Source organism: Rutilus rutilus (genome assembly GCF_951802725.1).
Source record: "Rutilus rutilus genome assembly, chromosome: 8".
Classification (NCBI taxonomy): domain Eukaryota; kingdom Metazoa; phylum Chordata; class Actinopteri; order Cypriniformes; family Leuciscidae; genus Rutilus; species Rutilus rutilus.
In genome coordinates this window covers 5,919,327-6,063,505 of record NC_140222.1, presented here as the reverse complement: position 1 = coordinate 6,063,505, position 144,179 = coordinate 5,919,327, and the positions used below count along the sequence as shown (strand labels likewise).

The 144,179-nt window shown below is 38.7% G+C and overlaps 6 protein-coding genes across 8 annotated transcripts; 5 read left to right on the top strand and 1 right to left on the bottom strand.

Moving 5' to 3' along the window:
* Positions 1–14,704: 14,704 nt before the first annotated feature.
* LOC311294812 (uncharacterized protein) lies at positions 14,705–41,032 on the top strand (the record flags this gene model as incomplete). The annotated part of the gene is made up of 9 exons (XM_084415840.1): positions 14,705–14,861; positions 17,643–17,819; positions 19,537–19,824; positions 36,947–37,276; positions 38,603–38,914; positions 39,191–39,490; positions 39,684–40,022; positions 40,496–40,639; positions 40,739–41,032. The coding sequence occupies 9 exons, from the start codon at positions 14,705–14,707 to the stop codon at positions 40,753–40,755; spliced, it is 2,064 nt and encodes a 687-aa protein (XP_084271966.1). The 3' UTR covers positions 40,756–41,032.
* A 28,108-nt stretch (positions 41,033–69,140) lies between these two features.
* Positions 69,141–85,396, top strand: LOC311294587 (uncharacterized protein). Of its 2 annotated transcripts, none has more exons than XM_084415538.1 (7): positions 69,141–69,234; positions 81,541–81,852; positions 83,163–83,477; positions 83,782–84,096; positions 84,290–84,622; positions 84,863–85,006; positions 85,106–85,396. In XM_084415538.1, the coding sequence occupies exons 2-7, from the start codon at positions 81,609–81,611 to the stop codon at positions 85,120–85,122; spliced, it is 1,368 nt and encodes a 455-aa protein (XP_084271664.1). In that variant the 5' UTR covers positions 69,141–69,234; positions 81,541–81,608; the 3' UTR covers positions 85,123–85,396. The 2 variants fall into 2 exon arrangements, with proteins under 2 accessions (XP_084271664.1, XP_084271663.1); XM_084415537.1 differs by lacking the exon at positions 69,141–69,234 and adding an exon at positions 79,498–79,669.
* Positions 85,397–90,797: 5,401 nt separating this feature from the next.
* On the top strand, positions 90,798–95,159 carry calr3a (calreticulin 3a). Its single transcript, XM_084415567.1, has 9 exons — positions 90,798–91,003; positions 91,554–91,655; positions 91,778–91,981; positions 92,104–92,198; positions 92,865–93,074; positions 93,211–93,324; positions 93,797–93,940; positions 94,475–94,567; positions 94,657–95,159. Exons 1-9 carry the CDS (start codon positions 90,913–90,915, stop codon positions 94,861–94,863), a joined length of 1,260 nt encoding a protein of 419 aa, XP_084271693.1. The 5' UTR covers positions 90,798–90,912; the 3' UTR covers positions 94,864–95,159.
* Positions 95,160–95,937: 778 nt separating this feature from the next.
* rad23ab (RAD23 homolog A, nucleotide excision repair protein b) lies at positions 95,938–107,935 on the top strand. Its single transcript, XM_084415568.1, has 10 exons — positions 95,938–96,172; positions 97,750–97,831; positions 97,993–98,072; positions 98,908–99,182; positions 99,262–99,308; positions 99,383–99,510; positions 100,495–100,648; positions 103,698–103,855; positions 105,492–105,641; positions 106,450–107,935. Exons 1-10 carry the CDS (start codon positions 96,104–96,106, stop codon positions 106,561–106,563), a joined length of 1,257 nt encoding a protein of 418 aa, XP_084271694.1. The 5' UTR covers positions 95,938–96,103; the 3' UTR covers positions 106,564–107,935.
* Positions 107,936–108,938: 1,003 nt separating this feature from the next.
* Positions 108,939–112,755, top strand: LOC311296024 (kelch-like protein 23). 2 transcript variants are annotated; one of them, XR_014628461.1, is made up of 4 exons: positions 108,939–110,033; positions 110,615–111,023; positions 111,311–111,694; positions 112,620–112,755. XR_014628461.1 is itself a non-coding variant. In XM_084417655.1 (3 exons), the coding sequence occupies exons 1-3, from the start codon at positions 109,025–109,027 to the stop codon at positions 111,615–111,617; spliced, it is 1,725 nt and encodes a 574-aa protein (XP_084273781.1). In that variant the 5' UTR covers positions 108,939–109,024; the 3' UTR covers positions 111,618–112,579. The 2 variants fall into 2 exon arrangements, 1 of the variants encoding a protein (XP_084273781.1); XM_084417655.1 differs by lacking the exon at positions 112,620–112,755 and having other exon boundaries at positions 111,311–112,579.
* On the bottom strand, positions 112,584–121,505 carry cers4a (ceramide synthase 4a). The gene is made up of 11 exons (XM_084417656.1): positions 121,087–121,505; positions 120,090–120,269; positions 119,036–119,153; positions 118,165–118,283; positions 118,010–118,067; positions 116,848–116,898; positions 115,806–115,898; positions 115,592–115,720; positions 114,324–114,430; positions 114,043–114,199; positions 112,584–113,908 (listed from the first exon to the last, which is right to left on the bottom strand). Coding segments are annotated over exons 1-11 (1,206 nt in total). The 5' UTR covers positions 121,089–121,505; the 3' UTR covers positions 112,584–113,716.
* Between the last annotated feature and the right edge of the window lie 22,674 nt (positions 121,506–144,179).

Below are 144,179 nucleotides of genomic sequence, written 5' to 3'. Positions count from 1 at the left end.
GCGCAGCTTCTGTGTGGGATTTCTCCAGACAGTCACTGTGCTCATCAAATGGGTGCAGGGGTGCCCTGAACGTGCCACACTCATCTTTTAGAAACGCTGAATGGCCACAGGGGAGATCGCTGAATCAGCTCGAGTGCAGAGTGCTGTCAATCCGCTTGCTTGCAGAGCGCCGATCAGTCAGCTTGATAGCAGGATAGGAGTCTGAGTTCCTATGGCAGAATGTATGACGCAGCACGATTGAACCATATCGATAGGGAACATGTGTTAGTTTCAAAAGAGTTATTTTACTCAGATTTGCCAAAGTGTGGTAAAGTCTGCGATTAAAAAAAAAGAGATCTTTTTATAATCTCAAGTATTTCTAGATAAAATTTTCCAAACACCAAATCTCTCTGGTAACCAAATGCAAATTTATCTAAATGAATAATTATATAGGTTATTGTGTTTTCTCATTATTATTCGCTGATTAATTTTGTTGTAACAATGCAGGCAAACATTATAAATGTTATTCACTTGTTTCAGGATCAAAATGGATGCTGCAATGGTTTTCGTCTTAGTTTTATATCTACAGAAATGTGGTTAGATCTGTTGGGTGGATAAACAGCTTCTGCTGGATGTTTGTGGAACGTTTTTTTCTCTAAGTACGATAAACTCCTGCTTGTGCACTTTAAGAGTGCATGCTTTAACTGCGTGATGTAGCCTCTTATAATGCAGTGTGAATTCCCCCAAACATCAAGATATGAGGATAAAATCTGGATGACTTTTCATCTTTTTACACTTATGTCGTAAGACCATGTTAAGCAGTTTCACACGAGAAAGAGTGCTGTTTTTCCTGAACATCAGCATGATTGTAAATGTGATACTGATTTTATGTAAAAGTTCAACAAACAAAAAGTTAACATTGAGTGACATCTTAGACACAATATTGTCTGTTTTTGCTCAGGGTAAATTACCATCATCCTGTAGATTTCCCAAACACCACCGGTCAGAACTTGAAAGAAGCCATCATCCGGTGTCTGGAGAGCAGGCCCGGATTGGGTAATCGGGAGAATCGGGAGAATTCCCGGTGGGCCGCTTCACTTTTGGGCCGGTCGAGGATTTTTTTTGTTTGTTTCACATTTCAATGTCACGTTAGTAACATTACACATTCCGCCTTCTGACACTGCAGCGCGCTGCCTCTGCATGGGTTGTACCATGTGAGGGAGTTCTCCCCTCCCCTACTATAGAGTTGGTTGGGTCCACAGCCAGTCCTTTCCAAAACGTTAGGCCCGCAGCCGCGGGCCCGCGGCATCGCCGGCGCCTACCGATAGCTGGGCCGGCCCTACCGTAACGGTACGCGTCAGGGAGGATGGATGGGAGGAAGAGGCCAGGAGGTATGGAAGCTTGTTTCCGCCACAGAATAAAACATTTAAAAGATAATTGCGACTTTTTATCTCACAATTGCGAGTTTACATCTCGGAATACATCAGAATTGCGTGAAATAAAGTCTCAATTGCGTGTTATAAAGTCAGAATTGCGTGATATAAAGTCAGAATTGCCTGAAATAAAGTTGCAACTGCGTGTTATAAAGTCAGAATTGCGAGATATAAAGTCAGAATTGCCTGAAATAAAGTTGCAATTGCGTGTTATAAAGTCAGCATTGCGAGATGGTCAAAATTTTGAGATATAAAGTCGCAGTTGCGTGTTATAAAGTCAGAATTGTGTGAATTAGGCTAAAGTCGCAATTGCTTCTTATAGTCAGAAATTGCAAAATATAAAGTCAGAACTGCGTTAAATAAAGTTGCAATTGCTTCTTTTTAAAGTCAGAAATTCAGAATTGCGAGATATAGTCAGAAGTGTGTGATATAAAGTCGCAATTGCTTCTTATAAAGTCTAAGTGAATTATTATTTAACCTTTACACTATTTGTTGAACTATGGTATTAATACAAACTACACAATAGTAACAGCTGAACTGTTGCTTCATTTATCCAAATTGGAAAAAGTGCTAATTTGGAATTCCACCATGGAAAAAGTGGGCCGGTCTTGGGCCTTAACTCCAGGGCTGAAAAGTGGCCCCACTCCGGCCCTGCTGGAGAGCGTCTTTCCCCGATCCAGAACACAGCCTAACCCAGAGCCCGAATCACCACCATCAACCGCAGAGAAATAGTGTGAGTCCCCCGCAGACGGAGAGCTGCCCCTCGTCCTGGAAGTGGAGCTCCATCATACTGTAATTGCGCTTTTCCACTGCATGGCATGGGTCGGCTCGGCTCGCTTTGCTTTTCCAGTGTGTGGTATGATTCGGCACGGCTGGTGTTTTCTGACCAGAGGGGTGAGCCAGCAACATCAGCGGACAAGGGAACAGCGAGTACGAAGAGTGAGGCACTGGCAACTCTGGGTCTTTGCTAGCGGACTATCTCCACCTTTACTGCCAGGGGATCGTCGTCCACTCACCACCATCCCATCACCATATTCTGCACCACCTTGGACCCTTCAGTTCCATCTCCTCCCATTCAGCCGTCCTCTGCCTAAACCTCCTCCAGCTTCCTCTGCTGGCATGCCTACCCTTCGCCATCTCTTCACCATCTCCTGGCTCCTTGCCTGTAGCTTCGCCTCGGCCACCTCCAAAGCACCCTCCATCCCTAGCTCACTTCTCCTGTTACGGCGCGAGATCATGCCTACTGGGAGAGGGCATTCTGTCACAGTATGTTCAGTGTGTTTAGTTTTCATGTAAAGAAATTTACATAAAATACCCTTATAGAGGTAAAAATGCCCAAAAAAGGTACAAATCTATTTGACCATATTGGAATAGTTCATTTCTGCCACTACTGAAAACTAACCACACACAATTTGAATAGCTCCAGGAGTCAGCTGTCCGTGAAATATTTGATACATTGAGCAAAATTGTTAACAAAACATGATCAAATATGATTGACAGCTCACAACACTAAATAACACACCAATTTTTTTTCTTCCATTTCAAATATTTCTGATTGTCCAATCATAATAGCAGGTGATTTAGTTTTAGATCCAACTACAGATAGATGTAACAATATTGACAATAAACGCATTTGGAAATCTGCAGAAACCATAAAACAGTTCATGTGGGATCTTGGTCTTGGCGATAGTTGGCACCTCCAGCATCCGGACATTAAAGCATTCTCATTTTTTTCACCAGTTCATCATTCATATTCTCGCATTGACTTTTTTCTCACCAGTAATTCTATTATGTCCAATATTTCGGAATCAAAGATCCACCCAATAATAATTAGTGATCATGCTCCATTAACATTAAAATGGAATATAACCACTGCACATAAACCAATTTCTAGATGGCGATTTAATACCTCACTTCTACAAGACCACGATTTCAACAGCTACTTTGAAAGAGAGTGGGCTTGCTTTCTAGAGATGAATGACTCCCCGGAAACATCCCCATCTCTTCTGTGGGAAACAGGAAAGGCAGTATTAGGAGGCAAAATAATTTCATATTCCACTTACAAAAAAAAGAAAGAGAAAGAACAACAAGATGCACTAGAACAGAAAATTAAAGAACTAGAAGACATTAACATAAATAACCCAACAGAAGAAACACAGGATATGCTAAGAAAATATAAATCGCAATTAAATAAACTAATTAATATGCATACTCAATTCCTTATTCACAGACTACGACAAGAACACTTCCATCATAGTAATAAATCTAGTAAATACCTGGCTAATCAAATCAAACACAATAAAGAAAAAACAACTATATCAGTCATTAAGGACTCAGCAGGGACACCCACCAACTCACCAGAAGAAATAAATCAAATCTTTCAAAAATTTTACAGTAAACTATATTCCCCTGAAAAGAATCCATCCCAGGATGACATAAATCTGTTTCTTAGCAATATCAACTTACCTCAACTTAACAAACAGCAAATGGATACTCTAGAATTACCTTTATCAGAACAAGAACTTTCTAATGCTCTTAAACACATGCCCAACAATAAATCACCAGGTCTGGATGGCTTCCCTGCTGAGTTCTACAAACAATTTTGGTCTATCTTATCACCACTTTTCATCCGGTTGATATGCGAATCAAAACAAAAATCAAAACTTCCAGACACAATGAAATATAAGATCCAAGATGGCGGCGCGAGTACATCGCGAGGCTCGCGGTCTCTCCAGATTCTGTAATTTAGCAGTATTTTTCTTGCTCATTTCGGGTCTGTTCGTCCAGAACAGTTGTGCCTTAACATCGTACACCCAAGGTGAGCTTTTGGATATTGGTTTGCGAATTTCCGACAGTTTTATGGACAACCTTCGACTCCTTCCCGAGATCGCCAGATCACCCGAGGCTATGCACTCTGCCCGGCCGGGCGGAAGTGCTCGCAGGCGCCGGCGAGATCGTAAACAAAGGCGGGGGAAGCGCGGAGGACTAAGAGCTAAGCTAAAGCTAACACCACACCGGCTCTCTTTACCCAGCATTTTCCTTGCCAATGTACGGTCGCTGTTGAACAAAATGGAGGAGATTCGACTCAACATCACATACAGCAAGAGACTTTTGAACTGTAATGTTCTAATTTTCACGGAAACATGGTTAAACAGCGGAATACCGGACAACGCTATTGAGCTAGCGGGACGCCATACATTCCGGGCGGATAGAACATTACATGGCTCCGGTAAGACCAGAGGTGGTGGATTGTGCATTTACATTAACAAAGCTTGGTGCACAAACTCTGCTATTGTTGGGAGACATTGTTCAGCTAACCTTGAGTTTCTCATGGTTAAATGTAGACCGTTTTATCTACCGCGGGAGTTCACTTCCACTATTATAACTGCAGCCTATATTCCCCCGGATGCTGATGCCAAGTTTGCTATGAAAGAACTTCACGCAGCCATCAGTAAACAACAGACCGTTCACCCGGAAGCTGCGTTTATTGTTGCGGGTGATTTTAATCATTCAAACTTAAAGTCAGTGCTACCGAAATTTCACCAGCATGTTTCCTGTCACACCAGAGGAAACAAAACCTTAGACCATGTTTACACAAACATGGCTGAAGCTTACGTCGCGACACCCCTCCCCCACTTGGGACAGTCAGATCACCTTTCTTTGTTCCTCACCCCCAAATATGCACCTCTGATCAATCGCGTGAAGCCATCAGTGAAGACCATCAAGGTGTGGCCTGCGGGGGCAGATTTCTCACTCCAGGAAAGGTTTCTACACACAGACTGGAGTATGTTTGCTTCTCAAGCCACCAGTGGCTCTCACACGGACATTGACTGCTACACCTCCTCTGTACTGGATTATATTAATACCACCATTGACAGTGTTACAACCCAGAAGCAGATCACCACATACCCAAATCAGAAGCCATGGATGAACAGGGAAGTGCGACTCCTATTGAAGACACGCAATACTGCCTTCAGATCAGGAGATGCACAAGCCTATAGCACATCCAGAGCAAATCTGAAAAGGGGCATCAAAGAGGCCAAGCACTGCTACAAGCTTAAGATAGAGGGACACTTTTCCAACGCTGACCCTCGGCGCATGTGGCAGGGCATTCAGGCCATCAGTGACTACAAACCCTCTCACTCCACCCCCGCAGCCACTGATGTCAACTTCCTGAACGAGCTAAATGACTTTTATGCTCGCTTTGAAAGAGACAACAGAGAAACTGCCACCAAGCTCAAATCCTCAGCTGACCACCCACCGATCACACTCTCCTCCACAGATGTCTGCAATGCACTGAGCAGGATCAGCGCGCACAAGGCTGCTGGACCAGACAACATCCCTGGACGCGTACTCAGGGCATGTGCGGAGCAGCTCGCTGGGGTTTTTACAGACATTTTCAACCTGTCTCTTGCCCAAGCAACTGTACCAACATGCTTTAAATGCACTTCCATTGTGCCAGTGCCAAAACACTCCAGCCCGAAGTGCCTTAATGACTACCACCCTGTAGCACTCACACCCATCGTAATGAAGTGCTTTGAGCGGCTGGTCCTGGCACACCTAAAAGACTCTCTACCATCCACATTGGACTCACACCAGTTTGCCTACCGTAGCAATAGGAGCACAGAGGATGCAGTCTCCATGGCACTGCACTCTGTGCTCACACATCTGGACAATAAGAACACTTATGCACGCATGCTGTTTGTTGACTTCAGCTCAGCATTCAACACTGTCATCCCAACTAAGTTAATAGCCAAACTTGGAGACCTGGGCTTCAACACCTCCATGTGCAACTGGATTTTGGACTTCTTGACCAACAGACCCCAGAATGTTCGATCAGGCTCCAACTGCTCCACATCCATCACACTCAACACTGGTGTACCACAGGGCTGTGTGCTAAGCCCGTTCCTCTACTCCCTCTTCACCTCCGACTGCAAGCCTGTGTACGGATCTAATTCCATCGTCAAGTTTGCGGACGACACCACGGTGATTGGTCTCATCAGCAACAACGATGAGACTGCCTATAGGGAGGAGATCAAGCACCTGGCCACATGGTGCACCGAAAATAACCAGCTCCTCAACACCACCAAAACGAAGGAGCTCATCGTGGACTTCAGGAAAGTGTCAAGAGGCACACACGACACCATCCACATCAATGGAATGGCTGTTGAGCGTGTCTCCAGTTTCAAGTTCCTGGGGACCCACATCTCGGCGGACATGACCTGGACAACCAACACCTCCAGCCTGGTCAAGAAGGCTCACCAGCGCCTCTTCTTCCTGAGGACACTGAGGAAGAATCAGCTTTCCTCCACTATCCTGGTGAACTTCTATCGCTGTGCAATAGAAAGCATCCTGACCAACTGTGCTACAGTGTGGTATGGGAGCTGTTCTGTTGCAGAGCGCAAGGCACTGCAGCGGGTGGTGAAAACCGCCCAGCGCATCACTGGGACTCCACTACCTGCCATCGAGCACATCCAGAGGAAACGCTGTCTGCATCGAGCTCGCAGCATCCTTAAGGACTCCTCTCACCCAGCCCACAGACTGTTTTCTCTCCTGCCTTCCGGCAGGCGTTTCAGGTGCCTCCGGACCAGGACCAGCAGACTAAAGAACAGTTTTTTCCCCAGAGCTGTCTCTTTATTAAACTCTAACCCTCATTGATCCCACTCCCCTTATATACTGATTGACTCTCCTCTCCCTCCTCACACCTGCCTCCATTTTGTTATTTGCAATACTATAATGTTCATTTGCACTGCTGACTGTTATTACAGTAACAACTGTTTACATATGCATCTTGCACTACTACCTTGACTGGAATATGCTCATTTGCACTGCCGACTGTTTATTTACAGTACCGACTGTTATATATACATTGCAATATCGTACCTTAAATGTAATATGCAATTACTTCCACTGCACTCACTCGGATAGCTTCTGTCCAAACTTTATTTGCACTACTTTAAATCCATTGTTATACTGCTCATTAGCCTAACTTATACATATATCTATTTGTAAAATTCTGTTTATAGTAATATCCATCTGTATATTATGCTCACATTCTGTTTATAGTAACAGCCATCTGTATATATATTCATAGTACATATCTATCTGTAAAATTATGTTTATAGTAACAGCCATCTGTATATTATATTCAGTACATATCTATCTGTAAACATTCTGTTTATAGTAATAGCCATCTGTATATTATTATATTCAGTACATATCTAGCTGTAAATTCTGTTCACAGTAATAGTTATCTGTATATTATATTCATAGGACAATCTATCTGTAAATTTTTGTTTATAATAGTATTCAACTCTATATTTATTCAGTACATATCCATGTTCTGCACTTATGAACCACTGTATATCCTGCACTTGCTGCTATTGCACTTCTGGTTAGACCTAAACTGCATTTCGTTGCCTTGTACCTGTACTTGTGTAATGACAATAAAGTTGAATCTAATCTAATCTAATCTAATCACAGCCACAATTGCACTCCTCCTTAAACCCAATAAAGATCCAACATTACCATCTTGTTATCGCCCAATCTCGCTAATTAATGTAGACACTAAAATAATTGCTAAAGCTCTTTCCCATAGAATAGAAAAAATCATGCCAACTATAATCCATCCCGACCAAACCGGTTTCATTAAAGGTGCATAACGCAAGTCTCTGAGTTTTTGCAGAACTATGCCCCCCTCTGGCGACAAATGAAACTGCAGCACTGCAACTGAACGCGCATGACGTCACGCCCAGTCTCAGATTCCGACCCGAATCCCTCTTATTTATTTTACTGTACAGGATTATAGAGGCAATCTCAGTGATCAGAGAAGGGCTCATTCAGCCCATCAGGCAATTGTTTAAGCATGTATGGGTTAGAATAACGGGTATTTTTAACTTTAAAAGTTGCATAATGCACCTTTAAAGGTAGACAAGCATCAAACAATACCCGCAGACTCGTAAACCTAATTCACCACTCATCAATAAACAAAAACAAATCTGTCATAGTCACTCTTGATGCAGAAAAAGCATTTGATAAAGTAAACTGGAAATTCCTGTTTTCCACATTAGAGAGGTTTGGTTTTGGGGAGTCATTCATCAACTGGGTTAAAATTCTCTACACATCACCCTCAGCCACTGTCATTACTAACGGACTAACATCACGCAGCTTCACTCTACACCGGGGAACTAGACAAGGATGCCCACTCTCTCCATCTCTATTCACCATATTCATCGAACCGCTTGCAGCTGCTGTCCGTCAAAACAACTACATCAAAGGAATTCAAACATTAAACATACACCATAAAATAAGTCTTTACGCTGATGATATATTATTATACTTACAAAACCCCCAAAAATCATTACAAGAAACAATAAAACTCATTGATACCTTTTCAAAAATTTCTGAATACTCAATTAACTGGAATAAATCGGCTATACTTCCATTAAATTCCACCAGTGTGGATGTGACATCCCAAACATCCCAAATCCCTTTGTGCACCAATTACATCACATATTTGGGAATCAATGTTTCCGCCAGGCTGCCAGAGTTGTTTACACTCAACTATACCCCATTACTCAAAAAAATAGATGATGATCTTCAACGTTGGATGAACTTACCATTATCAATCATGGGCAGAATATCAGTAACAAAAATGTCTATACTCCCAAAAATAAACTACTTATTTTCAATGATTCCAACACAGCCCACTCGTATCTGGTTCAATTCATTAGATTCAATTATTACAAAATTCTACTGGAAAAACAAGACCCCAAGAATTAAATTAACAACCCTACAGAAACCAAAATCACAAGGTGGATTAGAGGCACCACATTTTTATAATTATTTTCTGGCAAATCAACTCCAAAACATATACAAATGGATTCAACCTAACTCTTCAGAATACACATGGCAAGATATCGAACAATCAATCTGCAAAGACATTAGCATCTCAGAATTACCTTTTCACAGTCAAACAATCAAAAAACATCACTGTTTTAAAATGCCAACAATAGGAGCAACTCTGACAGCCTGGTGGGAGTTCCATCAGATCACAAATTCCCCACTCATACCATGTAAATACACCCCAATTTGGAATAACCCAGATTTTTTAGCTAACAAGAAGCCACTAAACTTTCGCACATGGGCAGATAAGGGAATCACACAACTACAGCATATTATTAATAATAACAACCTGGCACCATTTTCCCATATAGCCCAGACTTACAGCATTGGGAGTAATTGCTTCTTGGAATATTTACAAATCAAATCGTCAATTAAATCAAAATTACTTAACCAACCAATCAATCTAGACCTTTCCCCTCAAATCTCTGAGTTTATTAATATATCTTCCTCCAAAAAATTACTCTCCAAAATATACAAAATGATATCAAAATCAGACAACGCACTCTACCAACCACCAAATGGGAATCAGACTTATCCATTACTCCCAATGCTGATTTTTGGACTCAAATTTGCAAAAACATATACTCCATGACTAAAAATGCTAACTTACAACTCATACAGTATAAAGTACTCCACAGAACTCACCTAACTGGGCAGAAATTATTTAAAATGGGCTTCACCTCAGAGACATGTTCACATTGCACACAAAACACCCCTGACACTTATCTTCACGCCTTATGGAATTGCACTCCAATTAAAACATTTTGGGGAAAGGTTACCGACTCACTCTCCAACTTCATGGGATGTCACATCCCACTGTCTCCCTCCCTCTGCATACTAGGTGACATATCCACAATAGATATAAATAATTCAAATGGTCAATTACTATTGGTGTTCCTAACTATCGCCAAAAAAACTATCCTCATGTACTGGAAATCAAGAAATACCGTTTACATTTCATTGTGGAAAAACTTATTAACAGAATACATCTCTATTGAAGATCCTCTTTGTCTGGAGTCATTCCCCAACAACACCTTCATCAGTACTTAAACAAGAGGTGGGGTGGGGGAGAGGGGGTTAGGAAGAGATAGAAACTGTGTCTAATACTTAAATTAAATATCCAAGGGAAGGGAAAAGGGGGAGAGAGGGAAGGGGAAGGGAAGGGGAAGGAGGAGGGAGGGAAGGGGAGAAGGAAAGAGGGAAGGGGGAAGAGGAGAAGGGAAGAAAAAAAAATGGAAGAAAGTTTACGTACTGCTTTATTTCCCAAACTTTTTTTTTTTTTTTTTTTTTTCACAGATTGAAAGAGGAAAAGAAAAAAGAAGGAAAATATAGGAGGGGGAGGTGAGAAAGAAGAACAAAGAAGGGGAGAGAAAGGAGGGAAAGGAGGAAGGAAGGAGGAAGGAGGAATAAAAAAAAATAATAATAATAATAAAAAAAATAAAAAGCTTGATTCAGAGGGTAAGGGTGACGGGGGCATGGCAAGCTGGGCATTGCACTGGACTGATCCATGCTGAACGTCACACCTTTTTAATGCATCACAAATCAACTGACACACACTACGCACTTCAAGGCTGATCATATAACTTCCACCTCCTCATATAATTATTAATGTTGTTATTTTGTTATTATTATTAATGAGTATGTTATAATTATTACTATTTTCCTCTTTCAATCTTATTATTACTATTATTATTATTATTATTGTAATGTGTGTGTGTGTGTGTGTGTGTGTGTGTGTGTGTGTGTGTGTGTGTGTGTGTATGTGTGTATGTATATATATATGCATGTGTATGTGTGTGTATATATATATATACTCCTTTTTTTTTTGGTCTTTCCTTTTCCTATTCTTATTATTATTATTATTATTATTATTATTATTATTATTAGTCCTCTCCCTGATTTCCTAACCTCGCCTCACCTCTCCATTATCATTAATATCATTACTATCAATCAGTAGCGTACCGTGGGGTTTCAGTCAGGGCCTTCAGTAACAAGTTTTTTTGTAAACCGCGTTTCACACAAGCGCGTCATTTAGTATCGCTTTCTCTGGCAGCGCAAAATCAAACATAGCCTAAATGTCTTGCCCTTGTGGAGGATAAAATTCGCTCTTCAGACCATTTACAAGAAAACATGAAGATATCAGAAAAGAGATCGTTTGTCTATTTCCTGCTCATCCCTCTCAAAGCGCAGAGCGGCTATATCCCAGCAAACACATACGTTGTGGAAAGCAACGTCTGTTGCACGCTGCATTTCTGCTATGGCAACGTCACTGTCTTATACGTGCTGGCAACATTGTAACAACGTAGACGCAAAAGGGCTGTAGCAATGTAGTTGCACAACATTCAGCAACTGAGAGATGACGTTTTTTTAATGCTAGATATAGATATAGATATCCCCATTTAGCATTTTATGCGTTGAGGTAAATTTTTAATTAGTCAGATGTTAGACAATTATATAGGCTACTTTTAAATTATTGTTTATCCTTATTATTGAATGGGGTTTTAGCTTAATTATAATCACCACCTGCCTGGCTGCAAGTGTACACTTTGAAGAGTAAAAAATACAGAAGGTTACGTTAATTCAACTTTACTGCATATGGTAATCAAATTGCACTTCCAAAAGTAATACATTTAATTTAAAAATAAAATAAATAAATAAACGAATATACAAATTTATTTTAAGTATAATAAATAAAACATAAAAGGCAAAAGCAGATCAGAACATTTCGTGTTTGTGCGGAGTGTGGAGCGCGCACTGCGCCGTGGAGGCGCCGATGCAATTACTTGTATTTTCCTATTAACAGTGGAAACAACTTAAAATAGGCTACTCCATAATTTTGACCGGGAACACTGGTCAACTAGCTTTATATGTCCACTTTTAAATGAAAAAAAAAAAAAAAAAACGATTTAAGGTGACAATCTGTTAAGCTATACATTTGAAGATTTACTGTATCTTGAAGATTGTTGTATTATTCTATTGTATCTTCTTTTATGAAGATGAAGATTGACATTTCGTTAATTAAAAAAATAAGCACAAAATGTAAAAATTAAACAACTTATGTTCTGTTAGTGTTTTGAATTTTATATAATAATATCTCTAGGTAATGAAGATATATTAACAAAAAAAAAACGTTTATTGTATATAAAACACACACACACACACACACACACACACACACATATCATATATATATATATATATGAAGAGTTCAGATGCAAAAACCTCTAAATGTCATCTGAAATTTCCTTCTAGAATGATCATTTTTATGAAGCTTGTATATTTAAGTTCAGTAATTTCACTTAAATGGCAATGAAAATGACCTATTAATTGCCATTTAAGTGAAATTATTGAACTTAAATATACAAGCTTGATAAAAATGATCATTCTAGAAGAAAATTTCAGATGGCATTTAGAGGTTTTTGCATCTGAACTCTTCATATATATATATATATATATATATAAAGGGCCTCATTGATTAATTTTGCCTGGGCACCCCACTCAGTGTTCGCCTCTGCACGCACACATCGCACTGTATTATAACAGCTATATAGAATCAGAATCAGAATAAGAAATTGCTTTATTGACAAGTGTGCTTGCACACACAATAAATTTTTCTTGGTACTACTGAAGAGTACTAAGGCACATCAAAGCATCACCATCTACAGCCCAAACTCCAGCAATACCAATCAGTTAACACTATAACAAAAATGCTGTATAAAATAGGCAATAACTGTATCTCTCCTAAACAGTGAGACACTCACCCATTAGGCCTAGGCCTACTTATAAATGAAATCCATCCTCCGATCCTTTCTGATGAAACGTTCAATGACCTCATCATGCAGTTGTGCATCCTGCTTAAGATGAATGAGCAGCTCCTTCTCAATGGCAATAGATGCTAGTGCAGAGAGTCGTGTTTGTCCGGTTGTATTCCGTGAATACGTTTTGATGCGCTTGAGAGCTGAGAAAGATCGCTCAACTGATGCGGTGGACACTGGTATGGTCACGATCAAGCAGGTGAGGGCATACAGCTGTGACATGCTGACTGCAAGCCCCGTGCTCCTCAGAAATGTCAGTAGGTCACTTGGACTCTTTCCCTGAAAGTTTGTCATGCTGTACATCACTTTGAGCTCAGCTCTGAGTCTGCCCAGGTCAAACTGTGCGCCATAGCTCTCATCCAGGCTCCTGAGCTCTGCTTCAGGAAATGTCTGCTTGAACTTTGCAAACAGCTGTGCATCCAGCAATGCAACAAACAGTAGTCGCTTGTGATCCTCAAATCGATTGTTGATTTGTGTGATGATGCTGTCGATTAGTGCTGCGTGTAGCTGTCTGTAGTGCGCGCGCACGTCTGTTCGGCCTCTGCCTGCGCTCGGCTGTCCTGCGGCCTCCGCTGTCCTCTCATAGATGCCATCAAATTTCCCACGCTCATCTTCAAGAATCAGGCAAAAATCTGCAATTCTGGACAGACTGAATTGCACATCTAAGCTCTTATTTAGCAGTATTCCGAAGAGCACATCAGCAAAGTCAAAAATGTCGATGAAAGAAAAAAGAAAAAAACAAAAGTCAAAGCTTTTCAATTGTGACAAGTGTCCTGATGCACAATGTACAGTTTCACGGTCAAAATCCTCCGCGTGATCGAGGATGTGCTGGAAAAGCATTACCAGCTCAGCTCTTTTGTCATGGACCGTGCCCACCAACCTGGAGTTAAAGTTCCATCTCACCTGAGAGACCCGCGGCAGCCGCCTCTCGCAAAACTCATCCAGCAGTTTTGTGCGCTTGGGAGAACGTGTAAAAAATGCAGACAATCCTCCCAGATTCGCAAAAAAAATCTTGCAATCCTTGATTTTTGATGCTCCCTGAGACATCACAAGATTTAATGTGTGTGCATAACAGTGCACAAAAAGAGCCTGAGGAATGTCTTCTTTTACGCGCCCCTGTACCCCATTAAGTCCGGATGCCATTACAGCGGCTCCGTCATAACACTGCGCGACTAACTTTGTTTTGCAATCGTAGCTGCCCAACACTTCAAGTACTGAAGCTGCTAGATCGTGAGCTCGTTTTTTTCCTGTAACATCCTCAAACTTTAAAAATCTTTCTTTTACTCCAATGTCAGTAACATATCGGAGTACAAATGACAGCTGTGCAGCGTTGCTGCAATCGGTGGTCTCATCCACCATAACTGCGACAAACTTTGTGTTGGTAATCTCTTTTTTGATGGAATCATTTAGCACCTCAGCAACAGCATTTATGAGATCGTTCTGAATTTTCCCCGATGTTCCCATAAAAACAGTGGCCGTGGCAAGGTGGTGTCTCAAGTCAGCATCGTATTCTGATAGCAGAGACAGTAACTCCAAGTAATTACCTCGATTCATCGACTCATTCCCCTCGTCATGTCCCCTGAAAGACAATTCTTGCTGTCCCAAAAATATGACACAATCAATGAGGCGCTTCAGTATGTCCCGGTTTTTCTTGACTCTCACATTGTGCAGGCTTGTCTCTCGTCTCCGCTGGTCATCCAGCTGCAAATCCACCCTGGACTCACCAAAGGTCTTTAAATGTACCACTGCTGTGAGGTGACGCTCGGATGCCTGGTGTTTGATAGCTGCCTTGGTGAAGCTATTAAGGCTGTTAAAACCCGTGCTGTTCCATGTTCCCGCACAGTTATTAAAAAGCAAACACGGCCAGCAAAATAGCTTGTTCCGCTCAGTGCTAGCTGTTAGCCAGTCATAGCGGTCGTAGTTTCCCTCGTGAAGTGCCGCACAAAACCTTTTCCGGCCTTCGTCAGCCCATCTAGCTTAGGTGTGAATCTTCCTTTTGTTATGATATCTTTCTTCTCTCCAAACGAACGCCTTGAAAAAGGCACACGAAGGAGATCGAAAACAGAATCGATAAAAGCAAGAGGTAAGGCAACGGCCATACTCGGTTCACTGACATCGCTCACAACCATAGACTGTAAAAAAAAATAAACACAACCCGCCAAAATTTCAAATGGATGATGACATCAGCGGGGGCTAGCGCCTACACATCGCTGGCCCCCTGGGGGCGTTCTGTCACTGAACATCAAATTTGATTGGCTAATGATACACGTCAGTCAAAGTTATCATCAAATGGAAATTTTCAGTTTCAACGGAAGGCTAGCTATTACTACTAGTGCTGGTCCACGGAGCTGTGATGCCTTTAGATGACATTTGGAGAATCCACATGAAAATAACAACATTCTTTCTGGAAATATAATCGTAAAAATGAAAAAAAAATTGTTTAGATTTTTACAGGGCCATATGGAAAATTCATCTCAGCCTCACAAAAATAAAAAATAAAAATAATATATATTTTAGATATATATATTTTAGATTTTGACAGGGCCAGCAGAGAAGGCCCTGATGGCCCTGACAGCCCACCTCTGCTATCAATAATAATACTTATACTTTTGTTTTCATTACTATTATTACTGTTCTGATTTGTCCTTCTGTTATCTTATTATCATTAATATCAAGTATTTATACCATTGTCATTATTCATGTTGCTGATGAAGTAGTAGTAGCAGTTAATGTAGTAGTAGAGATTGTAGTAATAATTGTGGTTGTAGTTGTAGCAGTTATTGTAGAAGTAGAGACTGTAGTAGTAGTTGTGGTTGTTGAAGTAGTAGTTGTAGTAGTAGACGTTATAGTATTTTTAGTAGTCACTCCCTACCACTGATTGATTTCTTTATATTTGTTCTATTTATATGTTATTTGTTTTCATATACTGACTTATACATGTTTATGTATGTATGTTGTATTTGTATGTATTTGTATATATCTATCTTACTTTTTTTGTTTTTTCTATCTCTTGTCCTTCAAAGTATGTACTGTGACACATCCACCCAGTTACCTTTAAGGCCATTGCACACTGAGTCCGAAATTTTCGTATGCGTTTTTTCGTGTTCGTCAGCCTTAAAATTCGTCACGCACAGAAACCTTGCACACTGAGTCCGATGCGTATTTATTAAACCTTTGCGGAAAAAAACGCAAAAAATACAAAAAGATTCGTCAAGCAGTGAGGATGTATTTGTTGCACTCTTTCTTCTTAAAAAGAAAAAAAAGAAAGGAAATATTGGGTCCATCCAATCCTGAGATTGCGCCGAGAGGAAGGAGAGTTTCATCAAGGAGTTGCGAAATTATCCCGAGCGATTCAAAATTTACCTCAGAATGTCAGTGGAACAGTTTGATGCTTTGCTAGCGATACTGGAACCACTTATTAAAAAGAAGACCACCAACTTCCGTGAACCAGTCGATCTTGAACAGAGACTGGCAGTATGGACGGACACACACACACACACACACACACACACGGCCGGCAGAAGCGCTGGGCAGACAGAACAGCTGTATACAGGTTATATTTTATTCAGTGTCTCTGTAATCCGCATTTTGTTTTTCATACAGTAGCCTACTTGTGCTGCGAGACGAAGTGTATCGACTTGTCAGACGTCATTCTGGATTTTGTCGTTCGCGTACGGTGGCTCTGAACTTTCAAAAAGCCTCTGAAAACACTGTCTGTGGATGCGAAAAACGCAGAAAATCGAACCCAATCCGAATTTTTTTTTACGGATGAAAGTTTCGTAGGTCAGTGTGCAAGCATGATTGACATAACGTGAGGTCGAATTTTTTTTTTAACGTGCGAAAAATTCGGATGCGAATTTCGGACTCGGTGTGCAATGGCCTTTACATGCACACATGCACGCACGCACACACACACAAACGCACGCATCTGTTAGTTCCTGACTGTATTGTTTTTGTTTTGCTTGTTTGTTTGTTTATTTGTTTCCCTGTTTGTGATCCCAATTTATGTACATCTTGCATATTCCAATAAAAAAATAAATAAATAAATAAATTAAAAAAAATAACACACCAAAAGATACAGATATCTAATCCAATAGTTTACTCTTAGTTTTCATACAGGCCTATAAATGTAAGATCAGCAAAAGCTTGTTGATTCTCATGATGTTAAAGGAGATGGACGTGTGAACGGAAACTGTGACTGAAGCAACAACCTGATAAATATCACAGTTCAGTCGTGTTTCAGATCAATCTGAGTGTTTTCAGACATCTTAAGAGTTACTATCGTGGGCTTTTCAGTGAACCGATGAAGAAAATGTTAGTTTTGCTCTGTTTGTGTTTGTGGCGTCTGGTTGGTGAGTTTTAAATGTGTTTTTCTGGATTTTTTCTTTGAACTTCTGCAGATTATTATTCACTTCACATTTACATGATTAAAAGTATTTTAGTGAAGCTTCATCAAACCAACATCAAGTGATTTTTTTAAAGCTTTAATCTGTGAAAAACTGTTCTTCAGGAGTGTTTGGTGATGATGAAGTGAAGTCAGTGTCTGTGCGAGAGGGAAATTTTGTCTCTCTAAACTCTGATCTTACTGAAATGAAGGATGATGATGTGATTCAGTGGAGGTTTGGAGATGAAAACACTTTAATAGCTGAAATCAATGTAACGGCCGACAGAATCACTGTATATAAAGGTGGGAGATTCGGAGACAGACTGAAGCTGGACAATCAAACTGGATCTCTGACCATCACAAACACCAGACCTGAACATGCTGGACTTTATAAACTACAGATCAACAATGAGATCAAGAGTTTCAGTCTCACGGTCATTAGTGAGTTAAATATTTGCTTCACCTGTTTTATATTTCAATGACCACAATCTGTAATTAACCATTTAACTTTTTGTTTGTTCAGTTGTTTTATATTGCTCATTTCAAATTTATATTTAAAAACTATTTACTATAAAAAAAAAACTAAAAAAAAAACTGTTAATCTGAGATGAACTCTGTGTCACATGCCTGTCCTGTCTTGTGCTGCACATGGGTGTTTTGTTATTTTGGGCCATGTGCTCGTGTCTATTGTCTAGCCCCTCCCATCTTGTTATCTGATTATTGGTTAATTTGTCCCACCTCTCTGTCTCGTTACCCTCCTACGTTTGTTCCCCTATTTAGCCTCCTTGTGTTTGTAGTCTTGTGCTGGTTCGTTGTCCGAGTTTCCCCATTCCTGGAGTCCTGAGTTTTTTTTTAGTTTTTGTACCTTGTCTGCATGTTACTAATAAATTTCCTCTGCATCTGTATCCTCGTCTTACGTTACTGTTTCGTGACACTCTGTTTGTTCTTCAGATGCGGCTTCTTCTAGAGGTGCACAAATGTTGCTGTCAGTGAAGGAGGGAGAACCTGTCACTCTCGAAATGCCTTTTCTCCAAATTCTGGATAATGATCTGATTCAGTGGAGGATAATTGGAGATGAAAACACTTTAATAGCTGAAATCAATAAACGGGCCGACAGAATCACTGTATATGATGATGTTCTTGATGGGAGATTCAGAGACAGACTGAAGCTGGACAATCAAACTGGATCTCTGACCATCACAAACACCACAACTGAACATGGTGGAGAATATAAACTACAGATCTACCATATGAGAATGCATTTCTATCTCACAGTCTATAGTGAGTTAAATATTTGTTTCACCATGTTTTATTTTTAATTACAAAATACAATATTAATCCACACACCATTTTGCTTCTTTCTGTTGTTTTATATTCATTTAGAAATTAAATTAAAAACTATATACCATCACAGAGTCATTCAAAAGTCTTAATCTGTGAAAAACCCTTTTTCCATTTATTCTTCATGTGTGTGTGTTTGATGATACAGTTGAAATATCAGTGAACGAGGGAGATTCAGTCACTCTAAACTGCGATCTTACTGAAATTAAGGATTATTTTCAGATTCATTGGAGCTTTAAAAACACCTTAATAGCTGAAATCTATAAACCGACCAACAGAATCACTGTATATGATGATGTTCTTGATGGGAGATTCAGAGACAGACTGAAGCTGGACAATCAAACTGGATCTCTGACCATCACAAACACCACAACTGAACATACTGGAGTTTATAAACTACAGATCAACAGTGTGATCAAGGGTTTCAGTCTCACTGTCTACGGTGAGTTTATTATTGTTTTCATTTCTTTTATTTATTGCAACATTAAAGTAAATCTGAAGAAGTATCGAATTACTTAAAATGTCTAAATAGCTTTTTTTCTGGTTAATATTTAACTTTCTATTTCAGATTGTTTTAAATGCTCTTCTTTTAATAATCTTGGTTCCTCACATGTTTCTTCCTCGTCTGCTTGAATATCTTCTTCATCCTCATTCATCTTTATTCTCTGATGTTTTCCAGCTCGTCTGCCTGTTCCTGTCATCATCAGTAACTCTTCACAATGTTCTTCATCATCATCATGTTCATTGGTGTGTTCATCAGTGGTGAATGTGAGTCATGTGACTCTCTCCTGGTACAAAGGAATCAGTGTATTGTCCAGCATCAGTGCGTCTGATCTCAGCATCAGTCTCTCTCTACCTCTGGAGGTGGAATATCAGGATAAAAACACCTACAGCTGTGTGCTGAACAATCCCATCAGCAACCAGACCACACATCTGGACATCAACACACTCTGTCACACATGTGCAGGTACGACAGCGCTGATATTAGTGTTTATTGACTGATCTGATCTCAGTTTGATGTGTTTATTCCTCAGACTCTGTCCACTGGTGTGGTCCTACTGAAGCTGTGATCCGATTGGTCCTCTCTGCTCTGGTGGGCGTGGCTACTGTCATTATTGTGGTTTATGAGATCAGATCCAGAAGAGCTGAACGAGATCAAGCACATATTCACACATCAGGTACATGATTGATGATGGCATTTCTCATATTACAATTTTTTTCTTATCATTTATTAACCTTCATTTATTTGTAATGACGTTTTATATTAATTTGTTGGCATTTAATTTTTTTTTTTTTTTTTTTTTTTTTTTTTTTTAGGTGGCTCATTTTCACCCTAGAAGATAATTTGAGAAGAAACGGCAACATATTTTCTCATTAATACTCAAAGTGTTAATAAAAAGTTAATATAATTCGCATTGCTTTCCTTTGTTACTTTTTTTTAATTTTTTTTTTACAATCCTATCTTTATTTGATTGTCGACTTTAAAATGACTTCTAATCACACTGAAAGGTTCTCACATGTCTTGTAGTGTTATTATTGTACAGATCAGATCTCTAATACTGAAGCTCCTCTATGGCTGAACATGACATATTTATCTCAGATAAGACAATAATACTGCTGTCCATTTGTCATATGTATTTGCTTGCCTTTATCAATAAAGTTTTCTCACTCTGAGGTTCAAGAGTCTCTCCATGTTTTATTACATTATGTTGAGCGCCCCCTGGAGGAATACTAACTTTATGTATTTTAACAATTTCTGCACTACTCCACATAGGCGATAAAACTTTACATTATTTTAAACATTGTGTCTCATTCACTACAGCAATAGTTTTATTTTTTTTAGCATTTATTAAATTATTTTTGTATATTTTCTAACACAATCTTGTGTACATTATGTGTGAAGGTACTGAGTGTAATCGACCAGTCTCTGTTATCCCGTTTCCATCTTAACGCTGCTGGTTCTCGTGTCTGAGCTGGACTCACGTTCGACGGGGAGCTGTTAACTTCAGACTGCCGTCATGCATTTCACTCATAACCTAAAGATTCTGTGACTCACTCCATAATCTGGCCATAAACAAACTGTGCTCTGACATATTTTATCATCCAAAGTGTTTAGATAGGTCCCTGTATGCTTTGCATAAAATGAAATGATTTACAGCAAAGTAATGATGTTATATATAAAATAAAATGTACACAAACCTGTATTGTACTGAAGATATGTACCAATTCAACGAATCAAACATTCTACATTTTATTACGGAACTTCTGAAATGTTCAGTATGTAAAAAAACATTAGTGGTTCTGCTGGGCCCTTATCGTCCTAACTACAGCACTCGTGGGATGTGTGTGGGAACACTAACAAGGGCGATAAAGACTGCAGTCTCTATCATCAGTCACCAAGTCGCCTCAAGACCAGGGTGTTTGCTCTCACAGCTCTTACTAGCTTGCCTCCATTACACTCGCCCCCCAAACCTCATTCCCATCCGGGTCACGGCACCACATGTGACCGGTCCTACTCAGCCTGCTCGAGCAAGTTTCGAACCAGCATCTCCAGCATGAGAGGAGGGCACACTAACAAGGACACTAAAGACCACAGCTGACCTCTACTAACTCTTACTAGTTGGCCTCCTTTACACTGTGAGACTAAATAAATTATAAATTATAAATTTAAAAAAAAATTACACCCAGCTAACTAGGGTTGCCTACTTATGGAAAGGAAAATAAGGGACAATCGTGGTTCTTTATAGGAAAATAAGGGACAGAAAAAGGGACACTCAAAATATTTGTACTGTACCACACAGTCAGTGCATTTCATTTCAGCATCTGCAGTTAAATATGTGTACAAAAGATGTATAAAAGGTTCTCATACAAAGATTTGTCTCAAATAAATGGTTAATTCTAAATTTAGAGCGTATGCCTGAAAATACGGGACAAACTACTTATCGTACAGAGTATTTATTTTTTCCCACATTATTTCACACGTCTAGTACAATTATGTGGTTTTGTTTTATTAATACAGTATATACTTTTTTTTTGATATACCCTGAAAGAATGGAGGTGAAATGTGACAACATGCCCCATAGGTGCGGTACATTGTAACATGACCAAATGACAGCTTAAAATGTTATCTGATCTAGTAAAAAAATATACAAGACAAACTAAAATATTTTCTTAATAAAATATAATTATTAACTTTTTCATATAAAATAATGGCATTTTTTAATAATTAAATATAAACTCATTTTTGAGTTTTGACTACGAACACAGGAAAACACAGCTATACAACAAAGTTCAAAACAAATTAATTAGTAATTTCTGAACATTGACTCTCAATCTTTATTCACCTTTTTCTCATGTTTTCTCAATAGAATGAATACAAGTATAGAATATAATAGCATATTTCTAATAGGGGCACATTGTAACGCAGTGTGACAACATGCCCCCGCCTGCACAACTGGGATTTAAACCCGGCTAGTGTCTTCTGCTAGTTAGCGAAGCATTAAAGAACTATCTCAACTGTTAAATAACATATTGGAGATTAAAATAATATCAGATTTGTCTAATTTTAAATAAACACAAAAAAATAACTTAAGAAATTTACTTTTGCCATGGTTTAATAAATGTCTCTGGATATCTTCCAAAAAAACAATAATTTTGGCGCATTTTTTCTCTAAATAAATAGTGTTGATATGGCAACTAGTAAATACACCAAGTTTCGTCAGGCTAGCATGTGTGGAAGTATTTAAAACAAGTGTGTTACAACTAGCCCCGTGTTACGTTGTGCCCCGCGCTCCCCTAGTGACTCTTCTTTGGTACTGCAGAGATATTGCACAGCACCAATATTAAACAGACCTTCTCATCTGAGCTGAGTTCAGCCGTCATCTGACCGATCGTCATTGTCAAAAATATTTGAGATGACCAATCTAATCAAAGAAGGTGGGAGAAGTAGCTGTTAGGTGAGAATTTCAATGCGACGCTTCAGTTAGCACTGGCCAGCTGGTGGCGCTATGACATTTAGGCAGTGCCGTTGCCAGACCAAGGGGGGCATACAGTATGAAATGCATGGGAGGGCACAATTATTATTAGCATACAGTACCTATATTTATAATAACTGTATACTCTATTCGCGCAGCACGTAATCATCACGTTAAACATAACCAACAGCAATATGACCAGGTAGCCTATAGCCTACACCACATCATTTAGAAGCAATGTTATGAATATCCATAAAAATCTTGACTATAAAACATATTAGATGTAACACCAGAAGCATCTCTCAAACATTGCATTTTAAAGCAGTCAACAGGGGGATATATGCATTGCCATGAGACACACACACACACACTCACGCAAATACACACAAACAAAGACTTTGAACCTACCGGTTCTTTGAGTGGAGGCAATTACGGATATCCATGACGAACTGAAGCGAGTAAGCCGGCGAAAACTCATCCAGCTTTCAAAAATGTGCGGTCACTGTTGAGCGGCTACACTGACGTAGGTTACGTCACGTACGTAGCCTGAATTTCTTTTTAGCAAGGCTGTGATAGGCTGTTGCAGTGTAGATTCCCACCAATCAAACAAAATCACACCATTCTTTATATTTTTAACGTTTTAATGATAAAGAATGCAACATTAATGCAACAAAAATGAGCAACTATGATAACATAAAATTAAAAAGTAATTTTTTAAGACATATATGCCTCAAGTGGGGGGGCACAAGCATTTTTGGGGGCGGGCCCGGCCCCCTATGGCCCGCCCATAGCGATGGGTGTACATTTAGACATGTATGTGTCTTCAAAATGAGTGAGATTCCCTCATCAACCGTAAGTAAGATGGATGGAAAAGCGAACTCATTCATCCGAAAGTGGTTGGGGTTGCCACGGTGCCTATCTGAAACCGGACTCTTTGGAAAAAACACGCTGCAGCTGCCACTGCAGTCCATACAGTTGGGCTACATGCAAGAAAAGACCAGGTTGGTTCTCGAGCTGAGGGAGTCCACAGATGAGTCAGTAAGGAATGCAAATGCCAAGGTTCCTACTGGCCGCAAGTGGAATGCCCAAACCGAGGTCGATCAAGCTGTCGGTCGGCTACAACACCGGGAGATCATGGGCAGAGTTCAGGCAGGAAGAGCAGGGCTAGGATGGGGAGAGACGCCACGCTTTTGGTCCAAGGCCAATCGCAAGCAAAGGAAGGAGATGGTGGTAGCAGAGGTGACGAGGATGGAGGAAGACCGCTACAAAATCAAGGCCGTGTCGCAGGGTCGACAAGGAAGCTGGACAACCTGGGAGGGAATCATGAACCGGAACATCAGTTGGTCAGATGTGTGGAAGATCCCACAGACAAGACTTAGCTTCCTCATTCGTTCAACCTACGACACGCTTCCCTGCCCTCGGAACCTCCACCAGTGGTTTGGGAATGAAGAATCCTGTGTACTCTGCAATGCCCCCAACGCAAGTCTCCAGCACATCTTGTCAGGCTGTAAGATCGCTCTCTCACAGGGACGCTACAGATGGCGCCATGATCAGGTCCTGAGAAAGCTAGCCGAAGTACTGGAAGAGTGTCGACAGGGTAGCAAACAACCACCAGCAGCAGAGGACCCCACCATCTTTGTGTCGGAAGGAGGGGTAAGGAGAAGCACCAGATCAAGAGAAACAGCAAGGCCCTTCTCCCCCAACCAGGAGTGGAACATGAGGGTTGACCTGGACAGGCAGCTCCGGTTCCCCACGGAGATAACCACCACATCTCTCCGGCCAGACATAGTGGTGTGGTCAACCAAGGCAAGATCGATACATCTCATTGAGCTCACTGTCCCACTGGAGGAGGGGATCGAGGCCGCCTTCGAACGGAAGAAGGCCAAGTACTCAGAGCTCGCTGCTGAGTGCCGGGAGGCTGGCTGGAAGACTACCATCTACCCAGTGGAGGTCGGATGCCGAGGTTTCCTTGGGTTGTCAACCATACGCCTCTTGAGGGAAGCAGGAGTGACCGGAGGGAGGCTAAGGAGGGCAACAAAGGATCTGGCAGAGAAGGCAGAGAAAGGTAGCTTTTGGCTCTGGCTGAGGAGGAAAGATAGGTGTTGGGGGAAGAACATCTAACCCCAGACAACAGCTGCAGGGAGAACAGCTATCAGCTGCAGGGGGTGACAGGGAGACGTCCCTGTCACTGCTCCGCCACCAGGAGACGTTCCAGAATTAAAGGAGCGAAACGTTGGTGAATGGTGGTTTCTGGCTGATGACCCTGCAGCTGACCCATGGGCACTGGAGGAGGTGCGACAGGCAGCAATGCCCAGCAGGTGATAACATCTTCCTGTGCAATTACTGAAGTTCTGGCGAACCCAGTGACTACTGTGAATAGGGCAGTTGGAGTCCAGGGAAGACTGGAGGACAGCCAGGAAAGACTGGATGGCAGCAGGGAAAGACCGCACCGGGAGTGGGTGGCTAGTTACCTAACCCACTAGTCTTTTGCGAGAGAGACACCCAAACCTAACTACAAAGAAAAATAATGAGAAACAACCCGCGGGCCCTCCGAGAGGTGGGATAAAAGATGGGCCCAACAGGACAGACTACACGGTGACGACGGCAATGAACATGGACAACGAGAACACCAGAACTCCAGTAAATGATGAGAAGATCCTGCGAAAGTGTGCATGCGGATGGGAGAAAGTGACCACGTTTAGAGGCTTACGGATCCACCAGGGGAAAGCAAAGTGTGGACAGAAAGGCCAACAGCAACCTTGCACTGCGTTAGTAGGTGAGACAAGAAGGACCAAAAGCCAGGGAAAAAACCACAGAGCCGAAGGACCTAACGTTGCTGAAGGCATGAGAGTCACAGAGGAAGGTCCCCTGGTGGAGGCTGAGCCTCCACGTGAGCATGAAGACCCAGTCCCCAACACGTTAGTCAGAACAGAGCCAAATGCAGAGACCAAAGAACCAGCTAGAAGGAGCAAGCTGAAGTGGCCGAAGTCAAATGAAGCAGAGGCATGGCGCAATTTGGACTTGGACCTGATCAAGACCCTAGAGGGATCACTGCGTGGAGGGGCCGAGACTAAGCTTAACCTGATTGGAGACATAATATACCAGACCTGCAAAGACAGGTTTGGCGAAATTGTCCCCAAACAGAGGACCGCCAGGAGAGAGAAGGGAAGGAGGGAAAGGGAAATCCTCCAACTTGTGCAAAGGCGTCGGCAACTCCGCAAGAACTGGAGAAAGGCAACCCACGCAGAGAGAGAGGGTCTGAAAGTCCTGTGGGAGGAGGTCCGGAAAAGGCTAGCCAGGCTTCGCAGAGCTGAACGCATCCGCAAGCGCAGCCAGCGGAAGCAGAAAGAGCGAGCCAATTTCTTCAAGGATCCTTTCAAGCATGCCAGACAGCTACTGGAGGAAAAGAAGAGCGGCAAGCTTGAAACCACCAGGGAGAAATTGGAACAGCATGTCAAAGAGCAGTACAGTGATCCACAAAGGAGCGTCCCTTTAGGAACTCCAGGATACGTACCCCAGCCGGCAAAGCCAACAGTTGAGTTCAACATCATGCCCCTCAAGCTCAGCGAAGTCAGGCAAGTCGTGGAGAAGGCAAGGTCCTCTTCCGCACCTGGGCCCAATGGGGTCCCCTACAAGCTCTATAAGAACTGCCCCCAGGTACTAGAGCTGCTATGGTATCTGATGAGAACTGCCTGGAAAAAGCAAATCATTCCATCTGAGTGGCAAAGAGCAGTAGCAGTCTTCATCCCCAAGGAAACGAACTCCAAAGACATTAGCCAATTCCGAAACATTGCACTACTGAATGTAGAAGGAAAGATCTTCTTCTCAGTGCTAGCCAGGAGGATGACCAACTATCTGCTCGAGAACGGCTATGTTGACACCAACTGCCAGAAGGCAGGAGTTCCAGGTTTCCCAGGATGTGTAGAGCACTCCACGATGATCTGGGACCAGATCCAGAAGGCTAAGCGGGAGAAGACCGACCTGCATGTCATCTGGCTTGACCTTGCCAATGCGTACGGATCAGTTCCGCATCAGCTGGTCAACTATGCCATGGAATTTTTCCACATGCCCACCTGCGTCAAGAACCTGGTAACTCAGTACTTTAGCAACTTGCAGATGTGTTTTTCCCTCCAGGACTTCACCACCGGATGGCAGCGGCTCGAAGTAGGAATCGCGATGGGGTGCACTATTTCTCCAATACTGTTTGTAGCAGCCTTTGAGATAATCCTCATCGGGGCAAGGCAAATGGTTGGGGGGATCAAACTCCCAACTGGTAAGAGGCTTCCTCCACTGAGGAGTTACATGGATGATGTCACCAGCCTCCTTCAGACAGCAGCATGCACATCAAGACTGCTGAAGAGGATGGACGAATTGATGTCATGGGCAAGAATGAAGATCAAGCCCTCCAAGTCCCGGAGCTTGTCCCTCAGGAGAGGAGTCAGAAATGACAATACCATCTTCGTCGTTGGAGGGGAAAAAAATCCCACTCCTATCAGAGCAACCCATAAAAAGCCTGGGGAGGCAGTACACCGCAGACCTATCTGACAAGCAGATGGGGAAAACCGTCATGAAGCAGCTCTCTGACGGACTGGCAAGGATCGACCAAAGCCAACTCCCTGGGAAGTATAAGGTCTGGTGCTACCAGTTTACACTCTACAGGAGGGTAATGTGGCCCCTGAAAATGAGTGAGATTCCCTCATCAACCGTAAGTAAGATGGATGGAAAAGCGAACTCATTCATCCGAAAGTGGTTGGGGTTGCCACGGTGCCTATCTGAAACCGGACTCTTTGGAAAAAACACGCTGCAGCTGCCACTGCAGTCCATACAGTTGGGCTACATGCAAGAAAAGACCAGGTTGGTTCTCGAGCTGAGGGAGTCCACAGATGAGTCAGTAAGGAATGCAAATGCCAAGGTTCCTACTGGCCGCAAGTGGAATGCCCAAACCGAGGTCGATCAAGCTGTCGGTCGGCTACAACACCGGGAGATCATGGGCAGAGTTCAGGCAGGAAGAGCAGGGCTAGGATGGGGAGAGACGCCACGCTTTTGGTCCAAGGCCAATCGCAAGCAAAGGAAGGAGATGGTGGTAGCAGAGGTGACGAGGATGGAGGAAGACCGCTACAAAATCAAGGCCGTGTCGCAGGGTCGACAAGGAAGCTGGACAACCTGGGAGGGAATCATGAACCGGAACATCAGTTGGTCAGATGTGTGGAAGATCCCACAGACAAGACTTAGCTTCCTCATTCGTTCAACCTACGACACGCTTCCCTGCCCTCGGAACCTCCACCAGTGGTTTGGGAATGAAGAATCCTGTGTACTCTGCAATGCCCCCAACGCAAGTCTCCAGCACATCTTGTCAGGCTGTAAGATCGCTCTCTCACAGGGACGCTACAGATGGCGCCATGATCAGGTCCTGAGAAAGCTAGCCGAAGTACTGGAAGAGTGTCGACAGGGTAGCAAACAACCACCAGCAGCAGAGGACCCCACCATCTTTGTGTCGGAAGGAGGGGTAAGGAGAAGCACCAGATCAAGAGAAACAGCAAGGCCCTTCTCCCCCAACCAGGAGTGGAACATGAGGGTTGACCTGGACAGGCAGCTCCGGTTCCCCACGGAGATAACCACCACATCTCTCCGGCCAGACATAGTGGTGTGGTCAACCAAGGCAAGATCGATACATCTCATTGAGCTCACTGTCCCACTGGAGGAGGGGATCGAGGCCGCCTTCGAACGGAAGAAGGCCAAGTACTCAGAGCTCGCTGCTGAGTGCCGGGAGGCTGGCTGGAAGACTACCATCTACCCAGTGGAGGTCGGATGCCGAGGTTTCCTTGGGTTGTCAACCATACGCCTCTTGAGGGAAGCAGGAGTGACCGGAGGGAGGCTAAGGAGGGCAACAAAGGATCTGGCAGAGGAGGCAGAGAAAGGTAGCTTTTGGCTCTGGCTGAGGAGGAAAGATAGGTGTTGGGGGAAGAACATCTAACCCCAGACAACAGCTGCAGGGAGAACAGCTATCAGCTGCAGGGGGTGACAGGGAGACGTCCCTGTCACTGCTCCGCCACCAGGAGACGTTCCAGAATTAAAGGAGCGAAACGTTGGTGAATGGTGGTTTCTGGCTGATGACCCTGCAGCTGACCCATGGGCACTGGAGGAGGTGCGACAGGCAGCAATGCCCAGCAGGTGATAACATCTTCCTGTGCAATTACAGGCCAGGGCATTTATTAAATGTGTGAAGTGTGGGGGAGATTGCACATTGCATGCTTGAGTTAGAACAACTTTCTGTTTTATGCTGATAATAGCATGCTTTAGCACTTAGCTAAGCACATGTGATTCAACTAGAGTTTTAAAAGAGTTATTTTGCTCAGAATCACCAAAATACCAAAGTCTGCAATTAAAATATCTGATTATGAACTCAAGCTTTTCTCATAAAATTGTCCAAAGTCCCAAACTTTCTGGTAACAAAATGATATTTCTCTAAATGAACGATTACATTTACAGGTTACTGTATGTTTGCATTAATGTTCACTCATTAATTTTGTTGCAACAACACAGGCAAACATTATACATGTGATTTAGTGGCTTTTGAGTCATATGAACGTTTTTCTCTTTTATTTTATCTGTTCAAACATCTGTGTGTCTGGTTTGATCTGTCGGTAGATAAACTTCTGCTGGATGTTTGTCGTCTCTGTGTGTGTCAGCAGTTTGTGGCTGAAGCGTTTCTTCATTTTCTCTCCTGCTAATAAGAAGCTCACAATCTTCCACTCCACACAAAACATCTTTACACTGAAATAAAGTGAATCCATCAACGGTCAAATAAGAGTCACAGGTCAGAGGTCAAATATGATTGACAGCTCACAGCACTAAATAACACACCAGTAGATACAGATATCTAATCCAATATTACACTCTTCTGCTATTAGTTTTCATTCAGGGCCAGAATTCATTTGAAACTGTATGATCAGCAAAAGCTTGTTGATTTCCGTGACGTTAAAGGAGACGGATGTGTGAGCGGAAACTAACTAAGGTTGGGGGAGGATTCACTCACAACCAGATAAATATCTCAGTTCAGTCGTGTTTGATAGCAAGTGTTTTCAGACATTTTAAGGGTTGCTATCATGGGCTTTTTCAGAAAACCGATGAATAAAATGTTTCTAAAATAAGTTTAGTTCTGTTTGTTGAGTTTTAAATGTATTTAAATGAATGGCTTCAGTTGTCTTCCATTTTGCTACAGAATTATACCAGTATGGACCAACACATGTTAAAGGATTAGTTCACTTTCAAATAAAAAACTCCTGATAATTTACTCACCCCAATGTTATCCAAGATGTCCATGTCTTTCTTTCTTCACTCGAAAAGAAATTAAGGTTTTTGAGGAAAACATTCCAGGATTTTTCTCCATATAATGGACTTCTACGGTTTGAAGGTTCAAATGTCCGTCTCAATGCAGCTTCAAAGGCTTGACACGATCCCAGCCGAGAAATAAGGGTCTTATCTAATTATATACTTTTTAACCTCAAATGCCCATCATGTACCATCTCTGAGATGCGCCACGCATTGCGTCATCACGTTGGAAAGGTTACGCGTCGCACCATCTGTCTAAGTTTAAGCGTCCTTGAGCCCTGGAAAGGCGCTATATAAATAAAACGTATTATTATTATTATTATTATTATTTAGTTCTGTGTCTGTGTCCTCCAGTTCAAAAAGGTAGGGAAGGGCGAAAAACTCCATCTCATTTTCTCCTCCAACTTCAAAATCATTTGACATCTTTGTTTTAATTCATTATTATTATTATATATTTTTTTCGTGACCTTTCCAATGTGGCTCATCTCAGAGATGATACAAGATGGGCATTTATGGTTAAAAAGTATATAATTGTTTTGTTTTTTAGTTTTTTTTAATGACTGATCGTTTCGCTATCTAAAACCCTTATTTCTCGACTGGGATCATGTCGAGACTTTGAAGCTGCATTGAGACGGACATTTGAACCTTCTTTGATCGATTGAACGGTTGGTTGCCATTGAAGTCCATTTTGCTTTTCAAACGCACAGCGCGTTATTTACTGAAGCGATCGAGCCGCTCCAAACTATGAAACTTTATTGTTACCATATACATATCTACGTTTGAGCAGATATCCACAAACACAGTATTTAACAGTGAACACGGGTCTAAACATTATAATATTCAGCATATACACTCACCTAAAGGATTATTAGGAACACCATACTAATACTGTGTTTGACCCCCTTTCGCCTTCAGAACTGCCTTAATTCTATGTGGCATTGATTCAACAAGGTGCTGAAAGCATTCTTTAGAAATGTTGGCCCATATTGATAGGATAGCATCTTGCAGTTGATGGAGATTTGTGGGATGCACATCCAGGGCACGAAGCTCCCGTTCCACCACATCCCAAAGATGCTCTATTGGGTTGAGATCTGGTGACTGTGGGGGCCATTTTAGTACAGTGAACTCATTGTCATGTTCAAGAAACCAGTTTGAAATGATTCGAGCTTTGTGACATGGTGCATTATCCTGCTGGAAGTAGCCATCTGAGGATGGGTACATGGTGGTCATAAAGGGATGGACATGGTCAGAAACAATGCTCAGGTAGGCCGTGGCATTTAAACGATGCCCAATTGGCACTAAGGGGCCTAAAGTGTGCCAAGAAAACATCCCCCACACCATTACACCACCACCACCAGCCTGCACAGTGGTAACAAGGCATGATGGATCCATGTTCTCATTCTGTTTACGCCAAATTCTGACTCTACCATCTGAATGTCTCAACAGAAATCGAGACTCATCAGACCAGGCAACATTTTTCCAGTCTTCAACTGTCCAATTTTGGTGAGCTCGTGCAAATTGTAGCCTCTTTTTCCTATTTGTAGTGGAGATGAGTGGTACCCGGTGGGGTCTTCTGCTGTTGTAGCCCATCCGCCTCAAGGTTGTGCGTGTTGTGGCTTCACAAATGCTTTGCTGCATACCTCGGTTGTAACGAGTGGTTATTTCAGTCAAAGTTGCTCTTCTATCAGCTTGAATCAGTCGGCCCATTCTCCTCTGACCTCTAGCATCAACAAGGCATTTTCGCCCACAGGACTGCCGCATACTGGATGTTTTTCCCTTTTCACACCATTCTTTGTAAACCCTAGAAATGGTTGTGTGTGAAAATCCCAGTAACTGAGCAGATTGTGAAATACTCAGACCGGCCCGTCTGGCACCAACAACCATGCCACGCTCAAAATTGCTTAAATCACCTTTCTTTCCCATTCTGACATTCAGTTTGGAGTTCAGGAGATTGTCTTGACCAGGACCACACCCCTAAATGCATTGAAGCAACTGCCATGTGATTGGTTGATTAGATAATTGCATTAATGAGAAATTGAACAGGTGTTCCTAATAATCCTTTAGGTGAGTGTATCTAGCAACAGTTCAACTACAATGTGAAGTTTATGCAACAATGACATTAATATTAATATTAATTCAGAATACATTTCTTACCTTACATCTTTCTTGTCTTCAAATCGCGTTCTTCTTCTTCTGAGGTAAATCCAATGTAAGCTGACTATAGCTCACAGCGTGTCTTCCAAACTCGATGAAAAGCAGAGACTGATGAAGTTTGGTGCTTTGTTTTTGAGGTAAAACTGGTGACGTTACCACTTTGTCAAACTCGTTAACGAGCTGCAGTGTTTTATCAGACATCATGCCATTTGCAACAAATCAAACAAAGAAAAACAATACTCGTTAAAAATGAGTTCTCTCTAGAAAGTGAGGGACAAACCTACCAAAGTCTATGAGGAGAAATAAAAATCATTTGAGAAAGCACTAACGTAAACAAGCACAGCAAGACCTCTTTTGGAAGCCACAGGGGGAAAGGAAGAGAGGCAGGCCAAGGAACAGCTGGCACCGCGACCTGGAGGCAGATGTGAAGAGGTCTGGCCACACATGGGGACAGTTAGAGAAGTTGGCCCAGGACCGGGACGACTGGAGAGCCCTTGTTTGGCAGTAGACGCAAGTAAGTAAGTAACGTTAACTATCAGATGCGGTTGCTGCCTTGTTCAACACTGCCCGTACACAGAATACCCGTACACAGTAGAAGTCACTAACTAAATGCACAATTGACCGTCTAAAAAAAATAACAATAATAAAATACATTTGACAATTTATATTGACAATTTCTAATAAAAAAATTAATCGAAATACCTGACGTGTGCATCCAAGTCATCCATCGATGGAAAAAGAGCCTGGGCGAACTTGCTTCTTGAGGCGCGGAGTAACGTTGTAACAAAATGTGATTGGATGATAGTTAAAGTCCGCGTGAACTGGAAGTTGCAAACGACTTTTCCCCAGTGTTGACGTATTTCCCAGTGAAAAGGAATATTGAACAGAGGGCAGGGTTTTACTCTAGCGCCCTCCTCTCCATCTCTGCTCATAGCAGACTAACGGTTTGAGGGGAGTGGTCAAGCGTTTTCAACCCAAGCCGTCAAACCTACGTCATCAGAGAAGGAACGCCATTCCAGACCGGAATTAACTTTTCAGACTTTGATTAAAGATTACAACGGCAAACAATTTTTTTCTATGTATTAACTTGCATGGATGAATTTTTCACCACAAGACTATAATATGCGCTAACAAAATAGGGTCAATTTTGATTTCAGTTGGACTTTAACACATATTGTGTTGGACACACTGTGTTGTTTCTCTCTTTCTCTCTTTCTTTTTCTTATTACACATGATCAACTTAAAATTACACAAAATGTCAAATAGCCATAACACAAAAAATCCTTTTTGAGAGTGTAGCAGGCGTACATGTAACGTCAGCATTTTCACATCCGTTGATTGGATGGTCAGAGCATGTACTATTACTAGTATTCAGAGCTAGCAAACAGCATATATAGCGAACTGCATAAACTAAAATATATCACTGTTAATTTAATAGTTTTTCAACCCACAAATTAATGTTTCTCTCCCTCTTCGACCCCCAGCAGTTTTAAACCTACCGGGAAAAAAATCCAGCTTAACGCAGAATCACAGAACACTATTCGATCTGTCCGGGTAAAAACTGAATTAACTGACTGTAATGTATGCCATGTCTGATTTTGAAGGCAAAAGTCAAAAACTCACTGTTGGAACTGAAACGCACAGATAACCTGTGCAACAGAGTAATTGAAGTCATCTTGAGGAAAGAAATAAGGATGGGTTTTGTGTAAAAATAATCAGTAGCCTAGTTTTGATGAGTATAATGCTTATTTTTGACACCGGTTTTTCTGTGCTGAATATGATTAGAATTTTTCTAGTAAATTTATGATCGAAACTTTTTTTTTCAAACATTCATACTTTTGTAACGTCTGAAGAACGACATACAAGGGAGGCTCCGTTTCTGAACTTTTTTATCAGTGCAAAATAAAACAGCAATTTCACAAGTATAAAGAGTCTGTGCGCTATTAAAAGCGTAATAAGCGGTGGATTGATTCAGGTATGACACCACTGAAGGCCTAGGTGTGAAATGCACCGCCCGCCACTGTCCACGTATGTGGACATCATGCAACAGTGGAGTCAGATTGCATCAAGTCTGATTCACCTGCTAGTATATCTGTTACATTTTTGCAAAGTTATTATGAATTATCTTATAATGTAATAAAACAGGCATTTTACAAATATATCAACATAAATAACCTTTAAAAATTACATATTACGTCATTAAATGGCAACTTTACACATACATACAGAGACAAATTTGCATTTTGCCTTCCAAACAGGGACAGCATAGGTCAAGCACTCAGTAGAGAATAATAGAAAATACAGTGGAAGTGATAGTGACGGCAGAACCCAGCTCTGATTTGCCCATATTGCTACTTGGTGTCCGCGTATACCATTATAGTTCCTATAATATGTGTTTTATTGTTATTATATTGTAATATTATTGTTTTTAGTAACTGAGCTGATACACAAAGCATAACATGTCATGATAAAACACAATGTTCCATATTGTCATCTGTGGCTTTATGTCCCATTTTACGCCTTTGTTGCATGGAGTCCACGTGGACAGTTAAATAATTTTTAAATAAAACTCAGTGGTCATATTTTTAAATAAAAATGAATTTTGTAAAAATGAAAATGGATTTAAATGTTAGCATCATATTAAAGTAATAAAAGTGTCACGAATGCCAGTGAAGAATCCTCTGTCGGCCACCGGAGGTCTCACTCTCCTGAATATTAGTGTTGGTTTTGAACTACATTTCCCAAGAAGCCACATACTGGGACTGATTACTGCACATCTGATCTTCATCACCAGACTATTTAAACCCTGCCTGTTCATGCACAAATTGTGAAGTCTTGTTTGCCCCGGCTGCGTTTCTGAGCATTATCTTCTGATTGTATCTTCTGCCTGTGTTTGGACCCGGCCTTGGATTACCGTTTACGACTCTTCTCTGCCTGCCCTTGATCTCTGTTTCACCTGGACTCTCACTTCTGTTGTTAGCTGCCTGCCTTGACCTTTTGCCAGTTTTGACCACGTTTGTTGTTCTGTCTCTGATATTGTTGTTCGCCCTGGTATTTTGACCCACGCCTGTTTGTACACTGAGCTTGCACCTTTGTTTAATAAAACTGCACATGGATCCTAATCAGTCTGAGTCTGCGTCACAAAAAGAAATCTTAAAAAAAAAAATATATATAATGTTTTCCATAATTCATGCATGAAAGGGTTAAATAAACAGAATATAGTACGGTGGCCGAGAGAGCTCAACGCGCTGCAACTGAAGAAAACACATGCAAATAGAAAAACACCTGCAAATTAAGAAAACATCTTCATCAGTTTCACAACACATGTGTGCTCCAAATACTCACAACACAACCAAATACAGAAACGCGCTGCAAATAGGACAGAACACAACGGAAATGTTTCACTGTTGAACTATTATAATATGTTCTATAAGCTCATCATTATTTCAGAAAACACTGATCCAGGCCTTCTCAGTTTCTTCAGAAGAAAAGACCAAAAGACTCAGTTTTTACCAAGACTAAATCTCACATGTAACCAAATGCTAATTTCTCTAAGTGAACAATTACATTTACAGGTTACTATGTGTTCCTTTAACTCTGACTCTTGTTGTAGCAACACAAGCAAAAATTACTTAATGACGTAATTTACTAGCTTTTGCGTCAAATGAACCCTGCAACCCTGCTCTTTTATTTTATCTGTACAAGCATCTGTGTGTGTGGTTTGATCTGTCGGTGGATAAACAGCTTCTGCTGGATGTTTGTCGTCTCTGTGTGTGTCAGCAGTTTGTGGCTGAAGCGTTTCTTCATTTTCTCTCCTGCTAATAAGAAGCTCACAATCTTCCACTCCACACAAAACATCTTTACACTGAAATAAAGTGAATCCATCAACAGTCAAATAAGAGTCACAGGTCAGAGGTCAAATATGATTGACAGCTCACAGCACTAAATAACACACCAGTAGATACAGATATCTAATCCAATATTTCACTCTTCTGCTATTAGTTTTCATTCAGGGCCAGAATTCATTTGAAAATGTAAGATCAGCAAAAGCTTGTTGATTTTCGTGATGTTAAAGGAGACGGATGTGTGAGCGGAAACTGACTGAGGTTGGGGGAGGATTCACACACAACCAGATAAATATCTCAGTTCAGTCTTTCAGATCAATCTGAGTGTTTCAGACATTAAGAGTTACTATCGTGGGCTTTTCAATGAACCGATGAAGAAAATGTTTCTCAAATTAGTTTTGCTCTGTTTGTGTTTGTGGCGTCTGGATGGTGAGTTTTAAATGTGTTTTTCTGTTTCAGTTGTTTCTGTTCTGATGTGATAAATTACTGGTTAAATTAGTCAGAAAGGATTAACATTCACTGTTATTCCATATAGAAACAAATAATGTGTGATTTTGCTGAGAGAAAACACTCTTGAGATTAAAGTCACTGTTTTTAATGCAGTTATTGTTTATATAAAACTGTTTAGCTATTTCTCATTTTCATTCTTCATCTTTTTTCTTTGAACTTCTGCAGAATATTAATCACTTCACATTTACACGATTAAAAGTATTTTAGTGAAGCTTCATCAAACCAACATCAAGTGATTTTAAAGCTTTAATCTGTGAAAAACTCTGTTCTTCAGGAGTGTTTGGTGAGTCAGTCCTGAAGTCAGTGTCAGTGCCAGTGACTGAGGGAGATTTAGTCTCTCTAAACTCTACTCTTACTGAAATGAAGGATGATGATGTGATCCAGTGGAGGTTTGGAGATAAAAACACTTTAATAGCTGAAATCAATAAACGGGCCGACAGAATCACTGTATATGATGATGTTCTTGATGGGAGATTCAGAGACAGACTGAAGCTGGACAATCAAACTGGATCTCTGACCATCACAAACACCAGAGCTGAACATGAAGGAGTTTATTATCTACTGATCAACAGTGAGATCAAGAGGTTCAGTCTCAATGTCTACAGTGAGTAAACCTTTTGAGTGATGCGGTCCCACATTTGGGATTTGGAATGTTCAGTGATGATGTCACATAACTGTCAGATTCAAACTCTTCAGACAATTTGAACTGCGGCGCAAACAAACATGGCGGCGCCATCTCACATTTTAAATCAAGATCATGACGGTTCGCCATGGAAACAATAATGGGGAAACGTTTTAAAATAAATGTCGCCTTGAAAAAACTCACCCAGTCAAAATCACGCATGAAATAGGCTAAATAGGCTATTGGATTCACCTGTTTTTAATGACAAAATTAAATTAAATAAAAAATGTTCTTTTTGTTGCTTTATGATATTGTTTATTTCAGTCACTCTAAACTCTGATCTTAGTAATAGTAGTTTATAGTAATCATCAGGATTTTTAAATGTATGTAATGTTTGATAGAGAGCAAACGCAGTGTTGACAGAGCCGGGCTAATATGATCACACTTCCTGGTTCTAGTAAGAGCTCGAGCTGCTGGAGTTTGCTTGGTAACGCTTTAGATTACAGCCCGCAAAGAACTGCGTATTTAAAACTAATTTACAGTGTAACTTTCTGTAATTATAGTGTACCTACAACATGTAAAGTTTTAGGAATAAAGGGGTAATAACCAGAAGAATTAACTAATTATTTATACTGTCAGTATTTTAGAGCTAAGCGTTACTTATTCTACTATTATGATACAACAATCTCACATTTGAGAGAAATATAGCGAGAACAGACACTGTAAACCGTTCTGTAATAACAGTATACCAATACATATAGGCTTTAAAAAATAATAGGGTCCATATCTGTGCATTTATACAGGACTTTCTTTTAACAAAAGTGCACTGAGAACTAAAACTATCGCAACTTTTGCTTAAATTCTGGAGAAATATACTCTTGTTCATGTAGTTACAGGGTAAGTGTGTCTTCTGCGGGCTGGACATTTAAGTGGTGCTTGTTACTCTTTTCCTCCATTAAGTTAATACTAACACTTTCTTTTCTTTTTCTCTTCTATCAGATCAAGTTTGAATTCAAAACTCAGTTATTATGGATTGATTGATTAAATAAAATAATGTAAATATGAAGCTCAGATACTCAACAGCATTAGTTTTAGTGTGACATTAAACATTACAGTAAAAGTGTCTTTTTTAGTTATTGTTCCATATATAAATCTATTTCTCTTTTCATTCTTCATCTTTTGTCTTTAAACTGCAGGAAAATATTATTAATTTCACATTTAAATGATTAAAAGTATTTTAGTGAAGCTTCATCAAACCAACATCAAGTGATTTTAAAGCTTTAATCTGTGAAAAACTCTGTTCTTCAGGAGTGATTTATGATTCAGTGTCAGTGAAGGAGGGAGATTCAGTCTCTCTAAACTCTCCTCTTACTGAAATGAAGAATGATGATGTGATTCTGTGGAGGTTTGAAGATGAAAACACTTTAATAGCTGAAATCAATAAACGGGCCGACAGAATCACTGTATATGATGATGTTCTTGATGGGAGATTCAGAGACAGACTGAAGCTGGACAATCAAACTGGATCTCTGACCATCACAAACACCACAACTGAACATGCTGGAGATTATAAACTACAGATCAACCATGAGATCAAGAGATTTTTTCTCGCTGTCTTTGGTGAGTTCAATATCAGTTTCACATGTTTTATATTTTAATCAGCACAAAGATACAATTATTAATTCAAACTCAGTTTGTTTCTGGTGTTTAATGATGATATTCATTTCAATTTTAACTTTTAAAATATTTACTTTTATAATATATCAAGTGATCGTCTTAATCTGTGATGAACCCTGTTTCTGTTTGTTCTGTGTGTGTGTGTGTGTGTGTGTGTGTGTGTGTGTGTGTGTGTGTGTGTGTGTCTGTCTGTCTGTCTGTCTGTCTGTGGTGATTCAGTCCTGGAGTTAGTGAAGGAGGGAGATTCAGTCTCTCTAAACTCTCCTCTTACTGAAATGAAGGAGAAGGATGTGATTCAGTGGTGGTTTGGATATGAAAACACTTTAATAGCTGAAATCAATAAACTGGCCGACAGAATCACTGTATATGATGATGTTCTTGATGGGAGATTCAGAGACAGACTGAAGCTGGACAATCAAACTGGATCTCTGACCATCACAGACACCACAACTGAACATGCTGAAGATTATAGACTAAAGATCAACAGTGAGATCAAGAGGTTCTTTCTCTTTGTCATTGGTGAGTTCAAAAACGTTTACACCTGTTTTTAATGACAAAAATTTAAATTAATTCATACAACATTTTGTTTTGTTTATTTTATATTGTTTATTTCAAATTTTTATTTTAACTATTTAGTAAACCATTATAAAGTGATTTAACAGTATTAATCTTTGCAAACCCTGTTTCTGTTTGTTCTCTGTGTGTTTGACAGATGAAGTGAAGTCAGTGTCAGTGAAGGAGGGAGATTCAGTCTCTCTAAACTCTGGTCTTACTGAAATAGAGGATTATTATCAGGTTCAGTGGAGGTTTGGAGATGAAAACACTTTAATAGCTGAAATCAATAAACGGTCCGACAGAATCACTGTATATGATGATGTTCTTGATGGGAGATTCAGAGACAGACTGAAGCTGGACAATCAAACTGGATCTCTGACCATCACAAACACCACAACTGAACATGATGGAGATTATAAACTACTGATGATTAACGATCTAAATATGTTTTCAGGAATATTCTTCTCATCAAAAGCATTCAGAGTTTCTGTCTATGGTGAGTAGATATGATTTTTCTTCTCCTTCAAATATTCTTATCTACTATTTACATGTTGAATTGTTGAATCGTTTACAGTTTGAGATGACAGACCGTATAAAAACTCACTTGGAATCGAATATAAGATTGTTGACTAGATTTGATCGTATCCCATAAACAAAAGAAATATATTTAAAATATGTGCAAATATTTGAAATTGGCCCAATAAATATATTTCACACTTAACATCATATATTTTTGTTATATTTCAGAATATATTTCAAAATGATAAATATAAGTGAACAACAATGCAAATATATTTCAATGTATTTGGAATATATGCCACATATATTTTTGACACGTTAAAATATATTTCAATTTTTTTTTTTTTTTTGTATGGGATTTCTGTGTATTCAGAAATATTAGTTGATGTCAGCGCTAATATTAGTGTTTATTGACTGATCTGATCTCAGTTTGATGTGTTTATTCCTCAGACTCTGTCCACTGGTGTGGTCCTACTGAAGCTGTGATCCGATTGGTCCTCTCTGCTCTGGTGGGCGTGGCTACTGTCATTATTGTGGTTTATGAGATCAGATCCAGAAGAGCTGAACGAGATCAAGCACATATTCACACATCAGGTACATGATTGATGATGTCATTTCTCACAAACTGATACTGCATGTATAATTATCTGTGAGATTTATTAATTTATGGCTTTTTATGTTCATCTTTTTCAGGAAGTATTGAAATCTAAAGCAGAACCCTGAACTTTAAAGGTTCTTCAAGTGTGTTTTTTTGGTCTTCAAGTGTTTGTTTTTTTCATAATAAATACTGATGATTATTTGAGTTTGTGCTCTCCTTCAGTGTCAGATTTTAACAGTGTCACTTTATTGTTTATATTTCACTTTATTGTTTATATTTCTCTCAGATACAAAAAAAAATAATAAAGAGACACAGATCTCACTTTACTACTGCTGTATATTTGCTGTATGTATTTTCTTGCCTTTATCAATAAAGTTTCTCACTCTGAGGTTCAAGAGTCTCTCATGATTTGTTCAGAGGAATACAAACTTTATGTATATTTTACATTTTTCAGCAGTGTACCATATACAGCTTTATTTCTACTTTTTTCAAATGTGCTTCTCATAGCCTATCTGTAAAAACATTATTTTTTTATTTATTTTTAATATTACCAATTAGTTTGTTTTTGTTTTTACAGTATATTCCGGTATAAACAACATACAGCTAAAATATTATTAAAAAAATATTTCTAAATTGTATTAACTCATAAAACTAACTCTGTTACATTTTCTAGTTGCAGATTTACTGCAAGAAAAATATACAATACTGTGTTAAGTTCGTGTTACAGATCACATGCAGAATCACATATATTCTTCTTGTTTATTATTACGTCAAGGATCTCACGATTTGGCATTTTTTCATTCCATCTGACTTTATGAATATACTAACGGGCAATCATAGTAATTAAATCAAAAATAAAGCAAAAGATTTTTATCACCATCAAATGAAAAACATTTTAGAATAACATCAACTTCTTCAAAGTTAACAGGAATCATTGCTTTTCTTTGTAAGTAATTACTGAGTTCTCTCCAAAATATTTGGGTCTTGGGACACTCCTAAAATAGATGATTAATATTCTCAGGGGAAATTTTACAAAAAACACAAATATCTTCCATGTTCACTTTAAAACGCTGTACCACACGTGACTTTATTATGACTACATAAGAGTCCATGAAAGTAATGCTTGTACTTCCTCTGTGTTCCAATCACGTGCTTCGCAGAAGCCCCGCCCACAGCGCTGACTCTTCACTCGTGGTCTCCTCTGATTGGCTGCGCGTCCGGCCAATGAGTCTCAGGCATCTGTGCAGGAACACAACCGAGCCATATTTCACTGAGCATTAGCTCGAGCAGCATTCATTATTATATCAGGATCTTAATCTTAATATAGATCCTTTAACAGCGCAGAGATGCGGGTCGCTGCAGCAGTGTGCTTTATATCTGCACTGGCTTTCACTGTACATGCACATGTGTATTTGAACAGTTTTGATGTGTTTTACTGATTATTTCACGTCATCTGAGCTTCACCACTTTGAGCTCCAGTCGGCCACAACGTCCTGTAGATCTAATCGATAGCAATCACGATGTGATAATGTGTTATGTGTATGCCAGGTTAAAGAGATGTGTTTTTACTCTAGATTTAAACTGACAGAGTGTGTCTGCTTCACAAAGCTAGGAAGACTATTCCAGTGTTTTGCTCGATAAATTGGAAAAGGATTGTTATATATTCATGAGGCAAACAACCAAATGCTATCAAACATGCTTTTACTGGTGTTCAGGTCACACGCAAATTACATCACATCCACCTGTGCAAATCACATCACGTGACTTAAATACCCTCTCCCAGGCATAGGAACCAATGAATGCACATCATGCATATATACACATTATCCCAATACACCACATTACCTCCCCCATTAAAGCCAATACACCACATTACCTCCCCCATTAAAGCCAATACACCACATTATCAGTTCAAAAGCACCACATTAGTTCAAATTCTCAATTTCTAAAACGCTGTGGTAATTTAATAGTCCGTTTAGAGCGACGCAGACCCACTGGAATTGGAACCAGGGGTTCTGTTGGTTCGAAAGGTACCTCAGAGTCAAATGTACCTACTGAAGTTCCAGCAAATCCAGAATCTTGATCATTGAGTTCAGCATATTGAGCTTGATCATTGGGTTCAGCATATTGAGCAGTCTCCTTTTCATTCTGTGGCATTGGAATCTCTGAGGACGAAGTGTGTGGTCTCAGTTGATCACCATGCTGTCTATACACAGTATCCGATATCGGATCACGTACCTTGTACGAAACAGGTCCTGTCTGTTGTGTAATCACTCCAGATAGCCACTTCGGATCTCCTCCCACTGTACTTCGCAAGAAAACAGAATCATCCACAGCAAACGATCTCTCTCTTGCCCGATAGTCATGTTGTTTTTTCTGCAAATAGTGTTTTCTGCGAACAGTTTCATGAATGTTTGGTTTCAGGAAGTCCAACCTGGTGCGAATGTCAAGTCAAGTCAAGTCAAGTTTATTTGTATAGCGCTTTTCACAATACAGATTGTATCAAAGCAGCTTCACAGTATTAAATTAAAATAATACAACAAAGTTTGTTTCAAGAGGAATTTATTGATTGATAAAATTAAATTAAATATCCCCAAAATATCCCCAACTGAGCAAGCCAAAGGCAACAGTGGCAAGGAACCGAAAAACTCCATCAAGTGACCTAATAGTGTCCTAAAACTCCATCAGGTGACCTAATGGAGAAAAAAAAACCTTGGGAGAACCCAGGCTCAGTCGGGGGCCAGTTCTCTTCTGACATTGGATAGAGGCCGGATTGTAGTTTGAACTGTAGGATTATATGAATGCCTGGCTGAAGAGATGCGACTTTAATCTAGTTTTAAACTGGGAGAGCGAGTCTGAGCAACGAACAGTATCCGGAAGACTATTCCAGAGTTTTGGAGCCAAATGTGAAAATGCTCTCCCTCCTTTGGTGGATCTGGATATCCTAGGTATGACCAAAAGCCTTGAATTTAGTGATCTTAAAGAGCGCGATGGATTATAGGGCGATAGAAGATCCGTTAAATAGACTGGAGCTAAGCCGTTTAGGGCTTTATAAGTCAGTAGCAATACCTTGTAATTAATACGGAACTTTATAGGTAACCAATGCAGTGATGATAAAATCGGTGTTATATGATCATATTTTCTTGATCTCGTAAGAACTCTAGCGGCGGCATTTTGGACTAACTGTAGCTTGTTTATTGAGGATGCAGGACAACCGGCTAATAAAGCATTACAGTAATCCAGTCTCGAGGTCATGAATGCATGAACTAACTTTTCTGCATCAGAAACTGATAGCATATTACGTAGCTTAGCAATGTTTCTAAGGTGGAAAAAGGCTGTTTTTGTAACATATGAAATATGATTTTCAAAAGACAGGTTGCAATCGAGTATAACACCCAGGTCTTTTACTGTAGAGGATAAAGTAACAGGACATCCTATGATGTTAAAGTTGTATTGTGCGAGGTTTTGTGGGCGGTTTTTTGAACCGATAAGTATTACCTCTGTCTTGAATGTGTCTCTTTAAAAATAAATCAGATGGTGACTGACCTGTGGTACAATTAGGAGTTGTGCGATATCGCAATAAAAAATAAAGATAGTCTATCATCAATGCACATTTGTTCATTAGTCAATTTCTTCATACCCATCTTAAACGTCTGGACATATCTTTCTGCCAATCCATTGGTTGCTGGGTGTTTTGGTGCACTCCTGGGATGCATAATACCATTCTGCTTCACAAATCTTTGGAATTCATCAGAAGTAAAAGTAGTTGCATTGTCAGTCACTATTTGTTCAGGTAATCCATATGCAGAAAACAATCTCTTCAATCTAGTAATTGTAGCTTGAGAAGTAATCTGTGGCATACGAAAAACTTCTAACCACTTAGAATGAGCATCAACAACGATCATAAACATGTTGTTCAGGAAAGGACCAGCAAAATCAACATGCAACCTTTTCCAACACTCACCCGGGAATTCCCATGGATGAAGAGGGACATGACTTGGCATTCTTTGTTCTTGTTGACAGATTTGACACTCCTTGCAAACTCTTTCTATATCCGTATACATTTTTGGCCACCACACATATTTACGAGTCAGAGCTTTCATTTTAACAATGCCAGGGTGTCCTGAGTGAATTTCATGTACAGTAACACTGATTTTCGAAATTTGAATGGGACAATCACTCGTGTGCCCCATAACAGACATCCCTGTTCAACTGACAGTTCATCTCTTTTTGCATATAATACTTTCAAGTCATCTGACACTTCAATTGGCCAACCTTCCATGACATAATGAAAAACGTTAGAAAGTTCTTGATCTGTTCTTGTCATTCTGGCAATCTGTGCTGCATTTAGAGGAGCTTCTTGAAGATGGTTTGTCAAAAGAGTGTTGATATTTGCTGAAATGGCTTCTGTTCCTACATCCGTAATTTCAGGTAATGGCATTCGTGACAAGCCATCTGCATTTCCATGACTTTCTGCCTTGCGATACATGATGTGATAATCATATGCCGACAAAATTATAGCCCACCACTGAATGCGAGCGGCAACCATCATTGGGAAGTGCTTATGTTCACCAAACAGAGTCACTAATGGTCTATGATCAGTTATCAAATTAAAGGATCTTCCCCAAAGATATTGATGGAATTTTTTAACTCCATAAATCACACTCAAAGCTTCCTTCTCAATCTGTGAATATTTCTTTTCAGCAGGGGACAAAGTACGTGAAGCATATGCAATTGGATGTTCTTCACCATTTGGCATGATGTGCTGAAGCACTGCACCAATTCCATAAGCTGAGGCATCACATGCTAAAGTCAAAGGCAGTTGTGGATCATAATGTACTAACACTTTGTCACTGGTGAGCAGTTCTTTACATCTGTTGAAAGCACCTTGTTCCTTTTTCCCCCAGCACCACGCAACTTGTTCTTTCAACAGTCTATACAGTGGTGCCAACACTGTGCTCTGATGTGGTACAAAACGTCCATAATAATTTACCAGGCCTAAAAAGGCTCGCAGTTCCTTCACATTTGTATGCCTGTTTGACTGAGTATTCGCTGAGTTATTGTTCATTTTCGGACGCGTTTCAGAATGGACTACACTGACAGAGAGAAAGCAGAACTCACATCATGTTTATTTCTCTTTATTTGGCAAAAAGCACAACACTTTGTTTTTATTGTGAGTATACACAAAAATAATACACACTTAACAGGATCGATTGATGTATGAAACTTGTTTGTAATATCAAAGTCAACAGAGTATTTGGAGTCTCGTTTGAACTGATAAGAAAAAAAGCGAGCAAATCACGCCCGCGCGACCTCACCGACCTCAGGGGGTTAAAGGAGACGGATGTGTGAGCGGAAACTAACTGAGGTTGGGGGAGGATTCACACACAACCAGATAAATATCTCAGTTCAATCGTGTTTGATAGCAAGTGTTTTCAGACGTTTTAAGAGTTGCTGTCATGGGTTAAACTGAACCGATGAATAAAATGTTTCTCAAATTAGTTCAGTTCTGTTTGTGGCATCAAGTTAGTACATTTTTTAAAGCAACACCATTTAAGTTTTGATCTCGGGGTCCCTCTACAGTTGGGAAACAGTATTGTCTTCTACTACAGTTGTAAAATCTGTCATGGTTACACCAGGGGATACACGTGCATTTGTTGAGAAGGCGATACCCCCGAACTCTGCAGGAGGAGTTCTCACGTCTTGGGCAGACTGCCTGCGTTGCGTGTGAAATGTCATCATCCCAGGTACAGTGGTATATATTTCAGCATGTCATATGAATATAATTTCATGTGTTTTATTTTTTTCAAACGCCAAAAGATCGCGTAGCTCACGTTTACAAGCCAGCGTCATTATAGTAGCCTATTGGCTACTGTTTTACAGAATGGATATGCTAATTCAATTCAATGTTTGTGTGGTAGGTAATAGCCATATATCGTCAATATTATAATATCAAGCTATCATAGATATACTAGTCCAACAGCATGACGGCCAAGTCAGCATCGGTCGGGCACCCCTCCTCCTCCTTTAGCTCACGCCAGCGAGCGAATGCTGCACCAATATTGATCCTCGTCCGGCCTTTGGCCCTTTTTCTCTTCCTAGTCTCCTCCGACAAAAACTTTGCCTTCTTCGGTTTCGTTGCTGCTTCGGCCATGACGAGAACATACACACGCAATACCAGCCGGCAAACAAACGCTAGTTGGGCTCTCGCGTCCAAATTTGAGGAAATGGGGGGTGGGGGAAGTGAGGTATGCCGTAAAGCAGTTGAATTTTGTAGTTCTTTTTGTGCTCGGGTTACTACCCGAACCCCGAAGTTGCGTAGTGCCAGTGAAACCGATACAGACCCAGTCAGGCTATGGCAGACGTGTCATTCAACCTATTGTAAGTCGATGTACCATCACAAGGGTCTTGGAAATATATTATGAAGGTTGAAAAACTCCATGGTGTTGCTTTAAAAGTATTTTTATTGTCATGATTCCTGTCTTGTGTTCCTCTTGTCTTGTGTGCACTTTTGTTATTTCCTGTTCTGTGCCATGTTTTGTAGTCCTTTGTAGTTTTTCTTGTTTATTAGTCTCCCCAGGTGTTTCTGATTAGCCACGCCCCCTTGTTATCTTGTTTAGCTTGTTGGCCTTTGTATTTAAGCCCTGTGTCTAGTTCAGTCTTTGTGAGGTCAGAACTCAACATAGCTCTACTGGGCACTGAATATACAGCACCTGGGCAAGATCAATTATGTTATGCCATGTTCAGACAGTTACCAGTTGAATCATTTAAGTTAATATTAAGACTTTTTAATACAATTTGGAGGGATGGAATAATACCACATAGTTGGAAAAGTGCAGTAATATTACCATTCAACAAGCCTGGTAAGGACCCAGCTAATCCTGATAACTATAGGCCCATAGCATTGACATTCCACTTGTGCAAATGGATGGAGAGGATAATAGTTCGCAGATTATCACATATATTGGAACAGAGAGGATTATTGACCAATATTCAAAGTGGATTTAGAAAAGGGCGCTCCACAACAGATGCTCTAGTTAGAGTAAGTAATGATGTGGAAAAGGCATTGAAAATGAAAGAACTAATGACAATTGTATATTTTGACATAGAAAAGGCATATGATACCATGTGGAGGGAAGGTTTGCTTATTAAACTAAGTAGTATGGGTATTGGAGGAAGGTTATATAATTGGGTTATGGACTTTTTAACAGGTAGGAAAATTAAAGTTAAAGTTGGATCAGAGGTATCTACAGAATTTAATGTAAACAATGGTATTCCCCAGGGGAGTGCAATTAGTCCGATACTGTTTAACATAATGATTAATGATATTTTTTCAAAAATGGATGGATGCATAAAAACAGCATTATATGCGGATGATGGGGCCATTTGGATGAGAGGAAGGAATGTGTCATATGTATTAGGTAACATAAGGAAAGCAATTAGGGAAGTAGAGATGTGGTCATATAAATGGAGATTCAAGATGTCGACAAGCAAATCTTGTTATATGATGTTTACAAAGAAGCGCAAGTGCCATTTTGAAAGTTTTACATTATATGAGCAGACAATGGTGAAAGTAAATGAATTTAAGTATTTGGGACTATGGTTTGATAGTAGGTGTACATGGAAAACGCATATTAAGCACTTAGAAACTAAATGCAAAAAAGTTATAAACCTGATGAGAGCTGTGGCTGGATGTGGCTGGGGTGCAGAAAGGCAGTCGTTAATTAACATCTATAGGGCTTGCCTGAGGTCATCAATAGACTATGGTTGCGTAGTTTATGGTGCAGCGGCAAAAACAATATTGGGAAAAATGAATAGATTACAGTATAGAGCATTACGTGTATGCATCGGAGCTGTTAAGACAACCCCCATTAATGCTATACTCATAGAAGCAGGAGAGATACCTTTGGAGTTAATAATGTAAAACTGTATATATGGTGCACTGCTAAACACTTTAAAAAAGTAGGCCTACATAAAGTTTGAATTCCTCCAGGTGTTACATAACGTGGTCCTTAGAAATTCTCACGACGAGGAATAATTCTAGAAGGAAAACTTTAATCAACAAACATTCAGGAACCAGGAAAAAAGCAAGAGCAAAAGCAATCCACATTACAACAAACGAGAACCGACAGAGATGAGGGAGAACACAGGGTATATATATATCAAAGAGTATAGAAGCCCAAGAGGCGAAACTCAATAGAACGCTCCATAGCAACAGTTGCCCCCATGACGTGACGGCGCGGCCGCCATTATGGACTGAAAACTGAAGGAAAACGCCGAAAAATAATGGGAGTCAATGGCACTGAACCAACTTAACATAACAAAAACTTAACATAACTTAATTTTTTCTGGCCGTCATATCTAAATATGAAAACAATTTAAAATACATTAATGAGGATGACCGACGTTAAATGACAGAAAATGTTACGTTTATGTGTTGGTTATGCATGGCCTAATTACCCTTAGGAAAATAGTATTTTGGGACAAAATATTACTATAGAAGGACTATAAGACTACTATAGAAATACTATAGCGGCTCGTATTCCTATAAGATTACTATAATATTTTGTCCCAAAATACTATAAGATTCCTATAGTACTTTTTCGTATGGGTATGTCCCCCACCGAATCGGCCTCATTAGCCTACCACTTACGGTTTGCAAAGATACAATTATAAAATTACTGCAAACCTTTAATCTATCAATATTTATGTTCTATTATGCATTTTCCTTGTTATATGAATAACAGAAATTCATGAAATAATATATATGCAGACACACATAAGATATTTATTCAAATGTTGATTTTGAAATTAGTGAACATCACAATATGATTTGAAAAAAAAAAAAAATTAAAAAAAAAAATTATAAATGAACATTTCTAAAGACAGTTAATCTATCTTACATAGATCATACATATCTCTTACATAGAATATCACAAAAATATTAACAACTTGTTTTTTCAACATCTTCAGTGAAAATGCAGACAGTGAACGTTTCAATGGCAAGAATAAAAACAATCTGTGAATGTCCTATTACAGGCGGAAAGGTACAAAAAAGATGTGCAATCTAGCAAGTGCACACATGAACTATAAACCTATAAACAGTACTAAAATGGAAGTGGTGCCAAGATCTCAGTAATTAATCAGACACCACCATCTATTGTGTGTGCATTTGTGTATGAGACGTTTTTTGTATTTTTTTCTTTTTGTGAGAGAAGAGGCATTGATTTTGCCATTGACTGGCGCTAACGATTTCAGCAGCTTTCAGTCCATAATGGCGGACGCGCCTCCGCAGCGCCATCTACAGACTGTTACCCATAACACAACAGAGTTTCGCCTCTTGGGCTTCTATACTCTTTGATAGTAATCAATACTTTGTATTTATCAATACAGTATTTCATTCAATACTTTCCAATCACATCTTCGAGCTAAATTTTCGGACACTATTGTCAAATCTAACACAGAATATTTGCATTGAGAAAGATTAACTCTTGTGTCGCTTCCGTCATTAATGCATACTAGCTCTCCCCAGTCCAGCATATCTTCTATGATCAATCCATTATAATCAGTATTAGAACTCCCCCATAGAGTACTGTGTGCATTAAAATCACCACACCACACCATTTTAAAATCCCCAATTCTTCTTCATTACTCGTTTCACAGTATTCATCACATAATACTGAACACAGCGCCATCTAGTGGCTTTCTTGAGTAACAGACACAATCACTGGATCTCATTACAGAGACTGAGTAAATAACTCCTGATAACATGTGAGCCACTAGATGGAGGTGTTGCTCCTCAGACGAGACCACAGAGACAAATCACACTAGAGATTTAAAGACTTTATCGTTCCCTGTTGGAGCAAATGGAGCATCGATATGTTGTGTTTATGTATTTCACTGTGATCTCAAAGTATATTATAATGTGTCCCAAATCAGTATTTTCTCAGGATAAAGGGGAAGCTGGGGGAAGTTGTTTGTTTATTACTGTAGATAGAAAAAAAAAAACGTATCAATATCAGTATAGTTAAACAATATTTTAATAATGTAAAGCTTTATATGTTCAACACTTCTGAAATCTTTAATATCTATATAGTTAGTATTCCTCCAGGAGGAGCTCGACAAATTAATGTAATAAAACATGGAGATTCTTGAACCTGACAGTGAGAAACTTTATTGATAAAAGCAAGAAAATGCATACTGCAAATATACAGCAGTAGCAGTAAAGTGAGATCTGTATATCTGAGAGAAATATAAACAATAAAGCCTTGGAAATAACATCTTAAAATAATCAAGCTCAAATATTCAGTTTTATGAAAAAAACACTAGACGAACAAAACACACACTTGAAGAACCTTTACATTTTAGTGTTCTGCTTTAGATTTCAATACTTCTTAAAAATGATAAAAATGTAAAGCCATAAATGAATAAATCTCACAAATATTAATACATGCAAAATCAGATTGTGTGAAATGACATCATCAATCATGTACCAGATTGTTTCTCTGTTTCTGTCACATGATGGAGTTTGGGTTCCTTTCCGCTGTCGCCTCTGAACACTTAGTTATTAATATTATTGACTTGAATGCACTGACACTATTGGATGAGAACTGAACTGAGCTGGATGATGACATCACTGTTTTGCTTCATAACTGAAATAAACTCATTTCACAATTGATGAAATTAACTGAAGTGAATCAACACTGAACTGACTTCAGCTGAACAACAGCACTATTGTCTTTTTAGAGTTGCTTTACAACAGAGTTGAATTCTGTTTGCATCATTGAATCATTATTTTCTTATTTAAAAAGCTGCTTTGAAACAATCTTTTATAAATGCTATATAAATAAAGGTGAATTGACTTGTAGAAGTGTAGAAGCCTAGATCAATGCTTTCAGAATAATGGTAACTTCTGCCATTTGTATCTGTGGAATCGGCAGGCCATGGAATGAGGTTACAGGACTTAGTTCAGCATCAGTCCACCACGTTTTATGGTGTGTTCATCAGGCAAGAGCCTTTTTTGGGAGCAGGGGCCTTTGCGTAAGTTCCCCTCCTAGAAGTCTACAGTAATATGGGGGATTAGAGTTCTCAACGGGTCGGGTCGGCCCGACAAACCCGACGGGACCCGCGGGTTCGGGTAGAAAATATAAGCAAATGACTCGGGTCGGGTCGGACCTCGGGCTTAATATTTTCCGCTCAGTAAAAAAAACAAAAAACATTTATTAATCATCGCTGCTGTTCACCGTAAAGAAAGTCTGGCTGCTGCGTGCAACGTGCATTATGGAGAGGAGCGGGGGCAGACGCCGCTGCGTGCACGCCTTTAACCTGGAGAAGAAGATGGAGTTGGTGAAAAGTAAACTTGCCGCCCGCAGGTGAATTCACCGTCGCTACTACAGCCTATTTATATATTTAAAGGTTATTGTTTCAGTTGTTTGTATTGTTAAAAGGCGTGAACATTAAAGGTTGATTTGAATTCGCGTCTGCTGGTCATGATAATACATGTATGAGAAAAAAAAATTCTGACGCGGCGTTGGGCGTCGGGCCGGGTTCGGGCAGATAATTCATGTTGATGTGTCGGGTTACATCGGGTCCGGGCTTTAAAAGCCACGGGCTGGGTCGGGTCGGGTTGTAATTTTCAGGCCCGTTGAGAACTCTATGGGGGATGAGTCTGTAGACACACACTTTCAAGTTTGCTTTGGGGGCAAACATTTCTGGTATGGAGTCGCCCTCAGTCTGACCCAGTTTATAGGTCAGGACATATTGGACATATCCATATTCTGGATCCTCAGGAGCAGAGACTTCCCTCTGAGCAACTATCTGTGAGATATAAGGGTTATGCACAGATGCTTCGTACTCTTTCTCTGTGTAAGACTCTGGTATCACCTCGAGTCCCACGCTTGTGTTGCCGTCGCAAGACTACCTCGACAGACACCACTGTCACGGGTTGAGCTGCGGTTTTAAATAGCCGTCTAGATCATGACTGCAGGGAAGGTCTTCATCTCCCAGATCTGAGGCAATCATGTGTTGGTCCGGCGTAAAACTTGTGGGTCGTCTCCTGGACTCCTCTCTCACAGGATGGGATGTGATCTTGGATGGCCGACAGCTCAGTCTCTGTTTAGGCTCATCTAATATGACATATAATCACCTGGAGATGAGGGCTGTGTTTCTTGCATGGAAATACGTCTCCTAGATTTGAAGGATTAACGTGTGTTGATCCAGACTGGTATAATTCTGTTAGTGATGTGACGTTCGGCACCGAGGCTTCGAAGCTTGTATCAAAAAAACGAAACATCTCACACTGAAGCAGTGTATCTGAGCTTGATTAATTTTTCCATAACCACGTGATCTGTGACTTCCGAAGCTTCGTTTCTACACACAGTCACGTGATTGCTTCATATTCAGAATCAGATTCGAAAATAGTGCGAACCCTTTGAGCAGGTTTCGGTAGTAGTAAATAAAAAAAGAAATAGACTTAGCCCTCACACTGTTGAACAAGTCCTGTTCCTTAATACAAATCTTTCATTTCTTAAATTATCCACAAAATAAGTTCACAAGCAATTTCACTACTCAGTTCACAAGCACTTCACCATTCCACAATATATTTTTTAAAATTTTATTTAGGACTGAGGCTAAAGTTTATGTGAATGAGGCTGCATTTGTTGATAAAAGTAGATTCATAAGAATTGTTTCTGTACACGTTAATTTGTCCCATTTATTTTTATTTTATTTTTTCATATGTTTGTTCATACATTGTGTAAGAACTACATCAACAGTAACACATGAATTATGAGGATTATTTTATTGCTTTGCGGTTTACAGAGCACAAAGTGTTTTATTACATGAAACAATAAAAAAAAAATGGATGTGTCTTCTGGGACAGAAAGACAGCTTTTCCACCTTTTGACCACAAGATGTCGTTGTTTGCAACCGTTTGCAATGTGTTGAAAAGCTTCGAGTAATGAACCATTTTACAATACAGGAAAGCCCCGGTGCTTCACAAAGCTTCATTTCACCATCACTAAATTCTGTAGAAAAATGGAAACAACGGAAGCCATAAATGTTACGATGCAGGTTGAAGCAGGGAAGGATGCAGGATCTACTTGCAGCAGCGTTTATTTAAACAAACTCAAAACCAGACAAACTTAGACTAGGGAACATGACTCGGGAACAAAATAACCAAAATACAACAACATTAAGAACTCACAAAGACTTCTTCTTCTTCTTCTTCTTCTTCTTCTCTTATTTAATGGCGGACTGCAAACAACGTTTAGGTGCATGCCGCCACCTACTGTACTGGAGTGTGTATTATCATGTCATTTTAAATTCTACTCCATAACCCTGAGTCTTTTAAAAAAGTAAATAGAGCCTTCCTAGTGATTCTTATTCCTTATCCTTCTCCTTCTGATCCCAGTATCCCTATCAGATTCCACTCTCTCCCTGCCTCCTGAACCTTATCTTTAAGCACCTGTCTTTCCACTTCATTCGATGTACAGTACAACATGTTCAACATTTTCTTTAACCCCACAGTTTTCACAGTTCTCACTATTCCTTTTCCCCATTAAAAATAATGTGGCATTCAGCCCTGTGTGATCCACTCTCAGTCTTGTCATTACAATTTCCTCACGCCTGTTCTTTTCCATGTAATTCTTTACTGACACTTTTTTGTATTTTATAATATCTCCTACCTTTCCTGTCTTCCTCCCATCGTTTCTGCCATATTTCAAGACCTTTCCTTTTAACCACTGCTTTACCTTCGCCTTTTCCTAGTGGAATTGTAATTATGATTACTTTTAGTAGTGCCTCTTTGGCCAGTTTATCTGCCATCTCGTTCCCTTTAACCCCCTCATGTGCAGGCACCCAACAAAACTGAACATCTATGCCACCCCGATGTAATCTAAATAAACTGTTAAAAAGTTCTATTAGTAGATCCTCTCTTATTGATGTTACTGCCTGAATACTTTTAATTACGGCCAAAGAGTCTGTGCACAGTACCACCCTATCAGGCCTGACCTCTTCAACCCACTGTAGTGCAATAATGACTGCTACTATTTCTGCTGTGTACACTGATAACCGGTCAGATAGTCTTTTGGAGAAATGGATTTTAAATTCTGGTATATATATTCCAACTCCCACACATTCCTGTTTATTCTTGGATCCATCTGTATAAATCTTTAAATAGTTATAGTAACTGTTTCTTATGTAAATGTTTGTTTTAACTCCTATTTCCTCCATTCTCCATTCTCTTTTCTTTTCCAATATATTAATATCAACCTTTACTTCTGGAAAGAGCCATGGTGGAATTCTACTAACTGGATTGGCCGTGGTGAAATTTAAGGCTTCCATTTCATATTCCCTCACTCTCATTTCTCTTGTCCATCCAAAACCAAGCCCCTGAAACTTAGAATACTCCCAACATTCCTGAATTCTTTCTTTTGCTGGGTTTTCTTTCCCACTTCCTTTCAATCTAATCCAATACGCCATCGCCAGTTTCTCTCTTCTTAAGGAACCACTGGCATTATAGGAGATTGACTGAGTTGTTGTTCTGGACAAGCTGGCGCCCAGCAATCCAAATCCCTGACCTGGAAGGTCACGACGTGCCTAACTTCAGAGTCCGAGTGTCAGCTGCCTAATCGATGGAGATATGCTTCCGCCTATCTGTATATGTGTGGAAAATGACTGTTTATCTATTTCTTAGCCAATCAGAAACTGCAACCTGAAGCAAGGACGTAGCTTAGACCTTGGTGTAGGGTATAACTGCTGTGACCTTTGTAACTGTAAGCGGGGCGGCCAGAGACAGTCCGAATGGAGGGACTGTAGGGTGATAAGCCACCCCTTTGAACACGAATCTCAAGAATGGTCTGTGATGGAGGACTATCTGGATATGAAAAACCAATCCCCTTGGCACACTTGCGAGAGGATTTGTGTCAATGTTATCATCTTGAACGCTCATTTCATAAAGGCGTGGTTCAGATGCCTGAGATCGAGGATGGGCCTGAGGCCGCCATCCTTCTTTGGCACGAGGAAGTAGCAGCTGTAAAAGCCTAACTCGCTGTGCACTGGAAGAACAGCTTCTATAGCTCCTTTCCCCAGTAAATTCATCACTTCAGTGGGGAGGACGTGAGCCACATTGCTCCTTATAAATGTGGAAACCATGCCCCTGAGGCAGGGAGTCCTGCAAGCGAATTGCAGCGAGTAACCTCATTTGATTATGTTCAAAACCCAACTTGACACTCTCAGTCCTCTGGCTCTGCTGTTTTTTCCTCCAAGGTTCTGTTGTGAAATATGCAATTATTCTATTCTAATTATGCCTTTTGGTATATGAAGTACTTATGGGTAATAGTAAACCACAATTGTAACTGTATTAAGAAAATGGTTATCATTTATTGAGAAAATGGTTTATAAATAAAAACATACCACTCTGAATGTTGTAAGCATTTTTTAAGCATATGGCAGAGAAGAGAAAAATTTAAAATGTATTAGAAAGAGCTTTGCCAAAGAAAGAAGAAAAATGCAATCATTACCGTCTATGTGTTGCGGACGAGATACAGAAGATACAGCGATGAAGAAAAGGTCCAGAAGAAGGAGGACGAAGAGGCAAAGGCTTTCCAGAGCTTCAGATCACGATGTGGTGGAGGACAATCAGCCAGTCAGTAATGACCAAGTCCTAGGGCAGGGGTGGGCAAATTACGGCCCGCGGGCCACATACGGCCCGTTAGGCTGTTTAATCCGGCCCGTCGAGTATTTAAAAAATTGTCTTAAGATCGCATTCATTTAGCCTTTTTCTTGCAATACTTTGCGTTATATATATATATATATATATATATTGCGTTGCATATATTTGACAATCGGAATATCAGATATGTCATGCCATAGCTAACAAATGTAAAAAAGGAAAAATGACATAAAAGCAGATCATCATTCATTCAGCGTAGGGCTGGGACAACGCGTCGAGGTCATCGATGACGTCGATGCAAAAAATACGTCGACACAAAATATGCGCGTCGATTCGTCGACCTGTTTTCATTTCTCTAAAAAACTTTTTCAAATTACTTCACAGTGTGTACCTTATGTGCGCTGATACGCGATGGCCGGAGCCGGACCATCATTCTATCCAACATTATATAACCAATCCAGGGGTTTTACATTTACATTTACATTTAGTCATTTAGCAGACGCTTTTATCCAAAGCGACTTACAAATTAGGACAAAAATTCAGCGAGTCATCATAAAGAGGCAAAAGCAACAATAACGCAAGAAGTGCTCAAAATACGAAGTTCAGGTATTATTCAGAGTAGCATAAGCCTGATAAGTGATGTTTCAAAGGGAAAGGATTTTTTATTTTTTTTTTATTTTTTTTGTTATAAGGTTAAGTGCTCACGGAAGAGATGGGTTTTCAGCTGTCTTTTGAATGTTGTCAGGGATTCTGCATTCCGGATGAGGGTGGGGAGAGCGTTCCACCAGCATGGAACTGTGAATGAGAATGTTCTGGAAAGTGATTTTGTGGCTTTCTGTGATGGAACCATGAGACGTCGCTCGTTGACCGATCGTAGGTGTCTGGTAGGGATGTAGACTCGTGGGAGTGAGTGAAAGTAGGAGGGAGCTGAGCCTGTGATAGATCTGTAAGCAAGCGTCAGTGCCTTGAACTTGATGCGAGCAGCGAGAGATAGCCAGTGCAGAGAGATGAACAGAGGAGTGACGTGGGCCCTCTTGGGCTCGTTGAAGACAAGACGAGCTGCAGCCTTCTGGATCATCTGTAGGGGTTTGGTTGCACATGCTGGAAGTCCAGCCAGAAGAGCATTGCAGTAGTCGAGCCTAGAGATGACCAGGGCCTGGACGATAAGTTGCGTTGCATGCTCAGTTAGGAAAGGCCTGATCTTCCTGATGTTGTGCAGTGCAAACCTGCATGATCGAGCTGTCTTTGAAATGTGATCAGTGAAGGTCAGCTGGTCATCAAACGTTACTCCAAGATTTCTGACCGATCTTGATGGGGTGATTAATGATGACTCTAGCTGGATGGTGAAGTCGTGCTGTAGAGACGAATTGGCAGGGAGGACGAGAAGCTCAGTCTTTGCCAGGTTGAGCTGCAGGTGATGTTCCTTCATCCATGTGGAGATGTCCGCCAGACAGCTTGAGACCCGTGTAGCTACTGTGGGATCATCTGGTTGAAATGAGAGGAAGAGCTGCGTGTCATCAGCATAGCAGTGGTAGGAAAAACCGTGTGCCTGTATGATGTGTCCCAGTGATGTGGTGTAGATGGAGAAGAGGAGGGGACCAAGAACTGAACCCTGGGGAACACCTGTGGTCAGCTGATGTGCTCTGGATACCTCACCTCTCCATGCGACCTTGAAGGACCTACCTGTGAGATAGGACTCAAACCAGTGGAGTGAAGTTCCTGTGATGCCCAGTGATGAGAGGGTGGACAGAAGGATCTGATGATTCACAGTGTCGAAGGCAGCAGACAGATCCAGGAGAATGAGGACTGAAGATTTGGAAGCAGCTTTTGCGATCCGTAGGGCTTCTGTGACCGACAGTAATGCAGTCTCAGTTGAATGCCCTTTCTTGAAGCCAGATTGGTTGACATCCAGCTGGTTGTTTATAGACAAGAAGGATGTTAGTTGGTTGAAGACAGCTCTTTCAAGTGTCTTCGCAATGAATGGTAGGGGAGAGATAGGTCTGTAATTCTCTACAAATGATGGGTTTAGCGTTGGTTTTTTGAGCAGTGGAGTAACCCGAGCCTGCTTGAATGCTGTAGGGAAGGTGCCAGTATGGAGGGATGAGTTGATGATGTGTGTGAGTGATGGTAGAAGTGTGGGAGAGATGGCTTGTAGAAGGTGTGAGGGGATGGGGTCAAGAGGGCAGGTGGTAGGGTGACTGGAGAGGAGAAGTGTAGATACTTCTTCCTCGGTTAGCGAAGAAAAGGAGGACAGAGGGATATTGGCTATGGAAGGGGTCGGTCTGGGTTCCTGTGTGTGTGGAGCTGAGAACTGACTGCTGATAGCTGTTGTTTTGGTGGTGAAGAAGTTCGCAAAATCGTCAGCAGTTAAGGAGGAGGCGGGTGGGGGTGGAGGTGGACAGAGGAGAGAGTTGAATGTCTTGAAGAGTAATCGTGTGTTGGAGGAGCTGTTGATCTTGTTGTGGAAATATGAAGATTTTGCAGCATGAACATCAACGGAAAAGGAAGAGAGGAGAGATTGATACATACTCAGGTCAGATGCGTCTTTTGATTTGTGCCATTTCCTCTCCGCTGCCCTGAGTTCGGTCCGGTGTTCCCGAAGAACCTCAGATAACCAGGGGTTAGAGGGAGTAGCGCGTGCTGGCCTGGAGGAGAGAGGGCAGATAATGTCTAGAGAAGAGATTAGAGTGGAGCATAAGGTGTCCGTTGCGGTATTCACATCCAGAGATGAAAATTGTGAGGGTGGGGGAAGAGAGGATGACATGGCAGAGGAAAGATGGGAGGGGGAAAGTGAGCGCAGGTTTCGTCTGAAAGTGACTGGTGGTGGGGGTGGTGGTGCAGGGGTAGAGAGTTGTAGACTGAAAGTAATGAGGAAATGATCTGAAACGTGGAGAGGTCTCACCAAGATGTTGTCTGTGGTGCAGTTGCGTGTGTAAACCAGGTCCAGTTGGTTGCCTGATTTGTGAGTACCTGCGGTGATGAGTCGTTTGAGATCGAAAGAGGCTAGGAGAGAGGTGAAGTCTGTTGCATGTGGCTTTTCGAGATGAATGTTGAAGTCACCGAAGACTAGAAGTGGGGTGCCGTCCTCAGGGAAAGTGGACAGCAGCACATCCAGCTCATCTACAAAGTTACCCAGCTGACCTGGGGGGCGATAAATGACTACAATATGGATCTTAATGGGAGTTGTAAGAGTAATAGCATGATATTCAAATGAGTTGTTGTTGCATAGAGAAGAGAGCGCGGAGTATTTGCAATTGTTAGAAACGAGAAGCCCTGTACCCCCACCTCTCCTAGACTGGCGAGGGGAGTGGGAGAAGGAGAAATTGCTAGAGAGAGCAGCAGGGGTTGCTGAGTCTTCTGGACGAATCCAGGTCTCAGTCAGGCCCAAGATACTAAGAGTAGAATGAGATGCAAAGGCTGGAATGAAGTCAGCTTTATTGACTGCTGACTGACAATTCCATAGACCCACGGAAAGAGAGAGAGGAGTAAGTGAGGATGTGAGGATGGGACGCAGATTGGCAGTATTGCGCTGCCTATTGCGCGTGATGAAAGGACGTTGCCGAGAGATAACAGGAATGTATTGAAAGTATTGAAAGCACATGTTGAATAAGGTGAACAATAAGATAAGTAGAGGGAAGAAAAAGGGCAGAGGAGATACTTAAGTGCCTTTCAGGTGTCCTTGCTCGGTGGAGTCGCGCAGGTAGAGTCGCTGGTCTTTACCCGAGTCGGTCTTCACACGAGGAGGCTGAACACGAGAGCTGAACGCTTCCGCGACAGCATGCAAATTACACAGATATACAGATAATGCTCTCACCGCTTGAGTGAGTACAGCTGTTTCGTTCGGCCAATTAAGTCAATAACGCGAAAATGTGTCAAATCGAAAGTGCTATAGGAGCAAGGGCTTAAGTTACGTGCAAATTAGATTGCTATAAAAATTTTAATTTGTTTCACTCACGGCTATTTCTCTAAAGTGCCAATGCGTCTAACTGAAGTACAGAATTATGTGAAGTTAAAATTAGAAAATAACAAGACAATCGAAGATGGGCTTACCTTGACTAAAATACAACACTGAAATAACAGGAGAACAGGGTATTCTAGAGAAAACCACTTGCGAGCTGCGTGCCTCTAGTATGCTGCCCGCTGGTTTTCCTGCATTTAATTTTTTTTGGTGGCTGCCAAAGGCAAGGCAAGGCAAGGCAAGGCAAGGCAAGTTTATTTATATAGCACATTTCATACACAATGGCAATTCAAAGTGCTTTACATAGAAGAAATTAAAATAATAAAAAGAAATAAGAATAATTAAAACAGTTTAGAAAAATAAAATGAAATACAGTACAAACAGTCGGACGAACAGTGGCACAGTGCTCATTCAGTAAATGCATAGCTAAACAGAAGTGTTTTGAGTCTGGATTTGAATGTGATTACTGTAGGAGCACATCTGATCTCCTCTGGAAGCTGGTTCCAGCTGCGGCTGGCATAATAGCTAAAAGCAGACTCACCATGCTTAGAGTGAACCCTTGGTATTTCTAGCTGATATGATCCTAATGATCTGAGTGATCTGTTGGGTTTATATTCAGTGAGCATATCTGCAATGTATTGAGGTCCTAGGCCATTGAATGATTTATATAACAGTAATAATACTTTGAAATCAATCCTAAATCTAACTGGGAGCCAGTGTAAAGACCTGAGGACTGGTGTGATATGTTCATATTTTCTGGTTCTGCTCAGAATCCTGGCGGCAGCGTTCTGTATGAGCTGCAACTGTCTTATGGTCTTTTTGGGAAGGCCAGTGAGGAGTCCATTACAATAATCCACCCTGCTGGTGATGAAAGCATGCACAAGTTTCTCTAAGTCTTGTCTGGAAACAAAGCATCTAATTCTTGCAATATTTTTTAGATGATAATATGCTGATTTAGTTATTGCTTTGACATGACTACTGAAACTAAGGTCTGACTCTAGTGTCACACCATTCCTGACTTGATTTTTAGTTGTTTGACCCCTAGAGTGAAGGTATGCGTTCACCTTGAGAACTTCATCTTTGTTTCCAAATGCAATGACTTCAGTTTTATCTTTGTTTAACTGAAGAAAGTTTTGGCACATCCAACTGTTGACTTCATCAATGCATTGGCACAGGGAGTCAATGGGGCTGTAATCGTTAGCCGATAGGGCTAAGTACAGCTGTGTGTCGTCTGCATAGCTGTGGTAAGCAATTTGGTTCTTTCTCATTATTTGGCTCATTGGGAGCATATACAGGTTGAACAGGAGTGGCGCAAGAATTGAGCCTTGAGGGACTCCGCATGTCATGGATGTCCACTCAGACTTATGGTCTCCTATACTCACATAATAACCTCTCCCATCTAAGTATGACCTGAACCATTTTAGGACTATCCCAGAAAGCCCCACCCAGTTTTCCAGCCTGTCAAGAAGTATGTTATGATCGACAGTGTCAAATGCAGCACTGAGGTCGAGTAGTACCAGCACTGATAATTTGCCTGAATCAGTATTTAAGCGAATATCGTTTATTATCTTTATGAGTGCTGTCTCTGTGCTGTGGTGCGGTCGGAAACCAGATTGAAAATTGTCAAAGTATCCATTCGAGCTTAAGAATTTGTTCAGCTGATTGAAGATAACTTTTTCAATGATCTTGCCTATGAAAGGAAGATTTGAGATCGGTCTATAGTTGCTTAACCCTCTGGAGTCTGAGCGGTTTTTTGGGCCCTGGGGGTGTTCTGACATGCTCTGACATTTGTGCTTTTTTCAGTTGCTTATAAACATATTAATGGCAAAGGTGTAAATTCACTCTATATAGCACAAACAGGACTATAATATCTCTCAAGAGAATAGGGGATCTCCAAGCATTGTCGGTTGCTCTGTCATGCTTGGAGTTTGCTCCGGGTATGGTTAAAGCTTTTCTTCATCCTAGACCGGGTTATATCCCCAAGGTCCCCACTAATGTGGCTAGACCTATTGTTCTGCAGGCCTTCTGTCCTCCTCCTTTTCAAAATGCGGACCAGGAGGCGAATAATTTGCTTTGCCCTGTTCGGGCGTTAGACGCTTATGTCCACAGAGCTGCCCTGTGGCGTAAAAGCGATCAATTGTTTGTATGCTTTGGGTCCCCTAACAAGGGAGGTCCCGTGTCTAAGCAAAGAATGAGCAAGTGAGTGGTTGAGGCTATCTCACTTGCTTATGAGGCGGCTGGGCAGCCTTCTCCTTTGGCTGTCCGGTCGCACTCTACTAGGAGTATGGCGGCCTCTAAGGCCCTTTTATCAGGAGTACAGTATCTTTACAGGACGTTTGTGATGCGGCAGGCTGGTCCTCACCGCACACCTTCGTCAGGTTCTACTCTTTAGACCTAGACTCTACTAGGCCAGGGTCTCAGGTTTTGTCTTCCTAGTGCTGCTCACTTGATTTAACACAGGACAGACATTCGTAGCTATGGAGGCGTTGGTATAGACGTTCCCCATAGCGTCAGTTTCGACGCAACGCGAGTTCCCTTGAAAGGGAACGCCTCGGTTACGACTGTAACCTCGGTTTCCCTGAAGAGGGCACGAGCGTTGCGTCACCTTGCCATATCTCCTTCATGCCTGTCAGCATGACTTCAGACTCTACGAAGCTTTCGTTTTCTGTTTCGGGCCGGCTTTTATAGCTTCCTGGTACGTGATGTCACCCGCCTCTGACGTTCCGCCACACCATTGGACTGATTTTACATGTGCTTCAAGACGTCATCAAGCAAAGCGTTCCCCATAGCGTCAGTTTCGACGCAACGCTCGTTCCCTCTTCAGGGAACCGAGGTTACAGTCGTAACCGAGGCGTTATTATGAATTGATTAAATACAAAAATATAAATATGAAACTCAGATACTCAACAGCATAGTTTGAGTGTGACATTAAACATTGCAGAAAAAGTCAACAAAGCAAAGAATGTAAAAAAAAGTGCTGCACGGGGTGTGAATTCCTTATCTCACTGCTCTTTGGGTGTAAGGGATGGTTCAGCTCAAAGAATAAAGATATTCCAAGGCACTCAAATAGTTAAAAAGCCTTTATTTTTATCATGGCTTTATCATTAAAAAAATGATGACAAGTGCACACCTTGCGGCTTACAAGCCTTTGTCAGGGTGTGAGGCTTTAGTGACATTTAAACATTGCAGAAAAGGTGTTTTAGTTAGTCCATATATACAATTATTTCTCTTTTCATTCATCATCTTTGTCTTTGTACTTCTGCAGATTATTATTAATTTCACAATATTATTGATTTCAGTGAAGCTTCATCAAACCAATATTAGGTGATTTTAAAGATTTTCTTCTTCCGGTGTGTTTGTTGATTTGAAGGAGGGAGATTCAGTCTCTCTAAACTCTGATCTTACTGAAATGAAGGATGATGATGTGATTCAGTGGAGGTTTGGATATATGGATTACACTGTAATAGCAGAAATCAATGTAACGGCCGACATAATCACTGTATATGATGATGTTCTTGATGGGAGATTCAGAGACAGACTGAAGCTGGACAATCAAACTGGATCTCTGACCATCACAAACACCAGAGCTGAACATACTGGACTTTATAGACTACAGACCAACTACAGTGAGAGCAAGACATTTTTTCTCAGAGTCGCTGGTGAGTTTAATATCAGTTTCACCTGTTTTATATTTTAATCAGCACAAATATACAATTAATAATTCAAACTCCATTTTGCTTTTGGTGTTTAATGATGATATTCATTTCAAATTTAAATTTCAAACTATTTACTTTTATAAACCATCAAGTGACCGTCTTAATCTGTGACAAACCCTGTTTCTCTCTCTCTGTGTCTGTGTGTGTGTGTGTGTGTGTGTGTGTGTGTGTGTACGTGTGTGTGTGTGTGAGTACGCGCGTGTGTGTGTACGCACATACGTGTGCGTACGCGTGTGTGTGAACGTACGCGTCTGTCTGTGTGTGTGTACGTACGTACACGTGTACGTACGTGCGTGTGTGTGTGTGTACGTACGCGTCTGTCTGTGTGTATACGTATGCGTGTGTGTACGTACGTACACGTATGTGTGTGTGTGTATGTACGCGTGTGTGTGTACGGTTGATGTACGTGATTATCTGTATGTGTGCATATCTCTTTTACACAATTATTTTTGTTTTGAAATAAAAGTTATCACTGGTATGAGTTTGGTTTTTTGAGTTGGCATGCATAATATGGGATACAGACAGAGATTGACAATGTACTGTATGTAGTTAGTTTAACTTAAAACTACTTTATTTGCAGAAATGTTTTATAATAACCTAATGCACAAAAATAAACAAGAACTATTACAGAGGAATGATTAAAATAAGAAATATATAAGGTGCCATTAATGTTTACAGTAATTTTGTAATTTACACAGTGAAGTGCAACAGAATGTAAAAAACTTTTAAAATACTACACAGATATTGCACAATATATAGCCTATACTCTGTAATTCCTTATGTTTACCTTAGATCAGACATAGTTAAAACTATGGATATATGCTCAACTACTTTTTGCTGCTTTCATTATTACTTTAGATTTGTTTTAATACTTTATCATTTTATTAAAGTATTATTTCAATTTTTTTTTTTTTTTTTTTTTTTTTTTATTGAAATAAATGATTCAAGAAATAATGATTCCAGCAATTTAGCATACATCAGCAATGCTTCAGAAAACAAATATCACACCTTTAAACACCTTGACAAGTCAACACAAAAAACAATACAACATATATAAAAATAAATAAAAATATATATAATACAAAGAAGAAGAAAAAAAAAAAAATTATATATATATATATTTCCTCCTTTTTCCTAATTAGACATTTAATATTCATATAGTTTAGTAAACATAGCGGGGACATTACAGTATCAAGAATTTCTCCATAAATTTTAACAAAATTTCAGTCTTTTTATTTTTAATTAATTTTAACGATTTCTTTAGCGATTCCATCTCAATTAAGAATAAATTACATTTAGGTATGCAATTTGCAAATTTTTGTTTATGGATGTAATATTTACCATGTAAAATGTAAAAGTTCACCACATATTCAAACATTTTGCTTCTGTGTGTGAAAGAACATATAACATCTTTTAGGGACAATTTATAATTCATCTTTCTTGGGGCAAAAAGAAAAGAACTAACATCAGACCAAAACCTTAACGATACACCACAGTTGTAAAACAAATGAGCCAAGTCTTCCTCATGTACAGTACAAAAAATACATTTGTTGTCAATGTCCATGAATTTTGATAACAAAGCTTTACATGGGTAGATTTTGTGAAGTATTTTAAAGTGTACCTCTTTAACTTTATTTAGCATACAAAATTTATTTGGATTTAACCATGCCTCTTTCCAATGAATATTAGCGATTTGTGCATTCCAAAAAAATTTCCCTCTAGGAGAAATTTTATGATTGGATTGAAAAATTAATCTGATATTTTTATTATTACAGGAGTGAGAAAATAGTTTGATACCATCAACTATTAACTCAGGAAGTTTCCTTTCGTTACTTCCAAAAGTAAGGTGACTTTTCATCAAATGTTTTAACCCATCGGGAATAGCTTTAACAACTTGCTGAAACTCTTTAAATGGAATGAGGAAATTGTAGATAAACATAAAATCTTCATAAGACAAAACATTTCCATTTTCATCAAACAAATCCATGACAAAGTATATATTTTTTTCAAACCATTTACGTAAAAATAAAGATTTATTCCTAGAGGTAATAAGACAATTGTTCCAGAGAAGCATTTTGTGTGGAGAAAAATTGTGATGGAAGCCAATTTTCCAAGCTAATAACACTTGCTGGTAAAATTTAGATAGATTAATTGGTAATTTCCCAGGCAGATAGTTACATTTCAGTAGAAAAGCTAAGCCTCCAAGCTTGTTAAAGATGGACTGAGGAATAAAGAACCATAATGAATTTTCATTTCTTTGACAGTTTCTTAACCAATTAAGTTTAAAAGTATTGTTAATATCAAAAAAATCTAACATCTCTAAGCCACCATCAACTCTTTTGCCTGATATAATGTCCTTTTTTAATTTGCAAGGTTTATTTTTCCAAATAAAGTCGAGAAAGGTTTTATTAATTTCTTTGGAAGTTTTATCACTGACATAAAGGGAGAGAGCTGGGTAAACAAATCTGGAAAGACCCTCAGCTTTGGAAAGCAAAACTCTTCCAAACAAGGTCAAATCCCTTTGTAACCAGTTGTTAAAGATATTTTTAGTTTTTTTAATTTTAGGCATAAAATTCAGTTGTTCACGTGTGTGTTTATTTTTAGAAATATGAATGCCAAGGTATTTAAAAGAGTCCTTTACTGGTATGCCTTCAACTAATAGATCTATAGAATCGTGTATAAATAATATTTCACATTTCTTAAGGTTTAACATTAAACCAGAGGATCTGGAAAATTTGGACATACATTCCAGGGCTGTTTTAACTTGGTTTTTATCTCTCAGAAATAAAGCAGTGTCATCTGCCAATTGAGAAATTTTGATTTCTCTATCAAATATTTTCAGTCCCAGAATGTTATGATTATTCAAAATGTGAATAGAAAGAAGTTCAGCCACTAATAAAAACAGAAAGGGAGAGATTGGACAGCCTTGTCGTATGCCACGATGAATCCCAAATCTTTTAGAGGTTCCCATATTAAGAATAATAGAGCTATTAATATCTTTATAAAACATTTTTATGACATCAATGAAATTATTGCCAAAACCAAAAACTTTTAGTGAGTGGAGTAAGAAGCCGTGTTCTATGGTGTCAAAGGCTTTACAAAAATCTAACAACATAATAAGAGCCCCTGAATCAATTTGATCAGAATAGTCTAGAAGGTCAATTATAAGGCGAATATTATTACTAATGTGCCTATTTTTCATGAAACCTGTTTGAGTCATTAATAATTTCATTTAATCCAGATTTTAATCTTTTTGCATATACTAGTGCAAACAATTTATAGTCTATATTTAATAGAGTGATAGGTCTCCAATTATCTATATTTTGGGCATCTTTATCAGGTTTAGGAATCAGGGAGATTAATCCTTGTTTCATAGTTGTGACCAAATCCTTTTTTTCAATACATTCATTAAACAATAAGAAAAGGGGATCTTCCAATACCTTCCAAAAGTGTTGGTAAAATTCAATTGAAAGTCCATCTGGACCCGGACTCTTACCCTTTTTCATATATTGGAGAGCTGACAGTAATTCCTCCTTTTTAAGATCAGAGTAGTATTATTTCAAATTTGCGCAAGCGTTTTTAAGACGCGTGACGTCACCACTTAACGCAAATACGACGCATGCGCTGTCAGCGCGATATGGCGCATGAGTTTTCAACCGCATTTCCTGTTTACCGTGGCGTCGACGTCATTACTGTGCCACTAACCAACGAGAAGCGTTATGGGCGGGGCTGCACCCCGATCTGCAGGCTGCAGCCAGGTGTAGGCTACTTGCTTAATGCAGCATTAAAGATTTCAGCATTGCTCCACATACTGTTTACAGCTTTACATTATTAAAACATTATTTAAACATGGCAAATGTTGACATTGAGTTAAATAGTTTATTTAAATAATATTAATGATATTAAATAATATAATAATAAATAGTTTTTATTTAATAATTATAATACTTGTATAATTATAATACCACTACAAACATTATTTTTTAATTATTACTGAAATGTTGTGCCTCTGCCAGATTTTCTGGAGTAAAACATATACACATAAACACACCAACAATACATTGTTTCCACGACTTTCCAAAAACAGAGACAAATATAGAGAGATTGATAAGATTGAGTCAGAGGAGAGAAAGATGTTTAATTCACAGTCACTCCCTCAGCATCTGTATTAGAAACACTCTCACAGAAGTGTTTACTTGTGCTTTGTAATGCCAAGGTAATATAACGTAGCCTGCTATAATGTCGTGTGATACACACAAAAAATTGCTATTCACTGATTACGCTGCTTTATTCCTTTTATGCAGAGCTGATGTGTAAAATAACGAATGTACATTGAAATACATGGACACAAAAGAGAGAATACAGAATCGCGCACTGCGCATGCGTCCTCATATCAGCAGAGGAGCTGTGACAGACCAGGGCTGCGTTCAGCCCCGACAAAACGTTGCACAACGTTTTTTAAACAGAAACGGTGATGCGTTGAACACACTGTTCTGATGACGCAAGAGTTGCAACTATGGCAGCTGAGAAGGCGATTCTTTGTGAAGAATTTTCGGAGCCTGATGAAGTCGGTATAAATATGTGTTTACTACAAAATATGCCCGATATTACAGTTACTGCACATGCCGCCCAGAACAAAAGAGAACATCCCAATCGAGTGAAGGGATTGCTGAAACTGAAATGGAAGCACACATCTTACCTAATTCAGACTAAAATACATCTATTTAGCCTCACATACTGACTTTATTTGTAGTTCATACTGTTTTAATACCCTGTATTTTCTTTCTCATTTTTAGGAAAAGCACTTAATTAACATTGTTTATTTCTATACCAAATGTCATACACTTGCAATGAAGCTAAAAAATATAAACAACTACATCATTATGTTGATATCCTATATTTTTACAATAAAACTTACGACAAACATGTCTTCTAATATCCTCAGTTGTTGCGTATACCAAGCTGCAACGAACACATTTGTACATTATTTTCCTTGAAGCCATTGTACTAGTTCACTTTAATACCGCGTGCTTTATATACATGTTGCTGCTGATTGGACTGCAGTTCTGACACACCCACCAAACAAGAGAAAACGTATCTCAAACCCCGTTGCACACCGGTGCACGCCGTTTCCAGGAAACATGACGTTCAACCCGGAAACCGTAGCAAAACGTTGCGCACCGTTTTGAACTTGAACGTGCCCCAGATGTGACTCTACTGCACTGACTTTATCCTGCTTTACAGGTAAAAACACAGGTATTGTTATAAAAAATTGTTATAAAAAACTATTCTATAAAATGGAGCAGGGATTGCACTATTACAATGTCCAGTGAATGTAAACTGTTATTGGTGAAGCAGTTCGAGGACGTGCTGTTTTTCTTGATTTATGATGTTCACTCTAACGTGAAGAAAATTGTTTAATATGCTCCAGTGATCATTATATTTAACTATAGTGTTGTATTACTTATTTTTGGGTTACAAAATGTTTATTTGATCGTGTTAAAGAGTTAATAGATGGCGTTAAAGATCTCTTGGAAGCTCCCTCTGTGATCGCGTTTGGCGCGCTTACTAGTCACGTGATCAGAAAGTGAACCTGTGCATCTATTATGCGGGAAATAAGAGTGAATTAGCTTTATGAAACAAGTACAAATTGGAGAACACATAATTACATTGTGTACTATGAGTTAATACACATTCATTCTCGTGGTGTTGTTCAATATTAATATATGCTGTTTATAAGAAGTCTGCTTAAATGTTGTAAGGCCCGTGAAATTGGTCCAATGGAGGTTTTCCAATAACACAGGGAAGGTCTCACGTGCTCTGTCCTTTCCTCATGCGAAGTATTGGTTTGGTTAAATTTGTAATACATTAATCATATGTATTTACTCGTTAATTCATCTGACTCCATAAATGAAAGGTTTAATAATATCTGTGCCTCACTTAAAGTGAGTGGGTGTTTGACTATTCTGTTTAACTCTTCAATGAAAATAATATCAAAGTCAGTGAGAATAATCAAATGTAACAATTTATTATGTCAGGTAAATGTATCATGCCAATTTCATAATCAATTCAAAGATAATCGATACAAAACATCAAATGCTCTGGAATAGAGAGAAGATGCAAAACCCAACATTAAGAAATACGTTAGGCTGAGAGATCTATATCTCCCAGCCTAACGGACCGATCTGAAGTACAGAAAAGGCCCCGATCTGCCTGCTGTACTCCATTAAATAGCCAGACCTCTTTCACATGTAAACATGTGCTAACAATAGTAAATTTGCATTCTGAGGTACACTGTAGCACCTCTTGGGGGGGTGTGACCATTTGCTTGAGAGATCAACCCCTCCTTGTATGCTAGTTATCCATAAACCTTCAAAAACCTTATTACCTTGTGTTTTACTTATTCTGAGATGAGAGAATTGTACCAGTCGCACTGTGACATTTTAAACGATACCAAACATGAAAATACTCTGTGATAATCATTCACATTAAACTATACATTTTCTTGGGTGATCTTCAGGGGATCATCTGAGAGAGAGAGGGGGTGAGGGAAAGAGATGTAGATTAGATGACTCGGAGGTGAGACTTTCGCCTCGATGGTGCATGAGAGCCAGTTCAAATGCTAATCTCCAGAGAGGTCCTTTTGTCCTCTCAGGGCCTGGTCACCCCCAAAACAGACTGTCTGGAATCTCTTAATTTATCAATTCTTACAGTTTTCCCTCCTTGACTCCGTGGGTCAAATTCACATGAGCTCCTATGGAGTCACTGATAAACGTCTGTTGTCATTCTTGAGATGTCACCCAAAAATTGTCTTTTCAATGTTAGCATCTGTAGAAGCTTGCAGAGGGCTGTGTTCACCTGCAGAACACCTGGTCTCACCAGGTGTATGTTGCTTGAGTCCAGCAGGTGGATGAATGCATTCAGGTTCTCTTCCTGTAATCCTGGGACGTGAGCAAAGTTCATAGAGTCAATCTGGACCTTTGTGACTTGTTCAGTTGATGTGTCACTCCTCCATGGAGAAACTTCTGCTTCTCTGGCACCTTCTCCACGATGATGATCTGACCCTTCTTGACCGATCCTGTCACCTCCAGCGGTGCGGTTGTCTGGGCAGACCTCAGTGGATGAAGGGCTTCTCCTTGGTTCACACTGCTTTGTGTGAAAAGCCTGAGACACCTGAAAAGCATCTTAAATCCACTTCACGATTGAACACTTATGAACTTGAAGTCGTATGGAAATGCATGGGAACACATAATGCAACAAAACAAAATCATATCATGTCTAATATAAAATATCATGTTCATGTCAGCGAGTGCGAATGGTACATCTGGTCTCAAGTGTTTCTCAAGGTCAAGTAGGATGGTCTTGTTTTAAATATCCAATTCTTCACTACCACTGTGATATTAAATGGTAGTGGAATTTAAATATTCTTGATCTGAATTATTCAAAGGAAATGCAGCAAGAGGTCGGTGTAACCTAAATAATAAAATCAATGGTATGCATCAATAAATCTTGTAATAACAGTTGAAGTGCACGTATATATATATATAATAATCACTTTGTTTGTTCATGAATCTTCCAATGCAAGCCACATATGCAGATCTAAGAAGTAACTTGGAACATGTTTAGGCATATAAGAATGGAGATTGTTAATTCATTGCAACAGTGTTGTGTGTGTGTGTGTGTGTGTGTGTGTGTATGTGTGTTTGTGTTGGTGAGAGAGAGTGTGTGTGTGTGTGAGAGAGAGAGAGAGAGAGAGAGAGAGAGAGAGAGAGAGATGGCTAAGTCGCAGTCGATGACGGTTAAATTGTAAATTTTTGTTATTAATTGAAGTGGTCTCACTTCAGATTTATCCATTTTAATTATGTTTCTGTTATTAGTGGTAAGTTGAGAAATCAGGGGCCCTCTGATCTTCCAACTCCCACCAACAATCATGGAGTTTGAAATTGAATGGCAGGTCTGCCTTAGAATTTGTCTTGATTTGTGACTGTAGCCATTCAGTTGTCCATGTGTGTTGCATTAGTTGGCAGTTTGTTGTGAATAGCGTATGCTATTCTCTGTGTCTATGTTAGACAATGATCATGAGATCAGCTCCACCCTGTGTGTGTGAAGCTATCTGGATCTGTTAGTGTGAAGATGACACATCTTCGTCTGATGTGCAGTGTTCAGCCTGGATAGACCATCTACTCCAGGTGGTGATGCTGTGAGGGTGTAGTGATGGAGGTGTGTGTTCAGTGTTCATGTCTGGGAGATGGGTGGAATATAATCTATAACAATTGTGTTGCAAATTTCGATCCAGTTCTAAACTGGGAGGCCATATTTATGCAGTAATGTGATAGTGTGACGTGTGAAAAGGCCTTTTATAATATCTTTTCACCCATCTCCCGAGTCTCAGGTTATGTTCGAACAATTCCGCTGTCCTGGATTTGCTCCAGGTGGGCTCCACCATTTTGCAGAAGTAGCCTAAGCCTGAGACAGAAAACAGAGGAGAGCGAACCACAGATAATTCCAATATTTCAAAAACATTAAATTCAGACGTGTGGAATTCTTTTACTTGTTCCATTATTATGTAAGTTGCAATTTTAATTCCAGATGTCACATGAAACCGAGTTTCATTGATCAAGTCTGAATTGTTGCTGTTGTTTCAGTGTGTTGTGACACCTGAAGCTGCTCTTTCAGTTCAGCCTTCAGTCCGCTGCATGTGCAATGCTCATTGCTTTCTCTCATTACAGCCAGATCTGTTATGGTGTCGTTCACACATTTTAGTTAGTGCAGATATTTTTTGACCTGCAAAAAACTGTGGTACCCTCTTTGTAAATTTACTTCTCTGATTAGATTACATTTTAGTTGTTGCGCAATTTGGTTTGCTATTACCTGTGCCACAATTCTAGCCGTGTTTTCTAACGGTGAAAAATAAAGGCATACCCCGCCCCTTTTTGGCACTGGGTAGCACACAAATGAAATTATGTTTCAGAAATTCAGTTTTAATGACGAAAGTCACACTTCTCCAATTATTATCCTACTCTGTGAGTGTAATATAATGTTTATTATAATTCAGGTTATAATATAATTATATTCTTTAACAATACAAGTCAAATTATATTGTTTTCAGTCTCTGAAGAGTGTCTGGAACAACTTAACGCATGGTCAAATCTCTACTTGTCTCATGTCAATACATTTGAATATGAAAAAGGCTTTTCTGGCTCAGGGCTGATAAGATGTACATTTGCTGTTTCTCTTTTTTCTTTGCTAGGTTTCAAATACCTTTTCTTCTCATTTAGTCTTTTTAAATGGCCATTTTAATGTTTGATTATTCTATTTGCTCTTACTTTATATTTTATTTTTATAGATTAGGAAACTATATCGCTTTGCAGTCCTTCTCCTAAGGATGCACGACACAATCTCGCCAGTCTGGCTTACCAAAACAGAGGTAATTGGCTAAATATCTGGAATCTGCCGTATTCACACGTACAAAATAACAGACACTTAAATAGCCCCCTTGAATGCCACCTCAGGAACTTAATTCAATCGTTTCGATTAGTAGAGGTCAAGACCACCATTAAAAGACGTTAGCCGATCAACTTACTTTTCTTAAAATGGCTTTGGTATAGTCAAGCCCGTAGAATATCCACGTACACTTATCTAAAAGAACATTAAATTAGAACAGAGGTTATGGAACGCACCCGAATCCAGGTTGATCAAACAGCAGTAGCTGATTCTGGACGGAAATTAACTCGTCCCCCTCATTCAAGTACACTTGAATCTGATATCCAGTATTAGTCGTCACTAATGTCTGGCGCAAACTTGTGGAAATATACGAATCCGGTAATCTATTTTGGAAAAAACGAATCTCAGAGCAATTCAGAATACATTCAAACATAACAATATTTAGTTCTCTGAAGCCTTAAATATGAAAAGGTTTTTGTTTCATGATTAATGAGATGCGTTCGATGTTTCTGATTTTCCGATTTCTTTGTCTTGTGATTTACATTGTAGCCACATGGCAATCCTATGTTCCTGTTATGGTTTTACTGCAGCTATATCAAAAATAGCAGAGTTGTCCACCAAGGAGACAAACAAATTCAACAAACACACTTGATATTTAATCCAGTTTACACAAGACACGAGGCCTAGCATGCATGGCATCTACAACCTTTTACCTAAGTGTTTTCTACAACACTTACAGTAAATCTTGTGTTTTTAAAGAATAAACTCAACTAGCCTATGTGCACATTTTCGTAGCACAAACAACTATAAAGTGTGTTCTAGCACAATGTGTTAAGCACAACTACAAATTTGAAAATCCAAACAGAATATGCGTTGCTCAGAGTAGTATTCTCAAATATTTGAACAGCTTGACATCAAAATCAGGATGCGTGCGATCATAGCTAGTTATAACGGCGCCTTTTTATACTTGTATTATCCCAGCGTGTTACAATGTTTTAGAGTTTATTCTGCCATCGTTTTTACAGACTCGCCACATTTAACAGCTCCTGTCAGTTGTGTTGGATATATTTTAGAGATTACTCTGCCATCGTTTTTACAGTCTCGCCATATCCCCAACCACCTAACAGTGATAACTGATAACCAAGCAAAATTTTCTAATTTTCCCGAATTTTTGACTAGATAGCATATCAAATACTTTAGAGGTTTACTTTTCAGAGGAACTGAAATAAGCCAAATTAAATTGAATATCTTAATTTAATTCCATCAATGTTAAAGTTTTAGCATTTAGCATTAGCCTTGAATGCAGCATGGACAATAGCATTTAGCATTAGCCTTGAGCGCAGCATGGCTTTAGCATTTAGCATAGCCTTGAGCGTTTTGAAAGCAACATGGACAATAGCATTTAGCATTATCCTTGATATTTGAGTTTTAGCCTGTACATCATATCATCCTGTTTTCCCAAAATTTTCTTTCCATAAACAATGCATCGATCTGCCTTTTTATTTATAAAATCACGTGTTTTCCGATTGTTTACAAACGTAGATTTTTCTTTCTCTGTTTCTTGTTAGTTTGCTCATTCTCTTCACGTGTTGCTGGTTTGTTTAACAAGCCCAGATACAACAATGGCCGGAAAACATGCGGCTGATTTTAAAACTTTTTAGGCTTTTCTTTTTTCAGCTCTTCATCGAGTTATTCAAATTGTTTGGAAGATGTTATTCTCACTTTAGTTTTCGTTTCTTGTTGCTTAGGCAAAACAAGGCGATCTTTAAAATCTAATACACAAGGTTTTTCATTCTTCATCTGGCTGCCACATCAAACATTTCTTCAACACTTCTAAAAATGCAAAGAAAATTGACTTACCACAACTGCAGAAGAAAGAGATGATTTTCAAACCTCTTGTTGATTTTAAGATCCCAATACTTGCTGGAAAGGACGTTTCTCGCCTGTGTTGTGAGATCACGTCACGGAGGTCACCACTTTGTAAGGCCCGTGAAATTGGTCCAATGGAGGTTTTCCAATAACACAGGGAAGGTCTCACGTGCTCTGTCCTTTCCTCATGCGAAGTATTGGTTTGGTTAAATTTGTAATACATTAATCATATGTATTTACTCGTTAATTCATCTGACTCCATAAATGAAAGGTTTAATAATATCTGTGCCTCACTTAAAGTGAGTGGGTGTTTGACTATTCTGTTTAACTCTTCAATGAAAATAATATCAAAGTCAGTGAGAATAATCAAATGTAACAATTTATTATGTCAGGTAAATGTATCATGCCAATTTCATAATCAATTCAAAGATAATCGATACAAAACATCAAATGCTCTGGAATAGAGAGAAGATGCAAAACCCAACATTAAGAAATACGTTAGGCTGAGAGATCTATATCTCCCAGCCTAACGGACCGATCTGAAGTACAGAAAAGGCCCCGATCTGCCTGCTGTACTCCATTAAATAGCCAGACCTCTTTCACATGTAAACATGTGCTAACAATAGTAAATTTGCATTCTGAGGTACACTGTAGCACCTCTTGGGGGGGTGTGACCATTTGCTTGAGAGATCAACCCCTCCTTGTATGCTAGTTATCCATAAACCTTCAAAAACCTTATTACCTTGTGTTTTACTTATTCTGAGATGAGAGAATTGTACCAGTCGCACTGTGACATTTTAAACGATACCAAACATGAAAATACTCTGTGATAATCATTCACATTAAACTATACATTTTCTTGGGTGATCTTCAGGGGATCATCTGAGAGAGAGAGGGGGTGAGGGAAAGAGATGTAGATTAGATGACTCGGAGGTGAGACTTTCGCCTCGATGGTGCATGAGAGCCAGTTCAAATGCTAATCTCCAGAGAGGTCCTTTTGTCCTCTCAGGGCCTGGTCACCCCCAAAACAGACTGTCTGGAATCTCTTAATTTATCAATTCTTACAATGTTAATAACTAAAGAAGGTCAAATGAAGAAAGGAGGCAAAAGAGCATACCTGTCAAGTTTTGGATTTGAAAATAAGGGAAATTTTCCTGCGCCCACCGCGAGCAGTCCCACCACCCCAACCAAGCTCCTGTATCCCTTACATTTTAAGACAGGTGTACAAGAAAGCTATTGACATGCTGTAAACATTCATTATAGCCTATATGAAAACACAAAGGGGTATATATGAAGAGCATTTATTTAAAGGCTTATTTGCATATTTTCTGTTCATTTAACATTGCTTGTCTTTACATTTACATTTTTTTTCATTCCACACATTCTTTTCATTTCATATTGCTTTTCTTTTACAGTTTTTCTTTTCATTTCACATAACTTTTCTGTACTCTTTTAGTGAATTATTGACTTTGTATTCGCGGTATTTACATGAGGGCTTTGGTTTTTTGGCAGGAGTGCCTTCCGTCTCTGTCGTAGCGTCCATCATCCGTGTCAGTTTTTTTTTTCTTTTTTTTCGCGTTGTCACTCATCATCTGACCTCACACACTAACCTCGCGACAACTACCACCTACAGTACCTGTAGTCATGTAGGCTACTGCAGGTGGCAGTTATCGCGAGGCTAGTGACAGAGCTCAGATTGGGAATGTTTTTTTGTTTTTTTTTACTCCGCCCGGCCCGGGGTATTATTATTTTTTAATAACGCAGGTTGATATACAGGAGATTTACGGGAAAATACTAATACGGGAGGACGGCGGGAAAGAAGGGTAAAATACGGGACTTTCCTGGCCAAAACGGGATACTTGACAGGTATGAAAGAGTGAGAAAAGATGATTTATTTTTATGTTGTTGACACTGTCATAGAATAGAGACAGACAAAGGAATGTTAAGTAATGCTTCAAAAGCAATTGTCTGTAACTGAATTTAACTGGTTGTAAAATTTAAAATATCAGCAGAGGAACTGTGAAAGACCAGACGAGACTCCTGGTCTTTATCCTCTGTGGATCAGAGGATTTTTTATTTATTTTAATTTATTTTTGTCTTTTTGGAGACACTTGATTCACTAAAATATTTTGACTCAATCTTCTGAATTTTTTTTTTCTCCAACTACGATAAACATTGAGAGTCCACGCTTTCACAGCTTTATATAGCCTATTATGATATAGTTAGAATGACCACTAAAGTCAAGATATGAGGATAAAATATTTTTTTAGTTTTCATGTCTTTTTATACTGGTCAAAAGCCCAAGTTAAGCAATATCACATGAACAAGAGAGTTGTTTTCCTAAACATTAGCACGAATGCAAATGTGATATTGAATTTATCATAGTTTTGTCAGTCTGAGGTTCATGAGTCTCTCCATGTTTTATTACATTTATGTCCAGCGCCTCCTGGAGGAAAACAGATTTGATGTATATTTGATCAATTTCAGTAGAGCGCCACCTTGTGGCTCACCCTGAACTGACATGTTATCAGGAGTTGTTTGCTCAGTATCTTCTGTCACTGACTCGACTAGTTCTGTCTGATTGGTTTTGCTGTTCAGCTGGAGGGTCGTTTGCTTTCTCACTAAATAATTTCTTCACGAACATATTACTTTTATATGGTGAACAGAATTTCTTTTTGGACACAATAGTTTATGTATCTTGGTCTTTTCATGTCCTATCAGATCTTGTTCCTCCACCTCGAGCTGTGAATCTCTAGCACTGTGACGGTGAAGCCAACTTCTGTTTAAGTAGAGGTCGACCGATATGGGTTTTTCTCTGGCCGATGCCGATATTTAGAAATTGGGGCAGCCGATGGCCGATATATGATGGTAATTTTTTTTTGGCTGATATGTTTGGACGATTTTCCTTTTTTTCTTTTTTTTTTTCTCCACCTCATAAAATCTTACCATTAATAAAAAGTAATAAAGAAAATTGCTTTAATTAAACATTTATTGAACAACACAAGCCCCTCCAATCAGTGCACTTGATGTATACGTTAAATATTAAATACACAAAACAGGTCATCAAAAATGTAGACTGTTAAATAAAGTTTTAGTGCACAAAAACTTGCATAAATAAAATAAATAATATAATAAGAGTAAGTTATAAGTAATACATTGTAGGTTTAAAATTCTACATATGGCACATTTATTGAGAAACAATCGAGAAATTTGATCAGAAATGAGCAACAAACGTCCTGAAGAGAGTTACAGGAGAGAGCAGAGCCAAACACTCACAGGATCTCATGACAAGATCAAACTGTTGCTTTAAGATGTTTTTAACTTCTCTAGTCCGTGATAACTTTATGAGGCACTTGAGGAAATAACACTATCTATCAGATCTAGTGGACGCTGTGGCCGACTGGAGCTCAATGTGGTGAAGCTCAGATGACGTGAAATAATCAGTAAAACACATCAAAACTATAAATGATGATTTGACTGATTGTAGAGTTTCTCATGAATTTACTGATCTAGACGGCTATTTAAAACCGCAGCCCAACCTGTGACAGTGGTGTCTGTCGAGGTAGTCTAGCGATGGCAACACAAGCGTGGGACTCGAGGAGATACCAGGGCCTTCCACAGAGAAAGAGTATGAAGCATCTGTGCATTCAGGGCTGTTGTGTTCATATCTCTATGTGCAGATCCTCCATCTGATCTGGATACGGACCAGATCCGGCTGACTACAGTAACCTCGGGATAAGAAAGAGACAGACAGACTAATATTAGTGTAGATGCCTTTCCTCTTACGATGTTACAAGCATATTGGATGTTATGGGAAGTGTTCCTGTTCCGGTTGAGCTGATTTATGCAGCCTAACAATCCTTTAACGGATTTGAATTATAGGACTGTGATAATGTGTTATGTGTATGCCAGGTTAAAGAGATGTGTTTTTACTCTAGATTTAAACTGACAGAGTGTGTCTGCTTCACAAAGCTAGGAAGACTATTCCAGTATTTGGTCACTAAATAGGAAAAGGATCTACCGCCTCCAGTGTCTTTTGATATTCCAGTTATTATCAACGATCTAATCCAATATTTCACTCTTCTGCTATTAGTTTTCATTCAGGGCCAGAATTCATTTGAAAATGTAAGATCAGCAAAAGCTTGTTGATTTGCGTGATGTTAAAGGAGACGGATGTGTGAGCGGAAACTGACTGAGGTTGGGGGAGGATTCACGCAACCAGATACATTTCTCAGTTAAGTTATCTTTCAGATCAATCTGAGTGTTTCAGACATTAAGAGTTACTATCGTGGGCTTTTCAGTGAACCGATGAAGAAAATGTTTCTCAAATTAGTTTTGCTCTGTTTGTGTTTGTGGCGTCTGGATGGTGAGTTTTAAATGTGTTTTTCTGGTTTCAGTTGTTTCTGTTCTGATGTGATAAATTACTGGTTAAATTAGTCAGAAACAGTGGCGGTTCTAGAGGGGGGCCAGGGGGGGCCAGTGCCCCTGTGACAACAAGCTTGGACCCCCTTGTGGCCCCCCTAAATGTGGAGTGTGAAATAATTTTTACAAAACTATTTTTTGCTATCGTTGTTTTTCACATGATCCGTTATTAGACAGTGGCAACACAGAACACAAATGTAACCTTATTATAGTTAAAGCAAAGAAGGAAATATAGAGGTGAGTAAAGTTGTTAATATGTTGTATTTGTATTAAATGCATTACAGAAGTGTAACGTTAGATCAGCTAATCTTAACCTGGCCGTTTGTTAGTTTGTGGCAGTTTGAAAAAGGATCAAATTATGATCAACAAACTCATGGCGCTGAGTATTTTTACTTAAACAGGGATGCAAACAGCGCGCTTTTCTGTGCCTCTTTTTCACGTCAGTTTGGGTGACTTGGGTCTGAGAGGGTCTGATTATAATTTCACAAAGTCACCTGAAGCCATTCCATAGCTTAATGTGAGGGACAGAAGTCTATTTACATCAGTAAATTAAAGTTTATGGAAACTCATTTTCCCTCATCTGTCAATCATTCTCCATTCAGTATTCAAGCGCGCGCACCTCGTCCGGTTACAGCAGGATGCACGGTAAAACTCTCTCCAATATGATATATTCACATTATAATGCTTGATCTGTAGATAAAAGGCTGTGGATTTGCATAAAATGACTTTATTTTGTGTATTTGTATTTTATGTTTGTTGCTGTTTTAAAACGACTCGCTACCGTGTGCCTGTTCACATCACAAGGACTATGAATCGGCATCAAACGCACAATAACTGGAATTTAAAACTTCACTATGTTCAGAAACAAATGATCAATAAACTGTTGGACAGATATAGGCTACACTAGGATTTGTGCGCTCGACATTTCTTCGCTTTGTGCCGTGAACTTTTAAATGCGCACTTGTGCAGCGCTGAACACTGTGACTCCATGTTGCTTTGAGCACATCATTCTGCACCCGCGATGCGCATACGCGCTTTGTGCGCTCTGTTTTGAAGCGTTTCATATTAGATATTATCATGGTTTTTCCTATATTTTTTATACCTAGCCTGCACAATACATTTAAAATAAGCATAATTTAATTGTATATTATACTGTATGCACTAAAGCTGGTGAAAACCTATCTCAGGTCCACAATGTCAGATGACAGATTAAGCAATTTAGGTGTTCTAAGTATTGAGTCAAGGAGGGAAAAGGCCTTAAATCTAGATGAATTTTCTGATCTTTTTGCAAAAAAACACAAAAATCGTAGAATGCAGTTAATGTGACTGATTCTGAATATGTAATGCAAATCTAAAAAATATAATGGAAATGCAAATACATTGTTGAATGATTGTAAACATGGTATTTTGCCTGTTAATGCCTATAGTGCAGTGCAGAAAATGATATGACAACAATAAGGTCTAAATGTAACTGGCCCCTCTAACAGTACAACTGGCACCAGCTTGGCCCCCCCAGTTGAAATGGTCTAGAACCGCCACTGGTCAGAAAGGATTAACATTCACTGTTATTCTCGTATAGAAACAAATAATGTGTTATTTTGCTGAGAGATAACACTCTTATTTGAGATTAAAGTCACTTGATTATATAAAACTGTTCAACTATTTCTCATTTTCATTCTTCATCTTTTGTCTTTGAACTTCTGCAGAATATTATTCACTTCACATTTACATGATTAAAAGTATTTTAGTGAAGCTTCATCAAACCAACATCAAGTGATTTTAAAACTTTAATCTGTGAAAAACTCTGTTCTTCAGGAGTGATTTATGATTCAGTGTCAGTGAAGGAGGGAGATTCAGTCACTATAAACTCTGATCTTACTGAAATGAAGGATGATGATGTGATTCAGTGGAGGTTTGGAGATGAAAACACTGTAATAGCAGAAATCAATGTAACGGCCGGCAGAATCACTGTATATGATGATGTTCTTGATGGGAGATTCAGAGACAGACTGAAGCTGGACAAACAAACTGGATCTCTGATCATCACAAACACCAGAACTGAACATGAAGGAGTTTATAGACTACAGATCAACAGTGAGAGAAAGTGGTTCAGTCTCTATGTCCAGAGTGAGTAAACCTTTTGAGTGATACAGTCCCACATTTGGGATTTGGAATGTTCAGTGATGTCACATAACTGTCAGATTCAAACTCTTCAGACAATTTGAACTGCGGCGCAAACAAACATGGCGGCGCCATCTCACATTTTAAATCAAGATCATGACGGTTCGCCATGGAAACAATAATGGGGAAACGTTTTAAAATAAATGTCGCCTTGATAAACTCACCCAGTCAGAATCACACGTGAAAGGGTTAAATAGACTATTGGTTTCACCTGTTTATAATGACAAAATTAAACTATTTTTTTTTCTTTTCATTGTTTTATGATATAGTTTATTTCAGTCACTCTAAACTCTGATCTTAGTAATAGTAGTTTATAGTAATCATCAGGATTTTTAAATGTATGTAATGTTTGATAGAGAGCAAACGCAGTGTTGACAGAGCCGGGCTAATATGATCACACTTCCTGGTTCTAGTAAGAGCTCGAGCTGCTGGAGTTTGCTTGGTAACGCTTTAGATTACAGCCCGCAAAGAACTGCGTATTTAAAACTAATTTACAGTGTAACTTTCTGTAATTATAGTGTACCTACATCATGTAAAGTTTTAGGAATAAAGGGGTAATAACCAGAAGAATTAACTAATTATTTATACTGTCGGTATTTTAGAGCTAAGCGTTACTTATTCTACTATTATAATACAACAATCTTACATTTGAGAGCAATTTAGCGAGAACATACACTGCAAACCGTTCTGTAATAACAGTATACCAATACATATAGGCTTTAAAAAATATAGGGTCCATATCTGCATTTATACAGGACTTTCTTTTAACAAAAGTGCACTGAGAACTAAAACTATTGCAACTTTTGCTTAAATACTGGAGAAATATACTCTTGTTCATGTAGTTACAGGGTAAGTGTGACTTCTGCGGGCTGGACATTTAAGTGGTGCTTGTTACTCTTTTCCTCCATTAAATTAATACTAACACTTTCTTTTCTTTTTCTCTTCTATCAGATCAAGTTTGAATTCAAAACTCAGTTATTATGGATTGATTAAATAAAATAATGTAAATATGAAGCTCAGATACTCAACAGCATTAGTTTTAGTGTGACATTAAACATTACAGTAAAAGTGTCTTTTTTAGTTATTGTTCCATATATAAATCTATTTCTCTTTTCATTCTTCATCTTTTGTCTTTAAACTGCAGGAAAATATTATTAATTTCACATTTAAATGATTAAAAGTATTTTAGTGAAGCTTCATCAAACCAACATCAAGTGATTTTAAAGCTTTAATCTGTGAAAAACTCTGTTCTTCAGGAAGGTATGCTCCTGTGTCAGTGTCAGTGATGGAGGGAGATTCAGTCTCTCTAAACTCTGATCTTACTGAAATGAAGGATGATGATGTGATTCAGTGGAGGTTTGAAGATGAAAACACTTTAATAGCTGAAATCAATAAACGGGCCGACAGAATCACTGTATATGATGATGTTCTTGATGGGAGATTCAGAGACAGACTGAAGCTGGACAATCAAACTGGATCTCTGACCATCACAAACATCACAACTGAACATGAAGGAGATTATGAACTACTGATCAACAGTGAGAGAAAGAGTTTCTGGCTCCGTGTCTTTGGTGAGTTAAATATCAGTTTCACATGTTTTATATTTTAATCAGCACAAAGATACAATTATTAATTCAAACTCAGTTTGTTTCTGGTGTTTAATGATGATATTCATTTCAATTTTAACTTTTAAAATATTTACTTTTATAATATATCAAGTGATCGTCTTAATCTGTGATGAACCCTGTTTCTGTTTGTTCTGTGTGTGTGTGTGTGTGTGTGTGTGTGTGTGTGTGTGTGTGTGTGTGTGTTTGTGTGTGTTTGTGTGTGTGTGTTTGTGTGTGTGTGTGTGTGTGTGTGTGTTTGGTGATTCAGTCCTGGAGTCAGTGAAGGAGGGAGATTCAGTCTCTCTAAACTCTCCTCTTACTGAAATGAAGGATGATGATGTGATTCGGTGGAGGTTTGAAGATGAAAGCACTGTAATAGCTGAAATCAATAAACGGGCCGACAGAATCACTGTATATGATGATGTTCTTGATGGGAGATTCAGAGACAGACTGAAGCTGGACAATCAAACTGGATCTCTGACCATCACAAACACCAGAACTGAACATACTGGAGATTATAAACTACTGATCAACAGTGAGATCAAGAGTTTTAGGAGCAAGAGATTCATTCTCTTTGTCTTTGGTGAGTTCAAAAACGTTTACACCTGTTTTTAATGACAAAAATTTAAATTAATTCATACAACATTTTGTTTTGGTTATTTTATATTGTTTATTTCAAATTTTAATTTTAACTATTTAGTAAACTATTATAAAGCTATTTAACAGTATTAATCTTTGCAAACCCTGTTTCTGTTTGTTCTCTGTGTGTTTGACAGATGAAGTGAAGTCAGTGTCACTGAAGGAGGGAGATTCAGTCTCTCTAAACTCTAATCTTACTGAAATGAAGAATAATTATCGGATTCAGTGGAGGTTTGGAGATGGAAACACTTTAATAGCAGAAATCATTAAACGGTCCGACAGAATCACTGTATATGATGATGTTCTTGATGGGAGATTCAGAGACAGACTGAAGCTGGACAATCAAACTGGATCTCTGACCATCACAAACACCACAACTGAACATGAAGGAGATTATAAACTACTGGTGTTTACAGATCTGATATTTTCAAGAAGTTTCTCATCAAAAGTATTCAGAGTTTCGGTCTATGGTGAGTAGAGATCTTTTTTCTTCTCCTTCAAATATTCTTATCTACTATTTACATGTTGAACTGTTGAATCATTTATAGTTTGAGATGACAGACCGTATAAAAACTCACTTGGAACCGAATATAAGATTGTTGATTAGATTTGATCATATTTCTGTGTATTCAGAAATATTAGTTGATGTCAGCGCTGATATTAGTGTTTATTGACTGATCTGATCTCAGTTTGATGTGTTTATTCCTCAGACTCTGTCCACTGGTGTGGTCCTACTGAAGCTGTGATCCGATTGGTCCTCTCTGCTCTGGTGGGCGTGGCTACTGTCATTATTGTGGTTTATGAGATCAGATCCAGAAGAGCTGAACGAGATCAAGCACATATTCACACATCAGGTACATGATTGATGATGTCATTTCTCACAAACTGATACTGCATGTATAATTATCTGTGAGATTTATTAATTTATGGCTTTTTATGTTCATCTTTTTCAGGAAGTATTGAAATCTAAAGCAGAACGCTGAACTTTAAAGGTTCTTCAAGTGTGTTTTTGTTCTTCTAGTGTTTTTTCATAATAAATACTGATGATTATTTGAGTTTGTGCTCTCTTGCAGTGTCAGATTTTAACAGTGTCACTTTATTGTTTATATTTCACTTTATTGTTTATATTTCTCTCAGATACAAAAAGAATAAATAAAGACCCACAGATCTCTCTTTTCTACTGCTGTATATTTGCTGTATGTATTTTCTTGCCTTTATCAATAAAGTTTCTCACTCTGAGGTTCAAGAGTCTCTCATGATTTATTCTGAGGAATACAAACTTTGTCTATTTTAAATATTTCAGCAGTGTACCATATACAGCTTTATTTCTAAATTTTTAACAGGTGCTTCTTATAGCCTATCTGTAAAAACATTATTTAATATATTTTTAATATTGCCAATTAGTTTGTTTTTTGCAACATATTCCGGTATAAACAACATATACATCTAAAATATTATTATTTTTTAAACGTTTTTGAATCGTATTAACTCTGTTACATGTTCTAGTTGCAGATTTACTGCAAGAAAAATATACAATACCGTGTTAAGTTCGTTTTACAGATCACATGCAGCAGCACATATATTTTACTTGATTACAGTTTTTCTCGATTGCTTAAACACTATAACCAGGCTTTTGAACTAAAATTTCAAAACCATAACGCCATTTATCAAAAAGCACACCCATTTCCCTAAACTATAAACACTATTCCCTGTTTTGACACATGAGTCAGATTTGTTGAACTGTCACTGCAAAACTCTACACACAAATCCCTTCATTTCTCATTGCTTAGACCATCTTGTCATTTAGAAAGCACTAGCATTCAAAATTGTTCACTCAATCAGCACAGCTTCAGCTCAGTTAGCACACAATTACCCAAGTGGAAACACTAAGAGTCAAAATTTAACACACATCAATCAGAACCAATAGATATATAAAAGGGCCCAAATCAGTTTATTGAGTTTTGGAACAATGGATCCAGAAAGACATGAAGGAAGAGGGATAAGAATGAGGAGGAGGAAGGGCAAGGACAAGAAGACAAGCAGTCTCAGATGAAATTCAAGCCACTCTAGTTGCCCATGTCTTTGTCAATGGTATGACTATGAGGGAGGCTTGGCTACGAGTAAGGTTAAATTTGAGTCGCTTTACCGTCACCTCGAGAACCTTCAGGAAGGTGTGGTGACAAACAAAATTCTATCACTGAATAAGAGACAAACTTTTCCAATAGTCTTTGATGAGGTTTATTTTCTTGCAAGAAAAGGCCAGCAGTCGTACAGTCAGACAGTGTGGCTGCAGAGTGTGACAGTGAAGGCATCCTTTCTCCTTTATAGTCTTGACTCCCAGAATGTTATCTTTCTTGGCAAATGATGGTATTTCAACCATATGTGGAACATTCTTAGACGTGTCCATCATATTGTATCCTTGAGTGGAGGCCCTCCTGTCACGTCCCAACACTCTTTACCATTCCAATACATTTCGAATTCCATATTAGAATATGGTTTGTGTGTGCTCTTTTACTGTCATATGTTGGTCACACACATTACTGTAAGTAAATATAAAAAAAAATTTAGAGGAGAGAGTACAGTTTTTCTCGATTGTTTACACACATTTTCTGGTACTTGAGACACAATGACCACAACATGTAACTCATTCACCAACCCCCTGAACCAATTCTGCTAAACTACAAGCACAATTCCTGCCTTACACTCAAATTGTACTTCTAAAACACACCTTTTTCAAAACACTACACACAATTCTCTGCTTTTGGCACAATTTTCAGCAGAAAATCTCTTGTTTTCACAAGGAACACACTGCCATTCAAATATGCACACTGACTCATCACATGGGCAAACACCCGTCACACAGTTTTACAATTAGCAATCAGAGCTTTAGCATAAAAGAGCAACAGGTGAGCTCTTCAATGGAGCAATGGATGCCAACACTGGATGTTTTTTATTTTTTTTACTGTAACTGTATACAGTCAATTCTTCTGTTGTTTTGTATGTAGACCACTGTATGTGCAACTTTGTGTTGGTTGGGATGTACACTGTGTACAAAATAAATATAAAATAAAATATATTTGTTACCATGTATTTGTGTGTTCTGAGTATAAAAACAATATTCTCAAATATTTTACAACACACTTATGTATGTACTGTCTGTAGTAAGTGTAACACTGAACAAAAAAAGGCCTAAGTCATTATGATGATTGGAGAAGAAGTGTTTTCCATTCATCATAGTGTTTTACATTGAGAACATCAGTGTTCAGCTGGTTCTTATAAATGTCTATTCATGTGATGGTTTGTGTGTGTCATTTGAAAACAAAATACCATTTTGAGAAGAAATAACATTGTTTTGAATGTAAAGTTTCATTTTGCAGGAGAATTGAGGGGTTTTGCCCATTGTGTGTGTTTTTTTGGATTTGTGTGTAGAGTTCTGAGAATATGAGGCATGCTTTCAGAAAATGTGTGTAAACAATCGAGAAAAACTGTAAAAACAAAGAGTAAAAAAAAAAAAAAAGAGTAAAACAGGAAGAAAAAAAATGTTTTTGTGTGTGTGTGTTTTCTGTGTATGAATAAAAATGTGCCAATGTGTCCACTGGTTGTGTCTTTTGTGTTCATCATGTGAAAAGGTTTGTGATGGGGGAACCACAAGCAACATAACTGACCAGTTTTGGAAATGTTGTTTTGAATTTATTGCACCAGTGTCTTAGACTGTGTTGTAGTGTGTGTGATTTTGAGGGCTTGTGTGTCCTGTCTGAGGGCAAAGTTTGGTTTTTCAGCAAGAGTGAATGGTTTAGAGCAGGGATCACCAACTGGCGGACTCCGGTCCGAATCCGGACCGCAAAATGCGTCCATACGGACCGCGAAGCCTTTTGACATAATGAAATAAATAAATGCCGCTATTTTCTAATAAAAACACATTTATATCAGGCACATCAAAGTCAGCTCAGTAGAGCCGTTTGGGTCCAACAGCGCAACGGGTTGCTATGGTTGCTACTACAGTTACTATGCTCACTGTTGCTACGTTCAGACGCACAGTCATGCGTGCAATGAAGAGAGCAGAGAGCGCGCAGACAGATGAAACTTTCAGCGAGTGAAAAACGCAGAGAGATAAAACTTTCAGTGAGTGAAAAACAATGGCATTTTCAAAAATTTGTAAAGTTGACTCTGAAAACCGAGTTTTCCGAGATAATTGGTGGGAAAATACGCATTTATTCTTCCTGCATCGTGATGTAACTGTTACAAGGCCCGTGTGTCTCATTTGCTCCGAGTCTGTCGCGGTTGTCCAAAGTGGAAACATTAAATGTCATTACGAAGCTAAACATAGACACTTAGAAGAAACTTATCCTCAGCAGTCGCAGTCCGAGGTAACGTTAAAGGGATACTCCACTTTTTTCGGAAATAAGCTCATTTTACAACTCCCCCAGAGTTAAACAGTTGAGTTTTACCGTTTTAGAATCCATTCAGCCGAACTCCGGGTCTGACGGTACCACTTTTAGCATAGCTTAGCACAGATCATTGATTCTGATGAGTCCAGTAGCATTTCTTTCAAAATGACCAAAGAGTTTCAATATTTTTCCTATTTAAAACTTGACTCTTCTGTAGTTAAACCGTGTACTAAGATCGACGGAAAATGAAAAGTTGCGATTTTCTAAGCCTATAAGGCTAGGAACTACTCTCATTCCGGCGTAATAATCAAGGAACTGTGCGGCTGTACCATGAGTGCAGCAGGCGTAATGATATGACGCAGCGCCTGAAAATAGTCCCCAGCTCGGTAACTTCTTCCAACGTGACCGGGACTAAGTTTGTCTAACCTATTAGACCTATTTTCAGGCGCTGCGTCATATCATTACGCCTGCTGCACTCATGGTACAGCCGCACAGTTCCTTGATTATTACGCTGGAATGAGAGTAGTTCCTAGCCTTATAGGCTTAGAAAATCGCAACTTTTCATTTTCCGTCGATCTTAGTACACGGTTTAACTACAGAAGAGTCAAGTTTTAAATAGGAAAAATATTGAAACTCTTTGGTCATTTTGAAAGAAATGCTACTGGACTCATCAGAATCAATGATCTGTGCTAAGCTATGCTAAAAGTGGTACCGTCAGACCCGGAGTTCGGCTGAATGGATTCTAAAACGGTAAAACTCAACTGTTTAACTCTGGGGGAGATGTAAAATGAGCATATTTCCGAAAAAAGTGGAGTATCCCTTTAAGGGCGCAGATTAAACAAATGAGCTCAAAGCCCAGTATGAGCGATCTAAGTTACACGGGTCGTCCTCTCTCACTCATTCGCCTCCCAACATCGAGCATATGAGTGTTCACTGAGAATACAGTGAATTTTAGACAATTTTATTTAAATTTCATAAGAGGTTATTTACATTTTTATGGACTACAAAATAAGAGATAAAGGGTTTCTTGCACTTTTTCATTTTTCCAACACTGGTGGCACTATTTTTTGCATGTGTTTCTGAATGATATTGCTGATTATCTTTACCAATGCAACTTGAAGCACAGAAGAGAGCAGTGTTCAACATTAGATACATTTAGTTAAGTAGAGACAATACAAGGAGGTTTGCGTTGATTGTGATTGTTAATCTCAGTTCAGCCGAAAAAAGCACTTTAGTTTTCCTTTTAAGTTGTTAATGTTGAAATTAATGTATGTTTAGTGCAGATTTAGAGATGAAGGCATTTTGCACAGTTTCCTTTATCATATTTTTGTCAGACATTGTTACTGGTTGAATTCAGATATTTTGTACCAAATCAACTTAAAGGACATAACAGAACAGCATTAAAAATAGATCAGTTTTGTGAAGGATTACTTATGGCTGCTTATACATATGAAAAGACATGTTTATCCATAACATTATATTTTGTTCAATAAAAAAAAAAAAAAAAAAATGTTATCTACACTCATTTCTTTAGTCTGGTAAAACCCATCAATTCATATTTTTAGGTATATAATTGTCCGGACCTCGACTGGTGAGGAGGGTTCATTTACTGGACCTCAAGCAATTTTAGTTGAAGACCCCTGGTTTAGAGTGTAGAGCTTCATTTTGACCTGAAAATAGGATGTTTGGGGAATTGGGTGAGACGTTATGGATTTGTGTTTATAGTTTTGAGAATACGAGGCATAGTTTCAAGAAATGTGTTTAAGCAATCGAGAAAAACTGTATTATTACGTCAAGGATCTCACAATTTGGCATTTTTTCATTCCATTTGACATTATGAATATAGTAACAGACAATCATAATAATTAAATCAAATATAAACAAAAGATTTTTATCACCATCGAATGAAAAACATTTTAGTATAACATCAACTTCTTCAAAGTTAACAGGAATCACAGCTTTTCTTTGTAAGAAGCCTAATAACTGAGTTCTCTCCAAAATATTTGGGTCTTGGGACACTCCTAAAATAGATGATTAATATTCTCAGGGGAAATTTGACAAAAAACACAAATATCTTCCATGTTCACTTTAAAACGCTGTACCACACGTGACTTTATTATGACTACATAAGAGTCCATGAAAGTAATGCTTGTACTTCCTCCGTGTTCCAATCACGTGCTTCGCAGAAGCCCCGCCCACAGCGCTGACTCTTCACTCGTGGTCTCCTCTGATTGGCTGCGCGTCCGGCCAATGAGTCTCAGCCATCTGTGCAGGAACACAACCGAGCCATATTTCACTGAGCATTAGCTCGAGCAGCATTCATTATTATATCAGGATCTTAATCTTAATATAGATCCTTTAACAGTGCAGAGATGCGGGTCGCTGCAGCAGTGTGCTTTATATCTGCACTGGCTTTCACTGTACGTGCAGATGTGTATTTTAAAGAACAATTTCTGGATGGAGGTAAATCTCTCTTCTTTGATCGTGCATGACATCAGACACAGTCACTATTTCACGGAGATATGTGTTTCTTCAAATAATGTCAACATAATGTATTTTTATGATGTATTGAGCAAGTTTACTTTCATGCATTTATGTGATCAAAGCCAGTTGTATAATTTCACCAGTGTCACTTTCATTTACTGTATTTGCAAATTACACTGTTATACAACTTACATGTCATGCTAAGAATACATGATTTGTGAAAATGATTCAGATTTGTATCTTAATGCATATTTACTTATGGATTATGACCAAAAAAAAATATTTTATGAATCAATGTTAAGGTTTGGTTTCAGTTTGCTTTTTAGACTATTAAACTGTTGTCGTCTTAAAAACAAATTTAAGGCACTAGAGTTTCATATCTGTTGTTTTTAACTTACAATTATTTGCATAATTTAAATGCATCCATATTAAATTTCCAGCCTGAAAATATTTTCGTGTAATGGCTTATGATGAACAATACATAGCCAATATAAAAGATTTCTTGCTATTAAATTTTGTATCTCTCCAGATGGTTGGAAAAGCCGATGGGTCGAATCCAAACACAAATCCGACTACGGCCAGTGGAAACTGACCTCAGGGAAATTCTACGGCGATGCTGAGCTTGATAAAGGTCAGAGGTCACGGCTGCTTTCACCGAAGCTCAATTGCTTATGCAAATGTCTTCATCTTTAAAGAAAATTTGAATGGTCAATGTGAGATGACTTCTAATGCAATGTTTTTTTCCCCTTCAAGGTTTGCAGACAACTCAAGACGCCCGGTTTTACGCTCTGTCCAGTCGCTTTGACTCGTTTAGTAATGAGGGTAAACCGGTAGTGATCCAGTTCACTGTGAAACACGAGCAGAAGATCGACTGCGGCGGTGGGTACGTGAAAATCTTCCCCGCCGACCTGGACCAGACCGATATGCACGGCGATTCACAGTACTACATCATGTTCGGTAAGTCATGGTTGGTGTAGATGACGTTTTGTTGGGTTTCTAGGTGGAAAAACTAGGTAGCACAACATTGGCATATACTTTCACTATTTTTGTGTCATTTTCACTTTTAACCTTCCTCGCAGGACCCGACATCTGTGGCTACAGCACCAAGAAAGTTCATGTCATTTTCAACTACAAAGGCCAAAATCACCTAATCAAGAAGGACATCAAATGCAAAGTATGTTTTAAAACAAAATATAATTTAACTGTTTGTACATAGATGTGAAAATGCACAATCCAAACTTTTTGAATACAGACCTAAGGTAAAGAAGACATTTTGCAGAAAAAATGGAAGTGTAAAAAAGTAAATCGAACTTTACGTTTACTGTAAAGCAAATGTACTGTACTAAACAATTTTTATTTCATGCAAAATATATATTTTATAAAATAATTTGGACTCTGAAAATCAAAGCCATAAGTCTTACCAAGATGTGCACCAAATTTGAAGTTTGTATCACAAAAATTGAGGTTTTGTTTAGGCGCTGTACCAAAAATAACCACCGGGTGACAAATCAACAATCTCACGAAACAATCGGCAAGTCTCAGACACTCATGGCGATATGTGTTTTGTCAAGATTAGAGAATGATTTTGATTATAAAATTATAAATTAAAATTATAATATGAAACATGGCACCGCCCACTAGTGGGAGGAGCCTGTCAAAAGGTTTGAAAGTACTGTTTTCATGGTAGCACACGTCTGGTTTTCCCAGGATGGATTTTAAGCTTTCGAATGATACTTAATTGATATGTGAAAGGGGAAAAATGTGCCCCAAATGGCAGTTAAAATGTTTCAAAATGACATCATAGTCGCTATAATTCAGTTGCTTTGTTTGCGCCCGTCAGGACGATGAACTCACACACCTGTACACGCTGATCCTGCGACCGGACCAGACGTACGAAGTGAAAATCGACAACGAGAAGGTTGAGTCTGGCTCTCTGGAGGAAGATTGGGACTTACTTCCTCCCAAAAAGATCAAGGATCCAGAGGCCAAGAAGCCCGAGGATTGGGACGACCGGGCGAAAATCGACGATCCTGAAGACGCGAAACCTGAGGTACGTTCTCAATCGTTAATCACCATAACCTGATCCGCGCATCATAGCGTGCAAGAAATCTGTGTACTATTTCAAAATAGTTGTTCTTAGACGTTGATCCAATGGTGCATTAAAAGTGTATATCCCTGCGGTTCAGGACTGGGATAAACCTGAGAACATTCCCGACCCTGATGCCAAGAAACCAGACGATTGGGATGAAGACATGGACGGAGAATGGGAACCTGCGATGATCCCAAATCCAGAGTACAAGGTACAAAACCACAGTCCTTACGTAGAAAATCCTAAAATTAAGCTCAACCAAACAAGCCACAAAGTGGTTGAATTGGTCTAGTTGAATGGTTTTAGACAATTGGGAGACCAGCTAAAACCAGTTTAGGCTGGTCTTTCCAGAAGGGTAGGCAGCCAGCAGAAGGTTTCGGGTTCAATCCAAAGTAGGTTTGGACTTTTTGAGAGAGATTAATGCTCTTGATCAACATCACATGGACTGTTTCTGCAATTTGCTGTATTTTAAGTGATCTTAAAGGTAAAAGGTTGATCTTCTCGATCAGGGGTGCGTTTCCCGACGCCAACTATAATTGCAAGTTCTGTCATTACCAACGCGATTAAAACGGAACTTGTGACCATTGTTGGCTAATGAAGCTTTTGGGGAACGCACCTGAGTGGTTGTTTATTATACAGGAACCAGTTTCACCAACTGATCTAACTAAGTTTTGTTGATGTAGGGCGAGTGGAAACCAAAACAGATCGACAACCCCAACTACAAAGGCACTTGGATTCACCCTGAAATCGACAACCCCGAGTACAAGGCAGACGACGCCATTTACAAATTCGAGAAGATTGGCGTTCTGGGACTGGATCTTTGGCAGGTATGGTTTTTAGATCAGTGTGCTGTTGAATCAACATCATAATGGTCAGTTGTAGGGTTTCAACAGATTTGGTTTGGGTTTCACTGGTGAAATTTAACCAGACATTTGACAACTTTTTTAGGGGATTTTTGCGATCAAAATGGCTGATTTTGTGGTGGTAATATCCGAAATTGTGGCAAATTGGTCACATTTACCATATTAGGTATGATTTTAGAGGTACAATATCTTACCAGTGTTATTTTAGTATCATTGATATACTATTATAGTTTTATTAATAATTTGAGGGGGTTTTCTGCAAAAACAAACAAGCTTTCTGCATTTGTCTTACCAAATTCTGACACACAACTGTTAAACAAGATATCATTATGTTTGGTATATTTTATTTTTGCTATTAAAAAGAAAAAAAGTTTTCAATAAATTATATAGTGCTGCATTTTTTTGTAATGATTTTGTGGTTAAATGGTGAATGATTCAGGAAATTTGATCTCAGATTCACGAAAATCACTGTTTATAACTAGTTTACCTTTCTTACAGGTGAAATCTGGAACCATCTTTGACAACTTCCTGATCACCGATGATGTTGAGGAGGCTGAGAAATTTGGTACAGAAACATGGGGCGCAACGAAGGTAATAAATTGGGTTTATTTCCACAGCAATGTGTTTAAGATGTAAATTCTGATGATGTGCGTCTTACCGGTGTTGTGTTTTTGTATCAGGGGCCAGAAAAAAATATGAAGGACCAACAGGAAGAGGAAGAACGGAAAAAGCGGGAGGATGAGGAAAAGAGCAAGAAGGATGATAATGAGGAAGACGAGGAGGACGAAAATGAGGAGGATGAGCCAGAGGAGGAAGAGCACACAGAAGAACCTCCTGAGGAGGAAGAGGAGGGTGACGACGATACGCTCCCCAAAGACGAGTTGTGAAGAAGAATCCCTTCCTGAATGAGCAGATCTGATGTGTTTCTGTTGTCTTTTTCTTTAAATGTGGTGTGAATTCTTGGCCCCGCCCCTTCTAGTCACATGTCGCATCCCTAAACTCAGATTTCTTTTGGTTTTGCTGCTAGAAGCCCCACCCCATCATGTTCATAGTACCACCTGTTAAACTTTAGACTAATAGATGTTTGGGTTTTCTGTTCAGTCTCGAGTCGTGCAAGGGGAAAATTCTGATGTTGATCATATGTTGGATTTGCACTTTTTTAAATAAATGATTTATTTTTAAATCCTCGTCTGGGTCATTTTTCCAAAAATTTCCCTCAGTATGTGGATGTTAAATTGTCCTCATTTTTGGTTTAAAGTGTAAGTTTATTTATTAATAAGTGCAACGCAAGTAATTAATTACATTTTATTTCTCAAAAAAACCACTTAAAGAAAACAATTAAAGCATGTGTTGTTCAGTTTGGTTCAGAATTTACATGAATTAAATATTTATGGGTGAGTATTTAAGCTTTCCTGACATCATGACAAAGTCCCATTAAAATGTACTTTTTGAATTTCATAATTTAGTTTTTTATCCCATAATTAAGACTAAGTTTGTCATAATTATGCCCTTTTTTTCCCCATGTTGACTTTTAATTATGACGTAGTATGTTATACCTTGGACTTGTGATAATTTTGACTGTCTCATCTTTTCATAATTTAAACTCTCATAATTTTGACTTATGTCATGATTAAGATTTATCAAATAATTTGTCAAATGAGCTCATACTGGAAAAACAAACAAAAAACACGTCTTGAATGACTATAAACGATGTGTACATTACTTGTCGAAACCTTCGTTGAAATTTTTTGTAAAACATTTTTTTTTTTTTTAAATAGCCCACATGAATAGATTATATTTAGTTTATAAGAAATGTTAATGTGTGTTTAAGACAGATCTGTCTTTTTCGTCGTCTCCAACATCCCTGTTTGTCACTGACCCCGTGAAGATAGTTCTGAGGAAAGTTCTAGAAACATGTCGAGTATTTATTCCGATATTTCTAAACGTCTAAAAGGCTCTTTGGGGTCACCGTACGTCCACGTGTCTTGTCCTATTCAGCAAGTAGATGGCGTCTTCCCGTAACACTAACTCGCTCATCCCTGCCGAAGATAGCTGAGTCACATCTCCACACGCGCTCATTCAGGACACTTCCTAGGCTGTTTTCGCGGGGTCTCGCGCTCGAACACAATGCTGACGATCACTCTGAAGACGCTCCAGCAGCAGACATTTAAAGTGCAGATAGACGAGGAGCTGACGGTGAGTGTGCGTGTTTGTGCCCGTGTAAACATGCCAGTGCGCGGGCACAACGCGCTGGGAAACGCCGCGGCCTCGGGCGGCTGCTGATATACATGTGGGTCGCGCGCGCGGACAGCCGCTGTCATTGTAGAATAATACACTAGAATAGGTGACGTCACTGAGCCGCACATTCTAACGGCTATTAATTTGAAAATAACGGTCGCGTTGTTCACTTCAACGGTCTGTTTACACTCTCGTCTATGGCAAGCAGGTTTAACACCTATTCGATTAAACTAACTAGCATTTTATGTTACTTGTTTTAATTACTAGTCGCATATAATTTTGTATTTCTTTGGTAACTATTCATTAGATACTAGAACTCTAGTAGTTATCCCAAAAGTTAGTCACTAATGCTTATTTATTAGTATTACACTACTTGTACTTGTTCCTTTACGACTACCACTATCCCGACCAGTAACTAGCCTGTTACACAAATTGTTAATTTTACCCATTGAACTCACTGTTAACTATACACCAACTAGTATTGTTGCCTGTACATCTTTTAGTTTTACTATAAAAAAAAATAATATATATATATATATATATATATATATATATTAATTTTATATAATTTTGCCAGTAGTGACTAGTATCTATTCCAGTTTTATTAGTCCTTATTTATTAGATACTAGTATTTATTTAGTAGACATTAGTATGTATCCCAACTGTGACTAGTAACATTTATTTTCTCACTAGTTTTTCTTTTACTTGCCATAAGTGATAACTAGTAAGAATGGCTATTTATACGTAATATTAAATAAATCTTACTACTAGAAATGCAAAGTATGTTACTACCTAACATCTGAAATACACACAAGTGTCTAATGAAAAATAGCCAGATGTTGGTTTGATTTTAGGGATAAATATTAAAACAGCTTGCCATGCTTCTGAATTTCCTAGAATGACTAGGTTTATTGATTACTGACATGGACTGTATTATGTTATAAAATATTATTTAAAACTTTTTTTAAATGGAGTCAGATTAATGTGTCTCGGTCATTTAAATGGCTCATTTTTTATATTGTGCAACTTTGCAATTTGAAATAATTAGTGGTGAAAATAATCAGCTAATGAACAAAATGCAATATCATTCTGACTGTGTTTGAGCAAAGAAATTAGATGAAATGATTTTGATTTTGAAATGATGATGAAATGACTCAGCAAGTGCCCATGTATATAGCCAGTCTTGTGATCGTATGAATCCATTACTTTGGATATTTAAGATAGTTTGGGAAGCACATGATCATTCATTGCCTGATTTCATAAGCAAACAGTTCATGAGTCATATTTGTCCTTTAAACCACAATATTGAGTTGTATTGAAAGATATGAGAGTGACGTTTGTCCTGCACAAATATGAAATATATTGCCAAACATAATAATGGAATATAATTCATCATATTATAGTAAAAGTAACAACTTATAAAACCTTAAAATACCTGAATTAAACCCTAAACAAACCTGAACTGTATATTATTGACATACATATATAAAATATGTATCTGATGGAATAATGTCCTTGTTATATTGTAAATACAGGTAAAGGCTCTTAAAGAAAAGATAGAGGAAGAAAAGGGGCAAGATGCTTTTCCAGCTGTCGGTCAAAAACTAATCTATGCAGGTCTGTTTCTTAATTTCTGTCTTTGGACATTTTTTATTTCTGGTATGGCAAAGCTTAAATATTATATACCATATTTTACCTTTCCATGCATCATATTCTGGTTTGTGTGAATCTCTTATAAGATGCTTTTTGATTGTTTTGTTTTTGTCCATAAAACGCAGGCAAAATTTTGAATGATGATATACCTCTAAAAGAATACAAAATAGACGAGAAGAACTTTGTCGTGGTGATGGTTACAAAGGTAAGGCTGTTTTATTTCTTGCAATCCTCTCATTGCCTTCTTCATCAGGTCTTTGCATTTTTAGGAAATGCTTCACTTCCATTTCATTCGTAAAGTAGCTATGTATCAATCCACGTATTTTCCTTTTGAAGTTTGGGATACTGCATATAAAACATTGGATGGAAATATCAAGATGTGCATAAAATCGTAAAAATGCATGCACATAAAAAACTAAAATATTTATGCTTAATTGAGTCGAATAATTTTTGTATCCGATAAACGTGCATAAACTACGATGGAAACACATTTACAGAATAAAATTTCACGATGCGCAACAAAAAACTTAACAGACGATGTGATTGGATAGCTGAACTAACAAGTGGACCAATTGCATCGCACAGCATCTCAAATTTTGTTTTAGTTGTTTCTGTCATCAAAATGATTTGGTATCAAATCCTTCCCAGAAGTGTCTCACATAATTGCGTTCACAATTGCAAACATCAGGCATCCGAATGCAAGAAAACTTGACAGCGATTATTATTGCGTTTCGTCTGTGCGCAAACCAGGTGCGATACTTGATACTAACTTTTGTGACGTCACGACTGGAAAAACAACATATATCATGTAGGGGGAAAAAAGAGCCAAATTGGGTTGGCCGGTTGCCACAACTTTCATTTTTATTATTGATACTTTGCGCAAGTTTCTCAGGAAATGGCGATTTTGTTCTCTCGCACACATGGGATGGAAACGGTGCTTCATTCGCAGATGTTCCAATATTTCGTAAAAGTTCAATTTGCAACTTTGAATGCAAACATAGCTAGTAGTTCTCTGTGCAGTCCTGTTTCTCTTTCTACAGCCTAAATCTGCCACACCGCCACAAGCTCCCGCTCCCGTTAGTGCGTCCCTCGCCGAAACCCCCGTCCATCTGCCCACGACTCCTGCCGCCTCCACAGTGCCTGTATCAGCCCCTGCTCCCGCTCCTGTAGAGCCTGAGCCCGTCACAGCGCCCCCTGCTGCCTCGGAGCCTGCTGCCGAAACGCCCCAGACTGTTAGCGCGACTCCTGCTCCGATCTCAGAAGAGGAGAACCAGGCCGCCCAAGAAGAGCAGGCCATCGCCCAATCAGAAGCCAGGTATGGCCACGCCCACAAAAAAAGCACGTTTTTATTCCTAAAAAGAATGAAAATCTCTTAATTTGTCTATTTTGTGCAGCATTATAGATGAGTTGGGTCTTTTAGAAGCAGCTGCATCCATACTAGGTAAGTTTGGGTTATTTGTTTTGTTCTAAAGGAGACATGAACTTGACATTAACATCTGTCGTTTTTTTTTTTAGTTACTGGTCAAGCGTATGAGAATTTGGTGACGGAAATCATGTCAATGGGTTATGAGAGGGAACAGGTCATCGCCGCCTTACGAGCAAGTTTCAACAATCCGGACAGAGCCGTGGAGTACCTGCTTATGGTAAGAGTTGTATGTTTTATGCTTTATTACCAGAAAATGCTTTAAAAAATGCCTATTTCTGCTTAAAGGCAACATGAAATGACATTTGCATCTCGTTTTATTTTGGAATGTTACACGTTTCTGAGTGAAACAGGATTTTCTGCCAGAAAATAAATTCAACTTTTCAAGATTGGGTCCATTTGGTTGGTAAAGTAGCTTATTTAATATTGTTTGGATAATTACTAAATTTTTTCAAAAAAATAAATGTGTATCTTACATCCATGCAAAGCGGTCAGCCCACCAAACAACTTTATGCATGTTTTTAACGCACACACACACATATATAATGATAATTACAATGATTAATACTAACACTAAAACATAATATTGAATAGATAAATTATTTACATAATTTAAAATGTATTTAAATACATATTAAATTATTAATATTAGCATTAATACAATACATTTGCAACCATTTAGATCGACAAAAAACGTTGCATAATCACATGCAAATAATCAATGGCATACATAACAAAGGTGATTATGATAATTATTCATATTAATACTAAAATTAATTGTAATATTTAATAGATCAATTATTTTAAATTATTTAAATAAATAATAATGAGCTCTGGCGATGACAGTGATGATGGTAAAAAGCATCTGCTCAAATTGAACCCTTCCAAGTTCCAGAAAGTAACAAGATGTGTTTAATTTTTTTCTTTTGTAATTGTTATTAAAATATCAGGAGTGTTTTATACCATTGCGGCAGTTAGAGATCCATCTGTGTTAGAGATAGATCCGGGTTGCTAAAGACCTATGTTATAATGAATGATGAAACATAAATGCATTTAAGTGTTAATTGAAACATTGAGAAGTAAATTCATTTTTGGGGTCAAGACATTTCATGTTGACCTATGGCACCTTGCTTGACTTCACATATCAGTGTGATTCCTTTTTAAACCACACAAATTCACGAGTTGCTAATGTCCGTTCCTCAAGGGTATTCCCACAGAATCCGAGCAGCCTCCACAAGAAGTAGTTCAGCCCACTGCAGTGTCCAACCCCACCCCGCCCGCCCCACAGCGACCTCAGCCTCCACCCGCCGCAGCCGCAGCCGCCACCGCAGCCACAGCCGCCGCCGCAGCCGGAGCCGGTGAGTGGCCATTTGTTCAGGACTCATGGAAATAGACGCTAGTTTGCCCTGCAGCTGCCGCGTTCTTGCTAATTCGTTAAAATGTTATTTCGGTAGCACAGCTGATGGAGGAGTCTTTGACTATTTCAATGCACTTGGATGTACTGGTGTTCTTTAAATCAAGCTGATGTGGAAAATCTTGAAGTGAAGTGTTGAAAAGTTGAGGTGTTTTTAACTTAAAGAGCATCTTGCAGGTTAGAAGACCCAACAAGTCAATGTATAGAAAAATAATGTAGGAACTAGATTTTCTTTAAAAAAAATTTATAAATACGCTACAGTGGCTTCTGGAGTCGTTTTTGTGAGAATTTTACTTCCGCATCTGAAAATGGGCGTGACGTAGCGCGAGGGAGAGCGGTCGATTCAAACAACAGGGAAAAATGGATCGCAATGACATTTCGGACGCTGAGGAAATTGTTGACGGACCACAGCCATACAATTATGAGCCTGCTAGGCTGCCAAGAGAGCAGGGACAGGCCAGGATTAATGTTAGACAGAACATAATGGAACTTACAATAACAGAAACTAAGCTTTGATCAGGCGTTTGTCATGCTCATCCGCCCAGACTAACGTTACGTGATATAACTTAGCGGTTTCTCATCGAGAGACAGAGAGATATTTATTCCTGATAAATTTTTTGTTCCATAGGTGCTTGTGTGGGAAATGCGAGGCAATGTTTACAGCTGAGGAAAGTCAGTGTTGCAGGGAGGTGGATGCATACTGGGCCTTAGTGGAAAATGCCAAACTTCCATGGTTGCAGTTAGTGTTACTACAGTAAAGCCATGGTGAATGTTGCTGATCTGTGGACACTGGATAGTTCGTTCATTCATTGCACAATGTTTATTCCTGGTTTCCACGTCAGCGCTGTTCGATCCGTTAATAACGGAGAAATGTGAATATTTCTCACTAGATCTCGCAGCGATGTTATTACTTCAGTGGCGAATTCAAATGCTTTATTTACTGGATCTCGCAGTTACAGTGTTGCTTGATCAGGCTCGCGCTGCACTGGTCCAAACTGATAAACGGTCCACACAAACACAATCGAGTAGCTCAGTTTCGTTCCGCTTACATTGCGTTTGCCAGTTGATGTTGTGCTCGCGCCTACATCCGGCGGGAGAACCCGAAGATGCGTGCACTGAAGGAACCGCACCAGCTCTGAGTCTCACCCGGTTCTTACTTAGGTATCCCATGTTGAACTCCATCATATCGCCGGGACGATAATCTTCCGATCTGAAGTGAACGCTACACACGACCGCGTTTTCCGAAGCCGACGCGGAAGAGAAATCCCGTCTCTTCACTTGCACAACCCGCACCCAGGCACGAAAGATAGCACCGTCCTTTTTCTTGTTAGGAAACCGGTGGACTCGATGTCCTGACAGGCTGGAGTTTTTGCAAGCTCCACAAACACAAAAATGTACCATGACGATGATAAATTGAAATACAAAAACTACTGAAAACACACTGACTCACGACCGCTCTTACTGAATACCAACCTACTCTGCACTGAGCTGCGGCAGAGCACAGCACACATCTCCCTCGCGTGACGTAAAAAGACGCGATGTTGAAAAAAAGCGGTTTGTACGAGCAGGCAAAGAAACGCTCACTTTATCTACTAAATTGGTGTCCTTATGTCGTTTTAAAACATTTTAAATCCTGCATTATCTTTTCATATGGTATTTTCATACACGGTTATATATTCATTTAGATTTTTTTTTTTACATGCAAGATGCTCTTTAACTTAATCGTCCTATTGTGTTGCACTTTCGATTTTTAAACTGTTTGAAACACTGGCTAAACTATTTACTTCTTCTTGAAATTTGGTGATTTGTTCTCATTTAGGGTCATGAATGTGCATGCAAAATATTGAGGCATAGATGTGTTTTGGAAAGGCTGTACACATTTTGGTGAATGCGATTGTGTTGGACCCCATTGGTTTCCATGCAATTCGCCAAAAGTCAACACTTTGAAAAACAACAAAGACACATGGTAAAAAAAATATATATATATATAGGAAGCCTTTATTTTAGACTAAAATATGAAATATGTGAGACCTTTGATGAAATTTTAGACTCAAAGTTTACTTGAAGCTGTGAATGCTACTGAAAACTAAAAAAAAATGTTTTTGGTTGTTAGTTTTCTGAATGGATCTCAATTACTAGTTGCAGCTCTGAAAATAAGTGTAAGAAACAGGCATAACAAAAACGATAAATGCTATTTACACTAAGTACAAATAATGTTAGATACTATTTATACTTGTAGTTATTTGCACCTCAGTGAACAGTCCCTAAAACTGGTTGGAACAAAATTAAAAAACATTTCTTTGATGTTTTTTAAATTTCTCATATTTCATATATTATAAAAAATGTTGTATATGACAAGCAAGTCATTTTAGTAGCATTGATATACTATTATAGTTTTTATTTATTTATTTCAAGAAAGGAAAGTGTACAATAATCAACATTCATAAATGTAAATGTATCCAAATTAGCCCGAAGGCTAGTTTTCATTGGTAGTCCCTTTGCCAGATGTTATTAGGCCTAAAAACTCGATAAAAGAAATATTATATTTGATATGTTGATACATGAAATATGTTGATATTTTGAATTAGTTTTTATTTTTATTTTTACATTTAAGTAATTTTGTAATTAAATAAAAAGTTTCAATTTTAGTCATTTGGTTATGTTTTGAAGTTTTTTTTAAATGTCTACAATACCTACAATAGAGGTTTTATGTGTTTCCGTGACTTTTTAGTGTTTTTTGTAGTGTTGATTTTTGCTGAATTGTAACGCAAACACGTATCCATATTATCAACACAAACAGCATTAACAATAAGGAAAACACACATTGACATTATTTTTACTTTCCCATTATGAGGCACATAAATGACACAATGTTGCGGAAAACAAAGTACAAAACAAAGAAAATGCGTTTTTTGTTTTTTGTTTTTTTCACTTTTCCTTGATTTTTGGTTTCGGGCCAGACTCCTGTACAGCCCTTTCTATACTGTGAGCAGGTGCGGAGCCCGGATCCGTGCCGGTGACGGCAAACCCGCTGGAGTTCCTGAGGAACCAGCCGCAGTTCCAGCAGATGCGGCAGATCATCCAGCAGAACCCCACTCTCCTGCCGGCTCTGCTGCAGCAACTGGGCCGAGACAACCCGCAACTCCTGCAGGTGGGCGGAGCTTAGCCGCGTCCCGTCCAATAGAGTGCTGCGGTGACATTTGGGAAATTGTCACATTCGTTTGGACTAGTTAAACATTTGGTTTCCGCTGTTGTCCTGGAATTTTCACAAAAAAAATTGAAATTTGAAATTTGGCAACTTTGGCTACTAGCTGAAATAAATAAAGTTGTTGGTTTAACACTTTACAATAAGGCCCCATCTATTAAAATTTGTTAACTACATTAGTTAACATGAACTAACAATGAACAATACTTCTAAACCGAAAATAAAATAGAAATTAATACAATTTGACAGCATTATATATATTTATATATATATATATACATTGTTACATATATTTACATATATTTTTGTGACGTCGTGCTGTAGAACAAAATGTCCAAGTATTGTCAACTTACATTTACCACATACCTTATATTACTCTTAAATTGGAAAAACCCTGTTATAAAAACCTTTAGGAAAATCTCGAGGGAACCAGTGGTGAATTAGTCTCCCGGGTTTTGACGTCACGACCACTTTTAAAGCGGAAGTATTTTTTCCTTTCACTTTTTCCCATAGGGTTTATAAAAAAAGTCTTCATTGAAAAATTTTAAGCTATGAAATTTGCCATTACAAAATTTTATTTGAAACAAAAAAAGAATTTTAAAATTGGACAAAATTTGTAACTGCTGTAGATAAGAATTACAATCCCATGAAGCTTTGCAAATGACATTGAATTAAAAATGTATTTAAAGTTGTTGATTATGTGTATATAAACTATAGACATTACATTTATGGCACATATGCATATGGGGTTAAATGAAAATGTGTTTTAATATATATATATATATATTAATATATATTTATCATCATTATTATTATTATTTATTTTAATTTTTTTTATGTAAGGATTAATTAGTTGAATTCTATTTTAAAATTTGTGGGAAAAATGGATCGCTATTAGTTCACCACTTATTCCACTGTTAAAATTTATTTTTATTTTTATAAATATATATTTTTTAATGAATCTGAATTGTATAACACTTAGTGACTTTTGTGGCACTTGCTATGTGAACACAAAATAATAAAATTTATAATATATATATATATATTTTTTTAAATCATGGTCATGATTTGAAAAGGTTAAAAGGTCCTTTAAAAAATACAAAAAATGTAACAATACAAATTTAAAAAATGCCCGCCATAAAATTTTATGTGAAATGTTAAAAAAATCTTCAAAGCCATGATGTTGGGTATCATTGAAAAATAATTTAAACAAATTCATATTTTTTTTTATTAATTCATTAATTGTATTCTACTGTAAAAATTGTGGAAACAAATGGATCGTAATTGTTGCTTAAATATTACTTAGTACCATTATATTCCCTCAAAAAAAATATTAATATAAAAAATATAATAGAACAAACATAATATTACATTAATATTACTGGAAAAAAAGTTAACTTTGTGGTGTATGAGCGTGACCCTAAACAATGAGCACCGGAGGGTTAAAAATAAGTTGAAAGGTTTATAAGTTATTGTTAAAAATCAGTTTACCTATTTAAGTTTTTATGTCCGGAACCAGACTGTTGCGCTCTATTAGTCGTGCATCACTTAATTAGCATTTTTTTCATATGTGTGTTTGCAGCAAATCACGCAGCATCAGGAGCGGTTCGTGCAGATGTTGAACGAGCCGCACGCTGTCGAGGCCGGAGCCACCGGAGCCGCTGAAGCTCCCATCGAACCACAGAGGAACTACATCCAGGTCACGCCGCAGGAGAAGGAAGCCATCGAGAGGGTGCGCTAACAACACTACCAGCACTTCTCTTGAAGATAAACTGTCATGTCTGCCGTACACATTCGTTTGGACAAGTTAAACATTTGGTGGCGAGGAATTTTCACACAAAAAATTTACAAAATTAAATTCTACTTTGGCAACTAGCTGAAATAAATAAAGTTTGTAGTTTAACACTTTACAATAAGGTCCCATACATTAACATTAGTTAACTACATTAGTTAACACAAACTAACAATGAACAATACTTCTAAACTGAAAATTAAATTAACATTAATACGATTTGACAGCACTATATATATATATATATATATGTATGTATATATATGTATATATATATGTATATAAATCTATTAATTGTGATCTAACATAAGAGTTTGTTTATATATATGTGTGTGTGTGTGTGTGTCTCTGTACATAGTAAATATGTATGCATATTTATATAAATGTGTGTGTGTATATGTGTATACATATATATATATATATATATATAATACACACATAAACAAACTTTTATGTGATATGCGATTAATCATTTCGAAATCGATTAATTGCGATTATCGCATCTAAAATGAAATTTAGTATATTTATACACATATTTTTATTTTTATATTTTATTGTTCTAATGGTCATGTCGTTGTTTTGTGCAAAAGCAGAACTAAAACAATTTTAAATAATGTATTTTAATTGTCATAGTAATGTGTTTATTAATTATATTGTATTATAATTTATTATAATTCACATGCTTTTAATTTATAATAGTTATTCGATTTTTTTTTGCAGAATCTTAAAATCTCGTTATGTTTCGTAGTTAAAAGCTCTGGGGTTTCCCGAGGGACTCGTCATCCAAGCCTACTTCGCCTGCGAGAAGAACGAGAACCTCGCCGCGAACTTCCTGCTCCAGCAGAACTTTGACGACGAGTGAACGCTGAGGACGACGGCGGAGCGTGCGCATGTTGTGCGTTGTGTGTGAATGTGTGCGCTGAAGCGAATAGGAAGTCGACTGATCTTCCATGATGATTGTCATGGAGTTTAAACTGAAGCCATGATGTGAGGTTATATATCAGCACAGCGTTTTATTTTGATAGATATAGCCGATCCTCCGCGACGGGGTGTCTGTTGTCTGTCTGGTTTCTGCTGCTATCACTGCTGTGTGCGTCGAGTGAGTTAAAACCCAGCCAAAAAACTCTCTCAAGCTTCATTTTTTGCCATCAGAATCATGTTTTTCAATTGCAGTATTAATAAATAGGCGATTCAGTCAGGGTAGATGCCAAATTTAGTTTGTCGCCAATGAAAACAAGGCGTTGAGGCCATTTTTGTTGGGTTTCTCTTCTGGAAGACATTTTCGAGTCCGCCTCACAGTCTGTCACATTAAATATGGCGTCTACTCTAACGTCTCTAACTGCCAATTTATATCATTTTTAATGTTTAATTTCCTGTCCAGCTTTCATTCAGTGGATGCCACCAAACTACTTTGCAGTTCTCCTACGTTAATATTAGAAGTGAACCCACTGTATGGGGATGTTGGTGTTTTTAAACCCATGTTCAAAAAACAGCATTGATGGTTGAGATTTCAGTCGGCTACTTAACTAGATTTAATTTCTGTTATGTTTACAGTCTAAAGTTCCAACATAAAACCGGTTCGGTATGCAGTAGAAACTCGTGCAGTGGTTTTGAACGGAGCCCGAAATGCTGCAACAATCGTAGGTACTTTATGTAGTGAAGCAACTGAATGTGATCGAGTGTCTCAGCGCGTCTCTAAAACCTCATGAAAATATGCATACATGTAATTTAAATATTTGTACATATTTGAGTGAAGGAGAAAAAAAAAGAGTGTTGTCTTGGTCTCTGTTGTACACTTAAGACAGTGCCAAACGAAATTAGAAACTGAAAATGGAAGAAATTACAGTGCAGTGCTTAAAGTGGATGCAGAATGCATATATTTTTATATAAATGATGTGTCCTGCTCCTATGGGTTTGCTTTGTATAGAGTTAAAAGTGCTGGAAGGGTGTTATTTTTATCTAGTTGGTTGAAAAATTAGTGTTCTAACAGGTACAGGCAAGAGTCCTGTTTACACTATGGGATGTAGTTTTGAGTTTTTATTTCAGCGTTTTGTATTCTTTCTTTCTTTTATTTCTTTTTTTTTGTCTCAAAGGATCTGATGTGTGTAGAAAGTAAACATGGAAGAGTTTGATTTTAAGCACAAAATGGTTTGCTGAGTGGTTTTTGAATGTATTGTTTTAGTGGTGTGTGAAATAAATTGCTTTTAAAAAGCTTAATTGGAGTTTCCAATTGGATACTGCTCATTCATTAGAAATGATCCATAATCAAACTGACAAAATGGTTTTAAAACACTTACACAATGAACTATAATACTTTGGTTGATACTATGGTATTGGGAGTTTCTAGTATTTAAGTCATACTTCAAAGAAAAGAATACTATGGCATTCCTGTAAAACACTGATAACCCCATATAAAAAAAATATATATAATGCCAGTTCCAGTCAATGTTGTGTATTTCTACATCATAGGTTCTTGACACCATCTATTGGCTGATTTTTTGGCTTGCTCCTCGTTAGTATAGTGGTAAGTATCCCCGCCTGTCACGCGGGAGACCGGGGTTCGATTCCCCGACGGGGAGATGTCAAACTTTTGACAATCCATTTCATTTTTATCAGGTAAGGAAAAATTTGAGTTTCGAAAACAAAATTACGCTTGTGATTTGTACGCTTTACACAGTTCTTGTCCAGTTATACTTGAAGTTAAATGCATTAACATTGAATTGCATTATTCTTGTATTCAAACACTGCAGTGAAATCAAACGAATAAATGTAAATAAATGTTAGGATGTATCCAAGATTTAGGGTTGGCTACAATTGTGTAGTTTAAATGACTTATCTGATTTTAAGAGTTCAGTTGACACTATAAAATGGTGACGATCACAAAATGCTAAAAGTTGAATGCATATTTATTGAAAATACATAAAACCCTCCATGTAGTGTATTCTCTAAAGGCATTTATTTCTTGAGCCATATAGATATTTAAAACAATTTTATTTATTTTTTTATTCATCAATATTTCCCAAAGTGAAACCCTCATATGGGTTAGAGCTGTTCAGTTGTCCAAAATCTACCCCTTGTAGTATTGACTTGAATCTTGCATATATACACATTTCAAACCTTGAAGTGGAGACTGACTTCAGCCTTGCAGTGTATAATAATCCTTGAAAAATATGTCCTTTAATATATTCACAAAAGCATTGTGTGTGCTTTTTGAAATCAGGCATTGCTAGCACTGTACCCAAGATATATTTAGCCCTTGTATTCCTTTGCTTGCTGACCCCATTCCCATGGAGAGTATGTGACAGGCTAGGGCAAGGCTATAAATGTCACATGATTCGCTTCAGCAGAGAAGCAAGTGGTGGGAGGGTGAGTGCACAATCATGGCTTGTGTACAGCAAGAAGTAGGTTCCAATGTTCGGAGCCCAGAAACTGAGAAAGATTTCATTGAGGAGGACCAGCATGCTGTCATTGTCGCTCCCGATGTAGTGCTCCAAGTGGAGGGAGAGTTATTCTTTGTGAACCGCAAGCATTTGGCCAAGCTGAGTCCCTACTTCCGAGCCTTGTTCTTCGGCGGTGGTCGGGAGAGCACCAGGAAGCACATTGAGATTAAGGGAGTTGGACTACGGCAGTTTCACACCCTAATGGAGTTCACAAAGAACTTAACGCTGACCCTGGACAGAAAGAACGTCCTTGATATTCTGGAGGCCGCCGACTTCCTTCAGTTGGACAGGGCTCGGCTACTCTGCTGTAAGTTCTTGGAAAGGCAATTGCATCTTAGTAACTGCTTGGGAATGATGGCATATGCTTGGCAGCTTGGCTGTCTGGACCTCTACGCCGCAGCAAGGGAAGTAGCCTTGACCCATCTACCTGCCATAGCCTCCGAGCAGGACTTTATGTTCCTTTCAAAGGAAAGCATTGCCAACCTCCTCGCTAGCGACAACTTAAGCATTCCCAGGGAAGACCTGGTCCTTGACGTGGCCCTTCGCTGGGCAGCATTTGCCCCAAGTCGGGAAGAAGACTTCATGGAACTAGTGGGCCTGGTTAGGCCTGAGTGCTTAAGTCTTCCCTACATTACTGATCTTCTGACCAAGATAAACAGTTCAGACCCACGTGCTAAGCTCATTTGTAGACTGAACGATAACTTGCCCAGTAGTTGGACTATGGGCAGGTCTTTCCCTAGAACTCGTTCAAGGGAAACTCTGTTTGTTCTTGGTGGGTCGCATGAGGAAGAAGAGCAATTGCTGTACCAGTTCCACCCCTACAGTGGAAGGTGGCAATCCCATCCACCCCTGCAAAAGAAGTGTCTCACGCAGTACTCCGTGGCTGCAGTAGGTAACAACCTCATCTGGCCCTATACATTTTAACCTGCAACAAGTTGTTAGCGTAACGATAATCTGGATATCAGGTGTTGCATGCCTTTCCCAATATAAACTTTTTATGTCAGGAGTGCCCAAACCTGTTCCTGTAGATCTAATCAATTAAAAGTACTACACTTGTGCAAGAGGGTGAGCACAGAACAGCATATAACCAAAATGCTTTGAATTATGAATAGCCAACCACAACTATTACCAGTTATTGTGCAGTCATACATAAGTTAAACAACTTTATTTGTTCTCTGTGGACCGCATAAGAAAGAAATGCAGTTGTAGTATCAGTTTCACCCCTACAGTGGATGGTGCCAATCCCATCCATCCCTGTAAAAGAAGAGTTCCTTTCAGAAGAGTTCAGTTCCAACCCTGCTCTAATACACCAGTTTTGTAACTATCGAGTGTTCCTGATCTTAATGAGCTTGTTTAGGTGTTTGATTTGGGAACTTTGCATTAAGGTAGATCTCCAGGAACAGAATAGGGATGTTATTTCACATTCTTTGTCTTACTTTCCTCACCATCTAAAATGCTATTTCTTTCTCTAAGGGGACAGCATAGTAGTGACTGGAGGCTACTTCCGGGATGTGTTGTGGTACAACGTGGATTGGGTGAGCATTTATCAATGTGCCAATGAGCGGTGGGTGGACGGCCCGGCGATGCAGAAGTCCAGACACAGCCACTGCTCAGCAGCTCTGGAGTTCAAGCTGTTTGTATTTGGCGGTAGCATGGATGAGGGACCTGTGGCTGACGTTGAGAGGTTGGTTCTGGGAGCAGAAGAATGGGACGCCGTCAGTCCAATGGTGAGGGCTGTGGAAAGGGCGGCTACTGTCAGTTTGGGGACTTGTATTTACGTGGCCTGTGGTCTGGATGAGAATGGAGAAGTTTACAGTGGGATTCAGAGGTACAGGCCAGAGGTTGACCAATGGGATGTGGTGTCATATTCTCCATTCCCACGGTTAGTAAATTAAATTGTGTCCAACTTGTTTTAGGGAAGAGTTGGGCAACTCTGGCCCTCACGGTCCACTGCCCTGCAGAGTTGAGCTCCAACACAAATCAAACAAGTCTGAAAAATCACGATTACTTGAAAACTACTGGCAGGTGTGTTTAATTAGGATTGAAGCTAAACTTTGCAGTACAAAGGACCTCGAGGGCCAGAGTTTCCAACTCCTGTTTTCAGGCAATGCACAGATGCCACTTCAACCAGTCCTGTGTCAGTTCTGTACACATGAACTTCTTTTCCAGTTACGACCTTCTTGCAACAGAGCTCAATGGTGCCCTCTATCTGCTGGGAGGACAGGCTCTGCGCTTAGACATCGACACAGACGAGTGGACCATTCTTCAAGAGGACTGTCTGGACAACAAATTCTTCACAGGCTGTGCCACAGTAAAAGGGCAGATTTACATACTGAGCGAGAGAAGGATTAACAAAACATTACCAAACATGATCCTACTGGACCCTTACATTGACACTTGCTTAGAAATTGATGATAAAATACCCTGTCCAGTACCCATAAGAGGTTCTGTCACAATGCATGTGAATCCCTTCTGAAGCCATGTTAACACGGTTCTTTCTTTCAGCCAAATGACATGCAATAAACCAAATACAGAAACAATTTGTTGAGCAAGGTTGATCAGCTCCTACCCAAACACTCTTAGCACCTCTTAGGGATGGTAACTATCCCTGTGGCAATTGTGCCCAATGTAATAATACACACAAGACCTGTAACTTTAAACATCCCAGATCCGGTAAGAGCTACAATGTGAAGGGCATTATTACATGTAAAACTAAGAATGTTATTTACATTTTAAGATGTCCTTGTGACATGGTGTATGTGGGAAAGACCACACGTAGTTTAAAACAGAGGATAAGCGAGCATAAAAGCTCTATCAGACGTGCTGACCCTAACTACCCTGTGGCCTGTCACTTTACAGAGTGTGCTCACTCAGTCTCTTCTCTCCGTTTTCAGGGAATTGAGCAGATTAAATTATCTAGAGGTGGCAACATTGATAAAGTGCTATGCCAAAGGGAACTGTACTGGATTCATACTTTGGATGCCTTATATCCCAAAGGTTTAAATGTGGATTTCGACATGAGTGTCATGTTATAGTCACAGCTGTACTGTTTTTATAAGTCTTGAATACTGCAGTTTATGAAGGTTTTTACTGATGTTCTTGCAGTCTTCATGTACTTGTATAGCATGTATGTATGTATATATGTGCTTGTATTTTTGTATATCTGTACCTTTGTTTGTTTCTTGTATTGGGGATTTTCACTATGGGGAGTAAATGTGTAAATTATGTAGATAACTCAATATGTTGGGTAGGTTAAAGAAAAACTACAACTCCCACCATTGGACTACAACTCTCCTACCTGGCTTCCACAGGTGTGGTAATCACCGTTGATTGTCTTGATGTGTTTGAACCCAGTTAAGTTGATTGCTACATTGATTGTCTGTATGCCCTGAGGATGGTCGTCTGACCGAAAGCTTGGCTATTAAATTTGCTGAAAGGATTCAAGTGTGCAGACAGTTTTATTTATCTTTTGAGCAAGGTTGAGGAAAATTAATTATATGAGGATCATTGTTCTTAACATTTTTATTGTTATTCAAAAGGTCACAGAGAAAACGGTGGAGTGAGAAACAAGTATGCAATAATAACACAGTATTAAAGATGAAAGTTCTTATTTCATATTATATCCCTCTTCTGTCATCGTGACAAGTTAAATAACATCTGCAGTATGTTAGTATTAATGAAATCAGAGCACAGTAAAATCCCAATAACTAAACATACAAAAACAATCACAGGTCATTGTAAAACAAAAGTGAAACAGTGTAGGACAGATGCACAGATTTCGGACAAAGGCTCAGTTTATGGCTATGGTGCAAATAAACAACTTAGGCTAGGTGTGTGAATGTATTCTAAATATGAATACATTTCCAGCCCTATGCAGAACAACAAAAACATTTAGCCCTTGGAGCAGATTCAATAATCAAGAAATTAAGGGGTCTACATAGGAGTCCTCAAATCCCACTACCCACTTTTACTTTTAAGATTTCTATGCACAAATCATCGCATTTCTTGCTTAGTAAGGCAATGCACAACAAAAAGTACTAGGCTATCTTACAAAACAACAACCCCCAGTAGTTCCTTGCAACAGTAGCAAAATCACAAAGACAATTGGATATTTCACCAATAGATGGCGCTCTAAGTCTTTTCAAAGTGGTCCACAAATGCCCATTTAGGAAAACAAGAGCCACTGCAGAAAGCTCACACTTTCACAACTTAGAAGACTGAAATATCCATGTTTTGTTCTATTAAAAGTACTTAAAAAGAATGCCCCTAAAAATCTATTTATTTTACTGTTTAAGTTTTACACAGCCATCACTTTGATTAATTCGACTAACTTTAATTAAACCAATTAAAGACAGTGCTTTGAACCATACAGTATACTCTAATGGTAATGTAATAATGCAAACAAGTAGTAGTATTTGTTCTATGCAATCAGTGCATTAGGTTCTCCTCACACACAACTATTGTCAACATTGTCAATCTGAAATCAAAGTTAGACCTTGACAAACAAGATAAGCCAAGAGGAGTGGAGGGCATTTAATACGTTTAAACATAAAAAAAATACATAAAGTAGCTTTACTATCTGGCTTTTGGCGTTCTGCTATTCATTTTTCGTCTTTGATTGGTTAAATTGTTCAAAACACAGTTATTGGCTAATGATGCCAATTTTGAGTTAAATGCACCGTTTTTCTGCTCCCTGCTGCACTCTTCTTCTCCAACTTCATCTTCATCAACCTCACTCTCTTCATCACTCCGTTCATCGCGTTCCACCTTAAAAACACGTTGACGTTTATTATATGACTATTCCGAAACACTTAAAAAATAATTTACTTTTTTATATTTTTAAATGGCTATTCTGTAACACTTAACACAAAAGTTAAAGAGATAGCAACTTTGATACTTACTTTGCCTAAAAAGACAAATTTGTGAACCATTCGAAGAATCAACCAAGCCCAGAAGATGTGCAGTGCTTGAAGAACCAGCAATAGGCCGTTTAAGAAATAATAACCAGAGTACGGAAGAAAGACGTCCAATGAATCCACCACAGCTGTATAGATAACTCTGGAAATGAGGTTTATAAGTAATATTTTAGGCCATCTGGACATCTTATACTTGAGAAGAATGTATTCAAAATCAGCGTTTCAAATGAAACGTGCCTTCATACACGATGCGAGGAAGTTATTACCTGCACGGGAAAACCACGAGGCGAGTTACCAGGAAAACCACAGCAAAAATGACAAACAGGGCATCGCACGTCTTCCTCCATCCAGCGTAATTGAACATTTTAGCAGACTGCAAATCAACAATTAAACAATGAAACATTGGTTATTTATGCGAGCGGCGATAAACTGGTCGTTTATGTGCTTCATTCTGTTACTATTAAGGAAAAAACTAATATTTTCAATAAGGGGAATTTGTGCATCTATAATGTATTTCCTGGTATTTATTTACCCCTGAAGCAAAAAGAACCTGAAACAACTTCTAAAATAAATCTGACAAGATCAAAGCTATTTTTACAGTAAAAACTTCTGCGATGAATATTGTGGACATTTGAATGAACACAAGTCTGAATGAATTGCCAATTGGAACCATGAAACTATTGTTTCAACTGTATCACTATTCACTAATGTACAGACCCTTTCCAAAAAAATTTGAATATCATGGAAAAGTTTATTTATTTCCATAATTCCATTCAAAACGTTAAACTTCCATAGATTATAGATTCAGGGCCCACAACTTAAACGATTTCAAGTATTTAGTTGTTTATTTGTACATAATTTGGGCTTCCAGCTCATAAAACCCACGAAAACAGGATTTCAAAAAATTTGAATATTACATGAAATCACACAGTAATTACACAATAATACCATGGTCATTGAACCAGGTTTTGGTTCTTTTGGCAGTGTGGGCAGGTGCAAATCCTGCTGGGAAATGAAGTCAGCATCTCCATAAAGCTTGTCTGCTGAAGGAAGCATGAAGTGCTCTGGAAATGTCCTGGTAGACGGCTGCGTTGAGTGGACAGCACAGTGGACCAACACCAGCCGATGACATGGCTCCCCAAACCAACACAGACTGTGGAAACTTCACACTGGACTTCAAGCATCTTGGATTGTGTGCCTCTCCATTCTTCCTCCAGACTCTGGAACCTTGGTTTCCAAATGAGATGCAAAATTTGCTCTCATCAGAAAAGAGGACTTTGGTCCACTGTGCTTTATTAAATCCAGAGTCAACGCAGCCGTCTACCAGGACATTTTCAGAGCACTTCATGCTTCCTTCATTTTCCAGCAGGATTTGCACCTGCCCACACTGCCAAAAGAACCAAAACCTGGTTCAATGACCATGGTATCACTGTGTAATTACTCTGTGATTTCATGTAATTTTCGAATTTTTTGGAAAGGGTCTGTATCCTAAGACTGAGACTCACAGAGCAGCCAATCAAATTCAGCGATTTACCTCCAGCAGGAAGTCCGAGGAGTCGTGGACGAGCATCACCAGGGTTCCCACTCGTACATAATTCGCACAGTACGAGAATGCGATGAGGAAAATGGTGGCGATGTGATGAATGATTTGCTCTTTGAAGTCCTACACAACCAGGAAATAAAACACATTAGCACAATTTATCAAATATAAGATCCTTATAAGTTCATGTTGAAGGAGTCAAACTTACTTTGCGCTTTACGTCCACAGACACGCAGAGCAGAAGCGAGAGGTAGAAGGACAACTCCATGATGTAATACCAGTACTGAGCTTCTGCTATGGCCTACAGATGAAATCAGAAATAATATGACAATATGATCTGGAAAAGCACAACTATGAAATTTATGATTGTCTATCTATCTATCTATCTATCTATCTATCTATCTATCTATCTATCTATCTATGTATGTATATATCTACGAATGTATGTATGAATCTATGTATGTATGTTTCTATCTATCAGTCCATCTATGTATGTATGGATCTATCTATCTATCTATCTGTCTGTCTGTCTGTCTGTCTATCTGTCTGTCTGTCTATCTATCTGTCTGTCTATGTATGTATGTATATATCTATGAATGTATGTATGAATCTATGTATCTATCTATCAATCCATCTATCTATCTATGTATGTATGTATGGTTCTATCTATCTGTCTATTTATCTATGTATGTATGTATGTATGTATGAATCTATGTATCTATCTATCTATGGATGGATGGATCTATCTATCTATCTACCATCAATGTATGTATGTATCTTTCTTTCTGGCCTTAAAACCTACTTAAGTAGTAAATCTACTTCGAACATAAAACTGTTTTAGAATTAAAAGATTTAAACCTAAAACCTTTAAACTTAAATTTTTTAAAACTACTTCAATTTTTCGCCGGCCTTTATTAAGCCAACGTCAAAGTTTGTCTTGACAAAAAAACATTTTTTATTTAGTTTTAGATTAACACCAATATTCAAACAAGTGAAAGGTTGATTTTGCAAGTTAACAGAAACATTTTATCCTTAATTTCTGAAAACAAAAGATTTTTATTTTCATTAAGGAGATATATTCAATATATTTCTGGCTCTTGTAAGATGAATCGTGACTGTTTTGATGGTATCGTAGGGTGCGGCGCTGACTAGTTCCTCAGATTTCTGCCTAATCTCCTTCAAAGAGGCTCAACAGAGTGAATGAAGTTCCTGGGATTGTTCACAGGAAGCGAGCGTGTGTTGTTACGGACCTGTCTTGGGTATCCGTGCCAGCATTCCCGATGATCCCAAAACCATGGGGTCTGAAGAACATAATTTGACAAAAATTATTAAATGAGAATGTGCAAAAGCTAAGTTTTTTTTTTAAACAAATTTTTTTTTTACTTTGGATTAACATGCACCAATTTATTGTTCATAAAAGGACCACCAATTTAGAGATTATTAAGAAATATATATTTTTTATTATTAATTTTACTAAATTTTTAATATAGATAGTTATCTCTAGAAATATTTAACTTTAAATAAAATAAATATTTAAACTAAAACAATTCTCAACTTCTTTACTTTCTTCACTTTCTCAAGGCAAGACATCACAAGTGAATAGGGTAAAAAATTTAACTATTAGATACCACCATACTTTCCATACATTAAGATTTTTTTAATATGCAAATTACGCATGATCTAATTCAATATGGACTAATTTGCATACATTTCCAGAACATTAATCTAAACACTGGATAAAGCCAGGTTAAAAATTATTGTTTGATTTTGTTGACATGTTAGAGTTAAATGTTTTTACAGAAGAGATTTTGGATTTCTCTTTTTATCAGTCCAGAAATCAGAAAATACTGTCAACAGCCAGAAAAAAATACATTTTCTCCATGTTTTTTGGAGTTAAATGTTATATAAATCAGGTGAATTATACTGTATCAACAAACCCCTCAGTAAAATCCTTCAGAATATAGAAGGGAATAAAACTGTAAAGTTTGGTGTGTATAAGTGCTACTGAAGTGGAGAAAAAAACTCATTTTGAGAGAACGGCCTTTATCGTAACTGAAATCTACAGACGCAAATAGATCCATTGCAGTAATATAAAAACTTAAATTTGTATTTGGGATGTTTTCTTTCCATAAGTCTAAAAGAAGACAACTTATGGAAGCAAAATAGTGCAAGTAGTGTCTTAATTTAAAGAAATCATTTTTCATAATAACAAAAAAATACTACAAAATTAGTTTTCAAGTTGAAAATTAGTTTTCAAGTGAAATGCTAAAAATAAAAACATTTTCTGAAATTGTCAGCCACATCTCGATATTTCATTATATTTACTTACAAAGGTGATCATGAGGGGTTCGATTCTGAGGAAAGAATTGATAAGATGCTTTAGAAAGATAGTATCTCATTGGAGATACTCACATTAATCAGGGAGATGAGACCAGCTGAGAACGCAATGAGATAAAAGACAAACCTCCACCTGAGAAACCAGACAGACAAAGACCACTCTAATCAAATGCAAACCAGTCACAAATTATGATGTGGCCTCATTTTAGGCAGAAAATATGTGAACGTACGAAGCTTCGCAGAACTTCCTGGTGTTGCTGGGTCTGTCCTGGTTCCGGCGCTGACGCAGCCAGGTCTGGATTTGGCGCTGAGTGAGTCCGCAGTGCTTTTCCAGAACCACCAAATCATTCTGAAGAAAAACAAAGACACTGTAAAACTAAAAAGGCCTTTCCCCAAACCGTGCTCATTTTTTACCCTAAAATTAAAGGAAATATTAAAATAAATATATTTTAAAATTCAATACATTATTATACTGGGACTCATTATATAACTTATCACTACTTAATATATATATATATATATATATATATATATAAAACAGACATTTATTAATCTGTCTGATTTAATAATTATTAAAACGTAATGATTTTCAATCTTTATTGAAAAGATTGAACTTTATTTAATTAAATATTTTTTTATTATTTTATTAATATACTATAATAGAATTATCTAAGATTATTAATTATCTTATTACACATGCTTTACAATGACTAAAACTTATTTTTATTTATAAATTATTAATAATTTATAAATGTTTAATATTACATTCTAATGTTTTGCTGCCTGCACATCATTTTGGACAAAATCTAAGTCAGCACTGAATGTATAATTTAGGGAGAATGCAATCCCAAAATGCATTGCAACAAAAATGCAGAAAAAAAAGGAATTTGAATATTTTTTTTGTTAAATACTGAAAAATATTGATAAAACAGATATATTTAATTAAAACCGCACAATTGCACCCAATATTTGTGTGCTACATCCTCGTGCGTATGCTCTTCATCATCAGGGTGTAACAGTGACATCAGAGCCTCTGATGTTGATAAACAGAATTAGATATCTCATTCTTGGCACACACAGGTGCACATGTGACTCACTAACCTGTGACGGCTGCTTCTTCTTCTGCAGGTAAAACGCCTCCAGCTTCGGGACAGGCGCGACATGAACCCAAACCCTGTCACGGACTCCCAACCATCGGCTGAGCGGCAACGCCACAACCCTACGTGACACACACAATGGCTTTTGTTAAGACAGTGACGGGGTTCACATTTGTTTAGACAAGCAACATTTTGTTGATTTGCATAATGCTTGTTAGCTCCGCCCACAGCGAAACTCCTTGGTCCTAAATATTGCTTCTCATAAATATGCATTTAACATGAAATATCTTCTGATTGGTTGACATTGTTTTCACATCGCACAACAGGTTTGCGTCAATTTTCAATCACATTGCACCTGGTTAAAAATGTTAAATTATTAAAAACTAGAATGTACATTTCCTGAAGAAAATTTGAGTGGTGCTTGCAGTGGCAAAACTTGACACTCGGTTGCTAGGATAGTTGCTACAATGTTGTACATGATTGCATACGAGCCAACAACCATGTCTGTACGATGTTGTGGAGCTGAAATATGGCTTCTATATGTTGCAATATGTTTGCTAGGTGGATCTAAACGGTTGCTAGGGTGTGAATATCACATATACATATGTGTGGTTTCCCAACCAAAACAAACGAGACAACCCACATCTCTATATGATGTTCTGATGCAGATATATAGGTCTTGCTAAACGGTCGCTAGGGTACTCTGTTTGGTTGCTAGGGAGTGGCTTGGGAGCTGCCAATGATGAAACTCCAAAGGCTACTTGTCAGTATGAATGATATAAAACAACTTCCATTCATCTGTGACATTCAGAATGGAAGATATCCCTCTTTGTATTTTGGTTGCTAAGGTGCTCGACAATGGTTGCTAGGGCGGAGTTAGGAAGTGTTGAGGTGATTCATGATTGGCTGATATATTATTATGGACAGTATTATTATGAGTATTGGGTGGGAAATATGCTTAATTCTATAGATAAATAGATAAATAAATTGTAAGTATTTATGAAGGACCAAGCAGAGTTTGTGCCTACTTAGACAATGATATTGATATTGATATTGACCTTTCAAAAACAAAGCGCAGGGCGATGAAACCCAGGGCCAAGGGCAGGCAGATGAGCAGGTCACGGGGTACGGGATGCCAACCTCCGTCTGATGTCCCGTCTGCGATATCTTTCCATGTGACGCCAGGAGGAAGCCAGAAGTCCTGCCGCCAAATCCACTGGTTTACAAGTTCCTCAACCCTATAGACAGAGTATAAGGAGAAAGTCATAAAAGGCTGCTAACTTATTACAGCAGATAAACCATCTACCAATGACACAAATCATTCAGTCAGCAGTTTTTTTTTTAATGAACTACTGCTTTAAAATGTAAATTTTGAGTAAATTTTTCAGGCCGAATTTTTAAAACAAATCAAACTAAATCGCAATAAACTATGCCACATATTAGTCGTAAAAAAAAAAAAATTATAATCATCTGGGATATAAATAAAAAAAGACGTTAAATTCGACAAAATCTATATTTATTTGCGATTTATTATTGATATTATTATTTATTACAGATTTATTATTGTAATATTAATAAGAAATGGCCAAAAAAAATTCTGCACTCTAAAAATCTTTTATTGTAGACAGGAGATAAAGTTGACAAAAGTTTCGGGTCTTTGCCTTCGTCAGTGTCATATTATAAGACAATAATAAGAACGTTCAGTTGTTGTAAAGAAAACAATAGGCTGTAAGGAGAAAGTCATAAAAGGCTGCTCACTTATTACAGCAGATAAAACATCTGCCGATGACACAGATAATTCAGTCAGCAGATGGTAGGCTAAAATATAATATACAAACTCTTTTAAAAACAGAATAATGACAGAATAGTCTTTTTTTTAATGAACTATAGGCCTACTGCTTTAAAATGTCATTTTAAGCAGTTGCAATGATGAATGCATCACTCTGACAGTTGACTTTAAAAAAATTGGATAAAATATATAATATTGCGAGCATGTTATTTACATCAACGCGATAATTATAATTTTTAAAAAAGTAATTTACTACAGTAGCCTACATGCTTCAATGATGAGAGGTGATGATTTCGGTTAACACAGGCCTCTTCAAGCGTCTTTATACGTTTTATTGTTATTATTAATCCAGTTATTCGATATTTACAGCATCCATCTTCATGATCGCTCTACATCGAAATAAAAACAATCCCTCGCGCAGATTCTTCGTAGGAATGCGCGCGATCGTGTCGACGACATCAACTCTCATTCACCACATCGACCTCTGTTTTTTAGTCTTTTAGGAGCTTCCACGAATAAAAACTGGTCCTGCATTCATGAAATTATCCCAGAGTCGCGAGAATCCATGAAAACGCCAGAGAAACGGGAGATTTCAGCAGTAGAAGCAGCATCTCCTCCGTCTTTCTCTCCATCAGGGAGGAAAGGAAACATCATGCTGTGTTGACTGTAAGGTGCTTTGCTTTCCACTAACACCAGTGTAGACGCCCCCTACCGACCATTATAGATGAACATCCAACACTATCTATCTATCTTTGGACGTGTGTTGACTGACTGTGAGAATTTTCTAAAGAATCGGGATTTCTAAAAGCAGGATCTGGTTTTGCTGAAATCAAAAGTCTCAATCGCACATATTTTTTCCCTTTTCCTATTTAGTGTTTCTGCCAAGAAAATGACTGACAGGAGTTTAGAAGCTCTGCCAACTTACAGTGTCATTTAAGAGAGGAAAGACCGTCAGTCCTGTCTGTCTCGCTCCTTACAATCCATCTACTGTCAGTTTTCATATCAGAGGGGTTTTCAAAAGGAGGAAACAACATGTTTATTAATTGTTGAAAACATCTCTTAAACATATTGTCAACAGCACATACTCAATATGTCTGAAAACATAGGCTTGCACAGGTCATTTGTTCCAGCTAATGACAGTCCTGTAAAGTGCATTGCGTATGCTTTATTTGGCTTTTAATATGCATGTTTTCCCAGACTGCAGAGCATTAACATGTGGCTAAAAGCCAATGTCAAAAATGTTAAGGATGGCCTTAATGTTGTACATATGTATTCACTGTTTCCATAATGCCAGCCGAATTTGGATTCATAATGCAAATCACATTCTCTCTGCTTTTATAAAATAATTAGATAACTTCAATGTAATTTACCAATGTAGCCTAATTTAAATATAAACCAGCCAACCTCTCTAGCAACTGCCTTTAGCAACCAGCCAAAACACTCTAGCAACTGCCTAACAACCAGCCAAAACACCCTAGCAACTGCCTGGAAACCAGTCAAAACACTCTAGCAACTGCCTAAAGCCAGCCAAAACACTCTAGCAACTGCCTAACGACCAGCCAAAACACTCTAGCAACTGCCTGGAAACCAGTCAAAACACTCTAGCAACTGCCTAACAACCAGCCAAAACACTCAAACAACTGCCTGGAAACCAGTCAAAACACTCTAGCAACTGTCTGGAAACCAGTCAAAACACTCTAGCAACTGCCTAACAACCAGCCAAAACACTCTAGCAACTGCCTAACGACCAGCCAAAACACTCTAGCAACTGCCTAACAGCCAGCCAAAACACTCTAGCAACTGCCTGGAAACCAGTCAAAACACTCTGGCAACTGCCTAGCATAGGGTGACCATACATTCTCTTTTTCCAGGACATGTCCTGTCAGGATTTCGTGATCGCCCAAAATATCCGGGATTCGGCTTTTGCTTTCTCGTCGCCATTCATTTTGTTTACATGCACACCTTTTGATTCAATAGGACTGAATTAATTCCGATTGGTGAATCTGAATGTAGTGTTTACATGAACGCTAAACAAGTGATCGGTTGATGTGCGTTTTAGCATTGCTAAGAAAATTCCTGTGTTTTCGTCTCGATCGGGATCCGTGTGAAGCAGAATGCATGACCTGCAAAGCTGGCACGTACGTGTCAGTGTCAAATAATGTAATAATGTAAACATAATGATTGGTGACTGTTGAAAGCAAAAGCCGAATCCAGGGCATTTTGGGCGATCTCGAAATCCTGGCCAGACATGTCCTGGTTAAACAGGACGTATGGTCACCCTAGCCTAGCAACATGCTGAAACACCCTAGTAACAGCCTAGCAACCACCCAAAACACAGCAAATGCCTAAAATCAGTCAAGACAGCCAATAACACACCTAGAACAACCTAGAAACCAATGAAAGCACTAAAGCAACTGCCTAGTAACCAATCCAAAACACTCTAGCAACTGCATAGCAACCAGTCCAAAACACTCTAGCAACTGCCTGGTAACCAGTTAAAGCACTTTAGCAACTGCCTAACAACCAGCCAAAACACTCCATCAACTGCCTAGCAGTCACTCAGAAGACAATAATCGAACACCCTAGCAACTGCACAGATATAAAACACACTCTCAAAACCACCTTAGATCTCCAGCTGCAGGGTTTGAACGGGTGAATCTGGTTTGCTGGATAGTTCAGTATACTTGTAGAGTATACGCTGCAGTTCTGCGTACTGTGGAAACAATGCCTTGCGAGCTTTAAAAAAAAAAAAAAAGTTAATCCACTTAGATTAATGGTAGGAAGCACAAGGGCCTTTTGTTTTTTCCTTTCTGCCAATTCCACCTCAGTTCAGCTCACACGTCTGAGCCATAATTGAGAAAAAAGCGTGTGAAAGAAGTAACGAGTAGTATAAAGTAGGGAACTGGCGGAGTGCCAGGATGTCTTTGTGGGCAAACCTCTAATAATGCCAGCGATCCGAGCGCTGAGGCCAAACCGCTCGACTGTGAAGCCAAACAACAGCAGGGAGTGTGGCCTACTAATTCTGCAGTATGTAGTATGTATAGTGTGCAAAGTATCCAGTTTTCTACATGGAAAATTATTTCCCACAATGCAATGTTTGCATGATGTTACACCTCCAATGTGACAAATGAAAGGAACACTACTGCACACTATCAAGCTAACAGTGTGTATTCTCAGAACTTTAGCTAATGTTGTGGCAAGGTTCTCTCAAAGTAATGAACAAACATTCTATCCAGTAATATTGAAGGGATAGTTCACCCAAAAATGAAAATTAGCCCATGATTTACTCACCCTCAAGCCATCCTAGGTGAATATGACATTCTTCTTTCAGACGAATACAATCGGAGTTATATTAAAAAAATGTCCTGGCTCTTCCAAGCTTTATAATGGCAGTGAATGGCTGTTTCTGTTTTGAAGTCCATAAAAGTGCATCTGTCCATCATAAAAGTGCATCTGTCCATCATAAAAGTGCATCTATCCATCATAAAAATGCATCTATCTATCATAAAAGTGCATCTATCCATCATAAAAGTGCATCTGTCCATCATAAAAGTGCATGTCCATCATAAAAGTGCATCTGTCCATCATAAAAGTGCATCTGTCCATCATAAAAGTGCATCTATCCATCATAAACGAACGCCACACAGCTCCGGGGGGTTAATAAAGGCCTTCTGCGTTTGTGTAAGAAAAATATCCATATTTAAAACTTTGTCGACTAAAATAACTAGCTTCCGGCAGACGGCAGTACTCAAGTCGACTTACGCCAAAAGACTAACACTTACCGATGTATGACGTAGGATGTAGGAGTAGTGTAAGCTTTGATGCCTCTTGCGGTCTAGGTCAAGAGTGTTACTCTTTTGCTGTAAATCGATGCGTATGGCCGTCTGCCGGAAGCTAGTTATTTTATTTTATAAAGTTATAAATATGAATATTTTTCCTACACAAACGCATCGCTTCACTTCAGAAGGCCTTTATTAACCCCCCAGAGCAGTGTGGAGCACTTTTATGATGGATAGATGCACTTTTATGATGGATAGATGCACTTTTATGGACAGAAACAGCCAATCACTGCCATTATAAAGCTTGGAAGAGCCAGGACATTTTTTAATATTACTCTGATTGTGTTCGTCTGAAAGAAGAATGTCATATACACCTAGGATGGCTTGAGGGTGAGTAAATCATGGGCTAATTTTCATTTTCACTATCCCTTTAAGAGTTATCTTTAATAAAGTTCTCAAAACATTATTTCTCTGAATACACTTGCACGTTCATCGGATGTATTTTTAAATGTTACTACACTTTGCGGAATGTTCAGAGAACTTTCAAAAGTAACGTTGTAGTAATGTTTGTAGAATGAAAAAGTGGAATGTTCCTTTAAAGGCGCAGTAAGCGATTTCTGAGAAACGCTGTTGAAAGTGGATCGGACCGAGCACAAAAACACACTTGTAGACAATCAGCAGTAAGGGGGCGTGTCCAATCATGAGGGGGGAGGTGCCTGTGTTGCAAAGCATGTTTGTGAATTTGGGGGTGGAGCTATCAAGAGAGGGGTGTGATACTTTTGGGTAGGGCCGTGTTTGTTTTGGTGATTTCAAATATCAGCAGTGTTTCTCAGAAATCGTTTTCTGCACTTTTAATGTTCGCATAATAACCAATAAAACACGTTTTTAGAACATTTAAAGTTTTCAGAGAACATTCAGAGTTAACGTTTTCATAACTTGATGGGAACGTTATTAGAACATATTTTTGTTAGCTGGTACACACTCAACACTGTTTGTAAAATAGTATGTAAAACAGAATACATAAGCATTTCAAACACACTACTTCATTATGTTGCATTTTTAAAGGCCCGTTCACACCAAGGACGAGAACGATAACAATATATGTTTTAAAAATCGTTCTAAATTTTAAAGAATAGCCACAACTATAATGATAAAGACACAGTGAAACTATATGGTTGGGATCACTTTCAGAACGATTTGAACGACTGATTACCGATTTGAACGAAAATTTCAAGCGCACGATGTTCATTATTAAACAGCAAGCACGAACTATGCAAAAGCAGCAGCCCTTCCGGCACTGTGTCCGAATTCACTCTCTCGCTTTCATTCACTCCTTCAAGTGGACTATGTCAGTGGAGTAATGTAGGGAATAGCGAATGAGGGTATAAGGGGTGATTTTGAACACAGCCATATTTATCTTTCTTGATGTAAACGGGCCTTAATTCAGTAAGTGCCATTATTTATATTCTGGAAATAATAACCAGTCAAAATTAATTCTGGGAAATAAATTCAATCATTTTTTTATACTTTGAAGTCTATAATAATGGGTCAAGAAAATGTGTTAAAATGCTGTTTTTTGCAGTATTATTTCTGCTTTATACTTCAAAGCCATAGAGTCATTTTTAATGGCTGCACGTCTGCTGTAGTTTCAGCAGAGGGCGCAATGCCACATTTGTTAAGTCACGTTTCTTTGTTGGCAGTTGCAATCACAGCATGAAAGACCTTGCTGTTTGGCTGTTTAGTTTATGATACTAGTGTATTGCACAAAAACAAGCAATCTTTCAGCAGTGAGCCATGTGTGTTTCTGTAATGTCATGCCAAAGCGATGTCTCTGATTGTGAGATTTATTTGCTCAGTGAAAAACAAACGAGGAGACCAAAGAGGCTAAATCAATTTCGTATTTTGGTATTTTCTACATCAAAAATTAATTTAGACACAATCTAAACTGATACGACCCAGTCTGGTCTTTCAGACTAAACCCCCCGCTCACGTTTCCAGCATGTTGAGCCAATATTTCCAAGTCTTATCCTCTCTGCGGAGGCAGCAAATGTCTTGTGGAGGTGTTGAAGAGAAACAGGGACAGGGAGATGAAGTTCATGGTCATTCTGTCCCAAAAAATGCATATATTGAGATAATCTAATGTTCAGTGACAATTAACACAGATGTAAGTAGCTAAAAACATTAAAGCAGCCTAGAAACACCCAGAACACACTTGCAACTACCTAGCAACCAGCCAGAGAACCCTAGAAACCACCTAGAACAACCTAACAACCAGCCAAAACACTCAAGCAACTGCCTAGCAACATGTTAAAATACTCTAGTAACTGCCTAGCAACCAGCCAGAACATCCTTGAAACCACCTAGAACAACCAGCCAAAACTTTAGCATGTTTAGCACCCAGCCAATACATTATAGCAACTGCCTAGCAACCAGTCAAAACAACCTAGAAACCACCTAGAACAACCAAGCAATGAGCCAAAAACACTCTAGCAACTGCCTAGCAACCAGCCAAATCATCCAAGAAACCACCTAGAACAACCTTGCTAGCAACCAGCCGAAACACTCTAGCAACCAGTCAAAATACTCTAGTAACAGCCTAACAACCAACCAGAGCACCCCAGAAACCAGCCAGAACTTCTAAGTCACACCCCAGCAACCACCTAGCAAGGTCATAGCAACAAGCCATAAACACTCCTAACAACTTCCTAGCAACCACTCAGAACACCCTAACAACTGCTAAGATATATGGCAAGCTGTCAGAACCATCTTGGTTTTAATGGGTAAAGCCGGTATGTTGGATAGTTGGACGTTTTTTTTTTTTGGTTAAAAATGTATATAATGAACAAGTGCATCATGAATCACTAATGTTATCACGAATGTTAATGTTTACTGTAGAAGCCCGTCCTGCTTCTAATTTACAAGGAATGGTTGTAATTCTATTAAAAAACAAATACTTTGTTATTTGGCTCGCTTTCAAATCCTCACAGACAACAGGGATCTACTTACCACACAGAAAAAAAGGTCAAGCCTCACTTGGCGGCCATCTTGCTAACATCTTCAGCAGCTGTTTTCTATGTGCAAACAAGTACAGCGTCCAAAAGAAAGATACCAAGATCAATCAATAATATCAGTTATACGTTTCAAATTAGCAATACAAGTGATCAACAATGCTATCATGAATTTGTAAAAACAATAAAAATATTAATTCTGTCACCCAGAAGACCTAGCAACATGTTAAATCCACTCTAAACCCCTCAGCAACCATATAGCAACATGTTAAAGCATCTCTTAACACCACAGCAACTGCATAGCAACATGTCAAAACTACTCTAAGCACATTAAAACCACTCCAAACACCCCAGCAACCTCATAGCAACATGTTAAATCCACTCTAAACCCCTCAGCAACCGCATAGCAACATGTTAAAACCACTCTAAACCCCTCAGCAACCACATAGCAACATGTTAAATCCACTCTAAACCCCTCAGCAACCGCATAGCAACATGTTAAAACCACTCTAAACCCCTCAGCAACCACATAGCAACATGTTAAAACCACTCTAAACCCCTCAGCAACCGCATAGCAACATGTTAAAACCACTCTAAACCCCTCAGCAACCACATAGCAACATGTTAAAGCATCTCTAAACACCCCAGCAACCACATAGCAACATGTTAAAGCATCTCTAAACACTATAGCAACCACATAGTAACATGTTAAAGCATCTCTAAACACCCCAGCAACCACATAGCAACATGTTAAAACCACTCTAAACACCCCAGCAACCGCATAGCAACATGTTAAAGCATCTCTAAACGCCCCAGCAACAACATAGCAACATGTTAAAACCACTCTAAACACCCCAGCAACCGCATAGCAACATGTTAAATCCACTCTAAACACCCCAGCAACCACATAGCAACATGTTAAAGCATCTCTAAACACCCCAGCAACCGCATAGCAACATGTTAAAACCACTCTAAACACCCTAGCAACCGCATAGTAACATGTTAAAAACACCCCTAGCAATAGTAACATGTTAAAACAACTCTAAAAACCCCAGCAACTACAGAGCAATGCTGTGATATCCATCCACAAAACATAGTATCATGGAAATGTATTTTTCTTTCTTCAGTGTAGTTAAATATAACAATAAAATGATACAGAAATCGATTTTTAAATGCATCTGAAGTTTAGTTGTCCACTTGAAAAATGACTGATTAAAAAAAATTAATAAAAAAAAATAATTGAAAATGTATTCTTTGTCTAGCCCCACTATAGTCATTCAGAAACACCCAGGACTGTTCAGACAGGAAGTACTCTATACAGACATGAGGTTTTGATGTAAACGTTAACTGGTTTGGTCATAGCATTTAACCATCAAAAAGACCAGAGTAACAACATGCTGTTTCCCTAGTCTTTCATTGTCCTCAGATGATCTCAGGTCTTCTCTGCGTGAGATCATCGTTCGTTGTCATTTCATGAATGATTATCATTATCAAAGCAGTTAATTCTGTTCCAACTGAGTCATTTACAAGGACACACACCGGCCTGAGGATAATAGCCATCATATGTGGAAACTCAGTTGTGGTATGAGGAGGATTGTAGTCATGCAGCAGCTTTCTGGCACAAAGTCTTTTTTTGGATTCAGTGTATTACTTCATTAATATAATGAGGCAGATTTATAGAGTTTAGCAGGTCAACAGTGTCAAGACAAAAGGCGTTCTTATTTAAAGTGCCCCATTATGCTTTTTTAACTATATTATCGATTCTAAACGATTAATCCAGTGTTCCTATTTGTATCACTGTGTATCAAGTGCTGAGGAAGAGCTGAGATTCAAATATGCTTATACGCTTTCGTTTCTGACACACACAGTGTTGCCAACTATTTTCAAAGGAAAGTAGCTAACGCCTCCCCTAAAAGTCGCTAAATGTCGCTAGATGACGTCATACGTCAATTAGCATATTCATGACGTCATCGCGGCGTACTTGCGTTCTGCCTGCCTAATGTTTTTTATCGTTAAAATCATGCTCACATACTGTATTTTAATATAACATACTATAATATAATATAATATAATATAATATAATATAATATAATATAATATAATATAATATAATATAATATAATATAATATAATATAATATAATATAGCCGAATATCTAATAAAAATGTATCTCATTTACTATATTTTTTTGTCAGACAATAGAACGGGTAGCTGTTGAATGACTTTTTTATATGTGTAAAATTATCTGAATTGAGAGAGTTCGGGAACTGGGTTAACTACTAAAGCACTGTGATAGTGAGTATTACAAGTGATAAAAACAAGTAATAAAATAAAATGGTCAAACTAAATTCTTTAAATATAAAACAAAAGATAAGTGATAAGTCCGTGGAAACAACACTGCTCATTCACGTCTGTCAGCTGCCGTGCTGCTGCTCCTCTCTCAGCCATTCACTGAACAGGGTAGACGCAGAGTGAGGTGTGTAACGGCAAGAAGAACGCAAACCTCGCGCTCGCAGGCAACATTTGGAGGTTACTGAGGTTTGTCCAAAAAGTAGCTAGATTTGTCGCTAGTCGCTTTTTTTGAAAAATGTCGCTAAAGGGGTCTGAAAAGTCGCTAAAAATAGCGACAAAGGCGCTAAGTTGGCAACACTGGACACACACTGAAAGTGGTTGACTAATTACAACAGACTAGGCCATCTGACCAATCAGAGAAGAGTGGACCAATCAAAACAGACTAGGACATCTGACCAATCAGAGCAGAGTGGACCAATCACAACAGACAGAGCTGTCTGACAAATCAGAGCAGAGTGGACCAATCACAACAGACAGAGCTGTCTGACCAATCAGAGCAGAGCAGACCAATCACAATAGACTGAGCTGTCTGACCAATCAGAGCAGAGCAGACCAATCACAACAGACAGAGCTGTCTGACCAATCAGAGCAGAGCAGACCAATCACAACAGACAGAGCTGTCTGACCAATCAGAGCAGAGCAGACCAATCACAACAGACTGAGCTGTCTGACCAATCAGAGCAGAGCAGACCAATCACAACAGACAGAGCTGTCTGACCAATCAGAGCAGAGCAGACCAATCACAACAGACTGAGCTGTCTGACCAATCAGAGCAGAGCAGACCAATCACAACAGACAGAGCTGTCTGACCAATCAGAGCAGAGCAGACCAATCACAACAGACAGAGCTGTCTGACCAATCAGAGCAGAGTAGACCAATCACAACAGACAGAGCTGTCTGACCAATCATAGCAGAGCAGACCAATCACAACAGACAGAGCTGTCTGACCAATCAGAGCAGAGCAGACCAATCACAACAGACTGAGCTGTCTGACCAATCAGAGCAGAGCAGACCAATCACAACAGACAGAGCTGTCTGACCAATCAGAGCAGAGCAGACCAATCACAACAGACTGAGCTGTCTGACCAATCAGAGCAGAGCAGACCAATCACAACAGACTGGGTCATGCCTGGGTCATGACTGGGTCATCCAATCAGAGCAGAGTAGACTCTTGAAAAGGCGGTTTAGAGAGACCGAATCCTTTATTGAACTATTTCAGAACTGTGAGAAAAGAGCTGATTAAGCAATGTATATTATGAGAATATTAAAGTGTTTTTTTATTATAAAAAAAATGTATGCATGTAAACCTATTGTAGAAGATCTCGGAGCATAAACGGGGAACACCCATTTTGCGAAATCTTGAAAAACAAAGAAATCTAGTAAAAATGACAGAAATATGAGTAACAACCAGTGCCACTTTGATTTGTTTGTACATGACGTCACAATAGTTACAACCTACAAAAACTGCTCAATTTTTTGTCAAACTAGTAGTTGGAAAATTGGTAATTTCGACAGGCTATCTACTTTCTTGGTATCTTATGTAAAATAAATACATTTAAAAATAATATAATATATGTATATATATATATATATATAAAAAATGTAAAACATTTTTCAATCATCATCACTAAATCTTTATATTATTTGCAAATAATTAAATTAAATTAATTAAAATAAAATAAAATAATAAAAATGTTTCATAAGATGTCATTAATTTAATTTAATTTATTAATTTATTTATTTAAAATACTTATATCACAATCTCACATGCTCCCTGCAGTTTCATTATGAGCCTTTAGGGGTCCGCTAACCCCTGGTTGGGAAAACCCTGCTGTGGTTCGGGTGACTCAGGAATATTCAGAAATAACATTTGATAGTTTATTGAGCAAGGTTAATTTGGTTGCCCTTGGCTTTCTGCAGGGGGTGGATTGTCTCAGCTGTTATTGAAAGGTGCTAATCAGTTCCTCATTAGCGGCCACACACAACATTGAGATGCTACCCTGCAACAAAAGGCCCAATTGACAACTCCCAACTCACAGGCAAACCCCAAATCAGCAGGACACAGCATCTATATCCTGCCCCATCTAACCTGCACCCCCCCACACTCTTCATTATGGGTTTCCACAGATTTCCAGAACGTGCCTGATCGTGGTCAGGAATTCACCTCACTTTACTGTAAACCTCATAAGGGCCGAGACTGAAATGAAGAGGCAGGAAGAGGTGAAGTGTGGTGACAAACCGCAGGAATCACATTCCTGCTCAGCCGCACAACTAACCAACTACAGGCAACATTTTCATGAAACTTTTATATTTACGCATATAAACTTAACTTTATATTTTGTATATAATATATATACACGGACACTAGAATTTGTTTTCACAGTCATATTGATATGAAGTCAAAATTGCAGCAATATAATTAAGACTGAAAGTCAGAAAGTCGTAATTGTGTGAAATAAAGTTGTAACTACGAGAAAGAATCAAAATGGTTAAATAAAAAGCTGCAATTAGAAAATATGTCACAACTACGAGAAATAACAGCAGCAACTGTGAGAAAAAGTCGCAATTTACGAGAAATAATCACTGTTGTGAGATAAAAAGTTGCAAATACAAGAAATAAAAGTTGCAATTGTGAGAAATAATCACAATGGTGAAATAAAAAGTTGCGATTAGAAAATAAGTCGCAACTATGAAAAATAAAAGTTGCAATTGTGAGGAAAAAAGTTGCAAATAGAAAAGTCACAACTACAAGAAATAAAAGTCGCAATTGTGAGAAATAAAGTCGCAAATTTACGAGAAATATTTACAATTGTAAAATAAAAAGATGCAATTAGGAGAAATAGTCACAATGGTGAGATATAAAGTTGCATATTTAATATTTTAAGTCACAATTAAAATAGTTGCAATTAGAAAATAAGTCACAACTAAACGATTTGAAATAAAAGTCGCAACTATGAGAAGTCGCAATATTTTTTTTTTTTTTTTTTTTTGAAGTGGAAACAAGTTTCCATTGGATCTCAATTAAAGTCAAAGCATTAGATTTTAAACAATTAAATTGTTACAAAATACATCTAAGAGCACCCTGAGTTATATTTCCTAATGACGAACGGTAATATTAAACTTCATATTTTGCTAGAAAAGAGGTCACACCACTATGCAGTTTTTCACGTAGGACTCACTCTCAACTCATCCAAATTTTTCGGGCTCATTCAATCTTGTATTGGAATTCGGTCATTTGAACGCAAGCCACGCTTAACCTTAACAGAGCGAGAAGTCTGTTTAGGCATCGGTTTGAAAAATGACCTCTCCGTGCCGGCCGAGAGTGAGTTTCGCTGAGGAAGACTGCATTCCACTCCCATCTTAAGTGGCCGTGCCCTGCTAAATGTATCCCATGCTGCACTGGGCTTGCTGTGGCTTCCAGAGCCGGCAGAATGCAATCAAAAGCCAAACTTCAACAACTACCAGATGGCTGAGAGCATGTTTGAATGAGACTTCCCTTTCAGGGACCACACACCTTCTAAAACAATGGCTGTTTTCTTAATGTTGCTAATATTGATGCTGGGGATATGTCGAAAATCTCCCTGAAGAAAATGCCAGTGCTCAGATTGCTCTGTTAGAGCTCAGGAGATTTAATGGAGATCTGGATTTATGTTTCATTTAAGTATCATCTTAAACCCAGTGCATCAAACCCAAATGAAGCCACGTGGAGGAACAAACACAGAGAAAGCAGATTCATATCCGGCTCAGATGTTTCTCCTAAAATTACCAACGGAGAAATACAAACAGACAGAAATGGGACTTCTTGACATAGTAAAAGTATAGATAAATAAAATTAACGTTAATAGTAGATAGATAGATAGATAGATAGATAGTGATAGAGTGATAGATAAATGGATAGATAGATAGATGGATGGAAAAACGTTTAGACAGATAGATAGATAGATAGATAGATAGATAGATAGATAGATAGATAGATAGATAGATAGATAGATAGATAGATAGATAGATAGATAGATAGATAGATAGATAGATAGATAGATAGATAAATGGATAGAGTGTTAGATAAATGGATAGACAGATGGATGGACAGACGGACGGACGGACAGATAGATAGATAGATAGATAGATAAGATAGATAGATAGACAGAGTGATAGAGTGTTAGATAAATGGATAGATGGATGGACGGACAGACGGACAGACAGACAGACAGACAGACAGACAGACAGACAGACAGACAGATAGACAGATAGATAGATAGATAGATAGGCAGACAGAGTGATAGAGTGTTCGATAAATGGATAGACAGATGGACGGACGGACGGACGGACGGACGGACGGACGGACGGACGGACGGACGGACGGATAGATAGATAGGATAGATAGATAGATAAATGGATAGATAGATGGATGGATGGAAAAACGTTTAGACAGATAGATAGATAGATAGATAGATAGATAGATAGATAGATAGATAGATAGATAGATAGATAGATAGATAGATAGATAGATAGATAGATAGATAGATAGAGTGTTAGATAAATGGATAGACAGATGGATGGACAGACGGACGGACGGACAGATAGATAGATAGATAGATAAGATAGATAGATAGACAGAGTGATAGAGTGTTAGATAAATGGATAGATGGATGGACGGACAGACGGACGGACGGACAGACAGACAGACAGACAGACAGACAGACAGACAGACAGACAGACAGACAGACAGACAGACAGACAGACAGACAGACAGACAGACAGACAGACAGATAGATAGATAGATAGATAGATAGATAGATAGATAGATAGATAGGCAGACAGAGTGATAGAGTGTTAGATAAATGGATAGACAGATGGACGGACGGACGGACAGATAGATAGATAGATAGGATAGATAGACAGATGGATGGAAAAACGTTTAGACAGATAGATAGATAGATAGATAGTGATTTCTGAAGGATCATGTGCAACTGAAGACTGGAGTAATGATGCTGAAACTTCACTGGAATAAATTACATTTTACAGTATATTCACATAGAAAATAGTCATTTTAAATTGTAATAATATTGCACAATTTCTAAATTTTTGATCAAATAAATGCAGTCTTGGTGAGCAAATACATATAACTTTATTCCAAACTTGACCAATAGTGTAACGTCCCAATAAAACAATACAAATGACCTGTCAGAGTGAATATATTATGCTCTAACTACAGCATACAGTAGAAGGTTATGAACTTCAGAATGATCCCAGTGTGGGGCATCTAACAGCTGGTTGTCTTCACCCGTCAGTCGACGAACGGATCCACCCCCGTCCACAAACTCCCAAACCTTGACTTCAAAGCAGCCGCCTGGGAATCCCACAGAGGTGCCGCTCCTCCGCGGCCTAGCCTGACAGGATCGCACTTGCTAATGCTAAGCAAACAGACGTTTGACTCTGTCTTTGAGCGGCGTCTTCTCTCCAGGCTTACGGGATAGAAAGTCACAAAGCAGAGCACCTCAATATCTCGTTTTTTTTTAAATGGAAAAGCAAATGAATTTTGAACAAGTCGTTCCTCCAGAGAAAAAGACCCCAAATAATCCCACATCTCTTCTTTTCTTCCTTAAAATCAATACTTGAGCTGAATAATGACACTCTTTTCCTTCTGTAGAGCTGCTTTATAGCTGAAATTGAGTTTGTTAACTTTCACAGCTATCAAGGAACATTCTCAGAACTTTGGCTAACGTTGTGGAAAGGTTATGAAAAAACTTTTTCTTAGTAACATTAATAGAACGTTCGTTCAAAGCCAAGTTAATAATGTTCTCAAAACATTTATACATCATTCATGTAACTTTTTTTTTTTTTTTACCTGAAACATTTAGTTTGTTTGAACTACTTAAAGTAACATTCACAATGTTTGCAAAGTGATAAAATGGAACATTCTCCAAACGTTTACATTACCAAGAAAAAAACTGTTTTAAAAGGCTACATTTAAAAAACTGGACATTCAAAGAACATTCCGAAATAACATTTTTATAACTTAAAGGGAAAGTAAGCGAAACGTTCTTAAATATATTCGCAACATGAACTGTTAATTTCCTGTTTATTACTGTGAAGCTGCTTTGAAACAATCTGTATTGTATAAAGCGCTATGTAAATGTCTTATAGCATTTCAGAAGAAAATGTCTCAAGCAGTGACACTTCTTATCAAATTCTTCCAACTATTGACTCACATGTCAGTTTTAATGGTAGGAGAAACACCAAATACAAAGTCAATATTCATCAAGTCAGCTTGTGAGCAATAAACTTGAATCCAAACAAAGGACTACATATGTGAACTACATAGGAAACAACAACAAAACTCCAGGCTGTATACTCCAAACTATTTGCACACTTTATTTCCCTGTGACCGTGCTTGTGTTTGGCGTGTTTGCACAAGGGTGTTGGTGGGTTTGATGCACTGGGTTTCCTGCATAGTTGTCAAGACACATGCAAACACAGCTGGCCTCCTGATTGACTCTCAGCAAAACTGACCCTCTACAAAATGGCGCCAAACGTGACCACACAAGTCCAGGGGGAGGGGGAATGGTTTCTGAGCTCATTTTGACGTCTTGAGCATGAGACTGTTGTTCTTACCTTATCTCTGGGTGATCCGAGGTTATCACAGCTTGGTGAAAAAGTACATTCTTTACAGTATCCCTTAATACCCAGCTAACAGGGCCGTAACGTTCTCAGAACTTTGGCTAATATTCTCTCGAAGTTATGACCAAAAGTGCTTCCACTAACATTAATAGAATGTTCATTCAAAGGTCTTAAAACGTTAGCACAAAAACATTATCTATATATCATCCATGGAACGTTTTAGTTGGACGTTCATCAAACGTTTTTAGAATGTCACTATAGTTGTTTTAGAATGTTGGAATAACATTCAAAAGTAACATTCCCATAATTCTTTGCAAAACGGAATGTTCCTGCAATTGTAAACTGTTAACTGGGTAAAGTACCGAAATAGTCAATCCACAAACACTGACCTTTCATTCCTGTGCTATGAGGCAAGTTGCATTAAAACCAGCTGCAGGAAACGCCGTAGACCGTGGGCACAGGTAGGATGTGCTGGTTATCGAGCCGTCGAGCATCTGTTCTTCCCGTCCGTAATGATATTCCAGGCTGTCCATCCATTTGTCTAGGGTACACCTGCTTTACTTGATCTTCACACCCATAAAAGAGGCTGTTTGGTGCTGTTTCCACTGCGTTGGCTTGTGCTGGAACTAGTAATTTAGGGCTGTTAAGGATTATCTATTAAGGGTGCTATTAGAAACCGTTGAGTTCCATGCAATTGTTGCTTAAAGTACTGGGTACCAAGCAAACCAAGATCCAGTATTTCCCCTAAAAATCATTAAGAAAAATTATAATAATAAAAAAATACAAAAGAGACAATTGCTGACATTGAGAATATAAAAATGATTGTAGATAGGACCTTAGACAATTTGATATTTAAAGGTGCACTATGATGCATTTCTACTTATAAAGTTAGTTCATATTCACTTATGAATTTCATAATTTTTTTAAATAAGTTTAAAAAAGTATTTCTATGAAATTTTACCATTATTGAGTAAAACATAAGAAACAGAATTCAAAACTTTGATTCTGTAAGCCTATGAATTGCGTAACATGAAATTTTCCACCAAATCTGACCGTAATCGTTTAAAGAATAAATTATATTGGGTCAGATTGTGTGGGAAATTTCAGGTTTACGCCATTCATCCTTCTGTTACATAGTGTACATAAACAGCAAAAACGATGACAATTTATAGAAGTAAAAAATAAAGGACAAACAAACAACTCGCAATTTTCAGTTTCAACCACAGGTGGCGATAGAGAGGCTAAAGTTATGTAGAAATGTTTGAGTTCACAGTAGCTGGGTAAGTTTGCAAAAAAAAAGAAAAAAAAAAAAGGCACATTACATGCATTTCCATAAAGTTGTTTGAGCGAATGACGGTGGTGTTGGTAGCCTAGTAACCAACAGTATATACAACACCATCAGCGGAAACAGCAGATTGGTCATGTGGGTTTAATGTTCACTACGGCAGAATTTATTCGACAAATGTGTTTCCATCTCCCATTATTCACATTAACTCATTTCGCACAAGTCAAAAACCGCCTCAAGCAAGCGGAAAAGCTTTTTTGCAAATTAAGGAATTATTATTTTTTTTTGCACTTTGCCATTTTCATCACTCCATCATGATACTTGATGTGCATAAAAACAGTGTTGGAAACATAGCTAGTGACAAAAGTCCTTGCAAACAAGTTTTTCTGATTGCGGACTTTGGTATCTTGGGAAATCTAAACAGTTTGAGCCATTGTTAAGATCTCTTCTGAAACTCTAGAGATTAGTAGGGGATTTTTTCTCTCAGCAGAAGCAGGAGACGTGTACAAAAGTTTCTCCAGTTTATCTGAATACCATCTAGGCAAAGCATATTCTTTGCTATTGGAGGTTCATACGTTCAGAGCCCAACTACGCTACTCCCATTTAGTAGATTCCTCCAGTGGCATTATATAACCCACTTAGTTTGCAATATCTCACGGCTTTAGCTTTATGTGTTGGAAAAGAAACATCTTTGTGTTTGCTTTTAACGTCTTTTTGCATGAATTGTGACGCCATTTTCACCTCAGCCATAAGGGGGTCTGGTGGCCACTGACTGAGCCATATTTTCTGGGTCATTTTCAATGTAAACAACCAGCACTGGAGAGACTGAGATGGGGAACCGCTGTGTAAATAATCAGAGATCTGGAGCACGTCCAGGTTTATTAATGCTGATCTAAATGACTCCCTCGCTCTAGCTTTCTCATAGTCTCAACACCACCCTCTCTCCATCTAATTTAAACAGGACCTATTATGCTTTTTAACATTTTCAACTTTAAACTTTGTGTAAATGTTGCTGTTTGAGCATGAAAGAGTTATTTTCTATATCAGTGTCACTGTTTCTGAACTCCCTGAAACGCCTCCATTATAGCCTTGAATTTTCCTCTGGGAATGAACACGTCACAATATAAATAATTCGTACGAAGAATAAAGGGGCGGGGCCTGGTTGAGTTAGTTAGTAGTGTGTTGAAACTAGCGGTTATTGTAAAAGGCGTGGCATTTCCTAAACACGCTCAAAGCGCTTGACCAATCACGACACACTGATCCAGCCAACCAATCAGCTTTTCAGAAGGAGGGGCTTCATAGAGACAGGAACTAAACAGAGTGTTACTGACAGACTGGGAAGAGAGGAGCTGCAACAGTGTAAAATATGGGGAAAATAATGTTTTTTTTAACATTCAAGCATGAAAAACAACTCTAGATAACCTCCAAAACAAAATCAAGACTAGTAAAAGGGCATAAAATGTCCTTTTTAAGAAAGTATTAGATGTATCACAAGCAAGTGTGAGGTAGCCACAGTTGATGGGCCACTAATAGCATGAAATACAAAGTGAGAAAACACAATTCTGCTTCCAAATGTTGAAACCTTTGACAAAAGCTTCCCTACAAAGAGTTAATGTCTGCATAATGGACATATAAGACACTTAAGTGCTATCTCACTGGACTTAAGAGAGGAATGTGTGAGGATTAGGTCCTCAGCAGGGCGTTGCGCATGGTAAGGGTCACTGTCTGCAGTCAAATATAGTCAAAACATATCTGTTACCCTACTAAAAACCAAAAACGGACCTACAAGACCATACTTGAAACCTGATATCCACATTTGCACACAAGTTCACCCAAGTTTTGGGGACTGCACACTTCTACCGCAGCGGGACACATGCTGACAAAACTGTTTCCCAAATGGAACCAGGTGTTGAGACCCAAACGTTGAAACAACATTGCAGATGGTTATGAATTATTACTGGAACAAACTTACATGACAAGTTTACAGTCAGGTTAAACCAAAAACATTCGGGGTGTACCAAGACAAGTTGGTTCCCTGGAGCGCAAATCGTTCTTTTAGCATGGCTCCCTGTGCACTTGCTCTAGCGATTGGATTTGCGTTATCAAGAAGAAGCCATGGAGATCAACGTCCTCCAATCTTCTAAATTAACTGCAGATGCGAAAGTTTCATCCAAACCTGGAAGTGCACATCCGATCTGTAAAAGATTAATGACCAAATTAAGTAAGGAGTCAAAGTGGTTTTTCGTTCCCTGCATGAATGGCGTTTATCTGAATGTGAATCTGTGGTTTTTCTGAGGGTGTGAATGGATGTGTTCTCTCTGGGGTGGAGATGTGTTTGGACATAGGATGGTCCGTGAAAAAACACTGATGCAGAGTATTTCTAATCAGGACTGGATATTTACCAACCTCATGACCTTGTGATTCCTTGTGTTTTCCGAAACAGAAGACAGCTGTCGTTGGTTTAAGACAGCGTTTTGAAAGTGTGCCTTATAAACTGGTTAAGTTTGACGTCTAAGACATTGTTACATCACATCTGATGATCTAGAACAAATTCAAATGAGTGTTAGTGCGCATTTAAAGGAACAGTGCAACTATATATGTACAAAATCATTATATACTCACCATCATGTTCAAAAGGAAAGATGTTGTAGAAGTCAAAGCTGCTCTTTTCCATACAACAAAAGTCAAGAGAATAAGGCTTTAAAAGGACAAATGAAACATAAAAAGTATCAAAAAAAGTAGTTCTCGCGACTTGCACACTTTATTCAATGTCATCTGAAACCATATGATAGCTTTGTGTGAGAAAAAGCCTGACATTTAAGTAGTTTTTCACTGAAAATGTACTCCTACATTATAGGGCTCTCATTTTTGCACATTAAAATATTGGTGAAAATAAATGTTGCGCAACTTTACAGACTCACAAGGTGCCTTGAATGAATTAGCTGAAAAAAATCAAATATGGCAGAAAACGCACACGTTGCAACAAGTTTGACATCAACACAAGACATCAACTAGTGATGGGACTCATTTGTGCGATTGTGCGGATTGTGAGGATCCTCTTACCAACTTAATGCATCATATTTGAGATGTTGCACACGCTTTTAATAAACACTTGCCTGGATTCCTTCCTAACTGTGGATACTGAGCGATCTGAACACTGTTTATCTCTCTTTCAATGTACAAAGCACACAACAGGAAAGAGAGCACCACTTAGAATAAGCAAAGTCAATGGGTGTTAATGCGTTCAAGTCTTCAATTTTCCCCAAATAGCGTCAGAACGTACACATCTTTAGGTGTTGGTATGGCTGCGTGCAGTAAATTCCTGCCGTTTCTTAGATTCCCGTACGACAGAATGTTTTATGTGCGCCTGAGAGTGCAAGACATGGTACATCTGAAATCCATTAGCACGGGGTGCAGTTCACAAGCAGACGCTCCGAGCAGCTCTATTGGAATTCCAACTCGTTGCCAATTCCCTTTTCTTCCTTTACTCAACATTTCTAGCTTTGAGTAGGACCATGGATTTGCCTTCTGGGAACTTGTTGCAGTGTTTCTGAAACTCAGTCATCTTTGTCTGTCACGCACTTTCACTTGGTAATTTGAAGCAATCACATATAACACGTTTTATCAATGCAGGAGCCGTTCTCACGTATGCAATTCCCACTAATGTCTCAAAGACACGTGATGGTGTTTGGCATTGGAGCACGGCTTGGTTTGTTTTTATTTTTTCAGTTTTTACGGGATGACACGGGTTGAAAACAGCTTGCCTTTGTCCTCCTTTCCGCCTTTGAAGTTGTGCATTCTTACCTTGCTACATCACTGGAGGTCTACAGCTGCCTCGAAGGAAGGTGAGGTTAGCATTGCTGAAACATATACATATAAAAAAGAACAAGGTGTTTGAGTCAAGAACAAAGGGTTCTCGAGGTGTTAAAGCACCAGAAATTAGAGTGACGTAAGAGCTGCTTCCCAAAAATAGCGGTGAGTTTAGTGCTCCTCTGATGTTTGGGGAAACAAACAGAATGAAATTCAAGGACTTTATGAGAGATGGTGGATTCTTTCAACCAATGATCACAAAGTTCTTCAGTTCTTCACCCTGGTGTCATTATAAACCTTTCCTCAAAAGAACACATTACACTTACATCTATACTATTAACTATTCATTTAAAGCGATGACCTATAATGCTTTTTTACCTGTTCGTCTTTCTCTAGTGTGTGTAATGTTGCTGTTTGAGCATTAAAAAGATCTGCAAAGTTATAAAGTTCCTCCAGTGGGAGTTATTCTCTATATCAGTGTCACTGCTTCTGAACTCCCTGAAACGTCTCCATTGTAGTCTTGAGTTTTCTTACGGGAACAAACACGTCACAACACTCCTCATTTAAATAATTCATACGCAGAATAAAGGGGCGGGGCCTGGTTGAGTTAGTTAGTAGTGTGTTAAACTGGCGGATATGGTAAGGGGCGGGGCATTTCCCAAACAAACTCGAAGAGCTCGACCAATCACAACACACTGCTCCAGCCGACCAATCAGAGCACAGTGTGCTTTTCAGAAGGAGGAGCTTCATAGAGACAGGAACTAAACAGGGCGTTACTGACAGACTGGGAAGAGAGGAGCTGCAACAATGGAGAAATATGAGGAAAATAAGCAACATTCAAGCATGAAAATCTGTTCTAGTAGAGCCCGGAAACAAGACTTTGTAAAAGAGCAGTATATGGCCTCTTTAAAACATATACACAAAGATGCTTTAATTTGTACTGTCAGGTTGTTTCTTCCATGGTTTTAACGCCAGACCGCAGGGTTGCGAACAGGGAGCATCTCAAAACTGAGTCACGCTCCACCCTGACCCCTGCGGTCACCACCACAAACCTAGACCTGGACCCAGTCCAAACCTTAGTGACTCAATACTTCACAAGATGGGGCATATTATGGTTATGTGAGTCAAGGCTACAACGTCAAATTGCAAAGTATTCATGACCCAAACAGGAAAGAAAGGCCCTTCACTTTTTTAACTACCCTAGATATGTCCGCCAAAGAAGAAACTCTCTGTAAACTGAACATATGTGCATGCTTATAGCTTGCACAGAACTAATGTGCATAACTTTCCCCATGTGGCTTGAATCAAACATCTTTCCAAAATAAATGACAGCGGTGTCTCGCTTCTCCCTCAGTTGTGATGCTCTTAGACGCACCGATAACAGATTTCAGCTGAGATCTTTCATATATCAGGACCTACAGAAGTATCTGGTTTCCTAACAAAGGAACCTCACAAAATGAAACGGTTACTCACAAAAAACGAAATCCTGAAACAAAAAATGGTGCAACAATGACGCAGATGCAGAATCTGAATCGAAGCAGCATCGACAGAACTAATGGAGGAGTGAAATTGAGGCTTTACCATAGTAAAAACAACTGGATCATCATCTTGTTTGCGTAGTATTTGCCATCCCTCATCAACACACCATCTCTAGGACAAGACTCCAGACGCAGCACAACACCACCTCAAATCCTGCTCGTAATTATTGCCTTTCTAACAAATATGCTGGCAAAAACAAAAGCAATTTTAATTAAAAAGTTCTTTAACCCATCTCGAGAACACATTTTTAGAAATTCTGAACTCTAAATATGGATTTACTCAAAATGTAATGTTCTCTGAACATTTAAAACATCCAGTTTTGAAAAGGGTTTAGAAACGTTTTTCTCTTGGTTATGCGAAAGTTACGGGAACATTCCATTTCGCAAACATTATTGGAATGATACTTTTGAATAGTCTCTGAGCGTTCTGAAACAAGTAGTAACATTTAAAAACTGTTAGACGACCTATAAATGTTTTTGACAACGCTATTAAACACCAGATAACTGAATGAACGTTCTATTAACGTTAATGGAAGAACATTTGTTCATAACTTTGAGAGAACCTTGCCAGAACCTTCCCTGTTAGCTGGGATGCTTGCTAATTATTACATTAATCGAAAGCAGACAGTGTTTAGGATTTCCCCGGAGTAAACCATGAGATTAGTCATAGAAAATGTCTCATTCTTTTTCATCTTCCTGGAAAGACTCTGCGCCGCACGTCGCATCCTCTTTGGGTGCAAACATACTGTTCAACACAACCTGTCAGATGTTGAGGGGGAGTCAAAAGGAAAGGGAAAGCGGGTTCAGCGCACAATGTGGTTCTGTTTAGGGGTGAGCCGTGTGGGTCTTGGAGAAAGACGTCTCTGCCAAGAACATTGCTCCTATCTCATTTCGTTGCAAACAATCCCAAGGGGCGAGGGGGATCGGAAAACACACCACAAATCATTTCTACGACCATGTATTTTA

What these genes read in the sequence shown, in the direction of transcription:
- LOC311294587 (XM_084415537.1), top strand. Translation starts at nt 79,612, where the DNA reads ATGAAGAAAATGTTTCTCAAATTAGTTTTGCTCTGTTTGTGTTTGTGG. An exon ending in GTTCAGTCTCTATGTCCAGA is followed by an intron (nt 81,853 to 83,162) that starts GTGAGTAAACCT and finishes TCTGTTCTTCAG; the next exon opens with GAAGGTATGCTCCTGTGTCA. An exon ending in TTTCTGGCTCCGTGTCTTTG is followed by an intron (nt 83,478 to 83,781) that starts GTGAGTTAAATA and finishes TTGGTGATTCAG; the next exon opens with TCCTGGAGTCAGTGAAGGAG.
- calr3a (XM_084415567.1), top strand. Translation starts at nt 90,913, where the DNA reads ATGCGGGTCGCTGCAGCAGTGTGCTTTATATCTGCACTGGCTTTCACT. An exon ending in AGAACAATTTCTGGATGGAG is followed by an intron (nt 91,004 to 91,553) that starts GTAAATCTCTCT and finishes GTATCTCTCCAG; the next exon opens with ATGGTTGGAAAAGCCGATGG. An exon ending in ACAGTACTACATCATGTTCG is followed by an intron (nt 91,982 to 92,103) that starts GTAAGTCATGGT and finishes CCTTCCTCGCAG; the next exon opens with GACCCGACATCTGTGGCTAC.
- rad23ab (XM_084415568.1), top strand. Translation starts at nt 96,104, where the DNA reads ATGCTGACGATCACTCTGAAGACGCTCCAGCAGCAGACATTTAAAGTG. An exon ending in TCGTGGTGATGGTTACAAAG is followed by an intron (nt 98,073 to 98,907) that starts GTAAGGCTGTTT and finishes CTCTTTCTACAG; the next exon opens with CCTAAATCTGCCACACCGCC. An exon ending in ATCGCCCAATCAGAAGCCAG is followed by an intron (nt 99,183 to 99,261) that starts GTATGGCCACGC and finishes TATTTTGTGCAG; the next exon opens with CATTATAGATGAGTTGGGTC.
- LOC311296024 (XM_084417655.1), top strand. Translation starts at nt 109,025, where the DNA reads ATGTCACATGATTCGCTTCAGCAGAGAAGCAAGTGGTGGGAGGGTGAG. An exon ending in GTACTCCGTGGCTGCAGTAG is followed by an intron (nt 110,034 to 110,614) that starts GTAACAACCTCA and finishes TCTTTCTCTAAG; the next exon opens with GGGACAGCATAGTAGTGACT. An exon ending in TCATATTCTCCATTCCCACG is followed by an intron (nt 111,024 to 111,310) that starts GTTAGTAAATTA and finishes CTTCTTTTCCAG; the next exon opens with TTACGACCTTCTTGCAACAG.
- cers4a (XM_084417656.1), bottom strand. An exon ending in CTGTGGACGTAAAGCGCAAA is followed by an intron (nt 115,721 to 115,805) that starts GTAAGTTTGACT and finishes CTGGTTGTGTAG; the next exon opens with GACTTCAAAGAGCAAATCAT. An exon ending in CCTCGGACTTCCTGCTGGAG is followed by an intron (nt 114,431 to 115,591) that starts GTAAATCGCTGA and finishes GTTGATTTGCAG; the next exon opens with TCTGCTAAAATGTTCAATTA.